The sequence below is a fragment of the Pantherophis guttatus genome, chromosome 1, assembly GCF_059756535.1.
Source record: "Pantherophis guttatus breed Tessera chromosome 1, ASM5975653v1, whole genome shotgun sequence".
NCBI lineage: Eukaryota > Metazoa > Chordata > Lepidosauria > Squamata > Colubridae > Pantherophis > Pantherophis guttatus.
In genome coordinates this window covers 119,995,183-120,132,048 of record NC_142063.1, presented here as the reverse complement: position 1 = coordinate 120,132,048, position 136,866 = coordinate 119,995,183, and the positions used below count along the sequence as shown (strand labels likewise).

The 136,866-nt window shown below is 40.4% G+C and overlaps 4 protein-coding genes across 6 annotated transcripts; 1 reads left to right on the top strand and 3 right to left on the bottom strand.

Annotated features, from left to right (window-relative positions):
* The first annotated feature begins 21,349 nt into the window (after nt 1–21,349).
* GPBAR1 (G protein-coupled bile acid receptor 1) lies at nt 21,350–27,395 on the top strand. The gene is made up of 3 exons (XM_034421707.2): nt 21,350–21,532; nt 22,592–22,854; nt 25,111–27,395. The coding sequence occupies exon 3, from the start codon at nt 25,184–25,186 to the stop codon at nt 26,153–26,155; it is 972 nt and encodes a 323-aa protein (XP_034277598.2). The 5' UTR covers nt 21,350–21,532; nt 22,592–22,854; nt 25,111–25,183; the 3' UTR covers nt 26,156–27,395.
* Nucleotides 27,396–29,566: 2,171 nt separating this feature from the next.
* Nucleotides 29,567–48,541, bottom strand: AAMP (angio associated migratory cell protein). Its single transcript, XM_034421695.3, has 11 exons — nt 48,143–48,541; nt 46,502–46,627; nt 45,179–45,298; nt 41,880–42,019; nt 39,204–39,348; nt 38,904–38,987; nt 37,967–38,082; nt 36,347–36,435; nt 34,410–34,500; nt 31,900–32,054; nt 29,567–30,343 (listed from the first exon to the last, which is right to left on the bottom strand). The coding sequence occupies exons 1-11, from the start codon at nt 48,270–48,272 to the stop codon at nt 30,268–30,270; spliced, it is 1,272 nt and encodes a 423-aa protein (XP_034277586.2). The 5' UTR covers nt 48,273–48,541; the 3' UTR covers nt 29,567–30,267.
* Nucleotides 48,542–53,635: 5,094 nt separating this feature from the next.
* On the bottom strand, nt 53,636–76,076 carry LOC117667995 (protein lifeguard 3-like). 2 transcript variants are annotated; one of them, XM_034421660.3, is made up of 12 exons: nt 75,730–76,076; nt 67,545–67,624; nt 67,048–67,133; nt 66,381–66,445; nt 65,046–65,099; nt 63,518–63,568; nt 61,355–61,394; nt 58,381–58,418; nt 57,414–57,501; nt 56,457–56,552; nt 56,111–56,164; nt 53,636–54,945 (listed from the first exon to the last, which is right to left on the bottom strand). In XM_034421660.3, exons 2-12 carry the CDS (start codon nt 67,606–67,608, stop codon nt 54,802–54,804), a joined length of 780 nt encoding a protein of 259 aa, XP_034277551.2. In that variant the 5' UTR covers nt 67,609–67,624; nt 75,730–76,076; the 3' UTR covers nt 53,636–54,801. The 2 variants fall into 2 exon arrangements, with proteins under 2 accessions (XP_034277551.2, XP_034277561.2); XM_034421670.3 differs by having other exon boundaries at nt 75,429–75,740.
* Nucleotides 76,077–78,610: 2,534 nt separating this feature from the next.
* On the bottom strand, nt 78,611–134,742 carry LOC117667983 (protein lifeguard 3-like). Of its 2 annotated transcripts, none has more exons than XM_034421637.3 (12): nt 134,445–134,742; nt 94,676–94,880; nt 90,448–90,515; nt 89,536–89,600; nt 88,158–88,211; nt 85,399–85,449; nt 85,169–85,208; nt 84,438–84,475; nt 82,135–82,222; nt 81,257–81,352; nt 80,047–80,100; nt 78,611–79,185 (listed from the first exon to the last, which is right to left on the bottom strand). In XM_034421637.3, exons 2-12 carry the CDS (start codon nt 94,866–94,868, stop codon nt 79,039–79,041), a joined length of 894 nt encoding a protein of 297 aa, XP_034277528.1. In that variant the 5' UTR covers nt 94,869–94,880; nt 134,445–134,742; the 3' UTR covers nt 78,611–79,038. The 2 variants fall into 2 exon arrangements, with proteins under 2 accessions (XP_034277528.1, XP_034277538.1); XM_034421647.3 differs by having other exon boundaries at nt 94,763–94,880; nt 134,445–134,576.
* Between the last annotated feature and the right edge of the window lie 2,124 nt (nt 134,743–136,866).

Below are 136,866 nucleotides of genomic sequence, written 5' to 3'. Positions count from 1 at the left end.
TGTACTAAAGCAGTTCCTATGTCTCTTTGCTATACCTAATTATAGTCTCTCCCAATCTTGACCTTGGATGTTTTTGGATCCAGATTGGTAGCAGTGATGGAATTTATAATGCAGAAGTATTTCAGGAGCCATTTTGAGAGAGACCTCGTCTAGTAATGACTAAGAAGCTAAACCCATATATAGACTTCAATGATCAGAGAAACTCGGTTCCTAAGGTTCTTGTTAAGTTCTATGAGTTAAAATCAAAATAATTTTAAGAAGTTTAATATAGTGTGTAGAGATAGAGATAGATAGATAGATAGATAGATAGATAGATAGATAGATAGATAGATATAGACAGACAGACAGACAGACAGACAGGCAGAGATAGATAGATATAGACAGAGATAGATAGATAGATAGATATAGTCAGACAGAGATAGATAGATAGATAGATAGATAGATAGATAGATAGATAGATAGATAGAGACAGACAGACAGACAGACAGACATACATAGACAGACAGATAGAATAAATAGTAAGTAAATAAATATATAATTGTTACTATTTGGGAGGGGGGTTATTTAAAAACTACTTTTAAGAGTTTCCTGGTAAAATATAATTATAATAAGCAGCCATCAATCAGTCTGGCCTTCCTACCAACTCTTAGTCAGTCTAGCTGGAAGAAAAACGTTTTGGATCTTTCAGCTCAAAAAGTCAGAAATATAGTACTAAAGCAGCCCTGGTCAAGCAGTGGCTGTGTAACCATGCAGTGTTGTATATAAAAGCAATGATGCCAAATAAAAATGAATTTATTGGGGATGGGAAAATATACCAAAAATGGAAAGGTAACAAGTGAAATTAATAATCACATAAATATAGAATTCCAAACAAACCAGCCCAGATAAACTAATTATTTACTGCCTCCTTGAATAAGCTTTTGGCTTTTATGATGTACTTGGTCCATCTTTGTAGAAGGCTGATCTGAGCTTCCTGCTTGGCGGATCCTAGATAAGTATTTCTTATTTCTTTCTGACAAATTATCAGTTAAATTCCTGCCATGTCTGTGTGAAAGATCAAAAGTTAAGGTATTTCTATGGTATACATTTCTGTTAATGTTACAAAGTAATAGTTTCTTCTAAGAACCTGGGAATTATATTTGTGTGTGTAGATGATCGTGTCAGAAGAAAGCAAGAGAAAGAGAAAAATAAGGGAGGTTGCCGGAATCACACTGCACATTCCTAAATATTGTTATGGAATAATAGATCCCACAGTTTTGTGGAGAGACAATGGTTGTTAAAATACTTATAGCCTGTCTGTGTCTATCCCTTCAATTTATAAGAGGGTCCAAAAGGGCTAAGAAAAACAGGAGATTACTAATTTACAGTGCAATATGAAAACTGGCAGGAAAGTAAAAGGTAAGAGACCCCGAATCCCTCCCTATCTTTTGAAAATACAACTCCCAGAATGCCTCATGCCATCTGGGTCTGCTGAGACTTGTAGTTCTGCTGGAACTCAAATAATTCTCCTCTCCCTACTTTAAGGAATGTGGTATCTATTCGGGTATTTAAGTCTTCCACGTCAATCCTAAGATTGACAGAGCAAAGCAAATAAGAGCAGGTCCTGTTGTTCTTGTGACAGCAACTATTGCTGGGTACTGAAAGTTGAAAGTTTGTAAGACATCATGGACAATGTGCTCTCACCCTGCTTATAGTGATGTAGGTAAGTTTATTTTAGACCAGGAACAGAGTTTTTCTTTGGATAATAGAAAGGTGCTGAATTGTTTTATCCAGTCCTGAGTATCTGGGATGTTACTGGTAACTGTCCACTTAGATCACTTCAAAAACAGACTAGGTCCTAGGCAATACTTCAGGCCAGTTTGAGAAGCTAAAGTCATTCTTTGTCCATAAAAGGCTAACTGGACTGGACCTTTGCAATGGAAGTATGGCATGACGTCAGCCCTCAAGGAACACTATCCACAGAATGAGAAGAAAGAATATCAGTCTGCATTTAAAATGTTCACAAACATTCAAGTGGGGATTTAATGGAAGATAAAATAAACCCATTTTAGAGAGCTGTCTTTTTAAAACAATGCACAAACTTTGAAATTTTTCACATATCTTCCTCTGACATATTTTTATACTGACTTTTTAGAAACAGCAACTTTATCCTCAGTCAGAGCATTAATGTACTTCACAGTGTTTTTGTTACCGTTCAGGAGTTTTCGTGCTATAGCCTGAATTTGGACTATCTGCATTCAAAGCAGATGTTTTTCTATTGAAAAAATGATGTCAACCATTTCTATAACAACAAAGTCAATATAGTCATCAAAAAATAAAATCAGAGTTTATTTTTTTTTTCAGTTTTGAATACAAAGTCCAGAAGGGGTTTTCAAAACAAAACTAGATAGAATTTTCTCTTTAATTAGAACAATCAATTTTACCATCTTTGCCAACGCTATTGCCTTCACCATCCGTTCTTCCATTATGGGAATTAATGGGTCCTTCTATTTATGTGTATATAAGATTATCACCACTGTCAACATGCACGAAACAAAGTTCCAAATTTTCTTTCAAGCTCTGTGAATTGGTTTGTTTTTTTTAACTTTGTTGTACTCTGCCCAAAGTCACTTGTTTTGTGAGATAAGCGACTATATAAAATTGAACAATAAATAAAAATGTTTATGTTCTTCTGAGCCTTTATCACAAACTGAAATTGCCTAAATAAATTATTATGGCAAAAAGCACAAGAGAAGCAAGCTTGCAAATTAATTTTTTCCTCTTCAGAAGTGGAGACAGATTTATGTGGAAATATGTGAAAAAGTTACAGTGGCAGACCAAAAGCACAGTTCAGTGACATGGAGAGTAGAAAACATTTGTCAGGAAATGATGCAGCATAAATAGCATTCAGGCAGACCTGAAGGTTCATACAAGGGTGGCCTCATATTTAATCATAAACTTGGATTAAGAAAATGCTTTTTGATGTTGTCATTTTGCAATATGCCCAAACAAACTGTATTGTGGTTTAATATTCATCCAACACGCTAAAGCAATGGCTGAATTTCCACAGTATGATGAAATACAGAGCCCCAGTTTAGTCTAGATTAGCATATTATAAGACCCCAACTGTGGAATAGATGATGGAAGCAATCTTTCTTCATTCAGAAGCAATGTAGTTTAAATAATACATTTGTCTTTTATGGAACTCTTGCCTGTTTTGCAAATGGAAGCAAACACACTTGAGGTAGAACAGAGAATTGTTTTCATTCTTTTCAATCAACTGATTTGATCCTGCTGAAGAGGTTTTGAATTTAGAAGTCCAGGCTTCTTTGGCTGACTTTCTCCCTCTGATAGAAGCCACGCATCTTGGCCACAGGCCTTCAGCCCTAACTCACTGAGACACCATTCCCTTTCCAAAGCAATAATGATGCTTCAGGAGCTCTGAATTTGGTGCCTTTCATATTCATCAATTAGTTCTTTTATGTTTTTGAATTGCTTTCCTCCTCAGCTAGGCTAGAGCCTGTAAAACAGACTCTGCTGTACATGTGTGCACGCCTCCTGCTGGCCAGCTGGTCTTTGGGTCGCTGCTGTGCATGCATGCGGGGGGGGCAGAGTGTGTACGGGGTTGCACCTGCATGCGTGGGGGCGGGAGCGTGCGGGGGTTGCGTGTGCATGTGTGGGGCATGTGTAGGGGTCACATGCACATGTGCGGGAGTGGGGTGCATGCAGGGTCACATGTGCGAGAGCGTGGTGGGTATGTGTGCATGCATGTGTATGGAGAGGGGCGTGTGCAGGGGGGCCACGCAGGCATTGCATTTGGGGGGTTTGCGCACGCACACGCTTTGGGCACTCGGTCCGGAAAAGGTTAGCCATCACTGTCTTCGAGGCAAATTCAAATGACAAATAGTGGATGTGACCAGCAAGGGGTCAGGAGGTCAGCCTCTACTTCTGCCATTTTTTTCCAATACTTTGTCCATTAGCCTTGGTTTCCCAAGTTCGTTGTACACCCATCATTTCCCTAATCATGTTTTTGACATCAACTTTTATGAAGGCTTCTATAAATGGAAGGTGAGGCAAAGCAGATCTCCATTATATCATTTGGGAGAAGAAGAGGAGGCAGGTATAAAATGTCAGGTGACTATCTTCCCCTCCCCTCCAAGAATAAGGCGTATGGTCATCCTATAAAGATAAAATAGAAACAATGCCTCTTTCCTTTAAAAACCGGAAATTATCAAACTTTGGCTGACAAATAAATAATCTGACTCTATAGTTTTTGAGGTTGTCTTTCAAGAGCTTTTCTGAAATTACCAAGAGATAGAAGGAAACCGAATCATTGTAGGAATAATAGGGTTATTTCAACCTACATAGTTTTGAGCTCATAGGAAATTTAAGAACAACATTGGAAGAGATGGTTTAATTTTCAAACTGTGGATAAAAGCAGATATTAATATTTAGGAAGGGTTCAAAAGAATCATGTAGGTGAGAATAATGACAGACTTACCAATATGGTTATATATATATATAAAACCAATTTCTTTAGCAACTGAGAGTTGAGAATATAACAGGAATATAAAAGGCATATAAAATGCTTTAAGAAGTACTTGGCAATCACTGGTCAGCCTCCCTGATCAACTCCCATTAAGGGTCAGGATCCCTGGCCAGTAGCCATGCAGGCTGAGAGATCAGGGAAATTAGAGCACTGCACTATCTGTAGAGTTAAATGATAAAAAACTGCATTTCTATAAATGGAAGCACTGCTCCTTAAACCACTGTGGGAATCACTTGCTTTAGTCTTATAGCCACATCCTGTCACTTTTTTTTTCTCTATTGCATTCAACCAGTGGTGGACTAAAAAACCTTGAGTGCATCTTGGTGGATTACCAATTAAAAAATATTGCATGCTTCACACAACTTGCAGACTAGGCTAAAATGGAATTGGGTAGCTTGTAGCTCAATATGTTGTAGAAGAGATGCATTTTCATAGTCTTGTGGGAACCGTATCATCATATGGATACTGGATTCCATTTCTTTTTCTCCTTCAGTTAAGGAAGAACGTTTATTTTTATAAAAAGAATGAACACACACATAGATATAAAAGAAACAGAAAACCAAAACATATTGCAAATATGAAGTAATTTCTCTCTGAACCACAAACTCCCTAAAACTCTGTAAATGAAATGCGCCACCAAGGCTCTGAAGAGCCTTGGTGGCGCAGCAGACTAAAGCACTATTAAGTGCTGTTAAGTAACACCAGCTGCCTGCAATTACTGCAAGTTCAAATCTCACCAGGCTCAAGGTTGACTCAGCCTTCCATCCTTTCGAGGTAGGTAAAATGAGGACCCGGATTGCGGGGGCAATAAACTGACTTTGTATAAAAAGAACACTGCTTGGGGAGGCGGGGCGAAAGCCCTACTAAGCAGGTATATACAAAAAGTATGAAGGCTATTGCTTAATGCATTGTAAGCCGCTCTGAGTCTCCTGAAAAGGGCGGCATATAAATCGAACCAATAAATAAATAAATAAATAAATGTAGGATGTTTATATCCTAAAACCCTCATATCTGGAATAACCACAATATTTATCTGCATTGCCAAATCACTCTTATAGTGTGTGTGGGTGGCATTATGGCATTCCAGAGGTGGAGCCAGCTTGGGTAATGATTAAGGCTCTGGCTAGAAACTGGGAGATGGTGAGTTCTAGTTTCACCTTAGGCACAGGTCAGCTAGGTGACCATGGGCCAGTGTCTCCCTCCCTCCTCTAGGAAGAAGACAATAGCAAACCACTTCTAAAATACCTTGGCCAGGGCCGGATTTAGATTGAAAGAGGCCCTAGGCTATTCCACTTATGAGGCCCTTTCACCAGTGGTGGGATTCAATTTTTTAACAACAAGTTCTGTGGGCGTGGCTTAGTTGGGGGTGTGGCTTGGTAATCATGTGACTGGGTGGGCGTGGCTAGCTGGTCACGTGACTGTGTAGGCGTGGGTAGCTCGTCATATGACCGGGTGGGCGTGGCTATGTGCATAGACTTTTTTCAGAGGGCTGAAAAAAGTCATTTCTGACTGGGCCTTGCACTTTTGACCAGTCCTCACACTTATGACCATCCTCACATTTATGCCCGTGCAGCTTTCTTAACAACCATGTCACTCATTTCACAACTGCTTCTCTTCACCATGGTGACAAGATAGGGCAAAAACGTAAAATGTGAGGACAGTCGTAAGTTCGAGGACTGGTCAAAAGTGTGAGGACCAGGCAGAAATAACTTTTTCAGCTCTCTGAGTAGTCCATATGCACAAAAGGACTACCCAGAGGGCTGAAAAAAGTCATTTCTGACTGGGCCTCGCACTTTTGACCGGTCCTCACACTTATGACCATCCTCACATTTATGCCCGTGCAGCTTTCTTAACAACCATGTCACTCATTTCACAACTGCTTTTCTTCACCATGGTGACAAGATAGGGCAAAAACGTAAAATGTGAGGACAGTCGTAAGTTCGAGGACTGGTCAAAAGTGCAAGGACCAGTCAGAAATAACTTTTTCAGCCCTCTGAGTAGTCCATATGCATAAAAGGATACAGCAATAGAGAGGGATGAAGGAAGGGAAGGGAAATTAGAGTAGGAGAGAGAGGGAGGAAGAGAGGAGGAGAAGGAGAAAGGAAGAGGAAGTAGGGAGGAGAAGAAGAGGGGGAGGAAGAGAAAGTAAGAAGGAAAGAAAAGAGAGGTGGTAGGTTTGAGGAGAAAGATTGCTATACAATAAAAAAGATGAAAGGGAAGAAAGCCAACCCCAAACAAATATAAAGATATTAAGATAAAGAATGAATTGTTAAACTTTAAAGAATAAAAGAGAACAAATATGAATAAATAACAATAATTAGAAACACACATACAAACATACAATGTATTTTCTTTGAACAGAGTATTTGGCCGGTTCACAAATTTAAACAGTGTTTAGTCATTTCAATTAAATTTACAATTTCTATATTTCCTTTTTGCCATATTTATTCCCCATCTATTTTTGTAAAAAACCAATATTACCCTCATCCTCATCTCTAATCTTAATCAAATTCAATTTTATATTATATATAAATATATTCTATATTATACCCCTTCCCATTGTCTTCTATTTTTATATCCATCCTCACATTGGTTAATTATGTAATATTAGTTGTTTAATATAAATTCAACATTTTAATATAAATCAATTAGTTATATAACTACCTTTTTTGTATATTAATCAATATGAACATGAATATTCCAATTATTTCCATGCAATCCAATTTCTTACAAATCCATTAATTATATTTACCAATAATAATAAACCAAATAATTTCCCCCATATATTCCTCCAAACCACAACTTAACCATTTCTGCTTTCAGAAATATACAATTAGTAGTATCTCAATTATTACAATTCCCTAGTTAAATACAGTTTTTTTTTCTTTTGTGTTTTAAAATCCTGAACTCTTCTCTTTTCCTCTAAATTTCCCATTGTTTGCACGTACCTTTTTTGGTGAGGAAAAAGAAAAGAATTCTGCCTGCCTAATTTTCCAACCTTGCAGCAACAGCAAAGCAGTTTCACTTTCGTTTCTCAGTATAACTAGGGGAAAAAAAATCAGCACTCTTTGGAAGGAAGCAAAATAGCGGAGACAAATCAGCTGAGAGCCGGGAGGCCAATTAGCCTATGCTGGAGCTCCAGGGGCCAATAAAATTACAAAAAAAACACCGAACCCTTTGTTAAATTGCTGGCTCCCCCGCCCCTCGCCCACCACTATTTATTGGCAATAAATAGTGGTGCGGAGGGGCGGGGCAAGCCAGCAATTTAACAAAGGGTTCGGCCGAGCCACCTAGAACCCCCAGAATCCCACCACTGTGTAGGCCCCTCTGGATCTTGAGGCCCTAGGCTGAAGCCTAGTTAGCCTATAGGAAAATCCGGCCCTGACCTTGGCCAAGAAACTGCAGGGACTTGTCCAGGAAGTTGCCAGAAGGCAACACTGACTCAAAGACAAAATGAGAAGAAAAGATACTGTTAGAAACTGGATCTAGCCCAATAACTCAAAGACATAGCCCAATTCTTTTCAGTAGTTTTATTGTTGATCAGTTGGTACTGGAGGTCACTGACCTTGTACCTTTCTCTTTCAGGTATACATCTGGAATGTGCTGTGGACCATGCGGTTGGACTTTTTGTACCCAGGAGGAGGGGTTAAGAGGTAAGGAGTGGTTATGAGGATTATGGGATATGTGGTTAGTTAACCCTTGAGGGTCCGGGGGATCAGGGAGACATGGCAGTTAGGCATTTTATCATGACAAAACCCCCTCTAAATGCCTAACTGGGTACCTGAGGCGGTGTTAGCATACATACAGAGAATACACTGGTACAGGCATGAATTATAAGCAAACACGCATTTTTGACATGAGGTAAGCATGTTGTTTATGTGGTAGGGGTTTAGTGAGAATATCTGCTGTTTGCTCCTCTGTGTCACAGTGCACTGCCCTAATGAAGCCTATCTCTGAAAACTGCCTGACGTGTTTGTATTTAATGTCAATGTGCCTAGAACGCTGACCTATGGCATCGGCCCTAGAGATTTCTATCGCTGCCTTGTTGTCTTCGTGGATAACTATTGGATATGAGGGTTCAGCCCAGATGTCGCAGAGCAGGTCATCGAACCATACTAAATTGTTTGCGGCCTTTGATAGGCAAACAAATTCTGCTTCCGTGGTTGATGTGGCCACCAGTTTTTGCTTTCCAGTGTACCAGTGGATGGGGCAATTGTTGAGTAGTAGCACGTAGCCTGAGGTGCTTTTTCTGCACTCTATGTCCCCAGCCCAGTCGGCGTCAGCGTAGCAGGTCAGCTTTGGTTCCTTGGATGTTTCTGGTTCTAGGCAGAGTAGGGCATCTGCACTAAATTTTAAGTATCTAAGTAGTCTTTTGATGGCGTTCCAGTGTGTTACCGTAGGTTTGCTTACATGTCTGGACAGCAGGTTGACGGCCAAGGCGATGTCGGGCCTGGTCCAGTTGGATATGTACAGCAGTGACCCTATCGTTGATCTATATAGTTTGTTGTCTGTGAAGGGTTCAGATTCCTCATACATGGTTTTCAGGAACTCGGGTTGCATGGGGGTCTCGCTGGGTTTTGCTTCGGACATGTTGCATTTGGACAGCAGCTCGATGATCTTTTCTCTCTGGGAGAGTCGGAAGCCCTTGTTGGTTTTTATCACTTGGACCCCTAGGTATCTGTCAATCTTTCCAAGTGACTTTAAGGAGAAGTGGCTACCTAGGTCGGTGGCGAACTTGTCACACCTGTCCTTGTGCTTGCTGATGTACAAGATGTCGTCCACGTAAACGAGCACACCTTCGAATGAGTCGTTTTCTCTCCTCGTAAAGAAGCATTTGTCAGCTGAGGTGGCCTCGAAGCCCATGGATCTGAGGGCCTTGGCCAAGCAGTCGTACCACCTTTTGCCCGACTGCTTGAGCCCGTACAGGCTTTTATTCAGCAGCCAGGTTTGGTTCTTGTCTTTGTTGTACCCAGGCGGGGCTTTGACGTATATTTCCTTATCCAGCTCGGCGTGCAAGTATGCTGTTTGTACGTCGAATTGGAAGACCTCCAAGCCCAGGATGGTGGCCACCACCAGGGCGCTCTTGACGCTCTCTGCCCTGACGGTTGGCGAGTAGGTGTCCGTATAGTCTTCGGGGTATCTTTGGGCGAAACCCTGCGCGACTAGTCTTGCCTTGTATAGGACCTTGTTGTCCTCTAATGTTTTAACCCTGAACACCCATTTGGTTCCTATTGGTTTTTTGTCCTCTGGAACTTGGGCAGGTGAGTATACCTGAAGGTCCTTTAGGCTTTCCATCTCCTTCTCCATGGCAAGCATCCATTTTTCTTTCTCCTCCCGGGGGAGCTCGAGGATGTCTTCGTATGAGCTGGGCGTGAAATGGGTGTTGTGGATGGTCATAACGTAGTCCTCTAGCTTCTTTGGTAGCTTGTTTCTGGTTTCTCTGATTGGCCTACTGGGGGTTGGCTCGGTCTCCTGCATGATGTCTGCCTCTTTGTCCGTCAGGTCATCTATCTTCAGTGAAGGGTGCCCTTCTTTCCAACCTTTGACGCTTGTCTTGCGATGGTTGGCCTTGTGCCCTGTGACCTCTCTGACCTCCCTTTCCTCTTGGCCATGCTCGAACGTGACTCTATTGGCTGGGATGTCGTTGGAGTGTACCCTCGACCAGTTTGCGTTTTCGTGGAAACTGGCTGATCTGGAAACCACAAAACGGTTATTGTTGTCGACAAATCTGTAGCCCTTTGTGCCCGGTTCGTAACCCACGAACCTTAACCTTTTTGATAATTTTTCCCCTTTTCTTCTTAGCTGTCTGGGAATGTGGACATCAGCTGGGGCGCCGAATATGTGTAAATGTGCGATGTTGGGCTTTCTGTTGTATAGCATCTCGTATGGTGTCTTATTGATAGAGCTTGACCACAGTCTATTCAGGGTGTAATTAGCGTAGTGTATTGCCTCTGACCAGAAATGCTGCCCCATCCCAGCATCCTCCAGGGCGCATCTCATCATGGTTTGCAACACTCCGTTCTTTCTTTCTGAGACTCCATTTTGAAAGGGAGAGAAAGGTGAAGAGGTGTAATGCGCTATGCCCTGCTCCCTCAGCCACCTTGTGAATTCTTTGGCCATGAATTCTGACCCCCTATCAGTCATTATCTGCCTTATTTTCATGTTATGTTGCATATCTACTCTTCTGTGGAATTCCTTAAACCTTTGGAACACTTCGTTTTTGTGTCTGAGGGAGTAGACATACCCGTATCTGGTGTAGTCATCTACAATCGTGAGGAAGAATCGCTTCCTATGTCCTACAGAGGGTTTCATTGGCCCTACCAAGTCCATATGCACCAATTGGAAGGGGTATTCCGTGGTTCGTTTGGATCCCCTGGGGATGGCCTTAACCTTGATCTTGGAACGCTTACAAACTGAACACTCTAAGTAGTTTTCGCAGTTCTTTACTTTGAGACCTTCGGTACATTCCGTCATTTTCTTTACAATGGGGAAGCTTATGTGTCCCAGTCTCCTGTGTAGGAGGTGGGCGCCGTTATCATGTAATGGTTTGCCGATAGATACAGACTTGTTTGTCTTCTCATGGCTACACCCTGCCTCCTGCTGCACCCCCTCTGTTTCTGGATACTTATCTACCTCGTGGTTTGTGCTGGCATCAATGCCTTCTTCCTCCCTTGCGTTGGGTGTGAAGTAGGGAAGCCCCTCGTGTATGGTTACCTTTCCTATCTCTTTCCCTTGCTTGATCAAGTGTGCCTTTCTATCTTTAAATTTTATTTCTATATTTGTGTCTCGTGTCAGCTTTGTGATGGCTAGCACGTTGTGGGGGATTTCTGGTACGTACAGTACTCCTTTTAGGTCCCCTACCTGTGTGATGTGTACGTTTCCCTTTCCCACTACTTTGACCTTGCTTTGGTTTGCTACCTTTACTTCTGAGTCTATTTCTGTGAGTGAATCTAGCAGCTCTGGGTTACAAGTAGTGTGACTTGTGGCCCCTGAATCCAGGAGCCATGTGTTTCTCTCTGCCTTATGTTTGTCATTTGGGTCATTGTGCCTGATCCCATACATGGAGCCAGAGTTACTGTCCCTGGAGTGGTCTCTGCGCTCATGGTGTTTCCTGGGGTTGGGTGACCACCCTCGCCCTCTTTCCTTTGGGTGCCTGCGTTCGGGTGACCTTCCCCCTCTACTGTCGTGCTGTCCCCTATCCCTATGGTTCCTGGGGCAATCCTTCTTTAAGTGGTTCCTTGATCCACAAGAATAACATTCTGAGGTATCCCTGGCCCTATCCTGGAAATCCACCCTTTTTGTGGGTCTAGGGTCCCCTTTGGCTAGTTGGCGTTCCCTCCTCAGGGTGTCCTCTGCAACGAGCTGACTGGTCAGTGCGCTTAGTGTGAGGTATTGCAAGTTGAGGCTATTTAGTTGGGTCATGAAGATGTCCCAGCTGCTATCAAGAGAGTTTATGATTATGCTTATCATGCTCTCTTCAGTGATGATTTCCCCCCTCTGCATGAGTTCTGCCCTTGCAGCATTCATCTTTAAGATGTGCTCACTCATGGGGACCCCTGCCTTATGCTTGGTAGAGTGGAACTCCCTAGATAGTCTAGTGGTGGTGGCTCTGCTTTGACTATAAAACAGGTTACATAGTTTTTGCATAATATCATAAACAGTTAGATTGTCCTCAATAGATGGATACATAGCAGATGGAATGGAGGTTAACATGATACAAAATGCCCTGTGATGAATGCAGTCAATTTCCAATGACCAGGGCTTTTGGGGAGGTTTGTTAGCTAGGAACAGTGCATTCTCTCTCATGAGAGCAACCCTTAATTGTTGGCTCCATTCTATAATATTACCCCCATCTAACTGCAGTTTTGGCAAATTGGCATAATTTGCCCCAGAAATGTTAGTAAGGTTACTTACTGGGGGGAGCTGTCCATGGTCCAAGTTGTGATTAAACTCACAATAAGGCTTTGGGATGTCTGTGGCCATTCTGTACTTGCTTGGATCTATGCAATTTGCTTCTCTTATTACAGGCAGGTACTGGGCATGCGCGAAGCTCATTCCGCGCTGGAGTCCATCGGGTGAGGTTCCTGTTGCTGGAGCTCCCAGGCCTAGGCCTAGGCCTGTCGGTGGGAGGCTGGACCCGCCCCCGGTGGGTCCGAAGATCCCCCCTGAGGCTGGACACCACTGCTGGACGGCCGGATCCCCGGCGAAGAAGGGGAGAAGGTGAGGGAGCGACGCGGTCGTAAGTCGAGGACTTTCGCGGGTCGGCGGCGCGGCAGCAGCGGAGGTCGTAGGTCGAGGATTCCCTGCACCCAGCGGCTCGGCGGCGATGGCGGCGACGGCGGCTGATCCTCCCTCGTGGTCGCTGGTCCCTGGTCGTGTGGACTGGCCTGATGGGTGTCGTGGCGTTGGTGAGTAGCCGGTTCTTCTTCTCTGCCTCGGGCCTCGCGTTGCCGGTGTAGCGGGTGGTGAGTTCGAATCCTGCGGTTGATTTTTCCTGCAGGTGGGCGGTCTTTTGTGCCGGTTGTTGGTGTGCGCGGTGTTTTTAGTTGGCTGTGACTCGGTTGCCCGGTCTTTGTTGGTTGTCCTGGCCTTCTTGTGCCCTCCAGGATTTCTCTTTGATTTTTTGAGTGCCGCAGGGGGCTCGAAAGCGGAGCCTAGGGCAGCGGTGATGGTCTCGATTGCCTTTTGCAATTCGAGATCGGTAGGCGTTTTTCTTTTTGTTATTGCGATCTCTTCGTGGTCGCTCTCAGAGCTGGGTTCTTCGTAGTCGCTTTCTGAGCTCCCCTCGTCTGTTTCGGGGTTCGGGCATTTTCGCGCCAAGGGATTCAAATCCTGGCTTCCCATTGGCTGGTGCTCGTCCCAAGATGGCCGCCGGGAAGTGGGCACGGAAATGGATTCTGCCGGCTCAGGATCATCGGGTTGGGGTGGCTTACCCTTTTTTGCTGGCTTTTCTTTCTCGGTTGTTTTTGGGGCCTCGATCGCTGCTTCTTGTTGTTCGAAGAGGCTTTGAAGGTCCGCGATGAGGTTTTCTTTGTCGCTGTTTCCCTCCATCAGTTTCAGGATGGAGAGTTTGAATTTTTTTATTTTTTGTGCTGTTTCTTCTTCCGGGGCGGTGATCTCCTTGGATGGCCCCTCTTCATCTGATTGTGAGTCCAGGCTGGAGTCCTGCTCGCTTCCAGCTTCTGTCTCCTCCATGGCTGTGGCTTTGGTGGGAAGCTTCTCAGCCATCTTCTTGGTAAGAGCTCTGGTCTGTGCTCTGTTTGCTTCTTCTGGGTAGGTGTTGGGTTCAGTCATTGTCTGGAGTTATGGGCAACCGACCTCTGCTACCAATTTGTTAGAAACTGGATCTAGCCCAATAACTCAAAGACATAGCCCAATTCTTTTCAGTAGTTTTATTGTTGATCAGTTGGTACTGGAGGTCACTGACCTTGTACCTTTCTCTTTCAGGTATACATCTGGAATGTGCTGTGGACCATGCGGTTGGACTTTTTGTACCCAGGAGGAGGGGTTAAGAGGTAAGGAGTGGTTATGAGGATTATGGGATATGTGGTTAGTTAACCCTTGAGGGTCCGGGGGATCAGGGAGACATGGCAGTTAGGCATTTTATCATGACAGATACAATTGTTAAATTATACTGAATAATCAAAGATTCTCCAATCTCCCTCTGCATTCAGCGGGAAGGCGGAGTGAGAGGTAGAAGCTGCAAAAAGAGAGAGGTAGGACTATTTTGGCTGAACCACATCTAACATGGAGAAAAGAGTGTCATCTTTCTCTGATTATTTATTTGAGAATGAAATAAACAGACTATCTTGTAAATCAAACAAGTAGATAAACAATTGCAAAATAATGAGTACCAACCCAAAATCTTAGTAAAAGCAGAAGAGGAAGAAAGATCTGATTGGGGCTTCTCAGTTGAGTGCTAAACTCAGTTTAAGTTCTGTTTAAGTGTTTTCCTTTATGAAACCAAAAGCACTCTAGAGGAATTTTTTACAAAATAATATCCATTTTAAAATTCAAATGGCACAAATCAGTAGTGGGTTTTAATTTCGGTCGCTACCGGTTTGCTCGGGGTGCGCAAACACTCACACATGTACGTGTTTTATGCACATGTGCAGAGACGTTTGGGTGGGTAGGCGGAGCCTCCCGCCACCTCCACTACCTGTTCGCCCGATCTGGGGCGAACCGGTAGCAACCCACCACTGGCACAAATGGCAGACTTTTGAGTTCTTCAGAAACTTCTATCAGATTTTTTTTTTTTATTGCAAAAGTTTTACAATTACATTTTCACCCCTTTTTTCACCCCCCCACCTCCCTCCCCAAACTTCCCGTCCTCCCTAACCCTCCCTAACCCTCCCCCCCCAGACTTCCCTATTATGTACTCATAACTAATAACACTGATATATAAACCTGAACCCATCCCTCCCCCTATATAATTTTTCCTCTTTGTCTCTTTACATTAAGATATTTCTAATACATTATTTTCAAATAAAAGCTATTTGATACTTTCTAGTTTGGTATTTGTTCTGAACATATTCTATCCACCTTTTCCATTCCCATTCATAAGTCTCTTGTGAACAATCTTTTAAATATGCTGAGATCTTCGCCATCTCTGCAAAACTTGCCATCTTCAAAGTCCATTCCTCGATAGTAGGCAAAACTTCATTCTTCCAATATTTACCTATCAACAATCTTGCTGCTGTTATCATATACAATATTAATTTTATTTCACCCCGTGTAAAACCCTTAACTATACCCAATAAAAACAATTGTGGAGAAAATTGAATTTTTTTCTTCAAAACATTCTGCATGACCCACCATATTTTTATCCAAAAAGCCTTAACTTTCCTACAGGTCCACCAAACATGATAATACGTAGCATCCAAACATTCGCATCTCCAACATTTTGGCTGAACATTAGGGTACATACATGACAACTTTTTAGGATCTAAATGCCATCTATAAAACATTTTATAAAAATTTTCCCTCAGATTCTGCGACTGTGTAAATTTAACATTCTGAACCCAAATTTTTTCCCATGTTTCCAACATCACTGGTTCTTCAAAATTTTGTGCCCACTTAATCATACAATCTTTAACTAATTCAGTTTCTGAATCCCTTTCTAGCAAAACATTATAAAGCCTTTTAATATGCATTGGACCTTTCTCTCTTATATGTCTAACCAATTCTTCCTCATGCAACATAATACCAGTTTTTTGGTCCTCTTTCCATCTCAATTGTAATTGATTATATTGTAACCAGGTTAAATTAATCCCTTCGTCCAACAGTGTCTGCAATGTCTTCAGCTGCCATCTGCCCGCATCTGTAAAAAGAACCTCTTTGTATAAAAACCCCCCGAGTGACATTATATTTGTATTCCACAAGGTATGACCAAGATCCAACCATAGCGGTATTTTATAATCCCATTTGAATCGGTGCTTCTTCCAAACTCTCATCAAAGAGTCTCTAAGTATATGACTTTTAAATACTTTATCAACTTTGTCATCATAAAATAGGTAAGCATGCCATCCAAATTCAAGATCAAAACTTTCTGCATTCAATATTCCAGCCTTTTTACTTCCAAACCAATCACTTGTTAAAGTTAAAGCTGCTGCATCATAATATAACTGTAGGTTTGGAAGTTTAAGGCCTCCTCTTTCTGGAACATCTTGCATAATTTTCAATTTCACTCTCGGCTTTTTCTCGTTCCAGACAAACTTATTAAGTCCAGTTTGCCAAACTTTCAGTTGTTTATCACTTTTAAGCACCGGAATCATTTGAAACAAAAACAGAAATCTTGGCAAAATGTTCATCTTAACTGCTGCTATTCTTCCAAGTAAAGACAGTTGCAGCTTTTTCCAAGTCTCCATGTCTTTCTGGACCTCTCGCCACAACACCTCATAGTTATTTTGAAACAATTTCATGTTTGATTCTGCAACCTGAACTCCAAGATATTTTACCTTAGGTACAATTTCGAAACCTGCCCTCCTTTCAAGCTCATGTTTACGATCTTGTGTCATATTTTTGACTATCATTTTAGTCTTTTTTGAATTCAGTCTAAAACCTGAAACTCTACCATAGTCTTGTATAATGTCGTTCATCAGGATTGTTGATTCCATTGGTTGTGATAGGGTAACCACCAGATCATCTGCAAATGCCTTTATTCTATAATCCTCTTGCCTTATCATTATGCCTTTCAAAATTTTAGAGTCCCGTATTGTATTTAGCAAGACTTCCAATGTTAAAATAAATAAAAGTGGGGACAACGGACATCCCTGTCTTGTTCCTTTTTCAATTTTAAATTCTGTCGTCAAACTTCCATTAATAATAATCTGTGCTTTTTGCTCTTGATAAATTGCTGAGATCGCCTGTATAAATTGGTCCCCAAAGCCCATCTTTTTTAAAGTCTTTAGTAGAAAATTCCAATCCACTCTATCAAAGGCTTTCTCCGCATCCAAAAAAACCAGCACTGCAGAAATCTGTTTATTCTTATCAAGATATTCCAATAAGTCTATTACTTGCCTTACATTGTCCTTCATATATCTGCCCTCAATAAATCCCGCTTGGTCCGCATGAATCACCTTTTGGATTACTGGCATCAACCTGTTGGCTAATACCTTCGCATAAATTTTATAGTCTGTGTTCAAAAGAGATATTGGTCTGTAGTTCTCTGGTTTTTTAGGACCAACTTGTTCTTTTGGTATCAAAGATATATAAGCAGTTGTCCAAGATGGGGGTATTTTACCCCCTTGTTGAATATTGCAAAATAAATCTCTAAGTTGTCCCACCATTTCAGCTTGTAAAGTTTTGTAATACACTGCAGTCAAACCATCCGTGCCAGGAGCTTTGGCTGTTTTTAGCTGTTTAATTGCTGCTGTTATCTCCTCCTCTGTTATAGGATAATTCATTCTTTCCTTTTGTTGATCAGTAATTTTTGTAACTCTCTTATCCTTTAAATATTTTTCTATAAGTCCATTCTGCACCTCTTCTTTGGCATATAGTTTAGTATAATAATCCACAAAAGCTTCTTTAATTAGTTTTTGTTGAAAGATTTCTTTCCCTCCAATATCAATACTATCAATAGTCCGTATACTTTGTTTTTTCCTCAATGTGTAAGCCAACCATCTGCCCGGTTTGTTAGCGTTGCAAAATGTATTATGCTTCGCGTATTGTAAGCTTGTTGCAACTTGTTCCACCATAAGCATTTGAAATTGGTCTTTCAAAAGTTTTATAGCACTTCGTATTCTTTCATCTGTTGGGTTTTTAATAAGTAACTGTTCTTTATTCTTTATTTCCATTTCCAACTCAGATCTTTTCTTTTGTCGGAACAGTCTATGTTTAGAATTCATGTAGATAAGTACCCCTCTCATATAAGCTTTACTTGCATCCCAAACAATTTCAATTGGGGTACCTTTATTCAAATTTATTTCAAAAAATTCTTTCAAATGCTTTTTAAGTTCTATTGTATTTTTTTCATATCTAAACAAGTTCTCATTTAATCTCCAAGAACGTCTCTCAACCTTATCCATCTCAATTTCTATCCATACAGGGCTATGGTCAGTCAGAGTTCTTGGAAAAATCTTTGTTCTTTTTGTCTTAACAAGTAGATCATTTGACAACAGGATAAAATCAATCCTAGAAAAGGATCTATGTCTATCAGAAAAGAAAGTGTAATCCAATTCATTTGGACTATGTATTCTCCAAACATCTTTTAATTCCATATCTTCTTTCATATCAAAAAAAGTCTGTGGTAGTCTAATTCTAGACTTTGCCAAGCTCTTTTTATCTAGTTTAGAATCAATTACTCCATTCCAGTCTCCCATAATTAAAATAGATCTGTAGTCCCATTGCAATATTTTAGTATGTAACATCTTATAAAAATAATCCTGTTGTTGGTTGGGAGCATAAATTCCAATCAAAAGAATTTGACCATTTGCTGTGAGCAATTCAATTGCTACAAACCTACCATCTTGATCTGCTTCTATAACTTTCGCTGTTAATTTTTTATTTACATAAATAACCACACCATTCTTTTTCTGCGAAGTTGAAGATATATAATGTGCTCCTAGTTTTGAGTTTATCAAATATTTTTGATCTTGAGTTGTGATATGCGTTTCTTGTAAACATATTATATCATTATTAAATTGTTTCAAATATATAAATAATTTCTTCCTTTTCTGTGCTGAATTCAACCCATTGACATTCCAAGATAGACACTTAAAGGTCATCAGCCTCTTTCTGGAGCGCAGAGCAAAATATTTGAAGTTCATCCGAGAGCTTCGATCTCGCTCCTCCCATAGCTCCACTCTCTTGTACGGTACTCTTAACTGCCTTCTTGTCTTGTCTTTCCTGTTGTTGTTGTTGCTTTTGTTTAAGTAGCTTGGATTGAGCTCTAGTTATACGTTGATCTTTAACTTCAGTCAACTGAATCAAATCCAAAATTGGAGAAGAATCCAACAAGGGCTCACTCAGAAAACCTCCTTCTGCACCTTGCACGTTTTCTAATTCCTGCTTAGACTGTTCTTTCAATTGCCTCTCTTCACTCTCCTTAATCTCCAAAACTGTAGATGTACGTGGAGATGGTGTTCTTTCCTTAAGAATAGTACTGTAAAAGTGTTGTGCCTTCTCCACGGTATTCAACCGATATCCTTCTCCCTTATATCTAAAAATTATCCCAGCTGGTGCGTCCCACCGGAAGGGTATCTGTAAATTTTTCAATTCCTTAACAAGAAAACCAAATTCTTTTCTAGCTTTCAACATTTTAGGAGGTAATTCTTTAAAAATTTCAAGTCGTGAGCCCCCCACTTGTACAGAAGTGTGAAAAGATTTTTGCAGGATATCATTTCTAATTTCTCTCTCAGTAAAGTATATGACCACATCTCTAGGCAATTGTCTTTGTCTGGCCACCCAAGAGTTCACTCTGTAAATTTTATCTATTTTATGAAATACCAAATCAGGATTAGCTTGTAAAATCTTAGCCAAGGCTTCAGAGCAAACCTGTCTCAAGTCCTGTCTCTCCTCCTCTCGAATTCCCCGAAGCCGTATGGCAAATTCCATCGCCCGGAATTGTATCATAACAATCTCATCTTCAATTCTCTGCATTTTATTGTCAACTTCATCAATTTTATAATCATTGTCTTTCATCTTAACATTAACTTCTGATTTGAATTCTTCAACTTTAAAATCAACTTTCCCAATAAATTCTGCCAGGCCAGACGCCACTTCTGATATTTTTTTGGTCACCTTATTTTGATTCTGTTTCACCATGTCTTTAACTTCATTAATTTCCTGCATAAATTCCTGATGTGATTTTTGAAGTTTATCATCTATCTCCTGTTGAGATTTTTGAAATTTGTCATCCAGAGTTTTAGAAATAAATTCTTTTAAATCTCCCACATCAAATTCTTTTTTCTGAGTTTGTAGCTGTTGAGCAGGGGGAAGTTGCGTTTGATGTTTGTGTGTGGGGGATCCCCCCCCTAATGCCTTCCCTTCCTGCTTCTTTGAAGCCATCCTGGCTCGTGATCTAGTTTTCCTAAAGAGGGAAGTTCCTTTTCCTTTCCCTCCTGCACAAAGACTTCTAAAAAAGTCCCCCAGATTTGATCAAATAAGGGTTAAAATAAAGCAAAGTCCAATATTGAAAAGGGAAAAAATTTCCCAGTTGTTTCTCTTATAACAAGCAAGGCAGCTTAGTAGCAACTTGGAAACTTTGTAACAAAACAAAGTAACTTCACCAATCCACACTCGCTGGCTCGTTAACTCTGAAGCTAGGCGCCATGTTTTTTCAAAGCACTTTCACTCACTCGCATTTTCTCAAATTGAAAAGTCAACAAAGTGCTAATACTTGCGTTTCCAAATTTCAGGATTCAGGTAGTTTCGCTGTTTATTAAAACTGGTTCTTTCGCTTTAAGTTTCCTGCAGCCGGCTTGTTCTGCAAAAGCAGAATCGTCCCACGTCGCCCGGAGTTCCAGCAGGTTGGGAGGGAGCCACGCCTGTTCTCTCCCCAGAAACTTCCCTGGGGGGTTACAGGGGCTCAACCTGTGCCCTGCGATCTCTCCTTCTTCAATCCTGTGGATTTAGAAGTTTTCGAGCCGCTTCTTCGTCTCGAAGCGGCTCTACAGGCGGCGGGGCTGGCGGAGCTTCAAAGAGCGCCGCCGTCGCCGAAGACAAGGAAACCGGAAGTCCAGATTTTTTTTTAAAAGAGAGGAGAAAAATCCCAAAATCAGATATTTCAAACATCTGCTGTCCAAAATGAATTTTTAACATGGAGGCTGCAATACATTGGTAGTGTTGCCCTACTTAAGTTACATGTACTATATATTTTGTTTATATATTAATTACTTTGTAGAACAAAGATCAATGGCTGCTTCTCTCCCATCTTTCAGACTGAAAACCCAAAAGTAGTTATTCTCTCTTAGCTGGTCTTTTGTCAAGGGCAAAGTACCCAAAATCTATGTGTGTTAGAGAGCACAACTAAAGGGACATCCCAGTCTTTACCTCAGCAAAACTAGAGATTGATTTTAACTGGTTCATTAGATTGAAATGATGACTAAAGCAAATAATATAACATCACTAGTCTGCTATTCAGCAAGCAGATGTTGATGGCATCCCACGCTAAAAAGAATGTTCTTCCACCTCTTTGCTGGCAATAATGCACTTTCTACCATAACTGAGAGCCACCAGGAGGCAGCTGAGCATCCGAGGGAAGCAATGTTCAAGCAGGGCTAGACAGATAATAAAGGAAGTGAACGAGAAACAGACACATTGTCCTTTGATAGCAATCTAGACTCTTCCTGTTCCTCAGAAAGGACTTCTTTTTGACTGCCTGCTCTCTGGTTGGCTAAGGTCTAAGGAGGTTGTGTTACTGTATTAAAGCTGAAGAAAGATCATCTTTTGGCAGAGAAGAAAGTCTCCCCAAACAGAGGATGCCGACTCCCTTCTTACATTTTGGATGCAATGAGTGGTGATGTCCACAGGATTCCCGTTGTGTCTAGAGGAGACTTGCAAACGGTTAGTTAATATAGCCTTTTCTGAATACAGTATTGGGTCTTTAATTTTGATTGGGATTAAGCGCACACAAGCCTCCAGTAGCTTTTTTTAACATTGTCAGATGACAGTTCCTGTCATGTGCGAATCATATTATTCCACCATACATGCTGCTTTGGGATAATATAATTCAAAAAGAGTGTTCAGGGAAACACTTCTAAAACAGAGTTAACTTTATGCTTAATACGGGGTGGGTGGGTGGGGGGTGGAGTTGAGCTGGGATTCTTCCAAGAAATAATAATACTGTTTATATGCAGAAAAAAATATATATTTCTCAGATAATTTCACCTGCTTCAGTACTTGATTTTACATTTAATTCTAGGCAGAATCGTCAGAAGTTAACCCTACTGAGTATATTACAACATAATTTACTGCAAAGTAAAAAAAGTACATAATTGTATTCTACAAGTACTTTTACCACAATATATCCTAAGCTACAATTATTTGAATATTCTACTGATCAATAGGTTTTGAAAAGGGAGAAAATAATGAGCAATGGGAACATTCAAGTGCAATATTCCACTATTAGTTTTTAACATGTGAGATAATACCTCTGCCCAATTAGCAACTTTTGCCTCAGACTTTAACTACCAGCAGCCTATAAAAATAAATATTTTAGTGATGTAAATGTGAATCGGGGTCCCCATTTCCGATCAGGAAAAACAAAATGAAACATCTCTCTCTCCTTAGAAATTTGGAAAGCAGTTTCAACAGTGCCAAAGATAGTCTCGCCTTAGCAACCATTTTGCCTGGCTTCTCAAAGGACAAGTGGGATTTTTCCACATGTCTCTTTCCCAATGTTCAGGGCATTTCCATCAAGAAAGTCCCTATTTGTTTTCTCCCTCTTGAGAAAGACTAGAAGGTATCACACTGAGGATGGTTTCTCCTGCTGGCTATTCTGTCACTGTAATAGCTTAATTGACTCCTGTTATACCTAGCCAGATGGTAAGAGTTTCTTTCTAAGTGCCTTCTTTATGAGCTTGTTAAAATAACATTCCTGATGTTTGTGGTTTTTGCTTGTAGAGTGACTGCAACCACAGGTGATGCCATGGACGTCTCCTCCCCACCCCAATTTCCTGACACCTTTCCTAGCAACTGACCTATTCCTGCACTGCTAAGAAGAGGGAAGTTTTACTACCACAGATAGAAAGTGCAGTGTCTGCCCTCCCCTCCACCCTCACTCGTTCTCCTACATGGCTACGCTCAGGAGCATTCTCTAAGTACATGACTCTCAGAGAAGCCAAGCTATAAATAGAACAGCTGCTTCTGGCGATTTCCAAGTACTGGTAAGTTAAAATTAAAATTTCTGGTTTCAAAAGTTAGTGGGAAAGGGCTATTTATGCAAAGAAGCACATAGGATGATATCAAAAATCTGAGCAGAGGAGATCTACATACTGCTCACTAATTTGTTTTTGCACTGGCTGCACTTTTCTTGTGATGATGTGATGTCACATTCCAAAAGACCATGTATGGCCTTTGACCCTTAACATAGTGCACATCTAATACAAAGAATAACATTTTAAAGGTTCAGCAATCTGTCTGGATGTCCTCCATGGCTTTCCTAAGTAGATGTGCACCTCAAATGAAAGCATCACTTGGCAATAGCTGGGCGTGTGAAAGGAGATTTAAGAAACAGTGGAGTTCACAGGAAGAGCAAAGGGAGTTATTTTTTTTATCTTACTCATTTCCTCAACCAGAAAAGCCTCTTGAAGATAAAAGAAGATAAAAGCCTCTTGTTCTGATCTCTTCTCTAGCAACGTTTAGATTTCAAGGCCATACAGAATGAAGCTGGCAATTTTAAAGTTAACAGTATGCTTTTCTTCAATGTTAAAAATAACAATTCCTTTAAATGTGTAAAAGCGGGGATTGGGCAGGAGGCCCATTTGAAATTCCAAAAATGTCACAATGATTACCACGGAGGTAGGGCTTGCTCATTCATAAGAAAATCACTCGGGGGTGGGTGGGTGGCCATCAGACCATCCATTTACCGGAAATGATTGAAGATGTTGATGACCTCATTTTTTATTTTCTAAAAGCAGCGGTGCAGAACTTGGGTGGGTCTCTAAAGCAGCAGTCCTCAACCTTTGCAGTTTGGCAGCCTGGAGTGGGGTGGGGGGAACCGGGCCACATGAGTGATGGACTGGTGCATGTGTGCACACATGTGCATGCGCACTGGCCCGCCACTTGCGCAAGTCACATTGTGTGCCTGCGCATGCATGCCCAGCCCGCCACTCACACAGTTCCAAATAGGTCATAGCCTGGTTGTCAGCCACAGCCCAGGGATTGGGAAGCCCTGCCCTAAAGCATTAGTTGGAATAAAATTGTTAACTTGAGACTAGTGTTTTGTTTCATAACATACCGTCGTTTATAGTGAAAAGCACCTAGAAAAATAAAAGATAGGAACCTGTCAGACATGACAGAAGTATTCTTGTCTCCAGATTGCTTTGCACTTTCACACACACACACACACACCATTTTTTTTAAAAAAATCACCATCTCCAAATTTTATTCTGGTTCTCTTGGTTGAGGAAAATATTGAATAGTTGAATGTTTCCAAATCCATCATTTTTAAAAAAATCACATTGGAACAAATCTGTTCCAAGTTTCTCTGGCAGTAATTACTGTATATATGTGTGGTTGACAATTTATTAGTGGGATAATAGCGCTGTGCTTTAAATTTCTGAAATGTGGAGTTGCAATTATTCACTTCTCTGTTGTGGTTCATCACACCCTTAACATTTATGCAGTACTTTTTGTAAGATTTCTTTTGCATGGTTTACCTAAAGTCATGGAAGTTTTACACTAATTAGTACATTATTACAGTATTCACATCATTGAGAGCTGCTTATTTTATTTTTATAGAATTTATATCACTGGGTAATTTATCATAACATGTTATGATAGCTAAGATATAATAGCTAAGAAATGTATCATACAATACATTGGTCTTCCGGGCGCGCTTCAAGGTTTAAAGAACTCCATGGCTTAGGACCTGGTTATCTACAGGACCACATTCTGCCACTGATTGCCTCCCACCGACCAATACGCTCCCACAGAGAGGGCCTCCTCAGGGTGCCGTCGGCCAAACAATGTAGGCTGGCGACCCCCAGGGGGAGAGCCTTCTCTGTGGGGGCCCTGGCCCTATGGAACGAACTGCCCCTGGACATACGAAGGATCCCCGACCTCCGCGCCTTCCGTCGTGCTTTGAATTATTCCAGCAAGCTGGTCTGATGGGATAAAGGTTTTTAAATTGGGTTTTGATGGGGGTTTTAAAATGATTTTAGTTGGGTGTTTTAAATTCGGCCATTGATTGAATTATTTTAATTAAGTTTTTAAATTTTTGTTGTATATAGTTTTTACCATGGCTGTTCACCGCCCTGAGTCCTTCGGGAGAAGGGCGGTATATAAATATAATAAACTAAGCTAAACTAAACTAATAGCTAAGAAATGTATCATAACTGAACTCTTTCTATAGCTACGGTCATTATTTTAAAGAGAAAGATAAATACTAAACCATGTATCTCCTGGTTTTATTTATTTAGACTATTTCCTTAGTTCCTTGAGGAAGTTATTTCAGAAGCCCGGAAGATTGTGGATTCTTTATCAGACGCTCAGATGGACTCCAAATCACAGAAATATCTTGTATCCTTAGTCTCTAAGCCCCTGGCAGCTTTCATCATTCTGGCTAATGTTTTCATTATATTTGGGATTCTCTTCAATCGCAAACTCCATGGAACCATCAACTGGTTCTTCCTGAGTCTGCTCATTGCTGACCTCTTGGCTGGGGGAGCTCTTTCCCATGTCCCCAAGATGTCGTTTGAGGAGGCTAATCTGAACTACTATCAGTGCTTAGCACGTTATGCTGTGCCCAATTTCCTTTTCCTCTCTTTTTTAGCCAATCTGCTGGTGATGCACTATGCTAAATATACATGCATCAACCAGCCACTGCACTACCACCAGTCCTGGGTTTATCGCTGGGCTGGTCTTTACATATGCTTAGCATGGGTGTCTCCCTTGGCTTTTGCCTCCATGCCATTGGCTTGGAGCTCTCAATGGAAGCCTAATGAGAACTGTTCTGCTGAGCAGGTCTTATACCAGCCTTACCTCTATGTAGAAACCTATGTGTTCATCATACCAATCATCTTTGCAATAGCTGTAATGGGTATCCGAGTGCTCTGCATAGCCCGAAAGCAGCTTAAAAACATTAAAAAAATGCTTAATTCAGTGAATCAAAGTCAGACCCCATCAGAATTGGAACAACAACTGGACTTGAGGCATGCAAAGAGTATCGCCAGTGTATCTCTCATTTTCCTGGTCTGCTGGGTGCCATATATTGTTTGTTTGAATATATCACTGCATTTAGAAATAAAGGGCAGTATCCCTCTTGCTATCGTTATCTGCATAGGCACTGCCAGTGCTGCTGTAATACCCATCATCCTCAGTTTTGGCAATCGTCAATACACCGAATTTTGGAGCAACATGGCCATGAAAGCCTATAGAACCTGCTGCCGAAGACAGGGGGGCAAACAAAAACAAAATAATCAGCCCCATGGCAATAACACAGCAACTCCTACAATTCCAGACTGATGCTTTCCAGTGGGAAGTCATCAAATTCCTCACCCACCCATTTAGCAGCACAAATGCTTCAATCTTCTCCCTTCAGCTTGGAATGAAATTGGACTGTTTGCTTCCAGTCATGGTTTCTCATAACCCAGGTCAGAAATTCTGCTGTTTGTTGGGGATCTAATGCCATTCAAAAGTTCAGCTAAATGTAAAATGGGTGAAGAAAGAGAAAGGACATTTCTTTTTCTCTTTCTTGCTGGCAGGCCTGAGAACACAAAGAAGGTTGGACTGCCTTGAAAATACGTTGACTTTGTTATTAAAAAAAAAATGGAGAAGTTGAAAAACAATGAACAGTTGGGAATAGATTCTCCTACACAGCTCTATTGAAATCCCCTCTTCCTGAATCCCTGCCTTCTAGACCTGCTGCTTACGTTAACCCCCTTTCTCATGACATGGAAGAAAGTCCCTGGTTCTCCATTATAAGAATGTCAGGATAGAAGATAACATCTGAATTTCAGCAGCCTTAGCTATAATTCTTGTTCCTTAAATTCCTTGCAGTGCAATCTAAGGATATTGGGAAGCCATTGGGACATTTGTATAGCAAGTAGGCTGAGTTTACAATGAACCATAGGTTCATATGAATATGTGAAATGGGATCATAAGCAGACCAAACCAAATCCAAACACTGACCGTGTTCTAAAATCAAATCCGTACAATGTAAGATCATCTCTGTGGAAAAGATCTAGATTCATTCATTATGAAGGCATGGAAAGTACGTTAAGTAAATCTTCCATTTCCCATTATCTTGGTCTTGGCTGTCCCTCACAACAACCCCATGAGATAGACAGGACCCAATTATTCACATGTTTAAAGATGAGGAAAACCACACTGAGGCACACTCCCATTTTCCTGGTATTCTCAACATCATCAATAACAACACATGGCCCCCACTGTAGAAGAGATTGAATTGTTTAGGTCTATAGTTGATACTGGACTGGAGACTGTAAGGACCGAAACAGGTGAATGTTGCTAATGCTGTTTCAGCAAATCTGAACTCTTGGACCAATCCTGAGCAGGAAACCCAACTCAAGGCTGGGAAGAGAATGGAGAAATGTTCACTGACTGAAAATACTAAGATAAAAAGCTTAAGAATGTATACCTTATAAATCTAATACTGTATGCTAGGCTCCTTTGATGTGTCCTGCCATAATTAACTCTTCTGTGTAAATACCAGTTCTTGTTTGCAATAAATTTTTTAAAAAAACTGTCTTAAATCAATGAAGCTTCTGCTAACTACTGAATGGAAGGTTAAGTTTCTAAGAAACAAGGGTTATAGCTGTGCTTGGTGTGAACCTTGATGATAAAGGCTGCTAATAGAGGCAAGAAATAGTTAAGGATTGATGACTTGGTGACAAATTTCATTAAGGTGAAATTGGGCTGGTATTTTTTTACCCTGCGGGTTTACTTATGCATCCATTTAATCTTTTTCTGAGAAGAAGCAGGTGCTTTGTGATGTCAGAAGCAAACTGGTTTGCCATTTATGCTTATTAATACTTAGGACCGAGAGACATAATGTCCTCATTAAAGAGGTAAAATAGTTCTTGTGACCTTAATTGGTCTAATTCCCTTTTTAAAACAATGGAGGTTGGGAGCCATTACAACCTCTTATCCTGCAATCTTCCAGATTAAGATAATGTGGACTTTCCATCTTTAGCGATAAAACATCAAACCAATTTCCTTTTTCCTTCATTTTTGCTTAGGGCAGTTTGGGGTTAGCAAACTCAGGCCTGGCTGTTGGGCCTCCAATCACATCTAATAAAAACTAAACATTTCTCATATATATATATATATATATATATTAAAGGCAGTGGTGTGTGAGATAAAGCTTAAGCAGAAGAAGGCTTTTGTATTTGCTCCCATGTCTGTTTTTTAATTATGTGCTCTGAAACTCTTGCTTCTTCTTTAGGTCGTTATATTAATCCAAACTCTGTTCATAGGAATAATTAATTTGGAAAGACTTAAAACTCTTTGGGTGCCTACTGAGACATATTCTATTTTCCAAAGGGAAAAGGGCTAACTTCTCATGCTTTCAGACCATATAGTTGTCAAGGTGTTATTTCCCACCAATTATCAGTTTAATTTGTTGAGTCCAATTTAGCAGAAGTTATTAGGGGAATTATGTATTCACACTGATGAATTCATCAGCTATATCTGCCGTAGCATTGGCAAAAAATTATAGAAGCTGCCACTGAAAATGTCTAAAAGGGGACAAAGTTGTCTACCCTTACTATAGATCTGAAGATACAAAGCATATATGGAACAATGCTATTTATCATAATTAACAATATTCAAATTCAAATAGTTTTATTGTAGTCATTAACTAGCATAGAATTAAGAATATTGAACCTATTCTTCATACTATGAACTGACTCTTATTCATGAAAAGGAAAAGGATGTCAAAAGATCAGGAAATCTCATAGGACAGTTTCATTAAGGGTTTTAAACTATTAGATTATGTAAAGAATTGCAATTAATCTGCTGATCAGCGTTGGGGAAAACTGCATTTTGTTGGTTTCACAAGAGTTTAGGTGGCCAAATTTAGAAAGGATAAGTACTTCAAAGATGAACTCTACTGAGAAATTCTGGCTAACCCAATTGTGATATTGAGTGGTACACTGTCTTGGGATATACATATTTCTGTTTTTCAGTCAATGATAAAAGTTTGAAAATAGTAGGTGAAATCTGAAAACAGAAACCGAAGGATATTTATGATGAGATCAAAAATCCTCTTAAGTACAACCTACTACAGATTGCAGGGCAAGCCAGAATCAGAAATATTGGGCTCCACCTGACGAAAACAAAGACATCCCGGCAGTACCAAAAATGCTCTCCACTTTTCAGACAGCTGCTCATTGCTAGGTAATGTGAACTCAAACTGGGCAACTATTTTTCCTTATATTTATATAAATAAACTACCTTCTAAGCCCTACCAGTCAAAAGGCTAATACTGCAAGGGCTCCCTGGTGACACTGGAGTAAAAGTAATCTGAGCAATGAGCTGTACTGGACCACTCCTGCAAACCCAACAGGTAGCGTATTTGGGTTGTCTAAAAAAAAAAAAAAAGTCATTTGGAAAGCAAAGACATTGAACAGCACTCTTTCCCAGACTAACTAACTTAAAGGACAGTTCGGTAGCAAACCCTGATCATTCAAAGGTAAGAAGTTTCACTCTTAGCTTTTGATTTTCTAGCTGAGTAGGCGCTTAAATATCAACCGTATATCTTGTAATATTTCTGGTATGAGACAATGCAACACTGTTATGTTCTTCCCTCTTGCCCATTCCAGAACAATGGGCTGGTCTGTGGTTACCAGATGGACGTAGCTATCTAGAAACCATGGTCTAGGCAAGCCACAAATTCAAACAAACCCTCCAAGATGACAGCCTTCTGTTTTTATTTTGTCATAACGTCTAGCGACGTAAAAACGAGCTGTCTTGTTATTGTCACTGAGAGGTCCACGTATTCAAGTCCAGGCTCATCTGCTCAATCTCCACCAGAGTTCCAAAGCCTGCGCATCATCTCAGGAACATCATTTGATTGGCTTTGAACAAATCTACATGATTTGCTGGAAGGGGAAGCACAAGCTCAAAATGACAAAGGGAAGGATGAGCCTTATTGTCATTTCAGAGGTTGGGTAACAGTCCATTTGCCCCCATCTTAAGGGGAGGAACATAGAAGGCGATACCTCTGACCTCCATGAACATATCTTCAAAAATTATGTGCAAGGAGGCCTCTTTGAACGTGGAAGAAGTACAGAGGTTCTTCTGAGATACATCACTTCAATGCCTACCACTGCCCAGATCCTGATCCAGGCCCCACCCACTTGTGTTTTCTCATAGCTTTATGTACGAAGCACCAGGGATGTAAATACTTAAAAGCCTCTTGTAGAAAACTCCAACAATCAATTGGGGATAGGGTGGCAAAGCTTTCTTTTCAAAATAAGGGTGATCATAAAATGTTTAGTTGCCTCCCTGCAGGATATTACTAGGCTAATCCCATCCACCCTGCCACAGTCCCATGGGTATATCTGCCGTGAGTCACATGCCACGCTTTCTTGCAGTGCCCCGTCACCTAAATGCTAGCGGTCAGGTTGCTGCACACAAAACACTTTGGCCTGGTGATCACCAGAAGTAGTAACCACAAGTGAAGCATCTCTGCCAAAAAAAGAGAGAGAGAGAGAAATGATTAAAATACGCATACGTTCACATATATACTGTATGTCTTAATATGTATGTTTAAATCAAACAAAGAACAAAAGGAAAGAGACAAAAAATATCATGATACTGCAAATAAAACATTAAGATATGCTAAGAGGGAGGCAAGAGAAATAGGCTCCCACTATCATTTCTGCTGAGACTCCAGCTAGTTTAGAGAATGTCTCAATTACCAACAATCAACAACTCTTTTATCAAATTATACAAAGTATTTTCATCCCAGTGGATAATACAAACAATGCTGTTTTTTAATAATCAGCTTATTTTTCTCCTCTTTCATCCAATTTCCCTTTCCTTACACATCCTGTCTTTTTGACTGTAAATCTCAAGGCAAGCAGTATTTTAATGGAAATATTTCTAAGCCAGGAGACTCTTCAGCTAAAAGATGCAGCAAAAGGCTTGGAATGAGTATGTTTTAAAAATGAATACTTAGATGCAGGAACGTAGCATCAGCCCCAGAAAAAAACAGGAAAAATTCCTCAACTAAGATTCATCAAAAACATTAATAGAGAGGTCCTTTAAAACATTGACCAATAATCACAGTTATGTATGAGCTCGATCCTGTCTATGCTTATCCATCCAATGGAATTCAGCAGAGCTTATTCCCAAGTAGACATGCAATTAATCTTCACAACACCAGTGTGGGTAAAAAAAGAATCACATGGTAGAAATGACAAGCTGAAAATCAAAAAGTCAAAGAGCTCGGGAAGCCCTGTGCTAAACCAATGATTCTGACAAATCATCCATTTTATTTCCTTGTTCTTGCCGTTACTGAGACCCTGTGTAGTGTAGTCATTAAGATGTTGGACTGGCATTAGAAAGACTTGGAGTCTAGTGCATCTTCAGTCACATATATTTATTGGGTGACTTTGGGCCAATCATTCTCTCTCAGCTGAGCATGTAATAGGATAGTTATTGTGGGGAGAAAATGGGAGGGTGGAACACTGCATTGTATATACTGCCATGGCCACCTTAGGAAAATATGGGATATAATTCTAACATGAAAATAAACAATGAGAACCACCAACGGAATTGCAAAGAAGAAAACTACTTTACCTATGAAAAGAATCACTTCAGAAAACAGCAGATCTCTTCTTCCCATTCAACCCAATTCCTAAATATCTCAACCTGCTACACATTTCAATCTGAGCCCATTTCCCTGCTGAAACCATAACCCAGTGTTTCCCAAACTTGGCTATTTTAAGATGCATGGACTTCAACTCCCAGAATTCCCCAGCCAGTATGCCTGATTGAGGAATAGTATGCCTGGTTGAGGAATTCTGGGAGTTGAAGTCCATACATCTTCAAAGGGTCAAGTTTGGGAAACACTGCTAACCTGTCGTGTGAGATTCCAGTGCCCATATACTGGAGTAATATTACTTAACCTAAACCTTGAGGTAACTTAGCTTTCTACATCCCTTCTTCCATTTTATCCCCATATGACACTTCCAAGCACCTTCCACCAGCATCCTCCAATTTAAAATTGAAGTACTTACTTGTTCAAAGCAAAGTCTAAAATTTCAGCCGAGTGGCCCCTGTATTCACTAATGAGCTTTCCCGAGCGTGCATCCCATAGCCTCACAGCCCCATCCAGACTGCAAGTGTAGACCACAGGCGAACTTTCTTCCCAAAGGAGCTGCACAATACCTGACTGTAAAAGGAGATGGAAAAGACATTAGTGGAGCATTCCCATCTTCTTGGCATGAATCCAGGAAAATTCATCATACTTTCTTTTGATTGCCCACTCCTAAACTGATCATCACAGAAAATTTCCAACTAGTCTCCAAACTTCCCTTTCTAGGCGGTGGAGAGAATGGTTGGGCTTCAGCTCCAGAAGACCCTGGAGAAAGCAGATGGCTACCCTTGCTTCAACTGAGTTTTAGGACAGTATGGAGACATCACTAGTCATGCCTGGTAATGACCTGTAATGGAGGTGGGATGGGGGCAGTGTGCATTCATCCTAGTACTCCTTGATCTCTCAGTGGCTTCCAGTACGTTGCCCACAATATCTTACAGGGTTTGCTTTGGGTGGATGTGGTCATCTGACTGGAATCAGTCTGAAGACAATTTGACACCTCATGTCTGACCAACCAGCCAATGCTATTGAAATCCTGACGCAGTGCCTAGAAGCCATGTGGGCCTGGATGGCGAGGAACAAACTTAAGCTCAGTTCTGATAGGACTGAGTGGCTTTCTTTGTCTGATTCCAGAACATCCCATCTCTAGTCTTTAAAAGGGTTGCAATTCCCAATGAGAAATTAATGCACCTCAAAGAGCAGGTGACAGCTGTACCCAAGAGGGCTTTTGCACAGGCTTATGGGATACGCTAGTTGCACCCATCCTGACTAGGACGCCTCTCAGGCAATCACTCTTGCTTTTGATTGGACTACTGTAATGCACACTGCACAGGGCTGCTCTTGAAGATCAATTTGAAGCTACAGCTGATCCAAGATCAGAGATGTGGACAACGATTAGGCAGGCCTTATTATGCTCATGTAACCTGCACTAGCTATCAATTGCCTTCTGGATGAGTTCAAGGTGTTGATTATTACCTATTAAGACCTTCATGACACAGGAACTGACAAGGGACTATCTGTCTCCATTTGTTTCTGCCCATCGATGAAGTCGGCTAGAGTGGCATGCTTTGGGTACCATTGATTAAACAGTGTTACCTTGGGGGACCCAGGAAGTGTGTCTCCCCCTTGATGGCTCCTGCTCTATGGAATAATAATCCCTCAGAGATTCATACTGCTCCCAATGTTTGAATTTATGCAAATAGTTAAAGATCTGGTTGTTCTTCCAGGCTTTGGGCTAGGATGGTGTTTGATTTTGATTTCTTTTCCAGATAGCTGTGTTTCTTTCTTTTGATATACACTGCTTTCTTTGAAATTTAATTGCAAATCACCAAGAGTCACTATGGAAATAAGCCGCAATGGCACAGTGATTAGAATGCAGTACTGCAGGCTACTTCTGCTGACTGCTGGCTGCCTGCAATTTGGCAGTTCGAATCTCACCAGGCTCAAAGTTGTACCCATCCTTCCGAGGTGGGTAAAATGAGGACCCAGATTGTTGGAGGCAATATGCTGACTCTGTAAACCGCTTAGAGAGGGCTCTAAAGCACTGTAAAGTGGTATATAAGTCTAAGTGCTATGCTATAAGTAGACTTGAATGAATAAATAAATGAATGAAGTTTCTTTCCCTAGCTGTGGTGAGAGTATGTGTATATGTGTATAATTGCCTAATATGCAAAATGTCTGGCCTATAAACACAGGGCATGCCAAAAACAAGGCTGGCATGGGAAAGCAATGCTAATTATATAAAACAGGGAGACATATCAAATAGAAGCAAAGATATATGACAAACTGACCGTAAAAGTTAACAGCTTGCAAATATCTCTACTGAACTGGCTGGGAGAGGCAAACAAGAGTGAAATGCATTTCTTTTGCCTGTGTACACTATGCCTAGGATGGATGCCACCCTCTGATTTGCATTGGCCAGCAGCCTGTTTGCTCTTCATATGGCCCAGAGTAGAGGGGTGGACCTTGCTATCCTTTCCCTGCCAGCCTGCTCCTTTGTCTTCACGAAGTTCATTCTACTCAATGTAACCAGGTAAAGGGCTTAACTACAAGTCTGGCCATTCCAAAATGTGTCTTTGTAATATTTGCTCTTCTGGCAAAGGCAAAAAGCACCCAATCATGATACAAATGGGAAAATGACAGAGGCAGACAGGCCAACTGATGAAGCTAACATGCCTTGATCTATAGCAGTTTACGCAAAGCTTTCCTCCTAAACCTCAGCGTTTTTCAGATGTGTATTATCTTTCCTCTCTATTGGAAAAAGGAAGGAAGACGTATCTAGTTCCTTCCTCCTGATCATTAACCTCAAATAGCATCCAGAAAATTATGAGAAGCAGCCTGTAAACGGTAGTGTGCTTCTGTGCCAGAAGGCCTCAGGGAAATATGTTCCTTTCTAGTGTGCCCTCTGGTGATCACGATGTGCTCCATTACCTCATGCTGGCACTTATGTCTCAGAGTCTGCGTGGCAAGGTCATAAATAGCCAAGGTCCCGTCCAAATAGCCAATAGCTGCCAGTGGCATCCTGCAACAAGGAAGCCGTAGAGAAGGATTTTTACTGGAACTTGTACAGTATTGTAGGAAAGATATAGATTGGGGTGGGCAAATGTGGCCCTTTTACAACCTGTGGACTTCAACTCCCAAAATTCCTGAGACAGCCAAGCTGAATTCTGGGAATTGAAGTCCACAGGTTGTAAAAGGGCCGCATTTGCCCATCCCTGATATAGGTAGTCCTTGACTTACGTCTGACTGCAACTGGGACCAGACCTTCCATTGCTAAGCAAGGTGGTTGTTAAATGACCTTGCTTTTGCCATGATTAACTGTATGTTTGTTTGTTTGTAACACACGATTGTTTTTGCCATGATTAACTGTATCACTGCAGTTGTTAAGTGAATTGCACATTTGTTAAGCGAATCCAGCTTCCCCCATTGATTTTGCTTCTCAGAAGACAGCTGGAAAGGTCGCAAATGGTGATCACGTGACTGCAGGACGCTGCAACCATCGTAAATATATGCCGGTTGCCAACAGTCCAAATTTTCATCGGGTGATTGTGGGGATGCTAATGATGGTCATAATTGTGAGGACTGCCCATAAGTCACTGCTTTCAGTGCAATTGTAACTTTGAACGGTTGTTGAACAAATGGATGTAAGACAAGGGCTACCTCTAGTAAGATTAAATAAACACTGGTCCAAAGTTGTAAGTCAAAGGCTACCTGTAATATAATTAAATAAATCATCAGAGCATTAGTCCCTCTTGCTTTGCTAAAGAACTCCTGGGCTCATCCACACAAGGTGGGCACTAAGAATTCATCTGGCTTTCATTCTTTGGTGGTGGTGGTGGGAATCATTCATTGATCATCAGGAACGAATATTATCTGGGTTGGTTCACATCATCATCCCCCCCTTCGTGGAAGCTTAGATATATATCGTATGATGTTGGTTTTGAGGAACATCAGCAGATGTGCACCAGGGCAGAACTGGTTACAGGCCATATAGATCATTTCCCCAAGATCCTCCTTTAATTGCTGTCTGATTGATGATGGTTAGAGATGACTTGGCCAGGTTGGTGATGGCTGGTTCAAAACAACACACTAGCCCTGAAGAGCGGAAATGGGTTTGAAGCATGTAGTTAATGCCAAATACAAGTCAATACACAATGAGGATTTCGTAGCACGGTCTAAAGCAGAGTTGTCAAACTCAAGGCCCGCGGGTCCGCCCTGGAAGCAGTGAAGGAGCCCACGGTGCCTCTGCCAGCGAAAAGGAAGCTCGGGAGAGCTGTGCACAGCCCTCCTGGGCTCTGTTTTGGGCCACGATGGCCTCCTGCAACCATCTGCCAGTAAAAATGGAACTCGAGGAGGCCGTGTGAGGCCCTCCTGTGCTCCATTTTTGCTGGCAGAGGGCTGCAGGAGGCTGTCTTAGCCAAAAACAGAGCCTTGATGAGTGACATCGAGCTGGCCACGCCCAGCCTGGCCTCGGTTTCCAGACCCCTGAGGTCAAACACAACCCTGATGCGGCCCTCAATGAAATCGAATTTGACACCCTTGGTCTAAGGCAATTGTTCCTTCCGTTCCCTGATTGTGATTAGCTCCCAGGAGTTTCTAAAAGCCAAAGATGAATTGAGTAATTTTTTTTCTGGAATAAGAAAGAAATAAGATGCCAGAAAATATATATCTCCTTCATCTCTGTGGTCCATATCCAGATCTGCTATCATGAAGTTCTGGGAAGGAGACATAGAACATCAGCCAAGTCGGAGAAGCAATGTGCCTTTCTGGGCCAAATTGACTATTAATTTACTCCTACTCCCTGTGTCTATCTAAAAAACAAACAAACATCTGTACCAAACTCATATCCTTTCCCCTTGAGTACTTACACATTGCAGAAACCTAGAGACTCCACTGAGTTGGATTCTGCCTCATCATCAGCTGCAGGCTTGCTCTCTGCTTTGAACACTGACACCACCTGCAGGAAAGAGGCAGCCAATAATGGCTTTTCTGTGTATTCAAGAAGCAGAACATTATGACTGATACTTTGCTGGAAGTACAGGCTGGAGATATGCTGCATCGAATAAAATCAACAATCCTATAATCTTAGCCAAGAATGCAAAACAGAAGTCTGGAAAACTACACCCCAATTCTTACTGGGTATCCACAAATTTCTGGCTGGACTTTCTAGCTTACAAAATGGTTATTATAATCAGGACTCCATTCACAGTCAGATGCCTCTTATCACACACCATGACTCTGAAATGCAGCTTGAGACTATGGCCAAAAATTTTCACTTCATTTCTATCTCCAATTCCACATCCTAAACTTGGATCTGGAGATATAGGAACTGAAAACTAACTTCTGTTCAGACATTATTTGCAGTGACAAAATGTGGGGCAATCATGGGTGAGCCTGATTACACGGCAAACTTTTCTCCAGCTTTGAAATGGGATAATGAACCGTTCCTCTCAGATGCCAAAGTCACTTTGTCAGCAGTGAGAAAGTGTGTGCTTTCAAATCATTAATTTCAGGAGTGGTTTGAGAGAGACCAACTGGCACAAAGGTGCCTTGTTGGTTTCGTGTTTAGGGCAGAACTAGAATTCTAGGTCTCCCAGTTTCTAGCATGGTACCACTATACCAAACTGGCCCAAGAACTAGGCAACCCAAGTTCAAATCCCCACTCGCCAGAGAAGTTTATCGGGTATCTCTGAAGCAGCATTTTCCTTCACTTCTTCTTTTTTTTTTTTTAAATATTTTTTTTTTTAAGACAAAACATAAAACATAAATCCATCATCCATACAATTGCAAACAGTGTGTCAGTTGGTTACAAATCTTTTTTGTCTCCTCACCATATTCATTACTACTAATCATCTAATTTTTCATATTACCAATCTATTAATTATCTTTATAAATCATTCAACTTTGGCTTTCCCCTCTTTCCATAAAAATTATTTTCAAATATTTGTATTATAAGATTCATAGTCATATAACTTTGTATTATATTTTGTATATTTCTATAGTTCTTATGTTATAATAGTCTCATCTCTGTTTCATTTCCATGTTTTATTATCTAGCCATTGATAAAATAAATCCCATATCTTATATTGTTTATCTTCTTGTTCTCTAATTTTAAATGTCAATTTGCTCATTTCAGCACATTCCATAATTTTCTTAATAACTTCATCTTGCATTGGTATTTTCTCATTTTTCCAATTTTTAGCAAACACAATTCTAGCCACTGTTAATACATTCACCATCAAATATCTCAATTCTCTATTGTATATTTCTGGTACAATCCCTAATAAAAAAATATCTGAGCATTTTCCTTCTCTTCAAATGAGTTCATAGGACAATTGGATAAATAATGGAGAAGAAAGTTAGAATTTTGAAGTAAACTTGGGACAAAAGTATAAATGTCAGCACTACTAAACAATCCTATCTAAATGAACCAAACAGATACTTTGCAGATCTGGACAAGTAACAGGAAGGGGGAGGGAAGAACTCACTTTTCCAGTTGCAGAATTTATCAGCTTGGCATGACAGTCAACAGAACCTGTCAGGATTAGACTGCCATCCTTCTGGCTGGCCACACATGTTAAAGGGCCCTGGTGCCCCTCATTACCTGGAAAGTTAAAAAAGACACATCCAATGAAAGACCCTGTTAAGGGTTCCTTTTTCTTTTTCATGTGCCTTCTTGGCTAACATCTTGATTCCCAAACTCCTGCTTTCTGTGAACAGAAGCACCACAATGCCATGTTAATGATGCAAAGTTACAAGAAATGCTGATTTATTTAATTTTCTACAGTTGAAAATTTGACCCTATCAGAGCCAAGTTTTGTTGCTCTCCTGGTACCTCCAACCTGCTGAACTATACAGAAATGAAAACCTGAGCTGGTTGCAAAATGAAATATATAATTAACTGACTAGTCACTCGCCCTATCAGAGATAGGATACAGAAAACCTGTATCCTATTTCCAAAGGGGACATGGGTTTTTTTTGGTGAGGCTGACCCTACTTTGCATGAAATCTAAAGCAACCAAAACTGGCAAAACACCCAAGTTTTTAGGTAGAGGTGAGATGACCAGGCTACAGGTATTGTGTTCCAGTTAGTCGGAGGTTTATTTATTTATTTAATTTATTATATTTCTATACCGCCTTTCTCCCATAGGACTCAAGGCGGTGTACAGTCAAGAAAAATATAGATACACAAACATTATAAAATTGCTAATTAAAATTATTATTATAACATAGTTTGGCCCAATTAAATAGAACCTAAAATTAGATAACATTTTAAAAACATTCACATGTTCATATGTTTAGCCCCGCCTGTTGGAACATCAGGGTTTTGAGGGCATGGCGGAAAGCACTGTGATCAGGGATATTTCGTATCTCAGGTTCAATGACATGACTTCTGAAGGCTTCCTACCACGTAATGTTTTGTACCTTTTAGAACATGTAGTGAGTTGCCCTGCTTCAGGTCCCAAATGCGCACTGTTCCATCTTCATAGCCGACAACGGCCCTTCTCCCTGCATGAAGCATTTTTGTGTTAATCATTTTCTAGGGTACCCAGAAAAATTTAATTTTAAAGAGGCCCAAGGACCTTCCCATCCCATACCAAAATTCCAAGCAACGCAACGCTGTTTCTCGTTGTGAAATGAAATAGAGGATGTGTTTGGAAGCACCAAACAATGGGGCAGTTCCATTCCTGAAGCAATTCTAACAGCAAAAACAATACTCCTCACCATCAGGAAGGACACGGCCACATGTAGCTGGACAATTTGGCCCTTGAAAGGTTTTGCATTCTCCACTAGGGATCTTCCACATCCAGCAGTTGCCATCAGCTGTGCCAGCCAGTAGGACAGGAGACTGGGGGTGCCATTCTGTCCACTGGAAGAAGAAAGCAAGCAACAGATTGGGAAATGAAAGAAAATGGCTGTTTGTCCAGTCAATCAACACATTCTTCGCCTGTTTCACTTATGACCTGATTTATTTTAACTTCAAATACTTTACATTGGCTAGAGTCACACTTCATGCTGAAAAAAATGTAATGCTTGGATTCATGTGTGCTAAGTCAAAGCAACACTATGGCTTAGTGCCAAGTGTGAACTCTGTCAATGTGAGAAATTATCAGCTAAAACCTAAGCGTATCTGTAAAAAGTTTAATATCTGGAATTTAAATAGCATCTTAAAGAGTTACAGGCTTCCTAAAGATCACCCAGGAAGCTCATAATCATACAAGGTTATTCTAATGCATTTAGACTAAATAATATCTGAAAGATACAGTTTATTACGAAGAGCCATTTAGCGACTGAGTGAGATCATCCGTGGTTTTGGGGTGAAGTACCATCAGTACGCTGATGATACTCAGCTGTACATCTCACCCCGGACCACCCCAATGATGCCCTGGAAGTGATGTCCCAGTGCCTGGAGGCTGTGCGGATCTGGATGGGGAGAAATAGATTTAGGCTCAATCCATCCAAGACCGAGTGGCTGTGGTTTCCGGCGTCCCGATATAGTTGGTGCCATCACTGACTATTGGGGGCGAGTCGTTGGCCCCCACGGAGAGGGATCACAACTTGGGTGTCCTCCTGGATTCACTGTTGTCTTTAGAAGAGCATTTGACGGCTGTGGCCGGGAGGACTTTCTATCAGGTCCGCCTGATTTGCCAGTTGTGTCCCTTTCTGGATTGGGACTCCTTACGCACGGTCACTCATGCCCTCATCACTTCCCGCCTGGACTACTGTAATGCTCTCTACATGGGGCTCCCCTTGAGGAGCACTCCAACTGGTCCAGAATGCGGCCGCACGGGTGGTTATGGGAGCGACGTGGCATTCCCATGTAACACTTCTCCTGCACGAGTTGCAGTGGCTCCCGATGGTCTTCCGGGTGCACTTCAAGGTCTTGGTTACCACCTTTAGAGCGCTCCATGGTTTAGGACCCGGGTACTTACAAGACCGCCTTCTGCCACCAGTAGCCTCTCACTGGCCAGTACGCTCCCATAGAGGGGGGCTCCTCAGGGTGCCATCGGCCAAACAGTGTCGACTGGCGGCCCCCAGGGGGAGAGCCTTCTCTGTGGGGGCACCTGCCATCTGGAATGAGCTCCCCCTGGAGATACGGAGGATCCCGGACTTACGCACTTTCCGCCGTGCCCTTAAGACCTTTTTATTTCAACAGGCTGGCCTGGCCTAACCTCCTTTTTAATTGTTAATTTTAAATTTGTTTTAAAATAATAGGGGTGTTTTAAATTGTTTGGGCCAAATTATTTAATGTGTTTTTACATTGTTTTTAAATTTTGTATTATGTGTGTTTTATCTTTTGGCTGTTCACCGCCCTGAGTCCTTCGGGAGTAGGGCGGTATATAAATCCAAAATAAAGTAAAGTAAAGTAAAGTAAAGTAGAAAGAGGCTTGAAATAAGTCAGGTTTCTAAACTGCATGGAAAGCTCCACAGGATGGTGGAGGTGGTAGATGCAGAGGTAACATGCTCATCCCTTGTTCCTTGCCTCACTTGTAGTGACAATTTTCTTTGGAACGACTGATCTCATCCAATTCTGAAAAGGCCACATTTTATATTTCCCGAAAATCATGAAAGGAAAGCGATCTTCTTCAATAAGGGGAAAATCGCATACAGCAGCAACTTCTTGAATACACAATTTCAACCAAGAATATGATTTTGAACACATCACTACTTCATGGCCTTTTAAGTTCTCCAGCATTTTCCCTTGTTGCAAGGGAAGCTAATCAGGGCAGGCGGAAACAGTCTTTTTAAAAAAAATCTGGACCATGTTTGTCTTCCTACTCTGTCTGGGAGCTATAGAGAGCATAGCAGAGATGATCTCATCTCACAAGTGTAGGAGGGGACAAATACTTGGGACGTTTAAAACATTACTTTCAGCTTTGGAGAGGTTTTAAGAGTGGAATTGGGATCTTAAGAACTGCAGAAGTTTAGGCATTTATTCTGTCCCTGAAGTATCTCTCCACGGGGAAGGGATATTGGGGGATTCTAAAGGGTATTTTGGATGTCTTTAGGTGACTTACACTGTCTTTACTCCTTAAAGTCCCACCACCAGCAAAAAAGAGGATAAAATATACCCACTCTAACAAACGAGGGGTCCTTGGTGAACTCTAAACTTGGTTGTTTTCTTGCAGACATTTCATGAAACATCTACAAGAAAACAACCGCGCTCAGAGAGCATCAAAGAACCATCATCTCAACCTCGAGCTACAAATATTCTTCTTTTTTGGCACAACTCTAACAAAACTATGTGGGTTACAAAAAAGGTACTATTAGGCCGCAAGTGGCTTGTGAATTACCCTCTCCTAAGGGTAATGCCACCGTAGTTTATTATGTTTGCTTCGCTTTTCATTGGGAAAATCAGTTTTTCAGGCAAAGCTTTTGCCATGGCACTCACGGACTCACCTCCAAGTCACCCACTTCAAAAGACCAAATCTCTTCTTTGGCATCGACTCTCCAGACTTTAATGAATCCACCCATGTCACCCGTGGCCACGAAAGTGGAGTCATAACTAAAACCAACACAAGTGACAGAATCTTTGTGACCTAGAGACAGTGAAAAGAAAATGATCATGTTTTGGAGCAGACAGGTCTTAGAGATACCAAAAGGTGGAAGACAGATTTGCACGGCAAATGGCTGCAAAAGTGAGGTGAATCAGGACAAAATTTAAGCGTTAGCGTTACTATTTCTCGTCCCACAATTCGAGAATGTCCAGCTGGTGTCTCCTTAGTCCATCAATGACTATCATACTTTCTATGTCGGCTAAAAATATAAACCTGGATGGCTTTAAAGCGGGATTAGATAAATTCAATGCGGACAGGTCTATCACATGCCATCAGTCTTGGAGATTCAATACTACTTTTGGAGGGAAAGTAGGGGAACAATGGCTGAAATAGATGTTTCCTGCTTGTGATCATTGCAGAGACATCTGGTTGGCCATGAGAAACAAAGCTGAATGAAGATGAGCTTTATGTTCTTTCCCTGCTTTCAATAAGTGAAACCTATTTTATTGAATGGCATTTGCTCCTGTGCTAAATAAGACTGTAGCCAAAGCAGGACCAAAAAAATATTTGACTGAAATTTTATTTTACCTGTGTCAAAAATTTCTCTGGAAATTTTAGGCATGCCCCTCTTCTCTACAGGTTTTCTATCTGAAGCCTCAAACCAATTGCCTTCCTTCATCAGACACACTTGTAATATCAGGCAAATAACACTGAAAAAACTGTAGTCCATAGTAAAATAAGGTAATAAATAGCATATACCGCTTTACTTCAATTAAACGACATCCCTTAGAACCCCAGGATTGTGCCTTCTCTGTAGCAGTGCCTGGAATGAGGTTCCCTCAAGATCTGGATGGCCCCCACTCTGCTCATGTTTAGAAGAGCTGTAAAGACTTGGCTCTTTTGCCAGTTTTTCAGCAAGGGACAGTGAGACCCTCACTTCATCTCATTTGCCATCTTTTTTATGTTCTGTTCTATGTTCTATTGTAATTTCTTTGATTGCTGTGAACCACTCACAGCACCTACAAAGACATATTAGATGAAAATGGTATTCTTAGATCACGAGAAACACTAAGTAATCAAGGTTTTAATTTGGACTGGTGGAGCTACATGCAGATAAGTTCTAGATATCAAAAAGATAGGGATCAATTTGGTATAGAGATGAAGTACAACAATTTAGACAAAATTATGTTGGGGATTGAAAAGAAAATGCTAGCCAGATTTTATAACCTCTTATTAGGCGAAGACAGAGCAGAAGGGATAGTCAGGAATCAACTAAGCATTTGGGAAAAAAATATTGGCCACAGACTAAATTTCAACGACTGGGAGGAGGCTTGGAATAGAAACTATAATTTTACTAAATCAGCAACTTACAGGGAGAACCACTACAAAATATTTCACAGATGGTATCTAGCCCCAGCTAGATTAGCAAAAATATTTCCCAGCGCCTTAGGAATTTGTTGGAAGTGTGGAAAGGAGGTTGGCACCTTCTTTCATATGTGGTGGTCCTGCTCGGAGACAAAAAAGTTCTGGACAAAAATACGAACTTGGCTGCGAGAAATAGTGGAAGAAGATATAAAATTATCTCCGGAAATTTTTCTACTAGGAACGACGGGAGATGGACTCTCTAAGGACAAGATACAATTAATTATACATAACAGCGGCCAGATTAACCTTCGCAAAATATTGGAAAGATAAACAAATCCCTCCAGAGATGACAATAACAAATAAAATTTTAGAATGTGCAGAAATGGCAAAATTAACTAGTGTTCTTAAAGACGATGAGAATTCAAAATTTAAGGCAGTATGGGAAAGGTGGTACAAATGGTGGAATAATAGAACAAGACTATAAGGATATGTCTATTTCTAATAATGATAGATTTGAAGATACTTGATGTGGATATAATGTATATATGTAATCGCACGATGCCTCAGATGTTACCTGAGATTTGATATTTTCTTTTTAAAAAACCTTTTTTTCAAAAATCAATAAAGTATTTAAAAAAAAAATCCATTTGCCATCTTTTTTATGTTCTATTGTAATTTCTTTGATTGCTGTGAACCACTCAGCATCATTGAGAGTTGGGCAGCATAGAAGTGCAACAAATAAGTAATTTCACTAAGCCACAATATGGCTAATTTTGGCTTCATGAGTTGTATGAAGCCATTCAAATGTACGAATCAATCTAGTAGACTTCTTAAAGTATTAATTCTTAAAATATTAATATGTTAATTAATAATAATCTTCTTAAAATATTAATATGGACATGTTACTCTTGATAGCACCCTATTTCAGCCTAATAAACTACATATAGTGTCTGTGTATATATGTGTATGTACAAATGTGATAGGGCCACTGTGAGCTATTCTATCACATAATTATGTTTCCACAGAGTGTACACTTCAGATATACAGAGTCATCATATCTTCAGGCTCGACACCTGCTTGCCAGGATTTCTGGAAATTATAGAAACAGTAACCCCACACATCTAGGAATGCAGGTAGTCCTCGAGTTACGACCACAATTGAGCCCAAAATTTATGTTGCTAAATTTGTTCCTCATTTAAGTGAGTTTGCCCTATTTTACGACATTTCCTGCCACAGTTGTTAAATGAATGCATTTGTTAAGTTAGTAACGTGGTTGTTAAGTGACTCTGTGCTTGTCATAAGGTCAGAAAAGCTGATCATATGACCCCAGGACACTGCAACCATCATAAATATGAACCACTTGCCAAGCATCTGAATTTTAATCATGTGACCATGGGGAGGCTGCAATAGTTCTAAGTATGAAAAACGGTCATAAGTCACTTTTTTCAATGCTGTTGTAGCTTTGAACGGTCACTAAATGAACATAAGTCGAGGACTACCTGTACAAAGCTGAGAAAGCAGTAACCCCACACATTTAGGGAACACAAAGCTGGGAAAATCAGGGCAATTCACCATTTCCACATGGTCTACTATGGTCAGTGACATGATTGCTGAAAGCAAAAATGAGGGTGGGGACTAATGAAGCCATTTTAGAAATATGAGAGAAGGCTTTTTTGATGTCTTGCCACACACTCAAAAGGCGCATAGATCAAGAAAGGTATCAAGAAATATGTTTACACTACCTGTCTTTTTTGCAAGTTTGATCATATGAGACTTATTAGAAGCAATGTTGCCAGCCAATAGTCTGCAGGGATTACTGCTTTTGGCACGCCTCACCTGTACACTCAAAAAGGAGCTCGCCATCACTGACACGCCACACAAAGGCCTTGTCATCTTCACCACCTGTCACAGCAAGCGTGTTGGTTTTTGGGTCAAGGCTGACACAGAAAACTGAAGCTGTGGAGAATCAACGGGACAATGGTAATAGAAGAAATCTCCTCATAAACAGATGTAGTCAATGAATTCAGAACAATCAAATCAATAAAAGCCAGAGACTGGGAAAGGACATTGGTCCTCTCTCAGGAAATACTATCTTAAGACTTTAGCTTATCTGTTTAAAGCTACAACTGGATTCGTCTTTGAGAAAACCTCCAAATAGAAACCCAGCAAAATATTATAGGAGCCAGCTCCCCCCCCTTTTTTTTTGTTTCAAAGATACAAGAGCATTTAAGGAGAGCAACAAAGAAATGTAACATAGTTCTTCAAGTGTTAATCTATTCTATAAGGAATTTCACATGTTTTGTTGCCAAGGAATAGATAATCATTTAAGACATATTTTATTTTGGGCTTAGAATAGAATTCAGCACAATTCACATTACCACCGCCTGATTTCAATGGCCAAAATGGAGCTCCAGAGCAAACTAACTAGCCAGTAGCCTGATTTACACATTAAAGCAAGCCATCGGATGATTTGATTTTAGTTTAAGTCTTGTGGTTTATAACCTATAGATGACTATTGCCAACAGTCCTGTGTAAAGTAGAGAGAAAACCACCACAGATCCCTCTTCTCTGGCATATCAAATTGCTGTTAACTACCAACTAGTCTGTGACAAAAATCCTAGAAGACTGTTTTTCCTTGAGTTTTGCAAGATATTTATTGCACTTCTATTTAAATTGTTTATATTTCTTGTAAGCTGGTCTGAGAGGTTTCTCTTAAACTGTGGATGGAAGTAATTACAATAAATAATAGTTGGTCCATTAATATGTACTGATACAAGTTGGTGATTCACACCAACCAGGATAATTGTGTTAGAGACTAATGCTCAATGACCAATATACTGCATATATACATATCAAATCTTGGTGTATATGCTGTACATGCCATGATTACTGCATAAATGACTGAAGAGACAGCACAGAATGTGTCTGTATGCATGCATTTGGCTGTCATAAATATTGGCAATAGAAAATATGTTGATATACACATTCATATATAAGCATCCATCTTTTTGATTCATGGAGAGAGATTTTCACCCCAAACTTCTTGCTCAACTCCTGCCTTGGCAGTTCATAACCAATGAGCAGAATCCTCCTGAGTTGCTAGATGACAAGACATTTAATTTGGGAAAAAGCCTTTCCCTTATCCCTTTAATAGCTCACCTGTATGCTTAGAGAACGTAACCTCACTGTCATCATGGGCCTCCATGCCTTCTTCCACCCCCTCATCTTCCTCCCAAGCAGAGTCTTCTTCTAAATCCACATCTTCTATTTCATCAGCCAGATCATCTGCAGGGAGAGAAAAAAAAAAGGTAGTTTTAAAATTACCCATCAGCCAACTCTTCTTCCTTAGATTCATATGTGAAACAGATGTAGTAACAGATCTCTCTGTTCTCTCACTAACTCGTTTGATCTCTCCATGAACCCTTCTAAAGGAGGAAAATAGAGCAGGCTCTCTGCTTCACTTTAAAAAAAAAAACACACACACAAGTCAAAACAGCTGGATCACAGAGAAAAAGCAGTTTGGAAATATCCAAGCTCTACTTCCAAAATCCCACCCGCTCAAGGAGACCTTGCTTGTCTCTCCAGTACAAAGAACGTTAGAATGTAAGTTCCTTGCGAACTAATAGCAACAGCACTTAAGACTTATATACCACTTCACGGTGCTTTCTAGCCCTCTCTAAGCGGTTTACAGAGTCAGAATATTGCCCCAAAACAATCTGGGTTCTCATTTTACCGACCTTGGAAGGATGGGAGCCTGAGTCAACCTATCTGGACACTTCTGAAAGACTACTTGTTTTGCTGTGTGCCTTTTAAAAGGAAGTATTTTAACAGATTAACAGAGTTGGATTGGACCTTATAGGTCATCTACACCACTTCTGACAAATGGCAGTCCAATCTTTTCTTGAAAGTCTCAAGTGATGAAGCTCCCACCACTTCCAAAGGCAAAGTTTCTTTTAAAAAAAAAAAAATTATTAAACATTTTTTCAAAAAATAAAAAAGACTCTTTAAACAATAGTTTCTTTCCAACAGTTTCGCAAAGGTTAAACATTTCTTACTTATCCATTTTTTCTCCCTTATTTCAATGTATCCTTTATATATACAAGTCTAATATTGATTTATTTACATATATACATATAAATAACAGTGTACACAATTTCATTTCTACAAACTGCATTTTTTCTGTTTCCTCTTATTTGTTGTTACGTTTCTACTCCTATATCTCCCTTATTTGATCTTTCTTTGCCTTTTATCTCTTTCATCTAGCCATTCGTACCATTTCTCCCACACTATAAAATATTCTGTTTCCTCTTTTTCTTGCATCTCTTTTGTAAGTTTATCCATTTCTGCACATTCCAAAACTTTTCTAATCAAATTATCACCGGTCGTTATGTTATTGTTTTTCCAATTCTGTGCGTATATTATTCTTGCTGCTGTGATAATATGAATAATTAAATATTGTAATTTTTTTTTCATAAAACCCTGGGAGTATTTATTCCTAATAAAAATGTTTCCGGTTTCATCTCAATTATGTTGTTTGGTTATCTCTTCTAATTGTAATCTAATCCGAAGGCAAGCTTTCTATAAGAACACAATTTAAATAGTGACCACTGTAAATCATCATCATCTTTCCCTCTAAGAATTTTTTTTAAAAAAACTTCATGCCCTTAGTTTTTCTGAGGTCCGGGATAGTTTTTCTCCCCCAAATTTCTTACAGGGAAAGCCCATATTCCAGTCTCGTGCCTTATGTCAAACCTTTGGTTTCCAGGGTCCCTCCCCAGTCGGTCTCTTTTTTTCCCTTACCCGGTCCGGGTGGCTCGAGATCCAGCACTTCCACGAGCTCCTCTGCATCCCCGTCCCCATCGCCGCCGGACATGAGCAACAGCGCTTCGGACGCCGGCTCTACCTCTCCCCCTTCTCCGGGCTCCGCCATGCTGACTCCAGCCGTCAAGAGGACACGCGTCTCTTGTTTGCGACTCTCTTCCTTGCTCCCCGCCCCCTGTGGCAGGGGGGAGGGGGAGGAGCCAGAGTCCCGGGTGCCAATCTCACGAAGGAACGAGAGGAAAAAAAAAACACACCTCACTAACCAATCGGAGCCGCCAACACGCTCTCCCTCATTGGCTACTTTCACATTCTAAAAAACGAAGCGTCGGTGTAATCCTCACCTGACGTGTCTGGGAAGACCCGCCCCTCCCCTCGGCCTTTCACCGCCCTTCGTTCACCAAGGAGGCGAAGGGCGTCATGGGAGTTGTAGTTTCAGGTTCCTCCTCCCCGTTAGTTGGCTACCCAGCAGGCAGTAGGGGGAGAGCTGCCTGTCAAGATGGCATCGCTTTGCTTTCGGAAGCTCGGTAGGAAAGGCGCGACCTTTGGGCGTCCCTGTGGCGGAAAGAAGGGAGGTTGGCTCGGGCGAGCTTAAGGGAAAGGTTTCATTGTTTCTTGAGAGGGGAGTGTGATCTGGAACAGATTCTGCAAAATTGACCGGAACTATATTTATTAATATAGGCTATAGAGCAGAGGTCTTCAAACTTGGCAGCTTTTAAGACTTGTGGACTTCAACTCCCAGAATTCTCCAGCCAGCATAGCAACTCCCAGCAATTCTGGGAGTTGAAGTCCACAAGTCTTAAAGCTGCCAAGTTTGGGGACCCCTGCTATAGAGGAACAGGTAGATTCCTGAGAAGTCTGGCTGTTATTTTTCCGTCCTTTCTTCCCTCTTTTATTTTCCAGAGAATCAGGGCAGAATCAGTCCACGTCTCTTCCTCTTAACTTTCCCTGTTTCTCAGGCTCGAAGCATGTTTTTGCACATGTTGTAAAATCTCAAGAATAGTTTATCCAAGGTCATCTCCAGGGCTCTCTGCAGGTGAAAGAGAGACCTTCCCCGCTTGCTTACTAATTTTTATTGCTTTTCAGAAAGAAAGAAGGCTTTGTTCATATTTTCTACCCTGGAGGTAGAATAGCTAAGAGAGAGAATGATTTGTTCAAATAATGCGGCAGCTTTCGCTTTCTGTATTTTATATGTGTGAAGGAGAGCCCAGATGCCAGGTACTGAGGTTTGGAAAATGGGGATTATGGCTCAGCCTTAGATTGTCATGTGCATCCAGCCCATTTGAGTTTATAGCAATAGCAATAGCATTTAGACTTATATACCGCTTCACAGGGCTTTACAGCCCTCTCTAAGTGGTTTTACAGAGTCAGCATAGTGCCCCCAACAATCTGGGTCCTCCTTTTACTGACCTCGGAAGGATGGAAGGCTGAGTCAACCTTGAGCCTGGTGAGATTTGAACTGCCAAATTGCAGGCAGCCGGCAGGCAGCAGAAGTAGCCTGCACCACTGTATTCTAAGCACTGCACCACCACGGTTCTTTTATCATGGGTTTAAGCAAGCCATGACTTAGAACATGGGAGTCCAACCTTTTGACTTGCATGGGCTGTGAAAAGGAATTGTCTTGGGCCGCATATAAAATACATAACCAAGTTGATGTATATAAATAACAAACTTTTTTTATATATATTTACTACCTTGTGGGAATACATTACTAGCTATCTACATTACTAGTTATCCAGGCCATAAGTTGCACATGGCTGATTTAGTGGTATGATGGATATTCTGAGGCCATTGCTTAATGCTGTTTAATGTGCCACTACAGTGGTCCAATTATGACCATGCTATAATTGTGAAATTCTTGGTGTTCTAAGCTTGGTTTATTTACAGAAACCATATTTACACACCATTCAAAACAGACAATAAAAAGCCGAGGAAGGATAAACAAAAAGACTAGAACACATCTCCTTCAGCAGCCCACATTCAGATAAGCAGGGATCAGCACCAGACAATCAGAAGAAGGCAATACACCAATCGAAGAAACCAACTAGGAGGGAAGTACATCTTATGAAAACTGCAGGGCAAGCCCCCCCCCCGCCTCATTTGCACTGATATTACCTACTTGATTTATGAAATGTCTTCCAAGCTCAAACAATCAATCTCAGAGCATACCAAGAACTCCACAGTTCAACCCTGAGCTAAAAACATAAATTTCTATTGGAACATCCTATAACTGTTCCATATGTAAAATATGAGGCTTGTTTTTCAAAATCTGGAAATGATTATGGTGAGACATTTTTCTTTGTGGACTTTCAGGCAAAATAAGTAGGTGAGCAAAACAAGGCTTTTGGGCTACTAATATAAGAAAAAAATAATGATAGCATTTAGGCTTATATACTGCCCCCATAGCACTTTACAGCACTCTGGGTGATTTACAATGTACAAGCATCATTTGTCTATTGCCCCCAACAATCTGTCTCATTTTACCAACCTTAGGATGGAAAGCTGAATCAACCTCGAGCCTGTCAGTATTGAACTCCAGGCTGGGGGCAGAGTTTGCCCAGATTACTGCATTTTAACCACTGTGCATAGCAGGTTTAATGTTGTTTTCCACATCTTAGCATTTTTATTTTTATTTTTGTTTCCTTTACAGCCTTCCTTCCTGCCACATTGAAACTGTCACCATGCATAATGGTGCCTTTTCGAATGGACACTCAATCTTTTCACAGTAGCCGAAGATGTTTGGAAGAAATGCAGAAGAAAGCACAGCCTGGTGAACAAACATATAGACACGTAGAATATATGGCCCCAAGAAGGTTCAAGACCTCTCCAAACCCCGTTGCTATTGCTTGGTGAGCATTGCTTTTATCATTCTGTGATCCAAAGAATCGAGGGCTGAGGCCTCACATTCTGAGGCTGTGTTGGCAGAATTAAATGACAAAATGACTAATTTGTAGTGGCTTATTTTTACCTTTTTTTTAATGGGGTAAGGAAGCAAATCCCTATAATTCTCACCCTTTAAATCTCCTGCAATGGCCCAACTTTTGTTCATCAAAATTTGGCCATTTTGACACTAAAGAAACACTATTAAAATCTTGGAGAATTTTAACAGTGGAAATTTGTCCTTTGGGAGCTTCCTAGAGTAGGAATGGAAACAGCTTTCTTTTCCCATTCTACTCTGAAATCTTTTCTTCATTTAAAAAAAAGATCCTTAGTCCTTAGCAAAAAGAATTATCTTTGTATCTTTTCCTTTTGGAAACCAAGGATGGTAAGTATGTTTATCTTCAGAATCAATTCTGTTGAGATAGCCACTGGCCAAAAACCACCTTGCTGAGGTCCTACATCTTCCCACTGTAAAATTGTACTCCTTATATTTCCCACAAATTCCTTAACTTGTATTAAATAAATGGAAAACTAAATACAATTCCATCTTTTTACTTAGTGCAAGGGGAGGAGTTAGTTGTCTCTTCAGAGCCCCATGTCTTTTCCAGCCTAAATCCCAGGTGATTTTAGCTTGTTTTAATCTCCTTAGGGTCATTGGTTTGCCCTCTGCATTTGCCCTTTTCTTCCTTGCTAAGAATCAAGTGGAAAAGAAACGTGTGAAACAGATGAAAGCTCGCCGACAGATGATGGCAGCCAATAAAGAAGATAGTTTGACACAAAGAACAGGAAAGCATCTAGACACTAGGACCAGTTGAACTGTATACTTCAATCATTAAGTTACTACCTTCAGATTCTCAGATTCTAATACTTGATTGGAGCATAGTGCTGTGCTGCAGAGCATTTCTGATTTCTCAGTCTGCATTTCTATGGATCAAAGTTATCAATAAATTATCGAGATTACCACAATAATCCTTAATATTAAAGGTATCTCAAGCAAGAAGCAGTGGCCTGCTTTAAGTGTATTATGGTTTTCTTGCGTCAAAGGGACTTCATGCTAAATCTGGGTAACTGAAGATGAAATCACAGGAGTTGTGATAATGTGGGTCATGAGAACTCAACAAAGCCGTTTGTACTTTATTTTTTCTACTTTGTGAGCAATGTTTTCTGAATAATTGTGTATTCTTTCAGTTACATCAATTCATATTGGGGCTAGCAAGTGAAACCAGATCACACCATTCTACCTTACCAAACTTTATGTGAAATATTGAACTCATTAAAATATTTGAAAATTTTAAAAGTGCAGGTTATATTACAGATACTTTGGAAGAATCCAAGCAAACTTGTAGTTTTGAGTGATAGGCAAGCTAATTGATTCTATTCCAATAGTTAGGCAAGCTAAACACCCAGATTTTACATGCAGGTTTTAGCCTAGTCTTAGGATCCTAAAAATAGTGATAAAATTATAGGGTCCTTTTTAATGTATCAAATTGAACAGTACATTGTTAGAAGAAAATTCTGTTTGCAGTAATTGCTGACAAATTGTTACTACTGTTTTTACATCTCATTAAACTCTCTGCTTTCTACAGAAGTTTTATGTTCATTTATTTCATCATAATGCAACATTGGCCCAACTGAATTCACAGCTTTCAATTCGTAGTATAATGGTAACACGTCCTATGACGCAAGACAAAAGGAGCAGTGTCACTTTAGTCAGTTCCATAAACCATGCTTAGATATTACACAAGAAAAACAACTGACTGCAAATGAGACCACTAAGGCTTCTTTTTCAAAACTTTTGAAGGATTCAATTATTTGTTCTTCCTGTTGCAAATTTTCTTTGCCTGCTTTCCCCCAAATGATAATAATGGGAAAGAATTTTTATGACACAGATCAGTGTTCACGGGTGAATTTTAATTAATCTGGGAACTGACATTTGCCCTGTTTTGTCTTTACCACTGTTTGTGTGGAAATGCCTAAGGATAAATGTGCAGATTTTAAAAGTGCTATCAACAGATGTAATCCTCCAGAAATAGATCTGTTCTGAACATTATGGTCCAGACCCTGCTTTCTCTGGACCTGCAGGAGTATCATTATAGGAAATAAATAACATAGTTTTATGCAAATATCCAAAATCTTCCCATTATTTGAACATGGATTTTATTCTCATTAGTAGGACATATCTCCCTCCCCCCTCTCCCCCCAAAACATCAATACTCTTAAATTTCATTTAAAATGTATTATTCTTAGTTGGATACTTGTAATATAAAAGCAATCAGCACCTCCCACTTCACAACTAATATGTAACTTCTCAGGCCAATACATGTTAAAAATCAAACAACTGAATTGCACTTTCACAAATAGATCTAAGGTGGTTTGCAACTTAATGGTTTCTTGTAAAATTAGTCGGGTGGGGGAAGGGGGAGAAAGTACAATGATAGAAGAATGCCAACTGTATAGTTATTTATCCATTTGATCCCTTCCTTTTCCTGAATTACCATAGCTATCCTGCTCTTTTTTTTTTAAGTAGCAGCTTGAAAAAGTCAGGTTTCATTGTGGCAAACATTAATAAAGGAATTGCAAATAAAAATGCCAATATTATATAAGAAAAAACATATTATACAATTTATTTGTAACACTAATATAACAAATGACAGCCTCCAAGCTGGAAAACTGGAGGTCTCAACCCAGAAGAACCCTCTGGATCTTCACATTGTCTGTCTCGGAGGTTACTCCTGCCATCATCTATTTCATTGTGGCAATCATTAATAAAGGAATTACGAATAAAAATGCCAGCATTAGATATAAAAAAACATATTATACAATTTATCTGTAATACCAATATAAGAAATGACAGCCTGCAAGCTGGAAGACTGGAGATCTCAACCCAGAACTTTCTGAATCTTCAACATCTCTCTCGGATGTTTCTATAGTGTACAGTAACTAGGAAGTGCAGGGTAGAAGGTATGTTACTAGAGGATTCATCCCTTCCTTATTGGGAGTCAGACCACTGAAAAACAACAGCAGCCAGGTCTCTTTGAGATTCTTACAGGTAACAGCATCCAAGAATCCTCTGTGTAAAACAGAATCTTGGCCTGGAGCAGAAGTTTCCAAACTTGGCAACTTTAAGACTTGTGGACTTCAAGTCCCAGAATTCCCTAGCCAGCATGGGAATGAGAAATTCTGGGAGTTGGAGTTCACAAGTTTTAAGAGTTACCAAGTTTGGTGACCCCTACAGGAACCTCTGGTCTAATTTAAGAATTCTAATAAGATAACGGCTAGACAAAGCCTCCTATGAATATAATACCTGTAGATTTAGATGTACAATGTAGATGTACTATGAAAGAAAAATAGTAATGTTCTGGCTATATGCTGTATGCTACATTAATGTACTAGTTGTATTCTTTTATGTTAACTGAAGAATTAATTTTAATAGTTGCAGATAAGAGCTTTGGCATGGATGCTGATGCAGGAAAACTTATTAAATCCAAATGAATCTCATAGGACATATATTCACTTTGACAGTGTACTAATTATTTCAGGGGACTTAAGTTTATTGAACTTTGGGTTCAGCCCATGTACTTAATAAATGAGTTTCCTTAAAATATACAAAGCTTTCACACAGTATAGTAAAATAAGAACAATCCGGAAATTTGTAAGTATGTGTATATGATAATATTCAAAAACAGATTCATATGGGGGAAGGCAAAGATATTAATATTCTGAAAACAACATGTTCCTTAAGTTGCCATATAAAAAAATCCCTAACGTCTGCTCCCAAGTCTTAAAAAAGAAAGGAAGATGTAGATGACATCTACGTAGATTTGAATTGCTCCATAAACGTAATCTTCAGGACTGATGGAAAACCTCTTATTCCCCAAGAGCAACTGGGTGTCATATGCAAGGAACTGTAGGAAATCAAAAAGAAGCAATTAGTCTCATAGTTTAAAAAAAAATTACCTCTAAAGATGCAAGTGTCCCGTCAGTCATTTCTTGCCATGCATCCTTCATTAGTTCCTTAATTTTCATTTAACGTGTTGATCAATACTGTTTTTTGTAATCCTATCAATATACTCTTTGTTGAATTCCTTAGCTTCATTTCAAAATTTCAGATCTTTTTTTAATTTAATGCAGTAATTTTTTAATGTACCAAAGTGGTACACACACAGGAAACATACATACAAATTAGAAGTGTCTAACAATCCTATAATCCACGTCAAGGATGGAGATGCTTCTTAATGATCCATTTTTTAATCACTGTCCATATTTTAATTGGAAGTGCTCAAAGAAGTGACTCCATCACATCAAATAATTTACAAATTATAGCAAATTCCCCACTTGGTAATAATATATATTGTTGATTTCCTTTTATTGGGACATATCAAAGCTCAACATTATTAGATGTAATTTGGGGTTAACAAACAAATCTTGATATTTTGTTTGAACAGCTAAAGTTCAAATATTTCTGGCATTTTTTCCAATTTCATGTGTCTTTATGCATTTCATATTATTATTTATGACAGGTCAGTGAAATGCTGCCTCTGATGAATCATTTCCAGTTACAAAATGAGCTACTGAGTTGTTTTACCCAGGTGCAGGGAGTCCTCGACTTACAACAGTTTGCTTAGTGACCATTTGAAGTTACAATGGCATTGGAAAAAGTGACTTTTGTAAGTTTTTCACACTTACAACCATTGCAGTATCCCCATGATCATGCGATCAAGATTTGGGCGTTTGGCAACTGACTCATATTTGTGACAGTTGCCGTGTCCTGGGAGGTCATGTGATCACCTTTTACAACCTTCTGACAAGCAAAGTCAATGGAGAAGCCTGTTTCACTTAACAACCGGGTTACTTAACAACTGCACTGATTCATTTGACAACTGTCAATGGGGCAAAATTCATTTAACAAATGTCTCGCTTAGCAATATAAATTTTGGACTCAACTGTGGTCATAAGTCGAGGACTACTATATAATCTTATTTTGCTTAGCACATAAGAGCGTTCAAAGTGCTGTACACCTATTATTTTCATAAAACGCATCTTGGGGCAATAAAGTATTTTTTTACTAACCAGGGTAAAGATGATGGCACAAATGGCTGAATAAAGCATATGGACCCAATAGATCTGAAGAAGACAAGTAAGATCCAGTTAATTACAGGTCTCTGCAAGAGGAAGTTTAAGCAGTCAGTGAGAACTCCATTGACATTATTAAGGGACAACACCGCATGAATAGAAGGGATTTGTTACGGCCACAGCTCAATTTCAAAACGCCTCAATCAAGCGAAGGGGAAAAAATAGAGGCATTTATTATATGCCATAGCTTCCCAATTAAAGCAGATATGTTCCAAATGTAAACACATGTAAATATTTATTAATGCACACACTTGAAAGCGGGTCATCCATTCCAGCCACTTACATATTTGTGTATCAGGACAATAGTAGTAGTGATAGAAGTCACAAAAAGGACAATTGCCAGTATACAAAAAAACCCAGTCCAGGTTGTGAGATCCACCTGTCAATGAGAATGATACATTATAGCATAAGTGACACCATTTTATTGCCCTACACATACATACATACATAACCTGTTTTCCTGAAAATAAGACATCCCCTGATAATAAGCCCAATCGGGCTTTTGAGTGCATGCGCTAAAATAAGCCTCCTCCTGAAAATAATCCCTCCCTGAAAATATTTAAACGTAGAGCTGGAAATCAGGTAAGATGCAAGAGGAGCTCCATTTTGCTCCACGCACCCCAAAATAATAAGACCGTCTCGAAAATAAGGCCAAGTGCTTATTTCAGGGTTCAAAAAATATAAGACAGGGTCTTATTTTCGGGGAAACACGGGTACATACATACATTCATACATACAATACATACATATGATAGCCAATAAATGCAAAATGAATAAGAAATGAGTCACAGAAATTAAAGGCATGTCATGAGAAAAAAAGAAAAAAATCAAATGTAAGTTGATCTAGCTTGCACCATGCACTACTTCTTCACATTTTCCATCCTTGCAACTATCCTTGCTTCCACCATGTTCATATACTGCTTCACACACTTTCTCTTGTTCCTTAAACTTCTTGCCTCTCTTTCAGGATCTTTTCAACTCCATCCAATCATGCATGACCCCTTTGGCTTTCCTCTTCCTCTCAACCCACATTCTTTCTTCATATGCTTGTTTTGTAATTTGATCTTCATTAGTCCTAGTGACATAATTAAATATTCTCAGGGTACTTCTTTCATACTAGCCACTCACTTTTGCACAGTATCCTGCACCAATTCATTCTTGATTATCTCTCTTACTTTACTCATTCTTGACTATCCCATTTGCTCCTCTTCACTATATCAAAATGACAAAGACAGCTCACCTTTGTTTGGAAAGAGAAAGCAGTGACAGTGATTGTTATAACTGTAGTGATGATCATGGCAAGGATTACAGCTTTGGTCTCATGCATGCTGCAAAAAAGAATGTTAAAAAATGCCTTTGTGATATCATTAATCAATTTTATTATTACGGTATATAAGATTCACAAAGTTTATGAAAATTCTTATAAGCCACGCAGAAAGTGATCATAATGAGGATATTCAAACTTCTATTTGCAATCTTCAATGGATGTCGAGAAAGGCCTCTCTGACTGACTGCAAAACTGGTATAAGAGAACTCAGATATTCTCAATCCAGGCCAGTATAATTCTTAAAAATAAACACTGCCAATTTGTATCAATTAGTGGCATTATTGTGGGATAAACAGATCACCTGAATATTCTTCACATCAATCTAAGACACTATACTTTCTGAAGAATCTTCCAAGATATTCTCATGCATCAAACGACTCATTTGAATCTCACCTTACTAAGAAACATGTTACTCAACTTAAGACAGAACTTTTCCAGAAATGTTACTGTGCTATTTTTCAACAGTTATTTTAAAACATTCACAACAGGTTCTTAAATAAAGTCATTCAATCTTTCTTCAGAATGTTTCCAGATACAAATTTTACAATGTTTTTAGTATGAAATCTTACACAGGAGGGAAATCTGGTTTATTTTTATATTTAAAGAGGCCTTTGCCATCCAACAGCCAATGACAAAACTATTATAAAATCTCTTAACACAATGCCCAATAACTGATGGCAAGGATGTATTTATAACCAAAAATGAAAAAAAGAGCTTGTTGGTACTTTTAAGGAAATAAGATGCTTTATTTGCCAAGACTATGGCTATTATCCATTTTCTAGTAATAATTATTCAACACTTTGCCCTTATCTTTTGAGAAAATCCAGTTTGTTTATCCCCATTGTAACTTATCACTCTCATTTACTCCCATGTACAGTACCTAGCAATGGTGCCTGTCATAAATCCCAAAGACAGTGTCTAGGGGAAAAAAGCAAAACAGAAAAGAAAATTAACAAAGCTTTATGTACATAGTACAATATTGGCTATATCTATTATTCCATTGCAATTTTTCCCTCCCCATTCAGAAGTGAACATACATAAATTAACAAGCAAACCTAGATTTAAGCATTTTTAGTGAATTGCCATTGTTATCATCTGAGGCAAGAATAAACAGTCCTCTTAAAAATGCAGATTGCTTAATCAAATACATTCCCTAAAAATTGAGCTGCCATACAGACAGAAATAATAAGAGCAAATTCCACATCAATGTATTTCACTTCATAATTTTAAAAATATCACTACTATATAGCCAAAGATTAAACAACTATCATTCAAAATACTGTGCTGGTGAAGTGAATAATACAAAATTAAACACTTTTAACAGATTAACAGAGTTGGAAGGGACCTTATAGGTCATCTAGTCCAACCCCCTGTTCAAGCAGGAGACCCTACACCATTTCTGACAAATGGCAGTCCAATCTTTTCTTGAAAGTCTCAAGTGATGAAGCTTCCACCACTTCCGAAGGCAAGCTGTTCCATTGGTTGATTATTCTCACTGTCAGAAAGTTCCTCCTCATTTCTAGGTTGAATCTCTCCTTGGTTAGTTTCCATCCATTATTCCTTGTCTGGCCTTCAGGTGCTTTGGAAAATAGGTTGACCCCCTCCTTCTCTTCACTTGACTAGCCATATCCAGTTCATGTAACGGTTCTTCATATGTTTTAGTCTCCAGTCCCCTAATCATCCTGGTTGCTCTCCTCTGCACTTTTTCTAGAGCCTCAACATCTTTTTTATCGTGTGGTGACCAAAACTGGATACAGTACTCTAGGTGTGGTTTTACTAGGGCTTTATAGAGTGGTATTAGTACCTCATTTGATCTTGATTATATCCCTCTGTTATTTAGGATTGCATTGGCTTTTTTAGCTGCCACTGCTGGTTCATATTTAGCTGATTGTCCACTAAGACTGCAAGATCCGTCTCACAGTCACTGCTATTAAGCCTGGTTTCCCGTTTTGAAAAATATAAGATGAACTCACTACCTTTGCTGAAGGAATGGTAACCAAAAAGTGGAATGAATATAACACTTATGACATCTGAATAATTAATTTAGAGATTCTGTTTAATTCTGTGTGGACAAAAAACACTGAAAGACTGGCTGCCTGTTTTACATGTGCAAATATCAATTTACTAGCAATAGTAATAGCACTTAGATATGCCGCTTTATAGTGCTTTACAGCCCTCTAAGTGGTTTACAGAGTCAGCATATTGCCCCCAACAATTTGGGTCCTCATTTTACCGACCTTGGAAGGATGGAAGGCTGAGTCAACCTTGAGCCTGGTGAGATTTGAACTGCCAAATTGCAGGCAGCCAGTGGTCAGCAGAAGTAGCCTGCAGTACTGCACTCTAACCACTGCACCATCAAGGCTCAGATCTTTACTAAGAAACATTCTTAAATCTATCCCTAGCATTATTTTTCAGCGATAACTCCAAGTAGACCTAACTCTAAACCTAACTCCAACCCTAACACTAACCCTAGTTTCATTTTTAATGGCAATAAGATTTTCCCACGTATTTTTCTGTGGACCACAAATAAGTCTGAAAGAAAAGCTGTAACAGTTTCCCTAGAAAAGCGCAAAGAATGTATCCCTAGCATTAGTTTTCTGTCATGACTCCAAGCAGATCTAACCCTAACCCTACCCTACTTCTAGTTTCATTTGAAATGGCAATGGGGTTTTACCATGTATTTTATTCTGGACCACAAACAAATCTGAAATAAAAGTTGTCACTGACACTTTCCTTAGGAAACCACTAAGAATCTATCCCTAGCATTAGTTTTTGGCCATGACACCAAGCAGACCTAACCCTAACTCTAATTTCATTTTCATTGGCAACGGGATTTTCCCATTATTTTACTCTAGACCATAAACAAGTCCAAAATGAAAGCCATAAATGACACTTTCATTAGAAAACCATTAAGAATCTACTCTTAGCATTAGTTTTCGGCCATGACAACAAATAGATCTAACCCTAACCCTAATCACATTTTCATTGGCACTGACATTTCCCCATGTATTTTACCTTGGACCAAAATGAAAACCATAACTAATGCTTTTCTTAGAAAACCATGATTAATCTATCCCTAGGCTTCATTTTCGGCTATGATGTCTAACCCTAACCTTAACCCTAACCCTAACCCTAATTTCATTTTCACTGGCAATGGGATTTTCCCATGTATTTTACTCTGGATCACAAACAAGTCCAAAATGAAAGCCATAACTTACGCTTTCCTTAGAAAACCATAAAAAAAATATATCCAACGACCAAAGAAGCAGAACATACTGCCACCAAGTTTCATAATCTGGAAGAAGCTCAAGTGAAACACTCTTTCATGGGTCCAAATAGAGACATTAACAATTGGAGAAGTTCATAATGAGAGAAGTGGTCATTGTTAATTAGGTCATAAGCCATTAATGTTAATACCTTAAATTGTGCAGTTAGCAACTGACAATTAAGGCTGATCTTTCAGTAGAGGTATTAGATGATTTCTAAAATTTGCACTGGTTAATGGCCTAGGTGTTCCATTTTAGCCCAATTCCAAATTGTTAGCATTAGATTGTGCCATTTTTCCCCTCAAACTTTGTAAATGTATTTGTTTAAAAGGGAAAGATATACTGTTTAGATAATCTATCTGAACGTAAGGAAACATTTGTAGTTTGGAGGCAATGAAATAATTTTCATTGCCAAGTGTTTTAATAATCTGCAATTAATTTTTACTTGAAGATTTTGTAATAATGCAAATATATTACACTCTTTTATGTCTATCCTAGGCTCTTTTGCCAACATTTCAGGTTTCCCCATGTTAGGGATATCACATCTACTAAATTTAGCCCAACCTCTAACATCAATCTACTACTTACAAAAATTGTCGTAAGGATTATGTTCCATGGAAATCGTCTCCTAAAAAAGACCAGATAATTAGTCAGTGCCCATACAAATGATCCCACTTTAAGAAAAAAGTATATTCTATTTATATTCTATTTCTATTCTATTTATATAATATTTCTATAAATATTTATATATAGAAATATATTTATAGAAATATATTTATTTCTATATTCTATTTATATTTATATTCTATTTATTTCTAGGACAATTCTATTTGAAGCTTTTTAAGAGCAAAATTAATAAGTTATTTAAGAACAGGAAGCTTCCAAACCAAGATTTTAAAAAGCTGCATTTTGATTTCTAGCTTCATCATTCCTAAGCAAAGCCACTGTAGCTTGAAACCTTTAACCTTCTGCATCCTGACTTTAACAGGGTTATTGTTGTGGGACAATAGCATAAGGAAGGTGTGCTGGATATGTTTGCCGCCTTGATCTATTTGGAAATTAGCCATCTAGAAAAAAAGGTTAATAGCTTCCCTACTAAGGAAGCTATAAATCTAATTTATAATGTAGAGAAAGTTAGCAACTTGGGTCCCATCATCAAGAAAGCCAATAATGAATACCTTTTGATGAAGGGATGTACCATGTTCCCCTGAAAATAAGACCCAGTTTTATTTTTTAGTAAGTAAGCACTAGGGCTTATTTTCAGGGAAACACGATTTCAGGGTGATCAGCCCAGCTGGGTGCCCCACCCCCCTGGTGCACACACAAGAGCCGGCAAGCACGCCTGGACCAACAGTATCTGGCAGCAGCTGCAGCTTGCTGCTCCCTTGGCCAGCGCACTCTGGGGCTGTGCAGAGCGGAAGGCACAGAATGGAAGGCAGACAATCCCAATCCATGGAGTATAAAGCAGGCGATTCCAACGCGCCACACAGGCTGCAGGCAAGCCGAGAGACGTGAAGATGAGCCTCTCACAGCTGCCCGACACTCTGGCCCATCACTACTCGGCTTTCCTGCAGCCCGCACGGTGCATCTGGATCACCTGCCTTCTTCCCCACCTCTGCTTCTGCATGCTACTTGCACAGGTACTCCTCACCTGTGCTGCACAGGCTGCGGTTGCTGCCAGACACTGTTGGCCTGCACGCACTTGCTACCTCCTATGCTGAGACGCCTACCTCCTTCACTAGGGCTTGTTTTTGAGGTACGGCTTAAATTAGACGCACATGTAAAAACCAGGCTAGGGCTTATTTTCTAGGTAGGTCGTATTTTCAGGGAAACATAGAATTTAAAGAAAGCTTCAAAAGGATTATATAGGTGCTTTCTTATGATAGAAAGCTATTTTACATTACAGTTCCTCTGAAAACACTTTTTTTCCCCTAAGGTCTTTCAGATTCCTGGCTTGTGACAGTGTACTTTCGCTGCAATACTACTGTATAACCATCGGATAGACAAAATTTGCATTGCAGGTAGTCCTCGACTTACAGCATTCAAAGTTACAACAGCACTGAAAAAAAGTGACTTACGACCTTTTTTCACACTTATGACTGTTGCAGCATCCCCATGGTCACATGATTTGGATTCGGTGCTTGACAATTGGCTTATATTTATGGGAGTTGCACTGTCCTGGGTCCATGTGATCATCTTTTGGGACCTTCTGGCAAGCAAAATCAATAGGGAAGCCAGATTCACTTAACAACGTTACTAATTTAACAACTGCAGCGATTCACTTGAAAAACGTAGCAAGAAAAGTTGTAAAATGGGGCAGAATTCATTTAACAAATTTCTCACTTAGCAACATAAATTATGGGGTCAATTGTGGTTGTAAATCGAGGACTACTGTACCTGTATTTTTCATTGCTTACCTACTCTTAAGCTCTTCTATTCTTGTTATTCTGCTGTTCATGCAAATTTATCTTTTAGCTGCAACAATCCTAAACCTATGAACATGATTGCTGTATGTGCACATCCATTATTTCCAAATAAGAGAAGTGCCTCATCCAGGCCTCATTTTTACATCTCCTGTTTCTATTGCAGGGCAAAAAAAAAATGGCATCAATCATCTATCAAGGCTGTATTTCTACAGCCTTGGAATGCCAATCCTCTAACCACTTCTCTATCCTTCATTCTAAAATTCCCAGCAAATTTTGAATGTGATGCACCATAAAATCACAGATGTTATCTGTGGGAAGTACTTACTGGATCTTTTGACAAAACACCAGCACCAGGTAACAGATCAAAAATAAAACACTGGGAAAGTAGAAAAGACAAATTATTGCAAACTGAAAGGCAACAAGTCTAAACAGCAAGCTACCCTCCTACATTTAGTAAACTTTTTTTTCAATGAAAGTCATTAAGCCATATAATTAAATATGTATATTAAAGCTTTATCAGAGGTTTTATGAGACTATGCCAAGTTTAGAAGATAGGACATACCTCCTCTGAAAAGTGATATCAAATGTACTTAGTAGTCAGTGGTGATGGAAGTCAGAGTAGAGCAGAGAATCTTAAAGGATACAACTTGTCAAGTATTCATTATGGTACAGGAAGTTCTTGTCTTACAACTATAATAGAGCATGCCCGTTGCAGCTATAAGTCATGGGAGTCATTAAGCAAGGTACCCCACATGATCGTTTAGCTCAATGACTGCTATCCTGGCTCTCCCAGGTGCAATCATTAAGCGACTGTGTGGCTTGTTAAACAGTGAGGGAAAAAGCTGTCTGCCAAAAGAGGGAGGCGGGTCCCCTTCATGCAGAGAAGGGAATTCTTGCATTGAACTGGATAAACAAAATCCATCTGACAGGCAGTCGTCATTCTCAAAAATTCTGGCTGCAAAAGTCCATGGTGAAAGTCAAGAGGGATTTTAACATGGGAGTCTTGAAGCATGAGGTGTTTGCAGCTAGCCTCCCTACAAGCATCCCAGGCTAAAATTCTTCTTGGCCGTGGTGGCACAGTGGTTAGAATGCAGTACTGCAGGCTAATTCTGCCAACAGTTCGATTCTGACTGGCTCAAGATTGACTAAGCCTTCCATCCTTCCGCGGTTGGTAAAATGAGGACCCAGATTGCTAGGGGCAATATGCTGATTCTATAAACTGCTTAGAAAGGGGCTGTAAAGCAGTATGAAGTGGTATATAAATCTATGTGCTATTGCTAATGCTTTCACCATGAACGATTCCAGTCATTTTCTTTGAGAGTGGAAGAGCTGCTTTGCAGAGACACTCCGCACTCACATGGAGTGAAATCAATCTGGCAGAAAGCCCTTCCTCTCTCCAAGAGGTTCACTGAAAAAAGATCCTGAAGGATCCTGATGGACCTTTTCCAGTCAGCCCCCAGAAACCAAAAGGAGTCCTGTGGTGGAAGCTTGCCATCTTCCCTGCTGATTTCTGAAAAAGTCAGCAGGGAAAATTGCAAATGGCGAGTACATGATCATGGAGGACTTGGCAACCCATTTTAAGTGCAAATAGGTTGTCAAGAATCCAGATCATAATCATATGACTGCAAGGCTGCTGCAATGGCTGTAAATTCACGTGGAAAGTTACAAGTCCCTGTGTTCACCACCATTATAATTTCAAACCGTTGCTGAATGAACAGTCATAATTCGAGGACAACCTGTGCTTTCCATTATGGCTTGGAGTTCTTCGACTGTATTATCAATATATCTAAAAGGCACTAGGGAAGATTACAGCAAAGCAATAGATCACCAGTGGCATTTCGACTAATACTTACTAAGATGCATAATAGATTGCAATGTGATTGATCACGTAAGTGTTCACAGGAGTCCTGTGGAGAAAAATGACATGAGATAAAGTATTACTGGACTATCAACCACTTTTGACCTAAGTTAGCCTAAAATTCCATTAAGATTATTTTACAGTTTCATTTTCTCTTTTGTGGTCAAGAACATTAATACTTACCCATCAACACCCAGAGCTTGGCTTGTATCTAGCTGCTGATTAGCTTGTATTCACTATGTATTTTGGTATGCAATTACTGAAACATATACCTAATGCAAAGAAGATGCCTTCAACCAAATAGATATTTCCTTATCAAGTTTGCCAAAATTTTTGCACGTCTATAGGCTTCTCATATATGAACAAAAAGGAGCCAAAGGGAAATACATTTCTTCACTGCTGCTTGAATGCACTCTACATACCAATAACTCTACTAATCCATAGAGGTTTAGGCATGTAAGCCTAATGGGTCCTGCTTTAGGCATGTAAGCCTTATGGGTGACCTTGGGCCAGTCCTTCTCTCTCAGACCAACCCATCTCACTGGCTTGTTGTTATAAGGAAAATAGGAAGAAGAAGGGGCATTAGGTATGTTTGCTACCTTGAGTTATTTATAAAAACAATAAAGGTGGGATTAAAAAAAAACCCAAAGAAAAGCAAAGAAATAAATTCTAATCCCTATCTTTAGAACATTTCAGAAATAATAGGCTTTGGGGGTATCTAAAAAATATATATATTCTCCAAAAATAGAGAGGGAAGTCTGTCACCTGAAGCATCATACAATGATGAGCCGCAGTGGCACAGTGGTTAGAATGCAGTACTTCAGGCTACTTCTGCTGACTGCCTGCAATTTAGCAGTTCAAATCTCACCAAGGCTCAAGGCTGACTCAGCCTTCCATCCTTCCAAAGTGGGTAAAATGAGGGCCCAAATTGTTCGAGGAAATATGCTGACTCTGTAAACCACTTAAAGAGGGCTGTAAAATCACTGTGTGGCGGTATATAAGTCGAAGTGCTATTGCTATTGCTATCACCATTGCTTCTTCAATAACATGGCAAGCTTTAGAAGGCTTTGGAGCATCAGGAGCTAAGGTTTCTCTCTGCTCTCCTGGAGTTAATATAATTTATTTTCATACAATCAGAAGCAGTAGTAGGATAAAGGGGGAGGGGAAAACCAAAAATCTCACAAAAAAGGAGGAAAAATGCAGCCCCTCTCTGTGTTTGAGCCTGACAGATACGAATCTGGAGGAGTATCAGCACTCATTGCCCATCACACATTCTGAGTCCCATGTCCACCTGCACGACTTTGTCTATCTTGGACCCATGAACACTTACACAAAAGTGAAGACGGCAACAATTGCCACAGTCAGTAGTAACTGAAGGGTGATGATGCTGTAAACCTGTTTGTGAAGACAAAAGAGATGCATTCAAAATGCCAAACGAAGACCAAGTGGTGGGTGACCATATTCAGATGCTCCCACAAGAATTGTTAGCGAGAATTGATGCAAGAATGAAAGCCTTTTGCTGAATTATATGGAACATTTTAATACTGCCATATATTTTCTCAACCAAGAAATACCTGATGTGTCAATCAGTTGTTTAGCTATTAGCAGAGTGACAGCAGCAAGGAACTGGAGGCACTTAGCAGCACGTCTTTTCGGCAAAATTACTGACTAAAAAATACTAGCAGACCACACAAGGCTGCTTGGTGGGCCATATGTTGTTCAGGTCTATTCTGTAGTTTGCATAAGTATATGTAGAACATAAGGAAGTTAACCTGAGGGAAATAAAAAGGAGCTACTGCTTAAGCAAAAGGGACTGAAACATTTTTTAAGTCCAGAATAATGCGCTAACATTTGAAAGTGCCTCAGGCAGACACCTCCTCCATTCAATGGAGTACAAGAAGTGGGAAAATCAGATTTGTAAGATTCTGTTATTTCAGCCAAGCTCAGTAATTGATTGCCTGCTCCGGCCTACGTCAGAGGGCTGGTATCAGACTTACCTTGCGAATGAAGGCTTGCCTAACATTTTTTTCCACCCAATATGCAATTCGGAAGTCCCCTTCTTCCATCTCACAACTTCTATCACCTGTTAAGAGAAGAGGAGATTCTCTTCAACATTGATCAACCCTATCTATGCGACAAAACGGCAATTGTAGTTGTGATAGGATGGATCCATAGTAGATCTCCTAGGCATGATTGTAGCAGTGCGTTATGTATTTATCTGGATGCAAATTACAACAATGGCTGAATCTACTCCTACTTAAAATAATTTATTATCCACATATTAGTATTCTGAAACTTCAGTAACTGCCCTCATCTCAATTCTAAATAAAAACATGCATTTAACACTTCTTTTCTAGTTTGGCCCTCTCTTTACAGTACTAAGTTACAGTTTTCCTGATTACAGACACAATTTCTCCTGTCCCTTAACCCTTTATAATATTTTCATTTAACATCCCTTTCATGTAAATTGATTGTTTTGATTGTGTTCTCCCACCTTCAGTTCCAGACCTCTTGTCATCATAGGGGGGTGGAGGACCAAGTGTTTCCATGTTATCCATAGCTGGTGTACAGCGCCTGGAAAAATAAGTGAAATTTAAGATGCTTAAAACAAATACATGCACATACACAAAAATGTACATACAGAGGGAGGATATGAAACATACATTCATGTTCAAAACCCACAATTGTTTTATTCCTATAAAATGCTATGTCCAAATAAATAATTATTATTTTTACACCTTAAAACAATGGTTTATGTCCAGGTAATGGCTGGATTTTCACTACTACCTTTAGTCTAAGGTAACTTGTTGTCCAAGCCTAGAAATAATGTGCTAGGATGCAAGTATGTCCAAGGAAGCTAGCTGTCTTACTGATGTGATTAATATTTTGAATAGCTTCTTTAAAGCACATAAAATCTGAGAATAAAATTTCAATAGAAAAAAAAATAACACCAAGTAGCAAGGTGAACTAAAACCTATTTATATTTGGCCATTTATTCTACATATTTCCCCCAAATAGTTTGCAAGAAATAAAAATTATGACTTAAGGATAAGAGATGGTAAATGTGAGTTTGACCTTTGCTTGCAAAAATAAGCAGAGGTCTTGCTTGCCTAGAATGATAACAGAATGTCTGCAATCATTAATGTTTTTGACAGTATTCATTACATGCCTGTCCGCAAAACTGGTATGTGACAAAATCAAATTTCTGCTTATGATCTCAAGGATAAAAGCGAAACTAAGTACTACAAAATCTGGGAACAATTTTATGATTGGACAGATAACAAGAGGGTAGCCAAGACAAATGTATAATGTTAGAACAAAAATATAGATATTATTAAAGATAAATGTATGATTAAGAGATAAATAAATATACAGAAATAAGAGGAAAAGTATTAATATCATATCATATTATGTTCATTAATAGTGAACAAAGCTTAAGAACTATGTTTATATGAGTACTAATATTATTGTAAAGTGACAGAAGATGTTTAGAACCAGTGATATCATATCTATGTCCAATGTTTTTTTAATTTTATATTATTAATAAAAAACTTTAAAAAAATAAAAAAAATTCTGCTTATGAGATCTAGTTTGTAAATTGTTGCTCAATAGAAGTTTGAACTAAAACAATGAACTGAGGCAGACAAGTAACTGTAAGAAATATGGAACTGAGAATCTAAGAGAATATTTTGTTATTGAATATTTTTGATCAGTGCAAAACTGTCACAAGTCTCTCTATATAAAAGGCCATTCCCAAAATTCTCTCAAGTTTGAAAGCAGGAAGTTGGGGGTTGTTCACATTACTAGATAACTCGGAAACCATTGTCTTGAATTATAATCTTCCATTGTTTATCCCCTTTCTAATTTTTAGTTATGCCACTGTATATTTAAAATATATCCCTTTTCTAATCACATTTTAATACAAATAAAACAATCTTAGTTATGTTTGACAAGTTATATATTTCTAATAATAATAATACATGTTTTGTTGAATTATAATCTTTCATTATTATCTTGTTCAATAATTCAATATGTTGTTTTCATGCCAATCTAATTCTACATATCATTCCTTTTACTACAAATAGAATGTTGGTAATCATATTTGTCACATTTTAACAAACTTATATAGTTATACTAATAATACACATATTTATATTAAGTTATAATCTTCAATCTTTTGATTATTCAATATTTCTATATGTTATTTTTATAACCATCACCATATTATTCAAACATATTCAAAATTATCATCATCAAGAGTCTAGGTTCCCTTATTTATTAATTCAATTTAAATATATATATTACATTAATCCCCTTTTTCTAACTTCCAACCCTAATTTAATTTATCTCACTATTATTTTAAGATGATGTGGACAGGATTTTGGGGAGACTTAGTGTGGCCACATGTTTACTGGACCCGTGTCCCTCCTGGTTGGTACTGGCCTCCCGGGAGGTTACACGAGGCTGGCTCCAGGGTGTTATCAACGCTTCGTTGAGTGAGGGTCACTTCCCCGCGGCCTTGAAAGAGGCGGTGGTGAGGCCTCTCCTCAAGAAGCCGTCCCTGGATCCGGCAATATTGGCCAACTACCGTCCTGTCTCCAACCTTCGCTTTCTGGCGAAGGTTGTTGAGAGTGTGGTCGCGCGAAAGTTTCCGCAATTCCTGGAGGAAACATCCTATCTGGATCCATTCCAGTCTGGTTTCAGGCCTGGGCACAGCACGGAAACGGCATTGGTTGCGTTGGTTGATGATCTCTGGAGGGCTCGGGACAGGGGTTGCTCCTCTGTTCTGGTCCTGTTAGACCTCTCAGCGGCTTTTGATACCATCGACCATGGTATCATGCTGCACCGGTTGGAAGAGTTGGGGATGGGGGGCACCGTGTTACGGTGGTTCTCCTCCTTTCTCTCCGACCGGTCGCAGTTCGTGTTGGCAGGGGGGCAGAGGTCGACCTCAAGGCCTCTTATATGTGGAGTGCTTCAGGGGTCGGTCCTCTCGCCTCTCCTGTTCAACATTTATGTGAAGCCGCTGGGCGAGATCATCCCAGTGGCTTTGGGGTGAGATACCGTCAGTACGCTGATGACACTCAGCTGTACATCTCCACCCCAGGCCACCCCAACGATGCCCTTGAAGTGATGTCCCAGTGCCTGGAGGCTGTACGGATCTGGATGGGGAGGAACAGGCTCAAGCTCAACCCTTCCAAGACTGAGTGGCTGTGGTTCCCGGCATCCCGATATGGTCAGTTGACTCCATCACTGACTATTGGGGGCGAGTCTTTGGCCCCCACAGAGAGGGCTCGCAATCTGGGAGTCCTCCTGGATACGCAGCTGTCCTTGGAGGAACATCTGACGGCTGTAACCAGGGGGACCTTTTATCAGGTTCGCCTGATCCGCCAGTTGCGGCCCTTTCTTGATCGGGATTCCCTGTGCACAGTCACTCATGCCTTCGTAACCTCTCGCCTTGATTACTGCAACGCTCTCTACATGGGGCTCCCCTTGAAGAGCACCCGGAGGCTCCAACTGGTCCAGAACGCAGCAGCGCGGGTAGTGACGGGAGCAGCGTGGCGCTCCCATGTAACACCGCTCCTGCATGAACTGCACTGGCTCCCGGTGGTCTTCCGGGTGCGCTTCAAGGTGTTGGTTATCACCTTTAAAGCGCTCCATGGCATAGGGCCTAGCTATCTTTGAGACCGCCTACTGCCACCGACGACCTCCCACCGACCCGTGCGCTCCCACAGAGAGGGCCTCCTCGGAGTGCCATCAGCCAAACAATGCAGGCTGGTGACCCCCCAGGGGGAGGGCCTTCTCTGTGGGGGCACCCACCCTCTGGAATCAGTTGCCCCCTGAGATAAGGAGAATCCATGACCTCAGTGCCTTCCGCCGTGCCCTTAAAACTTTCTTTTTCCAACAAGCCGGGCTGGCCTAATTCTTTTAAGGGTTTTTTAATTGTTTTGTTTATTGTTTTAATTAATGGGGCCAAATCTATATATATATTTTTAACTGTATTTTAATATTTGTATTTGATGTTTTTATTTGGCTGTTCACCGCCCTGAGTCCTCAGGGAGAAGGGCGGTATACAAATTCAAAATAAAATAAAATAAAATAAAATAAATAAAAAAGTGTTCCCTTTTTTATCCATCATCTCTCATCCGCTTTAAAGCTTTAATTTTCTGTTTCTTAGCTTGTCTCCCATATTCCTCTCTTGGATCTTCTCTAGCTGTTTCCACTACTTGGCCAATCCTCTTAAATATTTCTCCCTTCTCTACCCTATTCCATTGTCTCAGTTTCAAATTATCTACTCTTACCCCTGTTTCTCTCCCAAAAAAGTTTTGCTGCAGTTCCAATTCCTGCTTAATTTCTCTTAGAATGCTCTCCCCTTGGTTTATTCCATCAATCATTCTTATTTTTATTTTTATCTCCTTTTTGTAGTGTCTTTTTGCTTGTTGTTTTGTCTGTTCTGTTTTTCCAGCTGCTCTTTCAGTTAGCTCCTCCTCTTTCTGAGCGTCCTGGTTTCACCTTGTCTTTTGTGTCATCATTTCCAGCTTTTCATCTACGCTCTGCATTTTATTCATAATCTCCTCACATCTTCTTGTCAAGGTGTCTTTAATACCCTGGATTAACAATGCAATTTCTTCCCAAATTTCACTCATTTTTTATTTGTTTTGTTTCTTTTTCTCCAACAGTCCAACAATCTTATTTTCAAACCTAAAGCCACTTCTCAAATGATTCAATATCCGATGTCCAAGAGTCTCTGTATCCCAAAATTAATCAATCTGTTCCTCTAGGTAGTCCAAAAGTGGAACCTTCATAAATCTCTCTGCCAATTCAGTCTTATTTTGAAGCTTTTAGGGGTCTTTTTAGTATTAAAATTTTCTTGATCTCACACTTGAATTTCCACAAGCCAAGACTTTCCAGGATTTGGGGATATGTTGTACCTTCCTTTGACAGCAGATGGCAGTCTTAAATCAGACTTCAATCTTAATCATTCTTATCCAATTTTACTATAATACTCCAAAATATAAATGTGGTATTAGTTTTTTATATAAAAAGCTCCAGCATTTTAAAATGCCTATCCAACATCAGCTCCTGTCCAATTTGAAAATCCAATCTTCTGTATTTTAACAAATTTTCTATTTTCTTCCTTTAATTCTTTTCTCTTCAAAGTTCTAAAATTTTACTCAAAGTGGTTGGGTCGCCGCCACTTTAAAAATAGTTATCAGTCTCTCTTTCCTGAATTTTCTTTTGGGGTTGCAGTTTAAATAAAATAAAAAGGATTGTTCTCACCCAGTTCCAGACGCTGTTCACCAAATCCGCTCCAGTACTCTTCTTGGATGTTAATCTGTCTCCGGCTTTGTGGCAGCCATTTTAGGCTGCCTCTTCTCTCATTGTGGCATAGAGGAAAAAGCCCTGGGGCTCTACAGGAGAGTTGTGATCTCTCCTGGAACCTCATAGGACGCTCCTCCTTAGCTTCATTGCCCCTCCAAGGCAGTTTTTGGCTCTTTTCAGAGCCCATAAACAAGAAGAAGACAGCACAGGCTTGGAGAGCTCCGTTCCTTTGCAACTGGTATCACCGCAACATCACTTCCATTATAATTCAATACAAATCTTTGTATTACTATTAGATCTATAGAAGTTTGTTAAACACAACAAATATGATTATTGGTATTTTATTTGTAGTAAAAGGAGTAATACTAAGAATATGGAGGTTGGCATAAAATAATATATTGAATTATTGAATAATTAAGAAATGGAAGATTATAATTCAACAAAATATATGTATTATTACTAAAAGTTTATAACATTGTCAATTGTATTATATATGAAGAATATTGTTTTATTTATACTAAAATGTAGAACACTCCAGTCCCACACTGTTCACAAAACAATATGTTTGTAGAATAATAAAAAATTTAGAGGGAAAAAAAGAAACCATTGTCAATTACTTTAAAATTGATCAACAGGTTACCAACTATTTTCTGCCTATCCCTAAAAGGGACATACAGGCTTCTAGGTAGTATTCAAATATATGTTTTCAGAAATCACTGCTGCATAGTGAAAATCAGTGGTGAAACCTGGCCAGATCTATCCGGCTCGCGTGAGGCAGTAGGGCCAGTGGTGGGAGGCTCCGTCCAGCTTCTAGGACGTCATCACGTCCCATTTTTGATCTTCTGTGCATGTGCAGAAGGCTCTGTGGGTGTGCAGAAGAGAGGTGCGCGAGCAAGTGTGCGCTCACATTTTCGATCTAGTAGCGAAGGTAAGTGCATTTTACCCCTGGTGCAAATGTCTGTATCTCACCAACTGGTATTATGTATTTAATATGTTTATCCCACCAATTCTCTTCTGAATTCTAAGAGGTTTGCAATAAACAGCAATTTAAAACATTACTGTGGAAATATGATATATAATACAGCATGCACATGTGTGAAGGTAAGAGAAAAAAAAATAGATACAAATGTCTCTATGGAGAGCACATTTGGAAGCTATTAACCAGCTAGAAATACGTACTTTAGTGTTCAATTAGAAATGAAAAGAAAGAAAAACAGACCAGTTAAATAAATATGAGTATCTATTCAGTATATTCACTTATTTTCAGTTCTTTGTGGCCTATTTTCTACTTGTCATAAAAAGATGAAATCACAGCAATTGAGGACACCTCCCCCACCCATACTTGTGGGTTAGAATTTTTCTAACACCATTTTAAGGAAGCAAAAGTAAATATGAAGCATATGCACAAATTGGGTATGCTTTCCCTTGGGTAACAACTACTTTAGATATAAGGATTGAAGCCCGTAAACTTTACTTCCTGAAACTGACTGCACATAAATATCAGATCACACAAGTGAGAAAGAGAAAGTGTCATTGGAAGGATTTGTTCTAAAACCCACAGCTGTGATATGATCACAAATGAGGGACTTTCCAGACTTACATTATCAATATTTCTTGGCAACGATAAGAATATGCAACATTCATTTCTTATCAGTTTCCAAACTATTCATATAGCAATAGTAATAGCACTTAAACTTATATGCCGCTTCACAGTATTTTACAGCCCTCTCTAAGTGGGTTACAGACAGAGTCAGCATATTGCCCCCAACAATCTGGGCCCTCATTTTACCGACCTCGGAAGGATGGATAATTCATATATATATATATATATATATATATATATTCATTATTCATTAATTAGTGGAAGGTCTTGCCTTGGGAAATCATGGGTGCTCCAACACTGGAGGTTTTTAAGAAGAGATTGGACAACCATTGGTCTGAAATGGTATAGGGCAGGGGTCCCCAAACTTGGCAGCTTTAAACTTGTGGGCTTTAACTCCCAGAATTCTCCAGTCATAGCTGACTGGAAAATTCTGGGAGTTGAAGTCCACAAGTCTTAAAGCTGCCAAGTTTGAAGATCTCTAGTATAGGGTCTCATAGGGGGTTGAATTAGAAGATCTCCAAGGTCCCTTCCAACTCTGTTATGGTCTTATACTTTCTAAAAACATCTAGAATATCCCATGAACCTTCCAGAATAAAATGACTGTAAAATGTATGAAAAACTTCTGTCTGGAAAAAAGAAACTATAGTGTATTGATTACATCACATGAACTAATGTTACATTTTAAACTTCAGATCTCTAATAAAAATATATAGGTAACTAACAACCATCAGATACACTAAGGAAACAGGCCTATCACTTGTATAATTCATATTTATCTGGGGTGAAGATTATAAACATCATTAAAAGATGCTGTCGAAGTATCAGATTTAATCATCTTCTGATAAAAGATTTCAAAGTTAGGGTCCAAAATCTGTTGGCACTTTATAATGTTCTATAGGGAACCACCTCTTTAGCCTGTGAGTTCTACCCATCCTTGTGTTGAGAATCAACAATTTCCTGTTGCCTTATCCAAGCAGTCCCTGGGGCAAGCTAATGCAAGACTAACAGGCCTACGCCTGACCTTATTTTTTTTAAATTTTGTTTATTTTGCTACTTCAGCACATCTAACTCTGCTAGCCAGTGGTTATCATGCAATTGCTCTACCTCACTCAGGGTATTTTTTTCCCCAGAATTTCCTTTCTCTTGGTTCTCTTTCCTTTCTTCTCTCACTCTCTTTCTTCGCCCCCCCTTCTTTTCCCCAAATCCAACATTTGTTACAGAGGGAAAGGCGAGATGCCTTTTGAGTGAACCCCTCCATCCCCGTCTAATCCGTAAAGAACTCCGGGTCTGGTCCTTCCTTCCTGCTTTATTCCACATTTCGCCAGCCAGGTGAAAAAGCACCAGACTGCCCCGCGAGAAAAGAGCGACGGAGCCCAAAACTGAATCCACCGTAGGCTCCCAATTCAAGGGCCACCTCTGCCACCTCTTAATCCGCTCGCAGGATAAATTATGTACCTCCCAGTCTTAACTGGAGGGATGGCGCACGGACACCGAGTACGGTCTGTTTACTTGGGAAGCTCCGGTAACGGAAGTCTAGTTGCTACCCCCGTGGAATCGAACCTGATCGAACTCTCGGATCGTTCTCGAATCCCAGATAAAAAGTAAATTCCAAGTAAAGAGCCAGCCCTCCTCGCCTAGCGAAGTCCTACGTAGGCGAAAGGCTCCCATCGGATCCATCCTCTTCCTCCTCGGCATAGTAGCCTTTGTTCAGACGATTGCGGCAAGACTCCACACGCTTGTGCCCCAAAATCCTTACCCGCGCGTCCCTTCCTCCAGGCCTGCTCGGAAGCTCTTGCCAAATGATGGCTCCTTTGAAATTGCGGTTGATCGTGGATTGGTAGAATTCAAACAACCGGGGAGGAAAAATATGCCCGTGTGGGGAACCCCGCTCAAGGGACTTTTTGATCAACTTCCTATTGTTTTTGAGGAGGAGAAAAAAAAAAGAGAAAGAGAAACCCTGAGTTGCAACTCCAGTGCCTCTAAGAGGCGAAAGTAATGGTTGCAAGCTCCTATTCAATAGGAAACCAAAAACGAAGAATTGTGAGACTCCACCAGCAGAGATGGCTCCTGGTTTTTAGGCCTGCCCCCCCCCCTCGATTCTGTGCAGACTTGAGCCCAAGAGATCTTAAGGATTCTTGAGATATTTAGGCTTAAGATTCCAAATGGCTCAAATCAAAAGACAGTGTAAGCAGTGCAGAACTTTTGCAACAATTGTCAGCAATGGGCTGTTGGTGTTTGCTCAGCTCAGTTTTCCTCTTTCAGATCATTCATTGCGATCTAGATCTGTTTGACTTAGTATCTTAATCAGAATTGTTATATGCCTATTTGTGATTAGCTTGCCTATATGTGTGATCTGTGGTTGTTTCTGCAAAGCACTGATGATATTCCCTAGTTTGGCCGTTAAATGTTGGCAAGGAAAAAAAGCAAGCTCATTGAACACCGAAATCTCAATATTTCAGCTGTGAACTACCTATATGATTACATCGTCTTTTGATTACAGCCGTTTGATGTCTTAAGCCTAAATGATGGAGTATTCTGATGTTATGTGTTCTTAGCTACTTTCCTTTACAACCAATGACAAATTTGCCAGGCCAATAACCAGCCAAGACACAGTGAAAACCGTTTGTTTCATTTATTGCAATAAGGGAGAAGAAGCTGTCATAGCTTTGTTCTCTCCAAAATTCATAATCTCAAATCAACATCTTTATACATTCCCTACTCTGGCTGCCCATCCCACCCTCATTGCCCATGGGCTGAGGTACTGTGAGGTAATACTCTTTTCCAACCGCCTCCTACATGTTTCCTGAGACCCTACCTAAACCTGCTACATCACATTTGCATTATAATTAGCAGATTATATATGCAAGGCATGTCACTTTGCTTACTACTGTAACTTACTTCTTAGAATAACCACCTATTTTTCAGAATAGCAGGTGTTTGCCACAATTTACATGCTGTGCCTAAACTAGCGATTTCCTGTGGCAGCTATTTTGCAGTTCAAATGTTTCTATTCCTCACTCTGAAGCCCCTTCTGGTAGTTATGCTATGTGTTCTTGGGAGTTTTAGTTACTTTCCTGTTATGCTAATTATTTACGTCTGTGGTTAAGCTGGCTATTTCCTCTGGCAATTTTGTACTTTCTGAAGACCCTTCATTCATATTCTCTATCATCACATATCCCTAATTTCTTACTATTTATAATTTACCACAAGTATACATGGGGTTGCCTGTTAGTCTGTCCCCAGAAACAATTATTTTGTGATAAAAGTTTGATTAAACACATTGCTACATCTATACTGTATAGGAAGGAGTTAGCTAGGCCCCAGCTTCTTCGTATTGTATTGGTAGGGTTTTCTTCAGATCTGAAGCTTTTTGGTCAAGGCAGAATGATTGGGCCCCTCAGTGAGCTCATGGTTATGAAGTTGTCCAAATCTCAATCTTCCAGTTTTTTTTTTAAACATCTTAAAAGCCAAGTTAGGGAGGGATGAAGTGGAAAGGATAAAAAAGTAAATGTGTTGCTTAGCAAAATGGGTTTAATATAAATGGAATATACCTGATGGTAAATTGTCAAGTTAAAAGAATTCGATTGCATGTGTTTAAAGCCTCTAATCAGTGTACAAACTGAAACAATTATGAAATTAAAGACTTTGGTTTTTGTTCTCCACTGCCCTTGCTTTTTATTCCACATTTATCCCTCTACGGTTTCAAAGATTTATTTAAAGGCAAAAAGTCAAAACTTGATGCAGTAATTTGCTGGTCAGAAAACCCGTTGATGTAGCCATTTAGCATTTAATGGAAACTTGCAAGTTGTCCTATAGTTTGAGAAAATGACACACCACACATTTATGATTATGACATGCATCCCAGTGAGAATCATTTCACATGCATCTCTTAAAATCCAGTTACTAATGTTAGTTCCAGGTTTTGGAGGAATGTTGAAACCATCCCCTGAATCCCACTTCTTTGCCATGACGATACTGTTTGCTCACTTCCTGATTTCTTTTGGTTACAATCCATTTTGCTAATCAAGGTGAGACAAGTAGACTGAGAACCCTGCCAGATGACTCTGGAAGTTGATAAGTAAAGGTAAAGGTAAAGGTTCCCTTCACACATACGTGCTAATAGTTCCCGACTCTAGGGAGCAGTGCTCATCTCCGTTTCTAAGCTGAAGAACCAGCGCTGTCTGATGACGATTCCGTGGTCATGTGGCCGGCATGACTAAATGCCGAAGGCGCACGGAATGCTGTTACCTTCCCAAGGTGGTCCCTATTTTTCTACTTGCATTTTTACATGGTTTCGAACTGGTAGGTTGGCAGAAGCTGGGGCAAGTAACGGGAGCTCACTCCATTACGCAGTGCTACGGATTTGCGAAACAAGCAAACCGGTAGTAAAGGTAGGTAGAACCCACCCCTGCATATAAGCTGACAAAGGAGTGGCTATACTCATTTTGTCTTGAATGCAAATTAAACTGTGAATAAGGACTTCAATAAGCTCTGGTTTCCAATCATACAGTAAATTCTTCCTTCAAGGCAAGGTAAATAAACCTCTCCTTCAGATAATTCAGATGATTGCTAGAGGACCACATTCCTGGTTGAGCAGGTAAGCAACATAACCTCTTCCTTACATAAATACATGAAAGTTTAATTCAAAAATATATATATATTTATTTGCACTTATGTAATAAGAGCCTTGTAACAATAGATTTTTTTAATTAGAAGAATCGTCTGCACCTTAAAGGCTGACAAAAATACAAATAAATGGGTAAGTTGAAAGACTGCAATACATCATATCAGAGTGGTAATACATACTACATTCATTATTCCCGGGCACAAATAAAGAATGATGTGCCATGTGTGGAAATACAGAAGCAAACAAAAAGATTAAGATCCATATCTCACTGAATACAATATATGGTTCCTTATTATGTTTCTGGGTCCACTCTGTGAATCCTTTCTTGGCATTTATATATGGACTGGAGGCAAGCACATAACAGTACATTAGAGCCAGAAAGGTATCACTTCCTGATCTCTGGGGAAGATTGTCAAAGTCTTAAATATTTTCATCCATCTAATCTCTGCTGCCCACAATCTGCAAGAGGAAGGTAAAGATATAAACAATGTCTGTGTAGATCTTGAGGGCTCCATAGACGTACTCCTCAGGGCTGATAGTGTGCTTCCTGTTGCCCAAGACCAGTTGGGTATCATAGGCAAGAAACTGTAAAAAGCCACAAGGTAGCAGTTAATAACAAGGAGCAAGAAATTATTCAACAATAAAAAACATTTTCCTTCCCAAGAGCTGCATCCCGAAAGAAGGAAACGCATCCCAATATCTGTAGTTCACAAACAGAAAGGATGCACAATGGCATGAGCAGATGCCTAAATCTACCCAAGAGTTTTCAAAAATTATTCTCTCTCTCCATATTTACTTCCATTCGATTTTAAAGAAGAGCCATTTCCCTTCTGCCCTCCCCATTCCTCCAAATTTCAAATGCAAGTTTTTACAAAATGCTCAAAAACAAACAAACAAGCAAAAATATAATAATTGGAAGAGAACAAGTATGAATCCCTTTAAAGACAACAGGAAAATTACAACTGGATAAAAAATATTTTCAAAAGACACTTGGGAATAGTATAATTCTGAAGCCAAAAATAGAGTCTTGTAAAAATAAATCAAGAATTAACTATTCCGGCACTTGGATTTAATTTACACAGCAAAGAGTAGATGCAGCAAAGAGTAATAAAAGAAAATTATTCCAGGTCTATTTGTAATCTCAACATATTGATTCATTCCATAGTTCCAAATCCCTGTTTCCATTTCTAGATATTATTTAGCACCTCTCTAAATAAAGGTAAGCACACAGTCTTCACAGAGATCATCTATAAACTTTATAAAAACAATCTAGTTTCTCTACTGGATTTACTTGGCATCCATGGACCCAAGTAAAAATATACCTTCAAGAGAGAACAGCATTATGATTTTAATTATAATTCTAGTTTTGCACATATTTTGCTTAATTTTAGACTTGTGTGACAGAGGATGGGTAACTAAGTCTACAGAAGGCAACTTCCTACTAACCAGGGTGAAGGCAATTGCACCAATAGATGCATAGAGCATATGGAGCCAAGGAACCTGCAAGAAGAAAAAGAAAATGAATGTGATCTACATGTATTTAATGGTTTGGGTTTAATTAACTCTAACAACAGATTTTTCCAAACTACAGCACAAATAATAGAAGAAGGAAACCATTATCAACTCATCATTCATTTTAAGAGACAAAAGTTTAGGGCTATTAATTACTCAACAATAGATCCTGTCTCTGTGTCCTCTCTTAAGACTGCTCTCTCAGAGCAATAGATACAGAGATTGCTGTTTTTTTAATAATACATTTTTATTAGTTTACCAAATTTTAAAAAGTAATAGAAAACTGAGGGGGAGAGAAAAAGAAAAAAAGAGAAAATATGGTGTAAAGAAGAAAAAGGTAAGAAAAAGGCACCGACTTCCAACTCTCTTTAGTGTAGTAGAAGATAACATTACAACCTCAACTTTTTAGGTTGAGGTTTAGGTTTTCACACAACAATATATATTAGCTATTTCTATAGCAACAAACCTATCTAATCAGCAAAAACAAAATAAAAGTTTTTCTTTTTTGTCAGTGCAAGCATAAAATCCGGAAACGATTTCCAAATAGAAACAAAATTAAATATATTCTCTGCTTTGGATAAAAGAGTCGATTTAACCATCTCTTGCTTCTCCTTACTGTGGGGAATAGTACATGCTTCTGTTTACTCATTAATCTTTATTTACTTATTAATCATAATCTTTATTTATTATTAATCTGTGTTGTTTTGATCTCCATACTGTGGGGGATCATAGTGGTTAGACTGAGCTGTTGAAAACAGGAGAAGATGAACTTGGAAACTAAATCCCAGTTCAGAAGCAAGAGGCCGGATCTGGCCCACAGGGTGCTTAGAACTGTATCCCGGGGCTGCCCTGGAAACAGCAAAGGACTGGCCCGTGCAGCCCTCCCAAGCTTCATTTTCGGCTGCAACAACGTCCTGTAGCCTTCTGTCAGCAAAAATGGAGCTCGTCCCAAGCTCCGTTTTTGCTGGCAGAGTGCTCGGGCCATCATAGGTGCCCCCGACACGAGTGACATTGAACTGGCCACGCCCACCCATCTTCCCAAGATCAAACACAACCCTGATGTAGCCCTCAATGAAATTTAGACCCTTGATCTAAAAGGACCATTGACCCCAAACCCACTAAATTTCTATCAATAATTTCTTACGTATTTGAAGGACAGGACTATGGCTGTGATAATTCCAGTCACCATGACAACAATGCCCAGCACACAGAACAAACCAGTGCAGGATGTGAAATCCACCTGCCAATGAAAACAAGACATGGTTTGGGAGAAGTTCGGCACATAGCAGGTCACCCTTTGTGCACAGAGTATTAGTGCCCCTTGTAGGAAACTCCTTAGCTTCACCACCCCCATTATGTAAAATATGCCCAAGCATATGCATAGACACATTAACACCATACTGAAATGGTATACAAAATGCAAAGTGTTCAGGAAGAAGAATTGTACGCTTTTGTTCTCGTATGTATTATGCAACCAATAATTTTCAAAGAAACACTGAAACTATGTAAGAACCTTGGAAGGAATGGGAATTTTTTTTTAAAAAAATACATAATACAATAAATATTTCATACACATTTTACTATGCCTTTCAAATTGAGAAGATTATGAACGTGATGAACATTGAGAAAATCTATTGGAAAGTATTCTCATTATTTCTATATTACTGTGACTAAACATATGCCCAGGATTATATTCATTGATAGTTATATTTAATGTATATTGTGAAATACAAGACGGCTGCCTTTTTTGCATAGTCGTTTTATAAAAGTGTAAGAAATCCTTGAATCTGAGCCATTTTGAGCTTTCACCTCCGGCACAAAGGTTCCGACTTTGAATCAGCCAAATTTTAAGATCCAAATGACCATTTTGGAGCCTGAAACAAAACAGCCCATCCAAAGCATAGATTTTCAACCTTCACTTGTCAAAAAGAGGCAAGAAACTTTTGGTGTCACAGTGGAAGAATCCAATCTACGTATCATCAAACCATGCTGACATTGCCTCAGAGAAAGACACTTGCTCACCTTTGTCTGGAAACAGAAGATGGTAACAATTATGGCCACAATCGCTGTAATGATCATAGCAATTAGAACAGCCTTGGTAGAGTACATGCTGCAAAGAAAAAGTTAAATAGAATAATCTCATCACATGATAATTTCAGGGGTTCTGTTTTCTTAATTAGTTAGTTATCGAAGGAACTGTATAGTAATAAAACGGCACTTTAGCCAAAGTGGTTTGTTCAGTTTGGGGTACCTGAAATTCTTTCACCTACATCCTGATTCTGATTAAATATGCATGGTGGAATATGAAATATGCAATTCAATTTGTGAATAGAGCTTCTTTGTAGAATTCCTTAGTACCCTCTTGCTTGGATTACTGCAATACACTATGTGGGGCTGCCCTTGAAGACCACTTGAAAGCTACACAAATCCAGAATGCAGCAGTAAGGTAAGCTCCCAAAATACCAATTCTCTGTGAACTGCAATGATTACTGTTAGAATTTAAGTTGAAAATCAAAGTGCTGATTGTTATCTACAAAATCTCACACAGAACCAGAATTTAAGAATATGGCTCTATTGCAGATTGTCTCCGCCTAACAATATTAGACGGGATTGGCATGCTCTAGGTCAGTGATGGTGAACCTTTTCGGCACCAAGTGCCGAAAGGGGAGCGCGCGCATGTGCGCACTCGTCTGGCCCGCAACCCAGAACAGGAGCTTCGAAGGGGGCATGTGTGCGCCGGAAAATGAACTTCCAGTTTGCGGTGCACACATGTGCGCCAACCAGCTAGTCTTCCAGATACTGGCACACATGTGCACACGATGATCAGCTGGCCAGCGCACATGCTCACGCTCAGTTTCCAGCGTTGCCGCACGCACGAAGGCCAGCTGGTCATCGCGCGCACATGCGCTCCAGAAACCTGGAAGAGGAACGGGTGACACTGCGCGTGCCAGGCGACATGGCTCTGCGGGCCACTTCGGGCACACGTGCCATAGGTTCACCATTATAGCTCTAGGTCCTATTTGTTAAACAGTACCATCTGACAGGACCTAGAAAATATGCCGTCTCTGTCCTGCCGAACAGTATTTCTGAGATCTGAATGGTCCAACCCTGCTGGTGATTAGAAAGCCCCCTAAGGCTTGGCTCTTCCTCCACCGATTGGCCCAGAATGTTATAATGAATTATGAAATGAATTTTGACTTCAATACTACAGATGTACACATGTTCTTTTTTTCTGTTTTCTTTTTCTTCCCTGGATTGTGATTATTTGGTTCTTTGTTGCTTTTAACATTAGTAGCCAGCTTGAGTCATCAGTGAGTGGATGGCTTAATATATAAACACATCCCTATTTTTGTGCCATAGAACCTGTAGGTAACTGTTTCTCTGAAGATGACTTCAGAATGATACCCTGAGCTTCAACAATGATCAAGGCACTTCTCCATGAAGTGCTTCCCTCACTCCTGGATCAACTCCACACTTCTGTGATCTTACACATTACCTCTTCAGCAGCCTAGCACAATCTACACAGAATCTTCTCTGTAGCTGCTATGCAAGCAGAACAGCTCTGCAGCCAGTTTTCAGCATTTGAAAATGCTACAGCTGTCTGGGATGGAGGGAACTCTTGCTTCACTCCCTTCATCCCAGGCTCTCCTGCTTCAGCCATCCTCATTAACCCTTTAAAGATGACGGGGCATCTCCTCTCAGCACTCCCAGGAAAGGGAACAAGGTGGCATCAACAAGATTTAGTCAATTTCAATGGAAGCCTTGAACCTGCAAACACCGGGCTGATTGCCTGCTTATTCTCTAAAGAGAAGAAAGAAGCTCCCTTTGAAACATCTCAGATCAGGAAAGTGATTTTTCTCCACTTGTTTTCAAGGCTGGCAGATCTGAAGACAGACCCATATGGTCTTCAAATGTTTTGGATAAAATGGAAGTGAACACACTAGTAACAGTGTGTGTATCATCTCCCAGTCAACCAAGAGATACAAATGAGGGAAGAGCTGTTGTGGAAATGGGACTTCCCTATATATCAAAAGGGGGCATCATTTTATCTACAATTCTCCCTTAAGCATCTGTTTAATAAAGTTATTTTCTAAAAACTGAATTGCTAGGGAAGTGTTGAATACAATTATAACAAAGATGTTGGTTAAATAAATTTAATAAAATAAAATAAATAAAATAAATAGGGACCCAAAACTGAGGTTTGTTTTCTTCACCGAAGTATTGGATAGCCTTCCACAAAGTACACGTTCAAAATATTTAGACAGAAACCAAGCTTAATTGAGCAGACAGAAGCAGAATAAATATAGACTACTGTTGTACTTTACCTAGCAATGGTGCCTGTCATGAATCCCATCGCTAGTGTCTAACGGAGAAGAAGAAAAAGAAGATGACCAGCTGGTCCCCATGCACATATGCACACATATACACCAGTAATCTTGGCTTCCACTATCTAGTCTGTTTGATTTATTAACATCAGATTTTAAATGGCAGGCTAAATGTTTCCCTTTGTCTGTATGTGCAGGAAAATATCTCTTTATCCAAGATGACACTGGATGTCTATGCTGACTACTATCCTGAAGCAACTCTTGACTGATGGCTACTATTTTTCAGTGTGTATTTCAAATTATGGATTTTTGTTTGTTTTTATGGTAACTTTGTGTTATCCTTGAATTTTATTACCATTAGTAACCTCTGATTCTTTTTTGCCCCAAACCAACATTTCTATGACCTTTTTATTCCATAGTACTTACTTTTACTGCTGCCCATTTCAATGCCAAAAACTCATCACCCTACATTATCCATCTCATCCTACTTTCAAGCCAAGACTGGCTCTGTGCCCTAACACTATAGTCTTTGATTTCAACTTTGAACCTCTCAATTTGACCTTATTTGCACTTTTGAAAAGATACATGGGAAACAAAAAAGCACAATGCAATAGTTCAAAAAGAGGACAAAACAATGACTTAATAATGAAACACTTTTAAAACCCAACCATCCTACCAAAGAGAAATTCATGTAATTTCAGCCAAAATTCACAACAAAAGCATTCACTTACAAAGATAGACAGAAGGATGAGATTCCATGGAAAACGTCTCCTGCAAGAAGTCAACAAAATGAAATCAGTTCAGCAATAGGATTATTTCAAGGGGACACAAGACACATGTTACAATTTTTGCTGTTATATGTCAATCTATATCAAAAAGTATTGATCAATGAACATAAATCAAGTGAAGTTAATTGATTCCCACTCAAATCAAAATGCCAATATATCTAACATTAACTCACCGTGGTCCCTCACAACACACCAGCACCAGGTAAGTGACCAGGAATACAGCACTGGGAAAATGAAACAAGCATTATATTATTTTCAATACATCCTTGGTAAGAGCTTGACACTCTATTGCAAAAACACAAAGACTATAATACGAAAAAGCCCAGCCCAGGTATAATCATTCTGCAAGTCTTCTATATCGTGGTATTATCAGGGGACTTGAGAGCACTTTGCCTTGCATCTTCATCATCAAGAAGTGCTCTGTGCTTTTCTTTGCATCCTGCATGTCTCAGCAGAGTTAGGACTCACTGGAAATATTTTTTTTATGTTAGCTTTATCCCATCACTTGTGGGTGACTGGCTACAGCACAGAGTCAAGTGAACGGCTGCAGGAACTGGGTATGTCTAGTCTGCCGAAGAGAAGGACTAGGGGTGACATGATAACAGTCTTTCAATATTTAAGAGGCTGTCATAAAGAAGAGGACTACCTATTCTCCAAAGCACCTGATGGCAGGACAATGGGAGCGACGTGGCGCTCCCATGTGACTCCCCTCCTGCATGAGCTGCACTGGCTCCCTGTGGTCTTCCGGGTGCGCTTCAAGGTCTTAGTTACCACCTTTAGAGCGCTCCATGGCTTAGGACCGGGGTATCTACGAGACCGCCTTCTGCCATCAGTAGCCTCTCACCGACCAGTATGCTCCCATAGAGAGGGGCTTCTCAGGGTGCCGTCAGCCAAACAGTGTCGACTGGCGGCCCCCAGGGGAAGAGCCTTCTCTGTGGGGGCACCTGCCATCTGGAACGAGCTCCCCCCGGAGATACGGAGGATTCCGGATCTGCACACTTTCCGCCGTGCCCTCAAAACATTCCTATTCCAGCAGGCAGGCCTGGCCTAACCTCTCTTTTAAATTGCTTTTTTAAATTTTAAATTTGTCTTATAAATTGGGGTGTTTTAAATTTGTTTTCTGGGCCAAAGGATTTAATATATTTTAAATGGTTTTTAACGTTTGTATTATATGTATTTTATTTTCTGGCTGTTCACCGCCCTGAGTCCTTCGGGAGTAGGGCGGTATATAAATTTAATAAATAAATAAATAATAATTAAAAAAAAGTAATTCCATCATGGATGGAAACTTATCAAAGAAAGATCCAACCTTGAACTAAGGAGAAATTTGACAACAAGAACAACCAGTGGAAGGGCTTGCCTCCAAAAGTTGTGGGTTGGAGATTTTTAAGAAGAGATTCATTTGTCAGGGTCTCCTGCATGGGAAGGTGTTGGGACAAGAAGACTTCCAAGTTTTAAAAGAAAAGAAAGCCTCTGACGATCAGGCAACTCAGCTGGGATCGTCAGAGCCTTTTATAAGCATTTTTTTACAACCTCTTCGGCTGAAAAGGTTGTAGAAAAATGATTTAAAAAGTTTTTTAAAAAAAGTTGGCCACGCCCACCCAGTCACATTACCCACCACCACCAAGCCACGCCCACCGAACCGGTAGTAACAAATTTTACATTTCACCACTGGGTTCATCCAATTTTCACCAGCTCTTCCCAGATATCAAGAAGGGTTTTTAAGGGGAAAAAGTGCCTTTACAATTACTGTGAAAAACTCAAGAAAATCTTTCAGCCACATCAATTGATAGAAGAAGCAGGATAAATTCTTCTTTGCCTCTAAGGTCAAAGCAGCTACTGCTATCAGTTAACCTAAACAACCAAAGCTTCAGAAGATAATAATACTAATAGCACAAATTTAATTTTTTATCTTATGTAAAATACAATTAAAAATTTGCAACATGGTTTATGATTATATAAAGCTCCTGAAACCCTTTTTTTGCGTGCGACGCATTTGTCTTTGATAGAAAAAGTCTTACACATCTGCATAAAAAATAATCTCTAACATAATGTCCTTTTCATAGGATAAATTCAGTGTTAACTTTATTCAACCAAATCTCAGTGCCTGAGACTAGTGGTTAAAGACACTGGGCTAGAAGCTGGGACGCTGCCAGTTCTACTAGTCCTGTTTTAGGAAAAAGCCAGTGGGGTGACTTTGGGCCATCACTCTCAGCCAGGGGAAGAATGCAATAATAATAATAATAATAATAATAATAATAATAATAATAATAATAATAACAACAACAACAACAACAACAACAACAACAACAACAACAACAACAACAACAATTTTATTTCTATACCGCCCTTCTCCCGAAGGACTCAGGGCAGTGTACAGCCTATTAAAAACACAAAAATATACAGACATCAATTAAAAAATAATTAAAATTATTAAATAATTTCGGCCCAAATTAAAACCCAAAAATTTAAAACACCCAAAAATGTTTCCAAGGCAATTTCATGGACTTGTTCAGGTAGTCACCAGGAGTTAAGATTGCCTTAAAAGTATAACAAGAAAATTATAGAGTATGGCAAAGATTTCCAGCATGAGGTAACCAGCTTCCCATGAGGTGTACATGGTAGAACACATCCATTCATATCTACCAAGAGCCTTGGCAGTTGGATGTACCACTTTAGTCACGCTCTGTACAAAGGGAATGAACTCACATAATATAAGCCAATATTCAGGTAAATTGTATAAAGCTCTAGCTCACTAAAGGTTGCTAAACTGCAAGTTTATCATAGTTTTTCCAGAATAGCCAATGGGCACAAATGCTGGGAGTTGAGATTACAAAACTGTTAGAGAGCCACAGGTTTCCCAATTCTGCTATAAAGTTAAGAAGCATAAAACAAATTCTCTAAGCATGTAGGAGAAAAAAGTGCTACTTACTAGGATGCATAGTACACAGCAATATTACGCTTCACAAAACCTGACACAGGTTCACTGTGGAGATTGAAAAATCACATAAAAAATAAGTTACCAGTGGTTATATTAGATATGATTTTAACAAAGAATATTTTGTTCCCCTCTCCATTCAGACACCAAGTTATTCTAAGAATATCTGGTTGTTTCTTCAGTTTCCAATCTCTTTCTCCCAAGTTAAAAAAACAAATCCAAAAACCAAACCTAATAGTTTCCCATGTATGATAAAAATTTCAGAAACAAACTTACACTAGTCAAAATTTAGCCAGAAGCCGCATTTAATCACAGAATGCATTTTAGTTAGTGCTGAAAGCAGACACAACTTGGCCAAGTGCACCACAAGCAGGTATGTAAGTTATGCACTGCACAAAGGTGCCATGACATGGGAGGGGTTGGTGCCAAACAATGAGAATGATAGCAAAAGGAGCCCACCCAGTTACTATTACGTGGGTCTGGATCAGGGGTGAAATCGCCCGATCCGGTAGCAATGGAGGCGGGTGGTTCAGAGAACTGGTAGCAAAAATCCCTGCTCCCCCCCCCCCAATTGCCCAGCTGAGCTGCACAATCATCAGAGGCTCTTTTTTTTTTAGTTTTTAAAAGCATTTTTTCTACCACCTCTTCGGTTGAAAAAATGCTTTTAAAAGTAAAAAAAAAGCCTCTGATGATCGCGCGGCACAGCTGGGATCGTCAAAGGCTTTTAAAAGCATTTTTTCTACAACCACTTCAGAGGTTGTAGAAAAAAATGCTTTTAAGAGCCTCTGATGATCCAAGCTGAGTTGACTGATCGGCAGAGGCTTTTTTTCTTTTAAATGTCTCTGACGATCCAAGCTGAGTTGCCTGATCGGCAGAGGCTTTTAAAAGAAAAAAAGCCTCTGACGATCAGGCAACTCAGCTGGGATCGTCAGAGCCTTTTGAAAGCATTTTTTTACCTCTTCGTTGTAGAAAAAGTGGTTTTAAAAGTTTTTTTTTTAATGGCCATGCCCACCCAGTCACATTACACCCCCCCACTAAGCCACGCCCACATAACCAGTAGTGACAAATTTTAGATTTCACCACTGGTCTGGATGTGTCCTATAGAATAAAAAGGAGAACACAGCACTGGGAAATCACAGCTGCCACCTGATATGACTTGATGCCCTGGGGGTGAAAAACGTTCTGGACAAACATCAGAGGTGGCCCTGTCACTATCCAATTATCTCCTCCCTACACATAAATGCACATGTATCCAGTGTTTCTATCTCGCTAAACATGCCTCCACTCAATCATGGTTTGTAGCAGGATGTGGAAGCATAGTTGACAGACTTTCACAGCCAGAGAATAGCAGAACTGATCTCAGAATACTTACACAAAGGTGAAGATTGCAATGATGCCTACTGTCACAAGCAACTGCACGGAGATAATGCTATAAACCTGGGAATCAACAGATAAAGTGTATCTGTGTAAGAATGGATTGCTTCAAATAGTCAAATAGCTTTTCAGTTATACCACTATAATTCAAGGGCCTCCTTAGAACTATGTGCAATGTTATACTAACAGCATGGAAAAAGAGAATTTGGCTTGCTGCTACCCCTCCTTTTTTATATAAACTAACAGACATTATTGGCTATAAATCCTTTGGGCTGCAAACGATAGTTTTCTTATCCTTCTCTCTTATGCTAGAAAGATGACCTGGTGTCCTTTGGAATTCAGCTCCTATCAGTCCTATGACAACAGCATGGGATTGTATGAGTTGTAGGACTGAACATGTGGAGAATTGCAGATTGACTACCCCTGTCTGAAAGGGATGCAAATCTAGATGGCTATCACCTATCATGCTCACCCAAACGAAAAGCTAGGGATGCAGTTTCAAATAGCATTTTTGTCTCCCATTATCCTCCCAAGGGGATACTTCAGCTGCTTCTTCTTGAAATTTCGGGTTTTGGAACAAGCACTTGGGCAAAGGAGTTATCCAAAACCAAAAGAAAAAAAAATCCCAAATGCACACCGGTACAATAGTGTTTCTCATTAATAACCCTATTTCACTTCCCAGTAGGAATTCCCAAAGCTTTCAAGTACAGATCCCTCCTGCTGATCACAGTTTTTCATCTTCCAGTGCAAGTAGAGATATCTTGGACTTGTATCAAAGACTATTTGGAACACTGATCTTCCCTGGACAAGTCTGTATATTGCCATAATGTGAACCCAGAGTTTTTCAAAAGCAGCATTCAAGAAAGCAATTTTCAACAAGATCAGTGCATGGCGGGTGCCTTCAGCTTACCTTGCGGATAAAAGTGTGTCTGACTTTCTTATCATCCCAATCGGCCGCATGGAAATCACTCTCACCTCCTGAATCAATGACATAGAAAGACAAGATTTCATGGCCTTGCATATTTATTTATTATTATTTATTATTCAAATTTCTATACCGCCCGTCTCTTTTCGGACTCAGGGTGGTGAACAGCCAAGATAAAAACATCTATACAAACATCACAGTTAAAAATAAAGTTAAAATAATTTATAAATTTGGCCCATAATTTAAAACTTGTCAATTAAAGTCAATATTAAAATTTTAAAACTAACCCTAAAATCAAGACAGACCGGCTAACTGAAAAAAATAAGTTTTTAGGGCCCGACGAAAAATCCGGAGGTTGGAGATCACTCGTATCTCTGGGGGTAGATTGTTCCATAGGGTAGGTGCCACCACAGAGAAGGCTCTCCTCCTGGGGGTTGTCAGCCGGCATTGTCTGGCCGAGGGCACCCTGAGGAGGCCCTCTCTGTGGGAGCGAACCGGCCGGTGGGAGGCTATTGGTGGCAGAAGGCGGTCCCGTAAGTACCCTGGCCCTAAGCCATGGAGCGCTTTAAAGGTGATCACCAACACCTTGAAGCGCACCCGGAAGTCCACCGGAAGCCAATGCAGCTCGCGCAGGAGAGGAGTCACATGGGAGCACCCCGTCGCTCCCATAATCCCCCGCGCAGCGGCATTCTGCACCAGTTGGAGCCTCCGGGTGTACCCCAAGGGGAGCCCCATGTAGAGAGCGTTACAATAGTCCAGACGAGAAGTGACGAGTGCTTGAGTGACCGTGTGTAGGGAGTCCCGGTCCAGAAAGGGGCGCAACTGGCGTATCAGGCGAACCTGACAAAAAGCCCCCCTGGCCACGGCTGTCATATGCCCTTCTAAAGACAGCCGCGCATCCCGGAGGACACTCAAGTTGCGGGCCCTCTCCGTGGGGGCCAATGATTCGCCCCCAATAACCAGCGATGGCGTCAGCTGGCTATACCGGGACGCCGGCAGCCACAGCCACTCGGTCTTGGAAGGATTGAGTCGAAGCCTGTTTCTCCCCATCCAGACCTGCACGGCCTCCAGGCACTGGGACATCACTTCCAAGGCTTCATTGGGATGGTCTGGGGTGGAAATGTACAGCTGAGTATCATCAGCGTACTGATGGAACTCCACCCCAAAACCATGGATGATCTCACCCAGCGGCTTCACATAAATGTTGAACAGGAGGGGCGAGAGGACCGACCCTTGCGGCACCCCACAAACAAGGCGCCTTGGGGTTGACCGCTGCCCCCCTGTCAACACGGATTGCGACCGGTCGGAGAGATAGGAGGAGAACCACCACAAAACGGTGCTCCCCACTCCCAGTCCCTCCAGCCGGCGCAACATGATACCATGGTCGATGGTATCAAAAGCCGCTGAGAGGTCTAATAGGACCAGCATAGAGGAATAACCCCTATCCCGGGCCCTCCAGAGATCATCCACCAACGCGACCAATGCCGTTTCCGTGCTGTACCCAGGTCTGAAGCCGGACTGGAGCGGATCCAGATAGACAGTTTCATCCAGGTACTGGGGAAGCTGTCGCGCCACCACACTCTCAACAACCTTCGCAATAAAGCGAAGGTTGGAGACTGGACGATAGTTAGCCAAAACAGCCGGATCCAGGGATGGCTTCTTGAGGAGAGGCCTCACCACCGCCTCTTTCAAGGCGGCCGGCAGGACACCCTCGCTCAAAGAAGCGTTAATAATCCCCTGGAGCCAGCCTCATGTAACCTCCCGGGAAGCCAGCACCAACCAGGAGGGACACGGGTCCAATAAACATGTGGTTGCGTTCAGCCGCCCCAAGATCCTGTCCACGTGCTCGGGGGCCACAGGATCGAACTCCTCCCAGATAACACTCTCAAGGCCTGCCTCAGTCATCTCGTCTGAACTAACCCAGTCGGCGGCCAAGTCTTCCCGAATCTGAGTTATTTTATCATCCAGATACTGTACAAAATCCTCAGCTCGGCCCTGCAAGGGGTCCTCCCGCGCTCCCAGATGGAGGAGGGAGCGGGTCACCCTAAACAGGGCGGCTGGGCGGTTATCTGATGACGCGATAAGAGCGGCAAAATAGCTAGATTTCGCCGCTTTTATCGCCACAAGGTAGGTCTTAATATGAGACCTTACCAGTGTCAAGTCAGACTCGGAACGACTGGCCCTCCAACTGCTCTCTAGGCGTCTTTTCCGGCGCTTTATCTCCCTCAGCTCCTCGGAAAACCAAGGAGCTAAGTGAGTTCGGTGCCGGGTCAGAGGCCGCAAAGGCACGACCCGGTCCAAAGCCCTGGCAGCCGCCCTATCCCAGGCGGACACCAGGTCATCACCTGAGTCATGAGCTAGAGTCTCAGGAAATGACCCAAGCTCCATCTGGAACCTATCAGGGTCCATCAGGCGCCTGGGGCGGAACCACCTGGTCGGTTCCGCCTCCCTGCGACGGGGTACGGCGGTCAGAAAGTCAAGTCGAAGGAGCGAGTGGTCAGACCATGACAAGGGTTCAATATCTACATCCCCTATATCAAGGCCACTCAACCACTGACCAGAGATAAAAACTAAGTCCAGAGTGTGTCCCCCCATATTTATGCCATTCTTCAAACGAAAAAGAAGAATAGGCCCACAAGCTCTTCTTTCCTAAAATGATAGGGCATTTTCAAAACTGGCATATCATATACACAGAGAGATAGATATGTATACATAACCATTTCTATAAAAGGCTTGTAATAATTCAAAGGACACAGCTTCACTCTGTCTACAGCAACTCCTTGATGTCCAGGACAGATTAATTTGTTTCATGCTCCTTTCACATGGATCACAAGATTAGTTAGTGCCAAGTTATTACTCTCAGCTGCAGAATCTTTTTCCTTGTAACTTCTCTTCACACTGTGCAAATTTATTGTATAAGGTCCCTTTTCAAAGGCATTTCTATTTCAAGATCTTTGTCCTGAGAGATAGTATATTTAGAGGGTCATTCCTTCGGTTCTTAGGAAAGACTTCTAGGTATTTTAACCTAAACTCTTCTTTCTTTCTTCACAAAAGAAGGTAAAATCTTTACAAGTAGTCCTCAACGTATAACCATAATGGAGCTTGCCTATGTCGGTTGTAAACCGTAACAGTCATAAAGTGACCTGATTTTTCAACATTTTTTTTTCAGCAAATGGAAATTGTTTGCTATGGTGCCAGTTTTTGGCAAAAATGTTGTAAAATGAAGTCATGTGACCATGGCACCTACAAATGCCTGAAAATGTAGGCCGGTTGATGAGGACCCAAAGATGGTCATGTGATGGGGGGGGGCAGCCATCAGAACCTCGGACCCAAGTTGTAAGTTGGTTTGGGAAGGGTCTGTTGTAACTTCAAATGGTCATCAAGATAACCAGTGGTAAATCAAGAACTACCTCTATACAAAATCTTTTAAATATAAACTCACGTTGCATCATATTTAATTTTACATTAACACCCTGGATTCTACTAATAATAAGCTGAAATTTATTACTATTACTTCATGGTTTCATGTTTAGAAAGTGCTAAAACTAGTCAGAGTACATTGAATACTGTAGTAAACACTAGGTTTTAACCAGTCTGACTGAAACTGTACCTGGGTGATTAAAGGTTGATAAGAATGAACTAATCTCTGTGTATTTAGATTGATGTAACTCATTCCAATCCACTTAACCAAACCCATTTCCTCAATGCTGGACTTCAGCTTCTGCTTTGCAAGGCAAGCAGAATCAGTAAACTGAGATGAATTCTTTGTTTGCATAAGGCAAGTCACTGCAATTTAAGCAGAGAAGTAATTGGAGAGGAAATGGATACAGCCGCAGATGACATAATGTATTCTGTATAATCTGGGTTAAAATTATGAAATTAAATATTCAGACGTATTATATATATGCTCCTTATACCGTGCTTGTTCTTTCCTTCTTTACTCTCCCAAACACTTTCTTTTTTTAATCTTTTTTTTTTAACGCAAACTTTAGAATAGGATGCAGACAGTCTCATGCCTTTCAATATCTTTACTGCATGTCTAAATGGCTGTTTTTAAAGATAAAACCAGAGTGTCAAATTTTAACCTTGTCTGCTCTTAAAACTTGCAATTATGGAAGCTTCCACTTTTATCTCTTCTCTCCCACTGCCACTGCCCCACTCATTACACCGCACATCCTATCAAGAGAGAAAGAAGGAAAAAACTAAGCATTACCAAAATTCATAGGTGCTGCAGGCACAGGAGGAAACGGCTGGGGGTACCCTCCTGGGTGGGAGTAGCCTCCAGGCTCAGGATACCCACCGCTGTAGGGTGGTGGCTGCGGATAACCTCCAGGATATCCTCCCCCTGGTGGAGGATAGAGTGGATTTCGATCTTCATAGCTTGGAGGAGCAGAGGGGCGTGACATGTTGCCTCAGCACTGAAAAACAAAGAGGCATTTCTTTATCAAGCATAACTTCCATAATACCATCCAAATCACCCTTCCCACCCTTTGTATCCTGTTTATACAGCCTGTCGTTCTAAGAACATGCCACAAAATGGCCAGCAGAGGGAGCCAACAGCAAACCATCAAAGTAAGAGGAGTAAGAGTCTTGTAAAGTTTACACAGTACAGTATTTCTGTTTGTTATTGTTTCCTGGTTCATTCCACAGATGGCCACAGAGACATCAAAAAAAAGGCTTCCTGTGGATCACACTTGGATTCAGGGCTGATTCATGAAATAAACGGTTTGTTCTGCACTGTCTAAATCTATTTTAAAACAGAGTGCAAAATATGAAGAATGCAAATATACTTGAAGACCCCCCCACAGCTTTGGACTGGGACGTATCTATCAATCTAATTACAATCAAGTCCTTGTTTGCCAAAATGAAGATATGAAGTCTGTTATAGGCTTCCTTTGGTGGGAACATAGAGTCTTCAGTTTCTTTCATAATAAATTTTATTAACTACAATTGTGGTGTACAGTATTTGTCAGAGAGAAAGGGAATGGAGGGAGAGAAGAAAGTATATAAAATAAAATGTTAATATGACTAAACAGGGACATGAATAAACAGTCGCCTGTTTATTTACCTGGGATAAGCCAGATCAGCATCCTAGAGGTTAAGGAAGGCTCCAATTTCCATGCAAACTGAAGGCATGTCTGCCTTCAGATTAGGGGGAAAAAGGAAGAATGGAACAATCTAGTGGTGGCATTCTTCTCTAGGGTGTGTACAATACACCTTCTCCTTTCCACCATCAAACATTAATCTAAAAGCCATGTGTAGCCTCTTCATTTCAAATACTATGTGTTGAACATAGGGCAGCACAGAACACAAAGACTGATTTTCAAAGGAAACCCCCCCCAAATCATGACACGAAGGTAGCATGTCCTTATGATCATTCCAGAGGTGCTTCCAGAGCTGAAGAAGCTTCTTGGATAAGAAGCGAAACGTCTTCAAAGTAAAACCAGAAAGTTCAGTTGCCTCTTGAAAAAAGCACCTTTAGGACACCTTTAGGACCTGGATGACTGAGAATCTCCACAGACATGTCCTTATGATGTTGCTTTCATCTAATCCCCAGACCAAAGCTGAAATAGCTTCACCTTCATCTTAGCTATTCCAGTTTTAAAGCAGCGTTTAAGTTTTCTCTACGCTCTATTTTGACTGTGGATATGATCTGGCACATCTGGACAGCTGGTTTGGTGTAGTGGTTAAAAGATCAAGCTAGAAACTATGAGTTCTAGTCCCACTTCAGATTCATGAGTTTGAACAAATCTCTCCACTCTCAGCCTTTTTAGGAAGCAGACAAGCCACTTCTAAAATTGTGCCAAGAAAACTGCAAGGTCTAGTTCAAACTGATGCCAGGGATAAAAAAAAAAAAAAAAAACCAAAAGGCACACTGACACAAACTCGATCTGCTTCATTTTACCAAAGATATGGTTACTAATGTGGCCAGAAGGTGAAATTTGCCATTGGTAACTTTTGGGTTTTCTCCTCTGGTCATTGCTCTCGTGATTTTTCTGCTTGGCTCAACGGAAATGCTGCCTTGCCTACATAATGACTGGTGCTTTGGCACATCTTATGCAAATTCCTTATAGCAATAGCACTTAGGCTTATATACTGCTTTACAGTGCTTTACAGCCCTCTCTAAGTGGTTTACAGAATCAGCATATTTCCCCCAACAATCTGGGTCCTCATTTTATCCACCTCAGAAGAATGGAAGGCTGAGTCAACCTTGAGCCTGGTGAGATCTGAACTGCCAAATTGCAGGCAGCCGGCAGATAGCAGAAGTAGCCTGCAGTATTGCACTCTAACCACTGTGCCACCACAGCTCTCAATTGCAGACATCCGTTTAGAGCTTTTTTGAAAGAGTATTAGACCTGTATTTCTTTTTAAAAATCTGTTAATGTCATGATGACCAGCACACTGTTTACCCATCAACCAGATTAATTTTAAACACAAGTTTAGCTTCAGAAGAGCACTAAACTAAGTTCAGAAATAATCCTACTGACAACTCAGAGGCCTAGGATAGCTCTGTATCTGCCATCTGATAATCCGGCAACTTTAGAGTCCCTGTGATTTGAGGAGGTATGCAAAACACCTCAAATAAATAAATAAAACAAATGTGTGATTCTAAACACCTGCTTTTTTCTTGCCCGAGTCTAGATTAAAGTGCTTAGTAGTTGTTTTTCCACTGGCAGGTGATGCTTAATAGGAGAACAAATGAATCAGAGAACTCCACCAATCGTTTTCCGTAAATCAGGACAAATCCTTGTCCCACTTTAAATCAGCAAGGATGGCCTCCAAGTGTTCCTATGGCAGAATAACGATAGGCAATGAGAACAGCACAACATGTGCCTGCACTTGTTGGCAGTTCAAGGAACGAAGAATAGCCCTTTAATTAGGCTTTTTGCTTTGTCCAAGCAGATTTCTGTTAGGAATACAATGTCCCAGCTGGCCAGATCTAAATTCTCTGTCTTCTTCCTATTAGATTAGGGAAGGACAACCCTTGGGGAACCAGGACCATGCTTAACATTTCCAAGATGGGGGAAGGATCAGTGATAGGATGACATCATATACACAAGGAGGGTTAAGTTTGGGGGTGGATTTGGAGGTGTGTTTTTTTTTTCTTTCTAATTGTAATATGCATAATGTAATCTCTGATGATTATGATGATGATCAAAATTTATATTTTGCTCAAGTCCCACAGCTCTGGGTGGTTGCAAATAAAACGGTTACAAAAAATGCAACAATAGACAAAATGAAGAGTAAAAAAACACAGAACCAGAAACACAGAAAACTAAAGGCAGAAAAAGACCCACTGCTTCATCAAGTCTGCCCTTTCAGGTTTTTGTTTGTTTTTGTTTTCTTTTCAATTAATCAATTAATTAATCAGATGGCAATTTAAACAATGGCAAGGATGACCCAAAAAAAAAACCACAGACAGGGATGGAAAAGATAAAAATAAACCCACAATCCGAAGAAGGTTTTATTCACCCTCATCAAAGGTTCTGCAATATTTAGTGCACTTTTAATGTTCTTCCCTTGATTCATCATCAAAGCTTTCAATTTCATTATAACATTGACACAGCTGTTAGTACTTTGTGGCCTTGATAACAGTGTACAGTCAACTGTTGATGGAATATCTTACTAGGGTTTTCTAATTTTCACTTGATGAATATTTGTAAGGTGCAGGGTTTGTTTGTTTGCTTGTTTGACAGAGGATGCTGCAACATTATTGGTGTGTGCCTGGCTTGTTTTGTGCCTGGATTGTTGTAATAATCTCCTACTGTCCTTGCTGTTAGATCAGAGTAGTGGCATTCGAGCTATTCTGGATCATCTCCATTGTTCTCATGTCTCAATGCAGACAATGCAGAGTCTATTTTAAATTGCTGGTAACTATAATTTGGGCCCTCTATACAATTTTTTAATTTCTTCCGAGTAGAGACCTTTTTAGATGTATTATTTTATTTATATCCAGCCTTTATTATTTTTACAAATAATTCAAGGTGGTGAACATATCCAATATCTCTTCCTCCTCCTATTTTCCCTACAACGGCAACTCTGTGAGGTAAGTTGGGTTGAGGCAAAGTGACTGGCCCGACATCACACAACTGGCTTTCATGGCTAAGGTGGGAATTGAACTCACAGTCTTCTGCTTTCTAGTGTCATGCTTTAACCACTAGACCACAATCACCACAAATACTTGGGCATCCTTCAAACTGACAGCATCAAGCACACTGAATTTAAGATGAAGGTTAAAAGTTCAATTAACACATGGGCATTTTCAGTCATCAGATGGAACAGTGAGCAGGACTCAAGCAGAACTAAAAGCCCTATATAAGAAAAGCAGAAAAATAATGACAATGACTCGTGCCCTTCATCCACGCAGCAATGTTGACAGACTCTACTTATTCAGAAAAATAGGTGAGAGTGGAATATTGCAAGTACACCAGACAGTTGAAGAAGAAAAAAGAGCACTGGAAGAATATCTAAAGGACATTGAAGAAGAGGTACGGAAGCTAGTATACCATGAATGCTGATTGATTACTGGAGAGACCAAACTGGCCTACAAGAAAGATTAAGTGAAGAATACAAAATATTTTTTTAAATTATTTTTTTAATTGAACAGTTTTCTTCATTTTATACCACATTTTCAATCTTTACAGCGCTCCATACCAGTATCACTCATAAGTACGTATCAATTATTTTCATTATTCTTCCTTTCCATTTATATACAATAGTTTATATACATATCTATATATTGTGTCATTATTCATAACTATATATATTACCTTTTAACTTTAAAATTACCTCTTAAGTTATTTTTATGTTCTTATTCTTTACTTCTATTCTCTAACCAATATATACCATGTGTCCCAAATCAAATAATATTCCGTTTCTCCTCTTTCTTTCTTTTATTTCCATTGTTAGCCTGTCCATCTCCACACATTCTAGGACCTGGGGGCAGGTAACTCTGTCTGCAAAAGACCAAGTCTTAAGAACAAATTATACAAACCCAAAATTTAGAAGACAGTCAACAAGTGCCACCTCTGCAAAGAAGATGAAGAAGCAATGCACCAGCATTTAGCTGCTGCAAGAAGATTGCACAGACTACAAACAACAGCATGACAAAGTAGCAACAACGATGCATTGGAACTGCCATTTGTCTGCAAACAAGAACTGGTAGGATCACAAAATAGGTGAAGTCATAGAAACTGAAGAAGCTCAAGTACTCTGGGATTTAGAATTCAATCCTATAGGCACCTGCCACATAACATCCCCGATTTATCAATTGTTGATATGAAAAACGGATAGTGGATGTTGCAGATGCCAGGAGACAGCAGAAGAGAAGAGAAAGAACTGGGGGGGAAATCACAAAATACATAGACCCGCAAATAGAAATAGAACAACTGTGAGAAACTAAAGTAAAAATGGTACCAATGTTAATCAGTCCCTTGGGTGCAATTCAAAAACATCTGGAGCACCACTTGAATACCATCAGCATTGACAATTTTCAGTCAACGGCAAAAGGTAGCTTTACTTGGAACACATTACATCTTGCAATGATACCATTAGCACAGGGGCGGGCAACTGTGGCCCTTGTACAACCTGTGGACTTCAACTCCCAGAATTCCTGAGCCAGCTTGGCTGTCTCAGGAATTCTGGGAGTTGAAGTCCACAGGTTGTACAAGGGCCACAGTTGCCCAACCCTGCATTAGCACCATCACACAACATCTGCTATCCCAGGTCCAGGAGAAGAACTCGATTGACAAAAATGCCAAAGTCATTTCACTCTAAACATCTGGCTTACTGTGCAACCAACAAAAATAAATAATATGGTAGAAAAATTATAAATCCTTGGGGGGAAAGGTGGTGTGTGGATTAGAGGAAGATACAGGATAGGTTTTTTTAAAAAATGAGGAAGGTGGGTATGGCTGCTTTTCTTCCTGCTTAGTTGAAGTGCTGATTATGCTACATTTTTTATCATTTTATTATTGTTCAGACATCATTCTAAATGCTGGGAATGGGTGGAAGTTTTTTCTTCCTTAAGTGTTTTATTATGTGTTTATGCATGTGCACACATACACATACACACAACCTGACAGAAAATTATGCATTTTGCTTTTATTGTATTACTAAATGCAGAAAACTATCAACGTTTCTAAAAAAAAATGACTGTTTTTCTGTAGTCACAGAAAAGTTCAGGAATGTCCCTTAGATAAATTTTCTTTTTCTTTTTCATAATTAGACCCTTTATCCTAATATCTTGGGAAGTCAAATGAAGACAATAGCTTCATTTCAATGAAGCTTGTTTTCATTGTTCTTATAGAAGCATCCTAGACCAATACAGCTTATTCAAACATTTGAAATATGGCGCCTCTGGAAATAAAAAGACTTCAAGAAGTTATTTTACTGCCACCCTGGTTTGAGCCAACTGGCTGCCCAGTGGCAGTCCATCTGAACAGTGACATTCTGTAGGGACTGCAGAAAAAACTGTAATTCCCCATTCTTGTCACAACAGACCTAATGTGGCAGTTCCTCCTTTTATTACTCACACTTGTGTGATCGGCCAAAATGTTAAACAGTCCTCCTTCAACATATCTGGGGTGCAATGCAGAAAATATTTAGCAGTCTTCCCTGGATAGATGATTTGTTAGGCATATGAGAAATTGTACTGCTAATGTAACACAACTGTGACATTTGTAAATGGTGGCAGTTAGGAATTACTATCTAGGGCAGAGGGGAAGAAACAGGTCACAGTTCCTGGGTGAATTGAGAAAACAGGTAATTTCTTCTTGTTGTTAGCATAACACTCATATCTAGACCTTTGGCAGTAACATTTCTAAATATATGTTTCATGTCATCCTTGTTCTTTTAAACAAACCTATAAAATGTTTCAAAGGGGCTATTCATGCCGGGAATATACACAAAGATGTATTTATTTACTTAACGAACTGGGATGCCATCTTCCAGGGAAAGTCCATCAGGCGCTCCTCAGTTATCATGGAACATTGTGTGACCAGAGCAAAGAAAAGCCCAGTGACAAATTGTAATGGAATGTATGAATGACATTGGGGAAAGAGGGGAAGAGGCGCTGCCTAGGAAACAATCGGACCAGAGAGGCAGGAGCTCCGCAATCGTTTAACGGTCAGAGGAAGAAACTTAGGAAGGACCCACCCTAAGGGATCAAGCCGTTCAAAGTGGAGTCCGGAAATGTGTGCTTCAGACTGGGAAGATTTTGTTAACGTAGCCTTACAATAAAATAGAATTAGCTCATTTTGTTGTGTTTCCTGTCTGGTTTATTTGAGGGCTGATACACATTGTGGCCTAACTCGACCGAAATATAAACTGCCTCAGGATCTTCTCCCTAATGGGACTGTGCTGTAATACAATGGTCCCCAACCTTTCTGGCACCAGGAACTGGTTTTGTGGAAGACAATTTTTCCACGGACTGGGACAGGGGGGAGGGATGGTTCGCATGCAACCTAGATCCTGTGCTTGTGCAGATGAAGCTTTGCTTGCTCGCCCGCTGCTTGTGCAGCCCAGTTGCTAACAGGCCACAGACCAGATACCGGTCTGTGGCCTGGGGGTTGGAGACCCCTGCTGTAATATGATACCTAGAATGCTGTCATTCCCAAATTTTGTGCAATGATTTTCCTGGAAACTGAATCACCTCAAGTGGGACATGGAATAAATTTTTATTTACTTTACTTTATTGTCATTGCACCTCTTACAACGAAATTAAATGCCATCTTCAGTGTACATTATACATAAGAAAACTATAAAAATAAAACAAAAACACATTCTATGCAATGGAATTGAAAACCTCTGATATTGCATTAATATTGCACCATCCAGTAGAATTCAATATAGTTACTGCTCTGGGATAGAAGCTGTTTTTCAGCCTATTTGTTTTTATTACCCTGTACCGTCTGCCAGATGGTAATAGTATAAAAAAAGGGTGCCCAGGATGAGATGGATCCTTCAGATTGTTTCGAACTTTCTTAATAAGTTTTCTGAAAACTGAATCACCTCAAGTGGGACATGGAATAAATTTTTAAGCTGAATTGGGGAGTGGGGAGAGCTAGTTCTACTCCCTCACTCTGCTGCTTCTGGGTCAGAGCATTGGTAAGTTATCAGTGTCTAAAGGGTTCCTAATTAATAAAGGCAAGTTTTACATTTACATGAATTTAGAGCATATTTATGGGCACTTACTCACCTAAAATGTCTGCCATGGGAAATTCAATTATCTGTAATATGCTGGCCAAGCCCATAAAGCAGCTTCTCCTGCTATCTTACTTCTTGCTCTCACCTGATCCTTTTTACTTTATTCATTTATTTTTTCTGGCGGAGGGTAACTTCTTAACAGACCACTGAGCTACCCTCATCCACCAATTTCTAAAGCATACCTAACAGGTATTCTTGTACATGAAGTGATGCTGGTTATTGGGGCTTTGCCACATTTCCGTGTCCTTCTTTTTTAACTAAAATAAATTATAAAAAAAATAAAGTGAGAAGGTAGGAGAATTCATCTAAGTGGATATAGCAGTTCCTGCTTCCCTTTAGGGAAAAAACAAAACTCATTTCATCAGTGATTCCTTCTTCTTAAACCAGGATATCCCAAACTTGGGGAGGTTCAGACAGAGTTCAGAGGAAGAGTAAATATTTTTTATTTTTTATGTCTTTATTAAAAAAATTAAGTTTCATCATATTGTTTTCAGTGTTCATATGTGTGTGTTCATTTTGATGTCTGGAATTGAGAAGAAGTGTAAACATTAAGATTATGCTAAAAGAAAGTGTGGTGGCATAAAGATTAAGGAACTCTGCTTTAAACGGAAGTATATCTGAAGAAAGTGGGATATGTTGAACCCAACCAAGAGCTCCTTGTAAAGAGGATGTACATTTCTTCAGAGGAAGCAACTACAGGAAAGAGTCTTGGTATCTTCCAAGCTACGCCATCTTTCCATAGGCATCCATAGAAGGAAACAAAGGGTGGTGGTGAAACACAGAGCACAACATCACAACATAAACTCCACCCCTGATATATTTGCATGTGAGGTTGCAACACTAGCATGAAAGAAACAAGCTTGCGTTGTGATGAAATGCATGTTGGCATCCTTGTGGTTAGGAACTGACGTCTAGCCATCCTTCCTCTTGTTTCTAACAGAAAGGAGATCTTGAGGTCTTCTACTCCAACTCGCTGCTCAAACAGGAGACCCTGTATCAATCCAGACAAATGGCTGTCCACTCTCTTTTTAAAAAACCTCCAACCCACAACTTCTGGCGGCTGATTAATTGTTCTGACTGTCAGGAAGTTTTATACTGGATCTCTCCTTCATAAGCTTCAATCCGTTGTTTCATGTCCTGCTCACAGGTGCTTTGGAGCAGGGGTCTCCAACCTTGACAACTTTAAAACTTGTGGACTTCAACTCCGAGAATTCAACTCCGAGAATTCCTCAGCCAGCTTTGCTTTGCTGGCTGTGGAATTCTGGGAGTTGAAGTCCACAAGTCTTAAAGTTGCCAAGGTTGGAGACCCCTGCTTTGGAGAATATGTTGACCCACTTTTCTCTGTGACAGCCCCTCAAATATGGAATGATGGCTATTATGTCACCCCTAGTCCTCCTCTTCATTAAACTAGATACCCAGTTCTGTTTCAAGAACATGGGCTTATTGCAAAGGGGAGACAAGTAGCATATATGCAAAGTATTTCACAGCTCTTTCCGCCCAACAAATTTTAATTGTAAGAGAACAGTGGAAGGGAAGTAGGAATCTTTGGTCACATGTAGAATGAAGAGTTACTTCACATGAAAATAAGGATCCAGAAAAGGCGGTACAAGCATTCGTGTGTGTGTGTGTATGTGTGTAAAACAGAAAGGGGGAAGGAAGAGAATGATAATGGGAAAGTAATTAGCATCATAAAAGAAAAGTTTTCAGTGGAAAGTTTATCAGAATGATTCCAAGGTGAGGCTGCATTGAGGCTGCCTTTATCTTCCACCCAGAATTGGTTTATACATTGATTTTCCTCATTTGTGGAAGAGACTTTGGCACCAGAAAAGAGCATTATAATCATTCAGAAAATTAAACAAAAAAGAACAAGGAAGTCAGACCAGGAAAGGGTCACTTATCTATCATCACAGCAAACGAAAAATGGCCTTTTTAGCATATCTTATCTGTTGTGTAACTACATGGAAATAAAGCACCGAAGAACAGGACAAGCTCATTTCTGGATTGTTTAGCATGACTAAGGGCTGACATTTAAAAAGAGGCAAAAGGTTCTTACATACTGTGTATATATAGGTAGTCCTCGACTTACGACTGCAATTGAGCCCAACATTTCTGTTGTTAAGTGAGATATTTGTTAAGTGAGTTTTACCCCATTTTACGACCTTTCTTGCCACATTTGTTAAGTGAATTACTGCAGCTGATAAAGTTAGCACACCAGCTGTTAAAGTGAATCTGGCTTCCCCATTGATTTTGCTTGCAAAAAGTGATCACATGACTTGGGACACAGCAATGGTCATAAGTATGAACCAGTTGCCAAGCATCTGAACATGTGATCATGGAGATGCTACAAAGGTTGTAACTGTGAAAAAATGGTCATCAGCCACTTTTTTCAGTGACGCTGTAACTTTGAAAGGTCACTAAATGAACTGCTGTAAGTTGAGGACTATCTGTACTGTGTAATGATCCTGATCCTCAACCCGAGGATCAGGAGCCCAACATAATGTAACTTCTATATCAGTCTGCTCTTGGAGCTAATGGAAGATAGAATGCATATATCATTCGGATAGGACTACAAGGATCTCATTTCATCGAACACGTAACAGTGCTAAAGAGGGAAGGAAATAAGGTATAAGCCCCAGGTTTGCAAAGGTTACACAATAAATACTTAAACAGATGCATAATGGAGTCATTTATGCAAACAACATTTGTGCAAATGTTAATACCCTGTTTCCCCTAAAATAGGACATCCCCTGATAATAAGCCCAATCAGTCTTTTGAGCGCATGCACTAAAATAAGCCTCCCCAAAAATATTTAAATGCATGTGTAGCCGATCACTGCCATTTCCTCTGGTTTCCTCCACATGCCCCAAAATAATAAGACCTCCCTGAAAATAAGGCCAAGCGCTTATTTCGGGGTTCAACAAAATGTAAGACAGGGTCTTATTTTGGGGGAAACACGGTATATATTGCTATTCTATGTATGATGTCAGCGTTCCAGGGAGGTTAAGTGGTTTTATGAACAATGGGTTAACCCTCTTCTTTTGTGTTTTGTTCATTTTATTTCCAGAGCGTGGTTTTTCCATCGTGGGGGAGATGCCTGTCAGCTTTGGAAGCCATATTAGCACCAGAAGCTTCCACACTGCCATATGATTTGCCATACTTTAAATAAATATGCAAAGGACCATACATTAGACACCTTTGATCCTTTAAAGATTAGAAGTATTTGTTAAATAACATGGTTGCAAATGGTCAATGAAACCACTTGCATAGTAGGGTAGATCCTACTCCTGATATGAATAAGATCTAGGGGAAAACATATGCTTTGCTCAAGAGGAAGCATCCTCTGTTTAAAGGGCTATCGGCTATTAGAACAAAGAAAGGCGGCCTCAAAGTGGCCCCTCAATAACAGGTCCATAAATAATATGGTTACACACTTTCCCTGCCATAATGATACATGCTATTTTTCTACTGAAATGATAACCATTCGGTTTATGCAATGGGATACTCAGGTTTAATATAATATGAGGGGTCCTTGGTGCTCTCTGAGTTTGGTTGTTTTCTTACAGATGTTTCATTACCCAAACTAGGTAGCATAATATAAACTCTTTATCTTACTGTTGTATAAAAATGTTATCCACTTAGGCTGCTAATTAGTTTAACCCCTGATATTGTAAATCTGCATTTGGGAGATAATGCAGGATCAAGAAGAGTGCTGGATGGTACTGTTCTGTCCTAGACAAAGCAAAGACCCTTGGGCCACATCAATTCTGTGGCTACGGTCAAAACAGTATCTCAGTGCTAAAATATAACAGCCATTACCCTGTTTCCCCCAAAATAAGACATCCCCTGTTAATAAGCCCAATCGGGCTTTTGAGCGCATGGCAATAAGGCCAAACGCTTATATCAGGGTTCAAAAAAATATAAGACAGGGTCTTATTTTCAGGGAAACACGGTATAAATCTACAAAATTGGGTAAAATATATGTTTTAGGGACATAGTTTATTTTAGATATTTAAAATTAAGTCACCCCTTATTTCATGGCAGACCAATTCATGGCTCACAAGTGCAGTCATTGGAGGATTGGGGAGCCCTTCCCACAAGCAACAACCTACTACTTCCTGCCTGCCAGGGAATCACATTCGGGGTTCTGCCGGACAGCTGATTGGAGAATGGCAAGGACTGTACAGGAAGCAGGCCTTGGGTTAGGTCCACTAACTGTTCAAAGTTACAACTGTGCTGAATGAGGGAGATTTAACTATCATTCTTTAAGGTTGCAGCCGCTGCAGCATGGTCGCATCCTGTGGTCACATGATTATTTATTATTAAATTTATATGCTGCCCATCCCACTATTCAAAGGGACTCTAAGAAGATTTGGGCACTTGGCAATTGGCTCACAATGATGTTTGCATCATCTCACTATCATGTGATTGCCATTTGCAACCTTCCCTGCCGGCTTCCCATATGCAAAGTCAATGGGGAAGCTGGCAGGAAGTCACAAGTTGCTGCTGCCATTTTTTTTTTCTCCCAAGGAGCTTCCACCAGCCTGGGGAACTTGTTCTTTGTAGTGCCGACCCATGGCAGCCACCTGTACTTCGAGGCACCAACCCACCTGTAACTCTTGCTCACCAGCCTGTTTCCCTTTGATGAGGTTTCAGCGCCTCGTTCTTTGTGGTGATCATGTGAGGTCTTCGCTTAATGATGGCAACAGGAACTGCCAGGATTGCCATTGCTAAGTGATGTGGTTACATGATATTGCACTTTATGATCACATTATGTAACAATGGGAATTTTGGTCTTAATTGCCATCATAAACCGAGGCCTACCTATTATATTCATGCTTAACTACTACTGCTTGGAGCAGGAAGCTAGCAATCTATAACAGATGAGTAGAATAAAGAAAGAAGCCTTATTGCTACTCGTGTTACTCTCAGAGCAGGCTCAGCTCTATTGGCTCCTCGCTGTTATTGATTGCAGGCAACCAGCTGTTGTGAGAGGCACCCACAGGCTTTCCAGAGTGGCAAGGCCTCTGGGAAGAAGTAGCCATAAGTGGCAGGCAAGCCTCACTTCACCTCTCTTTTAGAAATCCTCATCAAAAATACTAGTGGGAAGGAAAGGTGGAGGAGAAATTAATGAATGGTATATGCTGGGGAGAGTTCTGCATGAAAGTATGCATGTGGATATGTGTAAAAGAGCGTGTGGGCTCATACTGACAGTGCAATCACTCACATGGCAGCATGTGCTATTTTAAGCCGTCTATTTTCATCTATTCTGTAATGTCAGTGATTCATAAAACTCGCATGTTCACTGCCTGAGAGAGTTTCACATTCTGACACACCTTACTTATCAGTTATAAAAACAGCTTCCTTACCAGTTCACATAGAAACCATGCATTAAAAACTCAAATAAATCTGTGTTAGAGATTTATGGGAGATGTTTATTGTCCCAGATTCTAAAATGAAAGCAATTAAGTTTTTGAGATTTCTGGAACTTTTCCTAAAGTTTTATCTTGCTAAAGAAAACTTGGAGTGAAATTTGCTTTCTGTTGGTTTCTGGGAGCTGTTCAAAATGTAACATTTTCCTGAACTAACATTACAGAGAAGAAAGACGTGGCCCTTTAGAGCACATAGAGTGCCTGTTAGAACTTCTGAGCATAAATCAGACAAATTATGAAAGTCCAGGCCAGGAAGATATACAGTATATGCCCAATATTGTGTCTTTAAATGTTTATAGTCTTGGTCAACATAGGAAGTATTACAAAACATGAACAAAGCATGAAAATAGGAGGAGGAAGGAATATTAGGTAAGTTAGCTATCTTGAGTTATATAACAAAATAACAAAAGTGGGATAAAAGAAATCCCCATCCAGTGACAGATGAAAAAGTGGGTATTCTGAAGCACATTTATTCCCTCTCCCAAATACCAGCAACAAAATAAAGTTTGGTAATTCTTATCTAATAGAATAGCAAAAAAAAAAAAAAAATCAACTCCTATCTTCATAAATCTAGTGTACAGTCAGAGGTCAGAGTACCAGAAGGGGGAGGATGATGCCAGTTAAACAAAACTGGAAAATTCCTACATGGAAGAAGACATGCACAAATATTTGTTAAAGGAAAGGGAAATGGCAAACTCCATTTGCATCCAAGATAGAACTATGAACTGTGGGAAGAATGGGGAAATCGCTTGTACATGTCTATGGAGATTCTATGGAGATCCTCAATCATCCAGGTCATGGTTATCTGATTCAGGTACTCTGAGGGTACAGATAAACCCCCAAGTGAGCTCAACGACTCTCAGAGAGCTAACGATCTGACCTTCAGAGTTTTAATGACCAGATGACTGCAAAGAATATAAATCCTTCTATTCTCCATCATTCAGTCAGAACTGAAGAAGCTTCTTGGATGAGAAGTGAAACGTTTTCAAGGAAAAGGAACCAAGAAAAGTCCAGTTGCCTTTTGGAAAAGCACCTTTGGGAGATTGACTTGTACTGATAGTCCTTTACTGGTAGTTCTTGAGTTATGACCATTTCTTTAGCAACCATTCAAGGTTACAACAACATTGAATAAAGTGACTTATAACCAATCCTTGCAGTTATGGCTATCACAGCATCCCTGTGCTCATGTGATTGCAGCTAGCTTGTATTTACGATAGTGGCAGTGCCCCAGGGTCACATGATCACCATCTGCGACCTTCCCAGTTGGCTTCTGACAAGCAAAGTCAATAGGGGAAGCTGGATTCGCTTAACAACTGCGGCACAAAAGGTCATAAAATTGGTCACAGTCATGTGATGTCTCAATTAATAACCACATCACTCAGAGATAGATGTTCCGGTCCCAATTGTGGTCGTAAGTCAAGGGCTACCTATAAAGCATGACCAACCCAGTGGAGTAAAGGAGTGACTGATTCAAGATTTTGTGGGCACACTGGAGATCAATGGTGATATGTTGGAGATTGCAGATCTAAAACACAAGATGCACAAAAGGAACAACCCTCAGAATTCCGAGTCTAGCCAGGCCTTATAGCAATAGCACTTAGGCCTATATCCCGCTTCACAGGGCTTTACAGCCCTTTCTAAGCGGTTTACAGAATCAGCATATTGCCCCCAATAAGCATATTGTCCTCATTTTACCGACCTCAGAAGGGTGGAAGACTGAGTCAACCTTGAGCCTAGTGAGATTTGAACTGCCAAATTGCAGGCAGCCGGCAGTCAGCAGAAGTATTTATTTATCTATCTATCTATCTATCTATCTATCTATCTATCTATCTATCTATCTATCTATCTATCTATCTATCTACCTACCTACCTACCTACCTACCTACCTACCTACCTACCTACCTATCTATCTATTGGTTCAATTTATATGCCGCCCTTCTCCAGAGACTCAGGGCGGCCTACAATGCGTTAAACAATAGCCTTCAAACTTTTGTATATACCTGCTTAGTAGGGCTTTCGGTCCCCCGAAGCAGTGTTCTTTTCTTTTCTTTTTTTTTTTTTAATACAAAGTCAGCTTATTGCCCCCACAATCCGGGTCCTCATTTTACCTACCTTGGAAGGCTGAGTCAACCTGCAGTACTGCACTCTAACCACTGCACCACTTATTCCATGTATTGTGTTTGTTCTGTGAGGTACTAAGAAGTAACATAAAGAGGATCAAGACAAGATAAATACTAAGAATATTTTAACAATGAGGTAATAAGTAAACTTCAATGAAGTGATGCCTTCACATAAGACAGTATTTCCTAACCTTATCCACTTCAACAGGTATGGATTCAAGGATCAGAATTGAAGTTGAAGTCCACACTTCTTCAAGGGCCAATGGTGGGAAACACTGACTTACGACCTTCTCATAGATCCAAGAACTGAATTTCAGCGTTGGTCTCCTAAAACCAAGAGGCGCAAGGATGGGTGGATGTTCTTCATCCCAAAATATTTGTACAGAAACCATACTTCTAGGATGTGTTTTCTTACACAGCAAGAGCTGGATAATTCCACAATGACTTCTTTAACATACTGACCTATCATCAAATATTTAGCAAAGGTTAGAAAAAATGCACTTGTTTATTTTTATATCCACTCCCTTGAAAACTGACCAAATAAGGTAAAACAATCATTGCCATAGATCTAAAAGTCCTTAAGAAAAAAATAAATTTAGAATTCTTTTGCGTTTACTTTGGATCCTGCCTTTGAGACACCTCAGGGATGGTCTATGAGGAGGGGAAAAAATGTCCATAAACAAGTTAATGGTAAGCATTTGGTGAGTTAATGGAGAGACTCGGTGGCGCACTGGTTAGAATGCAATACTGTAGGTTACTTCTGCTGACTGCTGGGTGCCTGTAGTTCAGCAGTTCGAATCTCACCAGGTTTAAGGTTCACTCAGCCTTCCATCCTTCTGAGGTTGGTAAAATGAGGGCCCAGATTGTTGGGGGCAATATGCTGACTCTGTAAACCGCTTAGAGAGGGCTGTAAAGCACTATTTATTTATTTATTTGTTTGTTTGTTTATTTATTTATTTATTGGTTCGATTTATATGCCGCCCGTCTCCGGAGACTCAGGGCGGCTTACAATGCGTTAAGCAATAGCCTTCATACTTTTGTATATACCTGCTTAGTAGGGCTTTCGGTCCCCCCTAAGCGGTGTTCTTTTTTATACAAAGTCAGCTTATTGCCCCCACAATCCGGGTCCTCATTTTACCTACCTCGGAAGGATGGAAGGCTGAGTCAACCTTGAGCCTGGTGAGATTTGAACTCGCAGTAATTGCAGGCAACTGGCAGCTAAGTGCTACTTAACAGCACTTTAGTCAGCTGCACCACCAAGGCTCTTATGAAGCGGTATGTAAGTCTAAGTACTATTGCTATTGCTATTCAGTTTCTCTAAAGGTTTTCCTCATTCCAAATAAGAATTCCTTGTTAATTCTGAGAAATTTGAAATATCACAGATATTTCTGCTGATATATACCAGCTGTTTTTATTTATCATTTGTATATTCTTTGCTTAACAGAATTTGTTGATCACTGCCTTGGAAATCCAATCTACAAGAGAGAGGTGATAATTTTTAAAAATAATTTACCTGCCATCTGTCAGTATAAAAGTTTCTTAAGATAATTTACTATTCTAAAAATATTTATAAGAAGGGCAGATTTGTCCTTATTATATATTTTTGTCCAGGAATTAGATAGGAGGGTTATATTTATGTCTTCACCAAACATTTTTATTCAATGTATAGTAGCAGTCAGTTATAACTTAGGAACAAAGCATTCTGGCATTTGAGCCTCTAAGTGTGTACTTTGGAAAGATTAACTCTATACCAGATACAGCCCAGTACACAATGGCATTATTAGTTCCACATAATGATTGTGGGGGAGGAGGTTGAGGCCCTAAAACTATTAAGCACGTTGCCGTTGCTACCCTGTTTCCCTGAAAATAACACATCCCCTGATAATAAGCCCAATCAGGCTTTTGAGCGCATGTGCTAAAATAAGCCCCCCCTGAAAATAAGCACTCCCTAAAAATATTTAAATGCCTGCACAGCCAGTCCTCGCAATTTCCTCTGCTTATGGTTAGGGAGACAGAGTTGAAAATCAGGTAAGATGGCAAGAGGAGCCCCGTCTTGCTCCACTTGCCCCAAAATAATAAGATCTCGCTGAAAATAAGGCCAAGCGCTTATTTCAAGGTTCAAAAAAATGTAAGAGAGGGACTTATTTTGGGGGAAACACGGTATATACACTGGTACCAAATGCACCACTGTCGTCTCTTCCTACAGAGTTTGTTCTACTCTTGGCTTCCTTACCCAGGGGCCCACCCCTCTGAGTCACACTTAAAGCATTTGGCTGCTTGAGAAAAGGGAGTGGCCTCCCAACACACAGAGCACAGGGGAAAAATTGCTCAGGAGATGAGAGCAGTAGCAGCAGCAACTACAAGGCAGAGCACAATGGAGAGCATGCTGCTTGGAGGCCTTCTTACAAAATCTCAGCAGCAAATATTTTAAACTGCTTCTGGCTAACATTCGGTGTTTTTCTGCTGCAAACAGACTCTCCTGGCCTCTCTGGTGAAAGGGTATTTATTTATTTATTTAGTGTAGGGCAAAAATGTTTAAAAAGCACATCACAATTATCTCCTCAATGAGCAAACATGAAACTATTTACCCTGTTTACAAATCCAAAGGTAGACTATAGAGTCAACACAGGATGGAGTTGCGTATACAGAAAGTCTCTGGGGTTTCCCTGGTATGCACACTCAGAGGGCACTGTTCAAAATGTGTCGCACTCTCTGCTTTGGAGCAATAGAGCTACAATCCAAAGAGGAGAGCTTTCCCCATTTACAGAGGAGGTTAGGCTAGGTCACTGATAGCTAACCTTTTTGCCATCGTGTGCCAAAAGCGGGGGGAGTGTGGGGTGGTCGCGCGCGTGCATGCCCACACCCATAATTGTATGCGCCCTGCCCCCCCGTGCATACGTGCATGACCCCCCCATAGTCCCCCCGCTTTTGGCATGTGATGGCATGGTGGGCTCAGTAGGCCCATTTTTCGCCCTCCCCAGTCTCCAGAGGCTTTCTAGGAGCCTGGGCAGGGTGAAAACAGCCTTCCCCACCACGCCCGGAGGCCCTCCAGAGGCCAGAAACAGCCCATTTGCTGACTTCCGGTGGGCCCAGAAGGCCCGAAAAATCAGCTGGCCAGCATGCTGGAGCTGAGCTAGGGCAACGCTCGCATGTCCACCAATATGGCTCCGCGTGCCACCTGTGGCAAGCGTGCCATAGGTTCGCCATCACGATCTTGGTCTTGGTCACAGGACCCAGACTGCCTGGTTTTCTGCCTAAGATTTTTTTTAAAAAAATGCTCAGGAAGATGCTCGGCTGTGTGACATTTTTCTCAGAGAAAATGTTTAATTAGGGGAAGAATCTGAGAAGAGGCAAAGGGCTACAGATCCTGCAACTTCAGGATGCCATACAGGATCATGAAAGATAAAATAGAACTGCCGTATCTAAGGGAATTTCAGGGCAATCTAGTATCTGAGAAACTGGCTCAGTGTTTTACCTAAATAATCAGGTTAGGCTATACAGTCAGGTCCAGAAATATTGGGACATAGACACAATTCTAACATCTTTGGCTCTATACACCACCACAATGGAGTTGGAATGAAACAAACACAATATGCGTTAACTGCAGACTGTCAGCTTTAATTTGAGGGTATGTACATCCAACTCAGGTGAACGGTGTAGGACTTACAGCAGTTTGTATATGTGCCTCCCACTTGTTAAGGGACCAAAAGTAATGGGACAATTGGCTTCTCAGCTGTTCCATGGCCAGGTGTGTGATATTCCCTCATTACCCCAATTACAATGTGCAGATAAAAGGCCCAGAGTTCATTTCAAGTGTGCTATATGCATTTGGAATCTGTTGCTGTCAACTCTCAAGATGAGATCCAAAGAGCTGTCACTATCAGTGAAGCAAGCCATCATTAGGCTGAAGAAACAAAACAAACCCATCAGAGAGATAGCAAGAACATTAGGCATGGCCAAAACAACTGTTTGAAACATTCTCAAAAAGAAGGAATGCACCGGTGAGCTCAGCAACACCAAAAGACCTGGGAGACCACGGAAAACAAGTGTGGTGGATGACCGAAGAATTCTTTCCCTGGTGAAGAAAACACCCTTCACAACAGTTGGCCAGATCAAGAACACTCTCCAGGAGGTAGGTGTATGTGTATCAAAGTCAACAATCAAGAGAAGACTTCACCAGAGTGAATACAGAGGGTTCACCACAAGATGTAAATCATTGGTGAGCCTCAAAAACAGGAAAGGCAGATTAGAGTTTGCCAAACAACATCTAACAAAACCTTCACAGTTCTGGAACAAGATCCTATGGACAGATGAGACCAAGATCAACTTGTACCAGAGTGATGGGAAGAGAAGAGTATGGAGAAGGAAAGGAATTGCTTATGATCCTAAGCATACCACCTCATCAGTGAAGCATGGTGGTGGTAGTGTCATGGTGTGGGCATGTATGGCTGCCAATGGAACTGGTTCTCTTGTATTTATTGATGATGTGACTGCTGACAAAAGCAGCAGGATGAATTCTGAAGTGTTTTGGGCAATATTATCTGCTCACATTCAGCCAAATGCTGCAGAATTCATTGGACGGCGCTTCACAGTGCAGATGGACAATGACCCAAAGCATACTGCAAAAGCAACCAAAGAGTTTTTGAAGGGACAGAGGTGGAATGTTATGCAATGGCCAAGTCAATCACCTGACCTGAATCCCATTGAGCATGCATTTCACTTGCTGAAGACAAAACTGAAGGGAAAATGTCCCAAGGACAAGCAGGAACTGAAGACAGTTGCAGTAGAGGCCTGGCAGAGCATCACCAGGGATGAAACCCAGCGTCTGGTGATGTCTATGTGTTCCAGACTTCAGGCTGTGATTGACTGCAAAGGATTTGCAACCAAGTATTAAGAAGGGAAAGTTTGATTTATGATTATTATTCTGTCCCATTACTTTTGGTCCTTTAACAAGTGGGAGGCACATATGCAAACTGCTGTAAGTCCTACACCGTTCACCTGAGTTGGATGTACATACCCTCAAATTAAAGCTGACAGTCTGCAGTTAACGCACATTGTGTTTGTTTCATTCCAACTCCATTGTGGTGGTGTATAGAGCCAAAGATGTTAGAATTGTGTCTATGTCCCAATATTTCTGGACCTGACTGTATATCTATTTCCCTCCTAATTTGGCACCTTCCTGATGCCAAAGACTACACTTTCCACAGATTCTAAGATTTGAGCCAGTTTTGCCCAATCTGATATATTATCTAAATGCGTTGAACAGTCTGAGAGTCATACAGTACTCCAACACATGTAGAATTGCCAAGTTAGAAGACTGGCACAGATCCATGTGACAGCATGTAAACAAATATTGTGTAATTAGTCCACCAAGCACAAGTTGACACCAGAATATTGGTCCAGACTTAACTTCCTTTTCCTAGCAATGAATCCATGTCAAAATATATTTAATTCAAATCTATTTTTTATCCTTCCTTTGGTTTAAGCTCTGACAGAGGAAAAACAGTCATTTGGGGCAAGTATGCAAGGTACTTAATTTCCTACTTCTTATCTTCCCCAGGGAGCTTCTTCTCCCCCAGTGCCAGAACATGGGTTTTTGTGTGTGTTTTCTAGCATTTTCTCAGGTTAAAAAAGAAATGACACACTTTAACAAAGTAGATAATGAACAGGTAAGAGTGTGAAGATTCTTATGGTTCTAAGAAGTTATACAATTTTTGCTTTGAGAAAACTAGGAAGGAGTTCCTGCTGAGTTGTAGCTGAGAAGAAGGAAATTATTACATGTATGCAGAATAATTGCATTAATTTATTTTAATTGCATGTACAGTTAAAATCTATATATTTCAATAGGCAAATCTAGAAGTTCAACTCAGGGATTTTGTCTCTGACATATAACAGTGGCTACTGTTGTCCAGAGTCCCCAAAAGTTCCATGCTTCTGCTTTAAAGAACATTTAAAAAGAGAGAGAATTGCTTGGGTTATCTGTAGCTATAGGAAGAAGAAAAGACACTGTATTGTTGCACTAAAGAAGTGTTGTCAGCTGTAAAACCAGTAGACCCACATCAACTGTCACGTTCGTTGCAAATAATCTTGGTGTACTCAATATTTTATCTCAGAACTGCATACTCATTCTAACAGTAGCTGTGTTAATCATGTCACAACAGTTCCCCAGGCACATCATGAAGTTTTGAAAGAGGACAGAACAATTAACATCACTCTGTGGCAGAAACCCAGAAGGGGGAGGGGGAGGAAGGCCAGGGTGCAACCACATTCCAAAAAGTGAGTGAGTACAGCAACTAAACCTGCCATTCCCATCGTCATGCCTTTCTTTGTACTGCAGCTCTCAGCAATGACTACAGTAGCTGGGGCATTCTGAGCACTGAAGTCTATACCACTGTGTTGTGGACTGTTGGTCCCTCCAGCAGCCAAATCAGAGGAGGAGGAGGAGGCATGGGAGTCAGAGTCAGCATCAAGGCAACCTGGGAACTCCAAGGGAGAACAGGGAATGAAGCTGGCAGAGAGAGAAACAGAGGTGGAGCCTGGGCCATCCGTCATCCCTCAGATGGAAAGTCAACAGCCCCAGGTCTGGAGATGGCTGATTAGGAAGAGAAGGAACAGCTGGGTCCAGTGCCTGATGTGCAGATGCGCAGAAGGCAGAGGAGAGGAGAGCACTAGAAATCTGTGGGCCGATCCTTGGGAAGGAAGAGCCACCGCTAGCGAAGCCCCACCCTAGCTCTGGGGATAAAAGGCAGGGGGCGGAGGTAAATAGATGTGGCAGACAATTATTCATCTCTCTGCTGGACGGACTTGTTAGCCTGCAGTGAGAGAGAAACTTTTTGCCGGGGCTGCTGGCTCTCCTAATAAAGGAATCTTTGAGTTAACTTCAGAGGGTCTGTCATGTTTGGGGAGCTGGGTCAGAACACACTGCTCCATCTTACCCTGAAAAAAATCTCTTTGTGTAACTTGGTGCATTTCATGTTACTATTTCATGACACTATATTGTTGAAGTCCTAAGCAAACATAATTGAGACCCAGTTTGGCACAGCGGTGAAACTAGGAGACTGTGAGTTCTAGTCCTGCTTTAGAAATGAAAGCCAACTGATTTACTTTGAGTCAGTTACCCTCACTCAGCCTAACCCACCTGACATGATTATTATGGAGAAAATAGGAAGAGGAAGGAATATTGTGCATTTTTTCCATCGAGTTATTTACAAAAATAATAAGGGTGGGATAACAATCCCCAAAACACTAAGTTTCACCAGGGCTGATATGTGGAGCCCAGTGATTCCTGCCACCTTCTTTTCCTGCAACACCATCCTTTTCAAAAGCTCTGTTGTCCATTCCAGGTTAGTCTATTACAAGCTGCCCTTTCTCTTCCTCTTGAGGCAACCATTGTTTCCAGAAACAAAGCATGGTTTCAACTCACAGTCACGCTTCTGGCAGAAGAAGATAACAGAGTACTTGTTAGGGTGAAACAAAGCAAAATGCCACCTCTACATCTATGTGTAGCATCTCTCCTCCTTCTGTACTCCAGACTGTGTTCCAACCACTGTAATTTCTGAAGCTCCTAATCAACAATTGTTTACTTTTCATGAATTATATCAACAGACCCTGGATTCAGAGAACGGTTCAGTTAACACTTTAGCACTAATGTTACAAAGCTGAAAACCAAAGTGCTTTTAGAGAAACCTCTCCATATCTAACAATGTGACAGATCAATCTTTCCAGATCAATCAATGATGCCATGGAGTTATGGGAAATGATGACCAATCCATCACGAGAGTATAATACTGGAGAAGGTTGTGTTGAATTGCAATGCTTAATCATCTCCAATCAATAATCTTGCAGATTAAGTATTCTAGTCCAAAACATCTGAAGGGTGCTAATTTTAAGAAGTTTCACTCATAGCAACTTTAATCTGATGGGCAATATTCACTTGCTCTTCAGCACATACTGCTAGCTACTCTTTGCTTGTCACAGCTGGACTGCTGTTCACTACCCTAATTTTGAAGCCTGCGCTATGCTGATGAAATACTGAAATGACGCCAGTCTAATTAACACCTGCTCTTTGCCCAATAATTTTTATTCTTTTAGCTCATGCCTGTTATGATCTTAAAGCTTTTTTAAATAATAACATTAATCATTGTTGGTACACATTATTTTTAGCTATGCTGTACACTGCCCAGAGTTGTTTGTGAGCTGGGTGACCATTTAAATATGACAAATAACTGCCCAGAGAATCAGTTCGCAGAAAGAAAGAAAAAACTGGCAATAAGTAATGTGTCAAAGATTTTGCTTTGTTTCTCCAGCCACTTCCAGTTTTAGAAATACACTATTCTCTTCTGAAAAGATGATCTTGCATCTTTCCAAAAATTGTTAAACTCCCCATTGGTCATGCCTCCTGGAGCTTATGGAAGCTGTAATTTTGCAGTGTATTTAGAAGATAAAGGTTCTCCACATCTACTGTCCTCTATTTATATGTTTTTAAGAAGATAATTCCTCTTCACTCTCCCAAAAATTCTGCAGTATATAGCAACAACACCCCCCCAAGGTATTCTTTTAAAAATGAAAGATGGCTGGGCTCCATGGCATTGTTTGTCTTCTGATATTTGGTTATTTTTTGATTGGCTATATCCACAATGGCAACTATTTTATGAGAACATTCAGAATAACATGCTCTCAAAATTCCAAGTGTGCCCATCAGTCCAAAAAAGTCAGGGACCACTGACTTTTTATTCTCCGTGAGTCTTAACGAATCGATTATCCCAAACAACTTACTACGTTCATGGTAAAAGTGAAATTTTGAACTCAAATCCAACACTTTATTCACTGACCAAAATAACTTGGCTTAATTATAGTCTATGAGAATATTGCATCTCAGTTCAAAACAACAACTCAGAATGCAGGAGGATTATTGTGCTTGTTGAAGCACTCATTACAAAGGCTACTTGTAGCAACAAGAATGACTGAGTCTGCACTGACCATGGGCAATCAGTCACAGCTGAAAGTCATTGGTTAACCAATAAACTAATTCATCCATAGAGTACAGTACAGGGGTGCAGGGAACTGGAAACTAACAGCTACCTTAATCCTATGCAAATAACGATTGGCAATAGATTCAAGTCAACTGAATTTTAATTAGATAAAATGCATACTGTACAGTCAAACATCTGATTGTGCTATTTGTTGAATATACAGTTGTTTTAAATTATTCATCATGTGCGGCCACATTCTACCACTATAGCTGTTTCATCTGTTCTCCAGTAAATAAAGTCCTGATAGTTAAGTGTGATACATGCATCTACATACTTTGGGGGAGGGGGGGACGGGGACACCACAGGCACAGATGAACAGAGACTAATTATAGAAACAAAAGCAAAGTAGGAAAAATGTTGATAAGAAACCATTTAGGAAATATTTATTATAAATGTCTTCTGGTTTCATATGTCAGCTGGTTTCCTTATCAAAGCTAAATCAAGAGCTGGAAATAAATTATGTTTCAGGTTATGAATTGGACACAATAACAAAGAAGTTAACCATTGCTAACAGTTGACGTTGATGCCTAGAAACTGAATCATTCTCAAATAAAGGTGGGGCAACATTCACTGAACTCACTGAATGTTGTCATTCTTTCCAAGTCATGGGATTCCATTAATACAAATACTATTCCAAACCCAAGAAGAAAAAAGAATATCTACAGAACATTAGTGTCTTTTACAAAGATTTCATGTGCTCAGCTTGCTTAAGTATTAGTCATTCTCTTGTTTATACAATTAAAAACAGCAACTCATTAGAGCAAAGATGGGCAATTAATTTTCCAAAGAAACCACATGAGAAACTGGGAGTGTTGTGGAAGGCCACCGACACTGCCCTGCCCCTGCCAACACAGTGCCCCCACCAATGCCCCTGCAACACTCATGATGACATCCCACCCATCACTGTGGGCCAGAGAGAGACAGCTGAAGAGCTGGACATGGCCCATGGACTATAAAATGCCCAGGTCTGCCTTAGAAGAATCCCATAGACTGCAGATGGACAACATTTTAGAAGAGAATTCATCCAGTCTGGTCACCACAATAAATTTTTTTAAAAAGATGCTGAGGCCCTAGAAAGAATGCAGAGAAGAACAACAAAAATGATAAGGGGTCTGAAGGCTAAATTGCATGAAGAATGGCTGAGGGAACTAGATAGTATGTTTAGCCTAATGAAGAAAAGACTTAGGGGAGACCTGAGAGCTGTCTTCCAATACTTAAAGGGCTGCCACAGAGAAGAGGGCATCAATGTTTTCTCCATAGCACCTGAGGGCAGGATATGAAGTAGTGGATGGAAACTTGTCAGAAGTCGTTCCAATCTGAAAATAAGGAGGAATTTCCTGACAGAGAAAATGATTATCAATGGAACAGCTTGCCTCCCAGAATTGTGGGTGTTCCACAATCTTATGAATTCTAGAGGGAGCCCACAAAATAGCCCAATGACAACTTAGCATATAAAGTGGCCACAAAATTGAACGCTGTTGATGGACTGCCGAACAACTTCATTCCATACTGCAACCTTTTGTTGCAAGCCCCTCTCTTAATACCATCCTTCTCTTATTATACAATCCTATATTCAGAAGTAGGCCCTATTGAAACCATTGGAGCTTACTTGAAAGTAGGTGACGCATAGGATTCCATAGGCATTTGTACCTGCCCCATTTCATTGGTGCCATTGTTCAATCTGCTGAGATTCCTTTTTCTACTGAATATCATAGGTGCAGAAGCCAAGTCATCCAACTCACAGGTAGCTGAGCTTAGGATAACAGACTCGGTCATATGTCCACACACAACCATTGCATAACAAATCCAGATGTTGCTGAATGAGATCATTGTTGGCCATTCTGCAGCCACATTTCTTCTACTCCTCCCTATAATAGCACATAGCACTTAGACTTATATACCACTTTACAGTGCTTTACAGCCCTCTCTAAGCGGTTTACAGAGTCAGCATATTTCCCCCAACAATCTGGATCCTCATTTTACCCACCTCAGAAGGATGGAAGGCTGAGTCAACCTTTGAGCCTGGTGAGATTTGAACTACCAAACTGCAGGCAGCCAGCAGTCAACAGAAGTAGCCTGCAGTACTGCATTCTAACCACTGCCCCACTACGAGTCAAGTTGTACATCGTGAGAGAGAGCTATGATATTTCCTTCTGAGTTTTTTTCTTTTGCTTTAGTTTGGCAATAGAAAATGATAACTCTAAATCAGAACAAAGAAGTGCTAAAGAAAGGGTTTTAATTATCTTCTCTTCCTACTTCTTCAGATGAACCTATCTTTGCTCCTAGAGCAGGAAGCAATTTCCAAAGGGGTTATGGAAAAGAAAAAAAATCTCTCAATGCACTTTTCTTAATATTTGGAGGACAATGTAGCTGAAATAAAAATGTCAGGAAAGTGGATCACTCATTTATGTGTATGTTATCACAAACCAAAATTACATAGCTCCATCAGTTATGACTGTCTTATAAAATAAGTCCAAGCCCCTCCAAACAGTGCTATATTTTTTCTATATATTTTTTCTTCTTTAATGGTGTAGAGGTCATACTGATGCAAGGAATTCCTGTACGAAAAGAACAGGTAGAGCTGGGAGGGGCGGAGTTAAGTAAGTCATCAGCTTAGAGTCATTTTCTTCCCACAAATGGTCTAAATCCAATTGCTCCTGAATTCTGTTGACCTTTATCTACCTATCCCCAAATTTCCATTGAATGGTTAGTTGACTAGATTCTTGTGTATAGGCTTCCTTGAGCAATACATCTTCTTGACTGCAATCTAATGTATGATCCTGATTCTTTACACCTGACAGTTCCATTGCTAGATTCCAATCACATTTTTTAACATTTGAAAACCAATGACAGAACAGGAAAAACAGGATTAGGAACAGGCTCCGAACATTCCTAGCAGGAGACTCCAGTACTATTGCATCTCAGTTCCACTATTCAGTCATTACAAGTGCCAGATTGTGAATTGTTCTAGAAGTGACAGAACCATTGAAAATTGAAATTGGAAAAAAAAAATTGAAACAGCAGATAGCAATCTGTAAAATAAGGCTTAGCTTGCAAGCCTTTTATAGGCTACACATCTCATTTTTTTCCCCATAAGATTTTTAGGTTTACCAAAGACCTATTTTTATTATTTTAGCTTTCTCAGTTTGAGGATATTATATACAACCCATTTGGGTTCAGTGATCAATAGAGAATCCATTATAATATTCCATTTTTAAAATGAATGCATTTCTTTAAAATATGTATAACCATGCTAGGCTGATTTTCATTAAAAGTGGTCCCAATAATTATCCAAAGGTTACCTCTAATATTTAAGAATGGAAGGAACCTCTGGTGGCATCTATCCCCGACGAGAATAGCCAGAATGTTCAAGAACAAATCGGAGAAATGTTGGAAATGTCATCAGACTCCAGGATCATATTACCATATGTGGTGGGAATAGGTAGAAGCTAAAAGATATTGGACTAAAATCCACACATGGTTGGAAAAAATGACAAAGAAACACATTGATTTTAAACCTGAGATATTTTTATTAGGTATTTTACCAGAAATGTATAATAGAGAACTGAGATATTTAATTGTGAATGTTTTAACAGCGGGTAGAATTGTATTTGCTAAAAATTGGAAAAAAGAGAAAATACCTACTGAAGATGAAGTTATTAAGAAAATTATGGAATGTGCTGAAATGAGTAAATTGACATTTGAAATTAGAGAACAGAAAGACAAACAATATTATTTGATATGGGATTTATTTTATCAACGGCTTGATAATAAGGCATGGAAATGAAGTACCGTATTTTCCGGCGTATAAGACGACTTTTAAACACATGAAAATCTTCTCAAAAGTCGGGGGTCGTCTTATACGCCGGGTGTAGTTCTCCTGTAACCAGGCAGACCAGCCCGAAAGGCTCTGACGAACCTTAAATGGCTCTGGCGATCCCAGCTGAGTTCCCTGCAACTCAGCTGGGATCGCCAGAAATCACGTAAAAGGAAAAAAGTTTTTTCCCTTTTACTCTGAGGATCCCAGCTCTGACGATCCCAGCTGAGTTCCCTGCAACTCAGCTGGGATCGCCAGAACCATGGCTCTGACGGTCCCAGTTCTGACGGTCGATCCCATCCCAGCTGAGTTCCCTGCAACTCAGCTGGGATGGCCAGAGCCATGTAAAAGGGAAAAAGTTTTCCCCCTCCAGCTTGCTTACCTCAGCTGCTAATCGCAACGCTTGCCTTGCTTTGCTTGCCTGAATCTATTCAGGCAAGCAAGCAACTCCCTGCCTGCAATCAAGCAAGGAGTTAGTTGTGGACTTCAACTCCCAGAATTCCTCAGCCAGCAAACCAAAGCTGGCTGAGGAATTCTGGGAGTTGAAGTCTACAAGTCTTAAAGTTGCCAAGGTTAGAGACCCCTGTTCTATTGGGTAAGTTTTTTCCCCCTTTGGGAGCTTTAAAAAAAATAGTCAATTGGGGTTTTTTTAGTTGTTCTTTTTTAGACCTAGCCATTTAAAGTTTAGGAAGTTTTAAATTTAGCTTTCATATAAAAATTAAAATAAAATAAAATAAAACAATATTTGTGCAGCTTTCTGAGATTTAGTGTGTTTCTGTAGTGTTTCACTCCAACTACACAAACACACAAAATCTCACAAAGCTGTATGTGGAATTTTGTGTGTGTAAAGTGTGAAAGTTGGTTTTTTGGACTTTTTGTGGCTGTGTGAGGTTCCTGCTTGTTGCAGGGGCCATTTTGAGTCTAGCACAGCTGCTTTTACATTGTGGGTGAGCCAGTTGTGTTGTGTTGTGTGTGTTTAGAGTGTGAAAGTTTTTTTGGGGGGCTTTTTGTGGCTGTGTGAGGTTCCTGCTTGTTACAGGGGCCATTTTGGGTCTAGCACAGCTGCTTTTACATTGTGGGTGAGCCAGTTGATGTTTTTTAATTTTTATTTGGTGTGCATTGGAAGAGGGGCAGTCTTATATGGCGAGTATAGCCCAAACCCTATATTTTAACAGGAAAAGTTGGGGGTCGTCTTATACGCCCAGTCGTCTTATATGCCGGAAAATACGGTATGAAATATGAAATTAATGTAATGATAAAATATATGAATATATTTTTTATGGGAGTCAAGCCTTTGTTAAATAATTGTTAAATGAGAATAATAACATAAAGGAATATATAAAATTATCAAATAAGAGAAATTAAATAACTTGTAAATTTTGGATATGGGATTAAGCACAAAAGAATTTTAACCAATCGACACACTTTCTGTGATTGTAATGGATGATGGTTGTTTTATGTTTTGTTATGTTTAAAAATAAAAAAATATTTTAAAAAAAAGAATGGAAGGCACCTCATTTGGAGTTACTTATGTAACAAACTGAACTTTTAAAGAAGTCCAGGAGTGCTGGACTGCAGTCTCCACCATCCTCAGCCAGTACAGTGTAAGATGCTGAGAGCTGTTATCCAATATACTGCACTTGGAAAGCAACAGACTGTGGAAGAAAAGATCCATGCCAATTCTGTGACATTTATGAAATAAGGAGATGGCTAAGGAGAAATTAGGCAAAGAATGTGGAACTGCTAAATTAGCTTGACTCAAGTTATTTCCCTCATGGAAATTGCAGGAAGAGTTGGATTACAATTCCCACTCAAATTAGCTGAGATTGACAGGATTTATAATCCATCATATTGCGGACCTTTCAGTGGGGGGAAAGTGCCTCAAGCTAAGCTTCACATCTATATGGTCTAGAAAAGTAGCCTCCAATCTTTTGGGCACCAGGAACCAGTTCCATGGAGAAAGGTTTTCCACAGACCGGAGGGTGCGTGGTTTTGCATGCTGCCTGCATCCCACAGATGGGGCTTCAGTTGCTTCTGCACCCAGTTGCTGGCATGCTGTGGACCAGTGCCGGTCCACAGACAGGGGGTTGGGGCCTAAAAGACAAAATATAAACTGGAATCCCAATTCCTCTTTCCCCAAGCAAACCTCTGTGACTTTTTTAAAGAGATGAAATTCAAGAAGGAAAACTACACAGCATTTTGGAGACATTTTGGCCCAAGAGCTGTGGCACATGATACCGAGATCCCTTCCAACTCTGTTATTCTACATTCTTGACTTGTAGGCAGCAACTCAGATTACACAATTGCAGGGATTGTTGAAATGCACCTACATGTGATAGCCGTGTTGCATTTATTTGTCCAAAAGAAGTCCATGCAAAATTGGGCCTTTTCATAATGGAATTAATAATAATAATAATAATAATAATAATAATAATAATAATAATAATAATAATTTAATCCATCTTGCTTTTCTTTAAGTTTGTAAATCACTAAAAAAAAATGTGCATAGCTAAAAAGAATTGAAGGATAATCCTCTTCAGCTGTATTCTGCTGCTCTGTTTGGAAGCCACACCATGCAAACTGTTTTTCCCCCCAAAGAATGCCAGACCTTCTTATATAACTACAAGGAGTCTGCAGTTCCTTTGAGTCATATAAACAACTAAACGTTTACAGACTTAGTGAATGCATCCAATTCATCTGTTTTGAAACAGCCACAAACTAGTTGGTAGCTGGTAGTTATTTAACGGCTATTAAAATTCACAAGGTTGAATGTATTCCCCTTAAATGTCTTATGGTACAATCATCATATCCAATGAGCTAAAAAAAGAAAAAGGCTTCCAAAATGCTGACATCATTTTTTTAAAACGTGGTTTTCTGCCCTAAGAAATGCTCTCATAAAAATTTGTCTGAAAGAAAAGTCTTTCTGCTGTATCTCAACATAGTTTTCTGGTCTGACATGGCATCTTTCACTTCCATTAGTGAATGTTATTCACTCCAATCTCCACACGTGTTGTGACTGAAACAATCAAGCATTCTTCAAAGAAAGCTTTGGAGGGGACACTGGTTGCATTTCTTCACGAGTCCCTGTTTCAAGACTGTTCCCTTCTTATCTGAGAACAGCAGGAGAAGAGAGATGTCTAAAAGCAAGGTATGCTTGCAAATTTGTATTGCATTTGATTGGCTATAAAAGTAGCATGCACTTTAAAATTTAACTCATGGAAAACATGTAACAAGTATCAGAAACAGCTAAAAGCTGGACTCTTTATTGATTCATTCCTCTCTCACTAAGTCTTGGTCCTTTGAATTTCACTCCTCATTCATTCAGCCACCTGCTTCTTATCACTTTCAAATATGGAGCACCATGTGGTATAACTATATTCTTTTTAAATAATTAATTTAAAAAACAGTGTGTGACTGAGATGTAAAGTAGTGGGTATATTCAGTTCTGTCTGAACAGCCTCCTCTCATGTACACCCAAACCAGTGGATGCAAAACCTTATTTAGATGCAGCTTATGGCCTATTATTATATACTTGTGTTCGTATGTGTATTTCCATCTACATTCATTAGATCCATGTGAATTTATAAAATGCTGATTTCCTCTCTCCTTGCTAATTGCTGCTTAAAGTCATGTCTGATCACTACTATGTTTAGGCATAAAATATTTTTTAAATTCTGACTGAACATGTTGTGTGAACCAGAAAGTTCTACTTTAATAAACCAGTTTAGCATACTAGGAGTTTAGTTGACATGTGAAATTGATTAAACGCTCATCTACCACAGAGAAAGAGACAGAAAGGGCAATTCCTCTGCCCTTAAAAATCTTAAATTAAAAAAAAAGATCAAATTCTGGCCTATTTAATAATAATCATCTTGGGACTAGGGTGTCAAGCCTGGACAAGGTTCTCATTAATAGGGCCAGAATTTGATCTTTCCCTGCCTTTTTTTTTAATGAAGATTTTTAAAAATCAAGCAAGTCAATACTTGAAGTCGTAAAGAAAAACTTCTGCATAAGGTGTGGCTCCACATTGACTCTTCCAGGAGCAAGAAATAATAGCACATCTTCTGCTTTTAAGTGCGGTATGGATATGGCATTCTTACAGAAACTGGGAGAGTTAATTGTTTTCTATGTTCCCTTCTGAAGTTCTTAGAATCAGGAAAGCGTTCAATCCTTCAGTCCTGCTCCATAGCTGAGTTTAATTACAAAGCCCTTGGAGGGAAACCAGTATTCTGATTGCCAGGCAAGGTGGAGTAAATCAGAATGGAAAAGTCTGGTCATATTTCCGCCTTTCTTATTTTGCCTCCTTTTCTTCTTATTCAGGAGGTGGCCAGAGAGAAGAGAACACATATAAAGAAGCACCACTTCCATAAAGAAATTCTGGGCTGCAGAAACTTCTCATTTGGAAAAGGCTGGTCCAATCTGATCCCCTCCCGGGCTTCAAACTGAGAAGGTGGCCAGCTGGGCTTTGCATTAAAATCATATCATGTATTAATCACGTTTTCCACTGTGTTTTGACTTCTTTCAATGATGTTGTCATAATACATTCTAAAGGGACGAAGGAAGCTAATTGTCTAGATCCCTCCCAGTCGGGTTTCAAGTCTGGACACAGACCTGAGCCAGCAGTGATTATGCTTGGGGATAATTTATGGCAGGATAGCCACAGGTCATCTACAAGGATGGATTCTATCCTGACTCTCTTTAATTTCTTGGAAACTTTTAAAAACCATCAGTCACAGTATTCTTCTGCTCAGGTAATGGAAACTGAAGGCATGGTGGTGTAGTGATTAATTCCCACTTCTAGGAGTGGTTCCAGTCATATTGGGGGCAGGGAGATGCATTTGCTTTGTGGGGTAACACAGGATAGCAATAGCAATAGCACTTAGACTTATATACCACTTCACAGTGCTTTACAGCCCTCTCTAAGCAGTTTACAGAGTCAGCATATTGTCCCCAACAATCTGGGTCCTCATTTTACCCACCTGAGAAGGATGGAAGGCTGAATCAATCTTGAGCCTGGTGAGACTCAAGCTGCCAAACTGCTGGCAGTCGGCAGTCAGCAGAAGTAGCCTGCAGTACTGCACTCTAACCACTGCGCCACCTCGCTCATGTCTTATGTCCTTGCTTTGTAGGGTGCTCCAGGCTTTTCTACTTAACATCTGTCTGAAGATGCTGAATAGAATCATCCATCATCCTGCACTTAAGTAACATCAGTATGCTGATAAGGCCCAGTTATGTATCCTAGGCCAGCTGGGTTCTGTATGCATCTGAAGGTTGTAGAAATCGTGATATGGAAGAATGGTTTAAGATAAATCCTAGAAAGAATAGATGATTGTTGATTTTGAGGCTACCTAAATCAGATGATCATCCATATTTGGTTTTTTTGGATGGGTTCACATTATCCCAGAAAAACCTATTTCACATTTTTGAATTCCTTTAGACTCAGAATGTCTGCTTGAAAAGTGGCACCCATGGCTAGACTGCCTTTGCACAAATTCAATGTATGCCAATTGCATGCATTGGGTCCATTCTTGTGGTCATTCATGCCTTAGTCACCTCTTATTTGGGCTACTGCAATATGGTCTACATAGGATTGCCCTTGAAAATCTGTTGGAAACTGCTACTGGCCCAGGACACAGTGACACAAGTAGTTATGATCTTACTGTGCATGCTGCACTGGTTTAGCACATGGTGTGCTATTCAAGATGTTAATAACCACTTATAAACCCTTCATGGCACTTGAGCTGTCTTCTTATAGAACTGCTTAACTCCAAATTCTTATCCTGTAAGTTTTGATAAGGTTAACATGTCCTGGGTCCCATCACTTAAGTAGTTATCATTTTATAAGGTCAGAGGATATGCCTTCTTTCTCACCACATCTGCTCCTTAAGGTCAGATGGCCCTAATCTACCTGCCTTTTGAAAGGCTTTGAAGACCTAGCTTTGCCCCCAGGCATTGAATCAAAAATTATGAGATCACCTTTAAATTGTTTCACTATGTCTTCCCTGTGATGTATTTTACATTTTTGGTTTATTACTTGTTTGTTGCTGATTTTGATAATCACCTTGAGCCACATGGGGAGTAGGTAGCCATATAAATTGACATAATAAAATAAGTAAATAAATAAATACATTCTTCAACTTATCAGTCTTCCCCAACCAGATACCCTCTAGATATTTTTGGACTATAATGTTCATCATCCTTGGACAGCATCCTCCTTAGTTGGGGTGAATGGAAGTTGTAGACCAGCAAAGCTAGAAGAGTCATTACATTCTTGTAGTAGGAGATGCAAGTACACAAATGATGCTCCTCAACTTAAACTACAAACATCATTGTAAGCAAACATTGTTTATCTAAATCTCAACTTTTAGATCAGGAAGCATAGTCTGAAGCTGGTGCTGAATTGCCAATTCCTTATTCAAATTTTAAAAAGTTATCTGCATACGTAGGTGATATCAAAATTCAGGAGACAGAAAACAAGCTGAGATAAGCACAAGCTAAGGGTGTTTGGCAAGCACTGCATGTTCACCCTGTCCATGGGGAGGGAGAGGGCATTACAATCCCGTCAATGAAAACAGTCTGAAAAAATGGAGGGCTCCAGCTTACTGGTAGAGCCTTTTCATTCAAGGGGACTGTTGTCAGTCAGCAGAGAAGATAATGTCAAGTTGAAGGAGACTTGGGATCAGTGGTGGGTTGCTCCCCATTCGGACCAGTTCGCAAGAACCGGTAGTAAAACCGGTGGGAGGCCCCGCCCACTGCCCCGGATGTCATCATTAGCAATCTGCGCATCACAGAAGGCGCACGCGTGAGCGAAGCAAGCACGTGCCCGCGATCCCGTTGTGAACCAGTAGTAAGTAGAACCCACCCCTGCTTGGGATGGCTTGGGATTCTGGGACTTGTAGATGAACTTATCTGGGCAGTGTTACATCAGGAAGACTGGAGTAACTCTTGATCTAACACAGTTGCACACAGGTTATATTTTTTGAACCCTGTGATTCTGAAGGAGCTGAAGGCCACTTACTTTAATCGATGGTTAAACAAAAATGGTTGGAGCTAAGAAGGGGCACATAAAAAAGAAAGAATCATACCCTTCAGAGATGGGATGAGACCTATTTCACACTTTCAGTTTTTTTCCCCCAAAGAGATTTGGTCATTTCTGTATTATTTTTTGCTACGCCTGCACTTTCAAAAGCAGTTTTGTTTGCAGACATTAGCAAACGAGACAGGTGTGGTCTGAAAGTACAATTTGCAATGTGAAGCACCGTGGAATTAAAATGCTACTTATCCAGCTACATTTTCTTTCAAGGATATTCCCCCTTCTTGGCCCCTACTTTTCTGTTTATTTTTTTATGGCACTGCATTAGCCACAATCAAGGGATTACATTGGGAAAGAAGGGAAATCACTATTGTAGCTCACTTCCTAAATTCACTACGAGTTGTACGCAACATACAATTACACCTGCCGATGTCTATGAACAGTATAAGAACAAGACAAATGCTTTATGTAGGAGAGCTGACCTGGGCATCCATATTCTCAACATTGCCAGGACCCATTGTGCTAGTTTCTTAAAATCCACGATGAAGCAATTTCAGCCTCAAAACATTACAGGTAGTCCTCGATTTACAACCCACAAATGGGCCTGGAATGTTCGTCGCTAAGCAATGCGGTCCTTGCATTGCACCCAATCTAATGACTTTTTTTACCCTGGTCTTTAAATTCACAGTTCATGGTTAATAAACAAATAGAAATACTTCCTCCATTGACTTTGCTTGTCAGAAGTTCCCTAAGTTTTATTTATTTAGCATATGTTAATAATAGTTACAAAAGATATCACAATGACATTCCCAATGAGCAAATATGAAGGATTTACTTTATTTACAAATTCAAAGATAGACTATTTACAGTCAATACATGATGGAGAAAGTCTGAGGGTTTTCTCCTGATATGTGGTCATATGGCGACAGGGAAGAAGCCTCTCCAAAGAGTGTAAGAATCGTACACTTGGGCGTCCCCCGAGTAATGACACAGAGTCAGCCAATTCTTCCACAACAGCAGCCAGACGATCCTTGTGAACTCATGACTTAAAGCACATCACTGTGAGAAGTCCTCTGAGAAAATTGAAAATGATGATCACATGACCCTGGGATGCTGCAACTGGAATAAATACATGCTGGTTGCCAAGCGCTCAGATTTTGATCATGTGACTGCAGGCACACAGCAACAGTTTTAAGTGCAAGGGCCTATCGTAAGTCATTTTTTCCACTGCCATCATAACTTACATGTCATTAAACAAATGGTCTTAAGTTGAGAATTACTTGTAGTTCCATGTTTCCCCAGACAATTTTGGCTGGTTTCATAACTTTTAGCTACACTGTTGTGTAACAGACTAAAAAAGGAACCCAACATTACCAATTTTAGGATTGGGATGGCTAAATCAGAAACCTCACTGCTCTTGCTGGTGTCTGGCAAGATTAAAGATTAGGCAATGCTGGCCAATAAAAGTCAGAGAAGGACCTGTTCCACCATTACATCATTCTTAATGGTCACCAAGTTCGGGGTGGCTTCTTCTATCACTAATTACTAGATATTTCTGAGATATTCAGGCTCAGTCTAGTTTGGAAGCCTCCAAGAGCTATGGTGCCGCAGTGGTTAGAATGTAATACTGCAGGCTACTTCTGCTGATTGCCGGCTGCCAGCAGTTCAACAGTTCAATTCTTACCAGCTCAATATTGACTCAGCCTTCCATCTTTCCGAGGTCGGTAAAATGAGGACCCAGATTGTTGGGGGCAATATGCTGACTCTGTAAACCGCTTAGAGAGAGCTATAAAGCACTGTGAAGCAGTATATAAGTCTTATTGCTATTGCTGCTATTGCTCCTTGAGCTTTCCATAGAGGAAATGCAGATTCCTTCTGCCTCCATTTTCCAATCAACACCTCTTGCTGCATAAAGAAGCCTCCCCACAACTGGAAAACCCAAGGAAACTAAGCCTTCCATCATGCCTACCAGCCACCCTCAGGATGAAAGTTCCCTGACTTAAAGAACGGATTTATCGCCCTTCAATAAATTATTTAGGCAGCTATCAACATTAGAACCTCCACATATAAATAAATACATATGCTCACAAATTACTGTAAAACATGCAAGTTAAATGTGGTCAGATAGGTATACATGTGCCGTCCAAATCTGTTATTTATTTATTTAGTTCAATTTATATGCCGCCTTTCTCCAGAGACTCAGGGTGGCTCAGGGTTAGTTGCCTTTGGAATTTATACTGTATTTACAAAGCCAGGATAAAAGTCAGGCAATTAGACAATGGAGCTATAAGTATAAATGTTTCCCTGGCCCTAAGCCATATCACAATAGGAAGCAGGTGAGTCTCCCTAGGGACAGCATTGCAGTTAGAATTGCTGCCTCTCCCCTCTAGCCATACCCTGGATAGTGAGGGAGCCTTGTGATAAATGCCGACTAAAGGCGACAGGGAGAACACGGAGGCAGGCCTTTATATAGCCACCGCACCAGGGGTGAAATCCTCCCGGTTCAGACCGGATCGCCCGATCCAGTAGCGTTGGCGGCGAGTGGTTCAGAGAACCGGTAGCAAAAATCCCTGCGCCATCCCCCCCCCACATGCCCAGCTGAGCCGCGTGATCATCAGAGGCTGTTTTTTTAACTCTTAAAAGCATTTTTTCTACAACCTCTTCGGCTGAAAAAATGTTTTTAAAAGTAAAAAAAAAAGCCTCTGATGATCGCGCAGCTCAGCTGGGATCGTCAGAGGCTTTTAAAAGCATTTTTTTACAACCAAGAGGTTGTAGAAAAAATGCTTTTAAAAGTAAAAAAAAAAAAGTTGGCCACGCCCACCCAGTCACATTACCCCACCACCACCAAGCCACGCCCACAGAACCGGTAGTAACAAATTTTACATTTCACCACTGCACCACACCCATCATAAAGAAAGCCAGAGAAAGCCAAATTAAAATAAAGAGAGAAAGCCAAATTAAAATAAAGCAACTGCCCAATATCTCAAACAAACCATGAAACATTTTCATAGCAGCAAGCAAACAGAGAACCTCCCATTCCTATTAACGGTTACAGTTTCTTATACAAGAGATCATTGAAATAACTTAGGCCTATGGTTCTCAAACCGTGGTCTACGGACCCCTGGGGAGGGGGAGGCACGATATCGTTATGATGTTATGATTTAAATCTTAAGTCTTGGTGGTCCATGGCCACAAAATGTATTTAAAGGGGGTCCGTGGTGAGGAAAAGGTTGACAACCACTGAGCTAGGCTTATTCTGGACAAAGTCTGTGTCACAAGTCACAGAATCTCATAATTATGTCGACTAAACACTAACACCAGAGAACCTCTGAGCATATGCAGAAGGCTTGTCAGCAGAAATAATCACTCACACCCTGCTTCCTCGCATAGACCTCGTATAGAAGTACAGGTAATCCTCAACTTACAACCGTTCAATTAGTGACCATTTAAAATCACAAGGCCCCGGGAAAAAGTGACCGATGACCATTTTTTACACTTACGTGCTCATGTGATGGATATTTGGACACTTAGCAACTGACTCATATTGATGATGGTCGCCAGTATCCCAGGAGTCATGTGATCCCCTTTTGCGACCTCTTGACAAGCAAAATCAATGGGGAAGCCAGGTTCCTTTAACAACTGGGTTCCTAACTCATCAACTGCAGCGATTCACTGAACGACCGTGGGAAGAAAGGTCGTAAAATGGGGCAAAACTCCCTTAACACATGTCTCGTTTAAACAACAGAAATTTTATTTATTTATTTTTTATTAAATTTATATGCCGCCCTCTTCCCGTAGGACTCGGGGCGGCGTACAGAATTAAAATATATAACAATAAAAACCCTAAAAGCAGCCAATATAAAACCCCATCAAAATAAAACCTCGTAGCAGATCAGGGAATTCGCTGAAACATTCGCCGAATGAAGAAATGTTGGCCTGGATGACGGTCGTAAGTACGTACTACGTTTTACAAGAGCGCAGAAGTTCCTACGCCCCAGCTGTTGAAAGAGTCTACGTTCCCATCAGCCAAAGTCAAAGCTCCAGGCTTTGTGGCACCCGCTGAACGCCGGTTTTGCTTTTGCCCCGCCGCCGCGCTGGCTTTCGGAACGAAAACAAACACCAAGCGGCACAAAACCCCTTCTGAAAGCGAACTGCGCACCTTTAGTTTTGTTATCCGGATTAAAGCGAAACGCCCTGAGAAGTTTCTGCAGGGCTCGGCTGAAGCCAGGACGAAAGAAAAACAAATACATAAATCCGAAGCCCGTAGGACTCAGTCCCAGCGGACCAAACGACCCCCGATAAAAGCCCACCGACGACTCTAAAGCACTTTTTTTCCACACTTACCTCCGCAACCGGCTCGCGGTTTCGCCCCACCAGAGAACTTTCGCGGCTGCTCCCACCCCTCGCGTCGCCTCGAAGTTCTCGACGGTCTGACGGCCTTGGGAGAAGGAGGCAGGGCGGGGCGGGCCAAGGAAAAAGCAGAGGCGGGTCCCTCGCTGGCCTAAAGTAACCCGCGGCGGACGAAGCGCGCACGGAGGCGCCCCCAAGAGGTGTGGTCAGGAAAGTGCAGACGGAAAGTTTGTTACGAGACGGAGGCGCTGATAATGAAACCGGAAAGTCCTTTGGAAGCGGAAGTTTCCGCTCCGACGACCTGAGAATGGGCAGCGTTACTGATATCTATCTATCTATCTATCTATCTATCTATCTATCTCTATCTATCTATCTATCTATCTATCTCTATCTATCTATCTATCTATCTATCTATCTATCTCTATCTATCTATCTATCTTTATATCTATCTATCTATCTATCTATCTATCTATCTCTATCTATCTATCTATCTATCTATCTATCTATCTCTATCTATCTATCTATCTATCTCTATCTATCTATCTATCTATCTATCTCTATCTATCTATCTATCTATCTATCTATCTCTCTTTATATCTATCTATCTATCTATCTATCTATCTCTATCTATCTATCTATCTATCTATCTATCTTTATATCTATCTATCTATCTATCTATCTATCTCTATCTATCTATCTCTATCTATCTATCTATCTCTATCTATCTATCTATCTATCTATCTATCTATCTATCTATCTATCTATCTCTATCTATCTATCTATATGACTGCTGTGGCTCAGACACTGTAACTGGTGCTCTCGGAGGTGCTGGGCTACATGCCTATCCCTAGGTATTCTGGCTGGGGATGATTTTAACAGTAGCAGAGTTGGAAGGGACCTTGGAGGTCATCTAGTCCAACCCCCTGCTCACTCAGGAGACCTGTACTAGGGATTTGAACCGCCGAACTTTCTGATGATGTTGAGTTGTAACCCACCCAGAGAGCCTCAGGAAAAGGAGGAATGTTTTGGTTGTCAGAAATGGTATAGGTCCCCTGCTTGAGCAGGGGGTTGGATTGGATGACCTACAAGGTACCGTCCAACTCTTGTTATTTTATTCTGTTCTATCTTGGCAGCAACTTGCACTGGAAACAAATGAAGAAGAATTGAACGGAATTGAAGAAGAATAAATGAACCGAATGGGGGACCTTAGCGTTGCATTCCTGATGATTAGGTTTCAGAATAAGTGATTATGGCAGTGCATAGTTGTATTCCCCCCCCCCCAAAAAAAATCCCATACAGGAGTGTCCACCAGAATTTTGTTTGCGGGTGAGGGAGGGGGAAACTGTAGGATGCAATTATAATTTGTGCAGGCAGAGTTCATTGCTACAATGTAACTGTCTTTTTATGCCTGTCTGCTTTGAATAGAAACTTGAAACTGGTTTGTATTGGCTCACACTGTGCTTTACATAGTTCATAACTGACTGCATCAAACTGTAACTAATTCTCCTGGGTTTCTTTCCCAGCACTAACAGGAGAAGCTGGGGCCTAAATAGGAAATGTGCCTGCAAAGCTCATGTGCCACTCCAGAGCTCCAACCCTTCATTTTGTCTTGGGGCTCATTTGCTCACGCTGTGCTTGGCACCAGAAAGACACCCCAAAACTAACTGTTTAATGACGACATTGATGCCCAGTGTCATCCTTAACTTACTCTTCTCCCAACACGAAGGCAGTATCTGCTTGTCTTTTCTTGCTCCACTTCAGAAGCTGGGTTTTGAGGGTTTTCCCAGCACAAGCTGCTACTATCTGGTCTGTCTCACATGTAATCATAATGACATAAGAGGTGAGGGCCTGGCTTTCACCCATTGACTATCTGAGGTGAGTGCGGACGCATGCTCTCTGGTTCCTAGTGGATGTTCAGGGCCCTTTGCATTTTGGCAGGAGGAGAAACAGGACTCTCCCACAATGCCAGAAAGCCATCACTCCTACTTCTCTTGCCAACTCATGGGTGGCAGGCAAAACAAGGAAACCAGGATAAGAAGTGAATCTTTTGGTACCAGTATTTTCCAGCACCAAAATATCCTGATTTTTTACCATAGAAAACAAAAGGAAGTAGGTCTCCTATGTCAGTCTCTGATGCTATCTTGATGCTGGTAGTGAAGGAGCTGTTCTGCTTCATTTCTCTGCCCCCATGAAAAACAGTAAGGTGGGAGGGAGAACAGCTCCTCTGGTATCTGTCCTTTGTTCCAGTCTCAAGAGAAATAACTTTTGTGGGAGTGTAAAAAGAAATGGATATACAGATGGGTAAATGAACTCCAAGGGACATGATGGCTCAGTGGCCAAGACCCCGAGCTTGTCAATCGAAAGATCAGCAGTTCAGCGGTTCAAGGCCCTACTGCCGCGTAACGGGGTGAGCTCC

Excerpts from the sequence above, each read along its gene's own strand:
- LOC117667983 (XM_034421637.3), bottom strand. The coding sequence starts at position 94,868 with ATGTCACGCCCCTCTGCTCCTCCAAGCTATGAAGATCGAAATCCACTC. Across the intron at positions 89,601-90,447 it reads GACACACTTTTATCCGCAAG|GTTTATAGCATTATCTCCGT; the intron begins GTAAGCTGAAGG and ends GTTGATTCCCAG. Across the intron at positions 81,353-82,134 it reads TCTTCTGTTTCCAGACAAAG|GTGGATTTCACATCCTGCAC; the intron begins GTGAGCAAGTGT and ends TTTCATTGGCAG.
- GPBAR1 (XM_034421707.2), top strand. The coding sequence starts at position 25,184 with ATGGACTCCAAATCACAGAAATATCTTGTATCCTTAGTCTCTAAGCCC.
- AAMP (XM_034421695.3), bottom strand. The coding sequence starts at position 48,272 with ATGGCGGAGCCCGGAGAAGGGGGAGAGGTAGAGCCGGCGTCCGAAGCG. Across the intron at positions 46,628-48,142 it reads TCTCGAGCCACCCGGACCGG|ATGATCTGGCTGATGAAATA; the intron begins GTAAGGGAAAAA and ends CTCTCCCTGCAG. Across the intron at positions 39,349-41,879 it reads TTGAAGTGGGTGACTTGGAG|TGGACAGAATGGCACCCCCA; the intron begins GTGAGTCCGTGA and ends TTCTTCTTCCAG.
- LOC117667995 (XM_034421660.3), bottom strand. The coding sequence starts at position 67,608 with ATGGATAACATGGAAACACTTGGTCCTCCACCCCCCTATGATGACAAG. Across the intron at positions 67,134-67,544 it reads CAAGAGGTCTGGAACTGAAG|GTGATAGAAGTTGTGAGATG; the intron begins GTGGGAGAACAC and ends TTCTCTTAACAG. Across the intron at positions 66,446-67,047 it reads GGCAAGCCTTCATTCGCAAG|GTTTACAGCATCATCACCCT; the intron begins GTAAGTCTGATA and ends CTTCACAAACAG.